Source organism: Zingiber officinale, chromosome 9A (genome assembly GCF_018446385.1).
Source record: "Zingiber officinale cultivar Zhangliang chromosome 9A, Zo_v1.1, whole genome shotgun sequence".
In the NCBI taxonomy this organism is placed as follows: domain Eukaryota; kingdom Viridiplantae; phylum Streptophyta; class Magnoliopsida; order Zingiberales; family Zingiberaceae; genus Zingiber; species Zingiber officinale.
In genome coordinates this window covers 115,086,511-115,220,902 of record NC_056002.1, presented here as the reverse complement: position 1 = coordinate 115,220,902, position 134,392 = coordinate 115,086,511, and the positions used below count along the sequence as shown (strand labels likewise).

Here is a 134,392-nt window from a genome sequence, read left to right as displayed (position 1 = left end):
AGGGTCAATCAATTAAACCCTAAGTTAGTTTCCTCAATCAACTCCCACTAAAGGGTATTCCAAACAGGCTTTCTCTAAACTCAATAATTAATCCTCTTAATATATGTCAAACGAGCTCCGAAAAATTCTCAGAAAATTTCTAAATAAAAATTCCAATAAGATTATTTGTCAAATAACCTTATTATTTAACTATTATTTGGGTACCTTATTTTACAAAGACCTTTTTAATTTTTAGGAATAAGAGGGAGAAGCTAAAAATTTAGTTTAGTTTATTTAATCAAATTGGTTGGTCCTTAAGTACAAGCATGAGTCAAAATTTATTTTAATCAAGTATCAGAGCCCTAAAGTACAATCATGCTTAATCTTAATTTTTCCTTCACCAACTGTCTAACCTTTAGCTACTTGCTGATTGTCTAGAGGGCAGCAGCTTTCACTTGGTTAGTCGAGTTAAGTCATTTAGTCCGGTTAGATTTGACTAGAGCTAGAAGACTCGACTTGATCACTGTTAATAAAGTATTTAACGTCCAGACTCATATTGATGCACAAAAATAAGCATTCTTGAGTCCAGGCTGTACCCTATGCATCTCACACCATTCTATATTTTTCAAACACAAACAAGGTATACCTAGGTGTTTGTGAGATGCTCTGCCTTAAATCTAGGGGAACAGGATTTCTAGGGTAGAGCTTAAGCTAAGTCCAATTTTTTGAAAATTCTAAGAAAATGGGATTTTAAAATCATTATTTTCCTAGAATTTTTAAAACAAATTTTTGAGAAGAACAGGATAATTAAGTAAGACAATAATTTTGAAAATCAACATCTATTCTATCCAGCACATTCCTATTTGTCTTCTAAGTGTACTGAACTCAAGTTCAGGTAAGGGTTTTGTGAAAATGTCAGCTAGGTTTGATTTGGACTCAACATAGTTGAGTGCAAGTTCACTTTTAGCGACGTGATCCCTTACAAAGTGGTGCTTTACCTCTATGTGTTTAGACCTAGAGTGGTGAATTGGATTTTTAGTTAGATTAATTGAACTTATATTATCAATTAAGATTTTTGTATTTTTGTATTCTAATTGATAGTCTTTTAAGGTATGCGTCATCCACAAAAGTTGAGAGGCACACTCTCCTAAGGCTATGTATTCAGCTTCAGTAGTGGATAGAGCAACACAATGTTACTTTCTGTTTGACCAACTTACTAGGCACTGACCTAGGATTTGACAGCTACCACTTGTACTTTTTCTGTCTAATTTACACCCGGCATAGTCTGAGTCAAAATAGCCAAACAGGTCAAAGGTGCTAGTTCTAGGGTACCAAAGTCCTATATTGAGGGTCCCTTTTATGTATCTAAGTATTCTTTTAACATAAGTTAAATGTGATTCTTTTGCACAAGATTGGTATCTTGTGCACATACCAACTGCAAATATTATATCTGGTCGACTTGCAGTTAGGTAGAGTAAGCTTCCTATTATACTTCTATAGTACTTTGGGTCAACTGATTTTCCTTCTGGGTCCGAGTCAATGTTGATGTTAGTGGCCATTGGGGTATTTATGTTTTTTGAGTTTTCCATGCCAAATTTTTAATTAGTTCTTTAGCATATTTAGTTTGGTAAATGTAGATTCCATCTTTTGTTTGTTTAATTTGTAAACCTAAGAAGAAATTTAGTTCTCCAACCATACTCATTTCAAACTCATTTTCCATTAATTTGACGAATTCTTTTAGAAATTTAGAGTTGGTTGAGCCGAAAATTATATCATCAACATAGATTTGGGCTATGAAGATGTCTTTTTCTATAGTTTTTACAAATAGAGTTGGATCTATGTGACCTTGGTTAAAGCCTTTGGATGTTAGGTAATTAGATAGCCTTTCATACCATGCTCTAGGAGCTTATTTAAGTCCATATAAGGCCTTTTTCAATTTAAATACATGATTAGGATAATCTAGGTCCTCAAATCCTGGGGGTTGGTTTACATAGACCTCTTCCTTAATGAATCCATTTAGGAATGCGAATTTTACATCCATTTGGTATAACTTGAACCCTTTATGTGCTACATAGGCTAGCAGCATCCTAATGGATTCGAGTCTAGCTACTGGTGCATAGGTTTCGTCATAATCTAAACCTTCAACCTGACTGAAACCTTTGGCTACTAGTCTGGCCTTGTTTCTAATTATTTCACCCTGATCATCCAATTTGTTCCGAAATACCCATTTGGTGTCAATTATAGACTTATCTATGGGTTTAGGTACAAGTTCCCAGACTTGGTTTCGTTCAAATTGTGCTTGCTCTTCCTGCATAGCAATGATCCAGTCTGGGTCGGGTAGGACCTCTTCTATAGTTTTAAGCTCAATCTTTGAAATATGGGCAATCTGACTTAGGTTCCTATATGAGGATCTGGTTTTGACTCCGAGATTTGGATCACCCAAAATTTGGTCAGGTGGGTGAGAGGTACTTGCTCTAGTTGGTCTTATATTTGGGTCAGAAATCGGTTCCTCTTGTTTATTGATGTTGGGATGAATTTCATCATCTTCATCAGTTTTTGGATTAATGTCAATACTTTCATCTATATTTGGTAGATTATTTTCTTCATCAAAAATTACAATAGTTGTTTCTTCAACTTTTAGGGTATTTTGATTATAAACTCTATATGCCCTACTTGTTGTAGAGTACCCTAAAAAGATTCCTTGATTTGATTTGTGTGTAAATTTTCCTAAGTAATCTTTAGTGTTTAAAATGTGAACTTTACACCCGAAAACTTTTAAATAGTTTAAGTTAGGAATTTTATTATAATATATTTCATAAGAGGTTTTATTATGAAGTTTATTAATTAGAATTCGGTTTTGGATATAGTTTGCAGTATTTATTGCTTCAGTCCAAAATTGATGATTTAAATTATACTCATTTAACATAGTCCTAGCGGCTTCTTGTAGGGTTCGATTTTTACGTTCTACTATGCCATTTTGTTGGGGGGTCTTAGGGCAAAAATATTCATGTTTATACCCATTGATTCTACAGAATTGGGTAAACCTATGATTTTCAAATTTCCCCCCGTGATCACTTCTTATTCTTTTAATTTTAGTATCTTTTTCATTTTCTATTAAATTACAAAAATTACTAAATACTTCAAAGGTTTCATCTTTCGTTTTTAGAAATTTTACCCAAGTGAACCTAGAATAGTCATCAATTATAACTAAGCAATACTGGTTCTTGCTTAGTGACTTGGCTCCATGTGAATCAATAGGTTTAGATGTAGGAGCTCAAGTAAGGAGTTGGTTCTATCTAGATTAGTTGACTTGTGGGTTGACTTGGTTTGTTTTCCTTGTTGACAAGCATTACAGATTGAGTTTTCAATAAATTTTAGTTTGGGTAAACCTCTAACAAGACCATTTTGACTCATTTTTGAAATGAGTCTAGTGTGAGTGTGGCCCAATCTTCTGTGCCACAGATCAATTTCCTCTTGTTGTGTTAGAAAACACTTTGTAGAGGATGTGGGTAGGTCAATTGTGTAGATGTTATGTTTCCTAAGCCCCTTAAGAGTGATTTCAGGGTTTTCAATATTTTTAACTACACACGTAGATTTGTCAAAGGTAACTAAGTATCCACTATCACACAATTGACTTATACTTAGAAGATTAAAATTGAAATTTTCAACTAGTAGAACTTTTTGAATAATAAAATCGGAACTAAGTTCGATATTACCTTTTCCGATTACCTTAAGTTTACCGTTGTTGCCAAATGCAACTGATCTTAGGTTCTTTAGTTTGAGTTTAGTAAACTTCAATCTATCTCCAGTTATATGTCTGGAGCATCCACTATCCAACATCCATTGATCCAATTCCTACACATAAAGTAGTTGAATTGATTTCTTTTTAATGAACTGATAGATAGCTCAATTGAAGAAGGCTCCCTAGTTTTCCACCTCACCCAATCTAAGTTGACAATCAGTTAATCCTATGAGTGATTGTGAGATGGTTGAATAAAAGTTTTTTAGGTTAATTGATCATGAAAATAATTTTAGTTTAATTAATTTTGAAAAGAATTTTAAGTCGATATTGAAACACAATTTTAAGTTAATTTTGAAGTTAAGTAATTTTGAAATTAAGTTTTTAAAAGATTTTTAAAATAATTTTAAAAATAATTTTGAAATTAAGTTTTAAAAAGTTTTTTTTAAAAAAAAAAATTGAAGGTAATTTCGAAATTAAGTTTAAAATAATTTTTAAAGGTAATTTTGAGATTAAGTTTTTTTTTAAAGATTTTTAAAATAATTTTTTAAAAGTAATTTTGAAATTAAGTTTTTAAAAGATTTTTAAAATAATTTTGAAGGTAATTTCGAAATTAAGTTTTTAAAGCATTTTTTAAAATAATTTTTAAAAATAATTTTGAAATTAAGTTTTTAAAAGATTTTTAAAATAATTTTGAAATTAAAATTTTAAAATATTTTTAAAATATTTTTCAAAGTAATTTTGAAATTAAGTTTTTAAAATAATTTTGAAATTAATTTTGAACTTAAGTTTTTAAAAGATTTTTAAAATGATTTTTAAAATATTTTTCAAAGTAATTTTGAAATTAAGTTTTTAAAAGATTTTTAAAATAATTTTTTAAATTAATTTTGAAATTAAGTTTTTAAAAGATTTTTAAAATGATTTTTAAAATATTTTTCAAAGTAATTTTGAAATTAAGTTTTTCAAAGATTTTTAAAATAATTTTGAAGGTAATTTCGAAATTAATTTTTTAAAAGATTTTTAAAATAATTTTTAAAAGTAATTTTGAAATTAAGTTTTAAAAAGATTTTTAATTACTTAGTCATCTCACCCGATCTAAATTTTCAATCAGGGAATCCTATAATTTTTGTGAGATGAATTGAGGTTCAATTTAAGGGTTTGGTTTAACTTTGTGTTAGATTCAGGTTTAGCTTTGGGTTCAACAAGTAAGCATTTTTTGGATAAACTTCTGAGTTATGGTGAGTCACAAGGAACTCATTAAAGTAACCATGCCTTCGAGGTTTTCCAAATAGTCCTACCCATTGAACTTAATACTAGACCTTGGTTTAACTGGTTAGGATCCATTTAAGGGTAGCTTCGGTCAGTTCCACTTGGCCAAATGCACCAGGTCGAAGTCATATCTTCCTAGACATGCGATGCCCAAGCTTCCTTAACGTACTATCATCCAAAAACTTCACCAGTACCGTGGGTCAAGTTAGACCTAGCCCATTTTATCTAACCTTAATTACCCTGCCGGGTAGTCTACTCTTGTTTACCCATTTCGGGTAGATTAAGTTGGGTTACCCAATCGGGTAGTTTAGTTGGGAGTGCCAGCTATTCTGGATCCTCCTTCTAATTTTTATTTGACTTAAATTGAATTTTGAATTTTAATTTAATTTCGAATTTTTTTAATTGAATTTTGATTTTTGATTTAATTTCAAATTTTTATTTAATTTTGAAATTAATTTTGAATTTTGAATTTAATTTTGAATTTAATTTTGAATTTTGAATTTTGAATTTAATTTTGAATTTTGAATTTTAATTTAATTTCAAATTTTTAATTTAATTTCGAATTTTTAATTTTTAATTTTAATTTAATTTCAAAATTTTAATTTAATTTTGAATTTTTAATTTAATTTTGAATTTTGAATTTTAATTTAATTTCGAATTTTTAATTTAATTTAATTTTGAAATTTGAATTTTAATTTAATTTTGAATTTTAATTTAATTTTGAATTTTAATTTAATTTTGAATTTTGAATTTTTAATTAATTTCTAATTTTAATTTCGTTTTATTAAGATCGTTTTCCTTTTTGCTCCTCCTGGATCATAGTCTCGATATGATCTATCGAGGTAGTGTATTTGATCATTCGGGATCCAATATTGACCAAGTCCAACTTGAGTAATCAATTTGGACTTGTGGACCCATGCTTGGACTGTTTTCCTATTTGTTCTTTCTATAAGAGATAAGTAGGATTTATATTTTCTTTTTGGTTTAAATCCTAGACCAGTTCTATTGTAAACGGCTCTTTGTGCCCCAAGAATTAGGTCAAGATTCTTGGAACCTAAAGAAAACTGTTCTAGAGTTTTCACCATATCCTTAACTTGAGTTTTCAGACTAGAGTTCTCTTCTTCAAGTTTTTGAACTTGAATTGAGTTTCCAGTCTAAACTGGTTCAGTCAAGGATATGGAGTCAGTTACTTCTTTAAGGACAACTACTTCCTTTAGAAGTGACTTAATTCTAAGATTCGACTTAGCTAATTTTTGCAATAAGTAATTAACTAGATTATTAAGGCGAGGGATACTTACAGAGGGATCGGGCCCTTCGGAAACGGATACGGATCCGTGGCTTCGCTCGGACTCGGCCTCCGACTCGGTCTCGCTCTCGAATTTGTCGATCTGGTCCCAGGCCATCAACGCAAGTAAACTCGTCTGATCGAATTTGTCGTCGTCGTCTTTTGAGGAAGATTCGTCTCATGTTGCCTTTAAGACCTTCTTCCTTCTCTGCTTCTTTGCATCCTTTTGATTCGGGCAGTTGGCCTTGATGTGCCCCTTCTGATTGCACCCGTAGCAGATCACTTCGAACTTTACCTTACAACTTGGTTGGGCTTCCTTGGATTGGACTATCTTCTTTAGGTCCTTCTTGTTGAAGCCTTTCTTCTTCTTGTAAAGTCTCTTCACAAGATTCATGAGCGCCGTTGTTAGTTCTTCATCTTCATCATCTGAGTCGGGTTCTTCTTCTGACTCTGGTTCAGTTCTTCTTCGTGATCTCGATTCACGCGTTCGACTGGTACCTGCAACCAAAGTAACCCCCTTCTCGGTTGGCTGTGCATTAGTCTGCTCATGTAATTCAAACTCACAGAATAATTCATCTAATTTTAGTGAAGATAAATCCTTGGAGGCATCTACCATTGATGCCCACAATGTGCTCCTCGGAAACGAATTTAATGCGTACCTTATGACGTCCTGATTCTCTACCTTTTGCCCTATTTCGTGGAGAGAGTTGAGGATGTCTTGAATTCTTGCGTGTAGAGAGCTTGCCGTCTCACCTTCCTGCATTTTCAGATTATATAGTTTATTAAGTAAAAGATCTCTTTTACTTACCTTGGTGTCGGAGGTGCCCTCGTGGAGTTCTATCAGTTTCTCCCACAGCTCCTTTGCGGTTGAAAATAGACCGACTCTGTTGAGCTCCTCCTTGGTAAGACCATACTGGAGGGTGCAGGTAGCTTTGGCGTCGGCTTCCACCTTCTTGATTAGGGATGGCTCCCAGTCCTCGCAAGGTGTAGGCTTGCCGTCTTTATCCGTTGGCAGATCCAGACCAGTCTTGATTATCATCCAGGTTTCGAATTGGATTTTCATGTACGTTTCCATTCGTCCCTTCCAGTACCCGAAATCTTCTCCGGAGAAGAGGGGGGACGAACAATGCTGAAACCCTCTTGTTGGGCCATTGAGAGAATATGCAAAGAAAAAATAAAAAATATGTCCCAAGATTGAGTCTTGGATTAGTAGTGCGGGAGTAAAGAATTGAAAAAGAACTAACTCGAGTGGTATTGCACCAACTTCGAGTGAGATCGATACGAACGAAAAAAAACTAGAATATAGTAAGAATACTAATTTCAGTTGACTCCGAAAAATTTAAAACACCGCAAAAAAAATTACGTGATTGGTGGTTGCACCAGATCAACGTGACCCCGCTCTGATACCAATTGTTGGATCGAGACGCGCTAGAGGGGGGGTGAATAGCGCTCGCGGCTATTTCGTTCGATTCGTAAAACTATCGGAGTTAAAAAAACAAGCAGCGGAATAAAGAAACACAAACACAGAGACACAGTGGAATTTACTTCGTTCGGAGCCTTGATCGACTCCTACTCGAAGGCCCGCGATCCTTGATCGCTTTCCGTGGTCAACAACTATAAGCTCGATACGAATTACAAACTAATTACAATGAAAGAATAGTAACAACTTTATACCGACAACTAAAGAAGAAGAAACAGAGCTCCGGGTCGTCGGGAGGTTGTTGCAGCACTTCTGGATCGTGTCGTTAGCAGCTATATGCAAAGGAATCGCTTGGAGTTCATTGATTCAAGCTGCTTGTCGAAACCCCCTTATAAAGGGTGTTCAAGGCGCCTTGAAAGCCATTCAAGGCGCCTCCATGTTGCCGAGTCGCCCGCGTGGATCAAGCTTGAACTGATCGAATTTTATCTCTTCAAGGCGCCTTATGCCTCATTCAAGGCGCCTTAAGCAACTGGTTCAAGGCGCCTTATGACTCCTTCAAGGCGCTTCCAGAGTGCTTCGCAGCCAGCTCCAGCTTTGCACCCGAGGCGCCTCCAAGCTCCATGGAGGCGCCTCGGACACTGTTCATCCGAGGCAAACTTGTGCTCCTTTGCACCTGCAAGAATGTTAGTCCCAAACACATACCCTGCAACACAAAGTTAGCACAAAACAGCAGTAAATATGATAACATAATATAGTGACAGTTTCCGGACTGTCCGGGTTTGAATTCGGATTTCCAACCGAAAATCCTAGGTCGACCCGACGCCTACTGTTCCCTCTACGGGGAGCACGTCCTCACCTACTACACTTAGGAGATTTATCTGATGCCAGTGCGATCCTCCAGATCGACTGGACTTTTGCTCAGTGCTCGATGCTTCCGGACTTTCTGCTGGACTTCCGCTTCCCGACTGGTCCAGTCTTTCACCTGGTTCGCGACACCAGGACTTTCCACCTAGGGTTACTCCCCCCTAGGACTTTTGCCTGAAGCACTCGACCCACCAAGACTTTCCGCATAGGGTTACCACCCCCTATGACCTAGGGTTACCACCCCCTAGGGTTTTCACCTGCCTAACCACAGTTAGGACTTTCCCGAAACACTTACTTAAGCATGTTAGATCACAACACACCTTAACTTTGAATCCTTTGTCATTATCAAAACTCAGGTTCGATCGTCGGATGCTTCCCGCACCAACAATAACAGCTCCGAGTAGCCAACCATATAACAGTGGATCTCCCCAAGAATTTCATTAGCCACCAAAAGATTCTAGAGGATATTCTGGATAATGCTTTCACAGACTTTGCTTATATTTTTTGTAGTGCACTTAGAAAAACTTTTGCTCTCGGGTTACAACCCCCAAGTATTGAAAAAACTTAAGCTATTTTGATATAAATATTTCATGCTACTGTTGGAACTTTATATGCTTCTATCTATATTGCATTTAGTTTTGTACATGAGTTTGTGCTAGTAGGGTTTAAGCAAATACTAAACGCTTAAGAGCATCTTGCTAATAACCCAAAGTTGGGAATCAACCCGATCAACCAACTAGCATATGCCTCAAAATACATGTGTGGCCATCAATTCGATGTGTCTTGGATGACTTCATCTTAGTTGTCTTACTAATGGTTCCTTGGTACTATATCGACGACCAACGGGACTCAATCAGCTAGACTACTTGGCTTAGTCATGTAATTGTGTTGGCCCTAAGTGTTGTCTTCTCTTTGACTTTGATTGCCACATCAGCTAGCTTTCTTGACTCCGACTCCAACTTCGGGAACCTTACCTTATTTGCCGTATCACATGGTTCGATTCCCAGCTGCGGTATATTACAAAATATTTTTCTCTAATATGATGACAGATCTAGGATATTAGGCTGTTGGGTCATCTACTGCAAGTACTTTCAAATTTACCATGGCCAATGAAAAACTTCTGTATGATCGAACCAGTCATCCCAGAATTAATCTACCCAAAGAGATGGATACTTGGTGCTAGCTATTAAAAAAATATAACATATGCCTCGTCGATTGGTGTAGTGGTAAGAGGCATGGTGTATTTCCAAACAAGCAAGGTCCAATTCCCACGTAGAGCACACTTACGGTCATTGAATTACTGATAATATTGGGTCACCACGTCGGGAACTACCATACTTCCTAAGTTCACTTGGTGGGTGGAATGTGTGGTTGGATCGTCCATCTCGAAATTAGTCAGCTCACAAGAACTGAATACCCGATTACAAATATATAGAGAGAGAGAAAGAGAACATATACTTGATAGATGAATCTGAAAAATAGACACTTGGATTATCTATATATGACAACTTAGAAGCATTGTTGCACTAATAAAATATTCGATGTTTTATATAAACGGATGCAAAAGTAGAAAAAAAAATTGCAAGACCATAAAGATCATAGGATTTGAGTTGGATGTAGAGAAAGACATGGGTCTTATATATATATGGGTGATCATGGGCAACAGCCTACATAGGCACTTAACGTGGCTTTGAGCAAAATTTTTTAATCTTTCTCATCTATATGCAACAACTTTTATCTCTTTCCTCTTAAATTAAAATAAAATTCTTTCTTCTTTCTCTTTGATTGCATGCAATAACCACTGCGATGTCGATTTTTAAAAAGCAGTACCAGAACTTAAATACATCAGTCACCGTTGTGGTGGTGGTTTTTAAAAACTAGCACGACAATGGTTGTTGCATGTAATCAAAGAAGAGAGAATTTTATTTTAATTTAAGAGGAAAGATAGAACAATTGTTGCATACAGATAAGAGAGATTAAAAAATTATGTTCAAAGCCATGTCAGGTGCCCAAATAGGATGTCGCCTACGGTTGCTCATATAAAGGTATGCAGAATATCATTTATATATATATATACACACACACACACACACAAGAATATTACCCTGCACACCCTTAGCTAAGTGACTGTGGGCGACATTCGATGTGGGTGATCCAAAATCTAATTTTTTTTTTAATTCCTCTCTCATCCACACGCCACAACTTTTCTCTTTTTCCTCTTAAATTAAAATAAAATTCTCTTTTCTCTCTCATTTTATTGTATGCAACAATCACTATAGTGCTGATTTTTAAAAAATGTGCACCCAACAACAAGGTAGTGCTGATTTTTACAAAGGTGGTGCTGATTTTTAAAAATCAACACCAAGGTAGTGTTTGGTGTTGGTTTTAGGGTTTAGGGTGTTGATTTTTATAAACACGGCACCATCTTTATAAAAATCAGCACCACCTTGGTGTTGGTTTTTAAATGCCAACACCAAGGTTGTGTCAACGCCACCAGCACCACCTTGGTGGTGGTTTCTACAAACTAGCATCAAGGTGGATGGTGCTGGTTTGGTGGTGCTAGCACCACCTTAGTACTGATTTTTAAAAATCAGCACTAATGTGGTGTTGGGTGTTAGTTTTAGGGTTTAAGATTTAAGGTGCTGATTTTTACAAATCAACACCATCTTTGTAAAATCTAGCACCACATTGGTGTTAGTTTTTAAATAATAACATCATTTTGGTACTGGTTTTTAAATACTAGCATCACCTTGGTTTTGGTTTTTAAATACCAGCACTAAGGTGAATGGTGTTGGTTTGGTGGCGTCAGCACTACCTTGGTACGAAACCAGCACCAAGGTGGTGTTGGGTGATGGTTTTTAAATACTAGTAATACCTTGGTGATTGTTTTTAAAAACCAGCACTAAGGTAGTATTTTTTAAAAAAATCAGCATCACAGTAATTGTTGCATGCAATCAAAGGATATAGAAGAGAATTGTTGCATGCAGATGAGAGAAGGATTAAAAAAAATCAATTTTGGCCTCGTCAGGTGCACACGTTAGATGTCATCCATAGTCGCTTACATAAAGGTGTGTAAACTATCATTTCTCTCTCTATATATTTTGTGATAGTCTTCTAAAATTTTTTAGGTATTTATTCATGAATTTAAGCTCATTTTAGTCATCAAAGTGTTTCAGCAAAAATAATTTAATAGCAAAAAAAGATTCAAACTATATGGACACTATGGAATTCTCACTAGTTTCTTGAAACTATTTGTGTTCTTTATCCATGATTTAGAACTCTTTTAAATCATCAACATTATTTGTCCAAAACATCTTGACAACATAACTGACCCAAATTTTTTTCAAATGGGCATCATTTAGCCCTACTACCCTATTTACTTGGAGGTGCAGATTATATATAGGATGGATTTCAAGTCAGTTGAGGCACTTTAGTTGGTTACTTATGTAAAATAGTATCAACAAACGGATTTTAAATATGCCTACTGATCAAATTTGATATGTTTTCTTATCCATGCAAAATCGGAAGGAGCGCTTCCATCAGTCCTTCCTTCTAGCTTCTAAGTTACTTGAAAACCAGCGGCGAGGTAAAACAGGGTGTGAAATCATGAGCATCACATGCATATGAGGCATTAGGCCACGACCTCGATCACTACGACCTCTTGGCACGAGATTTGACCTTGCTGCGAGCTCTCTGGGTGAGGTCTGACCTCGTCATTAGGTCCGTCCTCACAACCTCGCTGTGAGATCCGACCTCATGACATTGCTACGAGGTCTGACCTCGTCGTGAGGTCAACGTCGATGTGCTTGTGAGTCGCGATCTTGTTGTGACAACAAAAACGACAACAGTTGCTTTGCTTTCCTTTCCCTTCTCCTCGTTTACTTTTATCCTTCGTCTTTCTATTCCCCTTCCATAGGGATATATTTTCATGGTGAGTTCTTTTCCCTTCTTCATCCGCACCTCCGAGTAACAAAGCACATGTGTCTTGGAATTATTTAATATTTTTTCTTGACGATTGAGTTCTTTAAGACCGTTATGTTAGGAAGTTTTGATCAAAACACAATAACAACTTAAAAGGTCTTGAATTTATTGTTGGAAATGTGAATGGAATAAAGAGGTGGACACGAAGAGACTCTATTATGCATGGGTTTAGTCCCACATTAAAAGTCTCTTGGTTTTATTGTTGGTTTAAATTATGACACATGCATTATAAACATATGCATGGGGAGAGACTCTCTCAAGCGTGAGTGCGTGAGCACGACTTGCGCATGTCGAATGCCGGACCGATTGAGGTAAAATTTATCTAAAAGAATGAACCAACATATTGCCACTTGAATCTTGCTCAAGGGTGTAATGGAAGCATTAATGTGAAATTAATGCTGATTCCGTAACGTCTCGACATTAATGGCGGCATTAAACTTATTAATGATGATTTCATAACGTCTCAGTATTAATGGCGACATTAATCTCATTAATAATGATTCTGTAACGTCTCGACATTAATGAAGACATTAAATCCATTAATGACGAAATTAAACTCAGCATTAAATGATCATAATTTGATCATTTATTGCAGGCAAGATGAGAGGTCCTATATAAGGAGGCTGGATCTTGAGCAAAGCGAAGAGAAAGCGAAAGCAAAGCGAAAGCTAAGCAAAAGCAAGAGAATTCCTCCACCTTCGTTCCCCGATTATTTTCTCTCAGTCATGCATCCGCTCGGCTAAACTACTTGTGATAGCACTCAAGTGCATTCTCAGTTCGCCACGAACAACCAGTGCTTGGTTGCGTTCGTGGTTTTGCCGTTGTATTCTGGGAAAAAGACAATCCGAGAAAACCTCAAAGCACAGCCGGAGGTGGGACGAATCTGTTTCAAGGAAACTGCGTCGATCGTAGGCCTCGGTCCGCTGCTCTATTTGTCCGCTCGGTTGGACTCTTCATCTGCTAGGTCGGTCACTCGCCCTTCTGATCTGCCCGACCAGTCTCCCGCTCTGCCTGTCTATCCTTCAATCTGCTCGGACGCTTTGATTGTTCAGACTCTGAGGATAGAAAATCAACCCCTGCTGGCAGCCTGAGATTATCTGCTCAGGTCATCTTAACTGTGAGTTGAATTTAATTTGAGTATTTAGATTCAGCTAATTTCCTATAAATCTCTGGTTACAGATTGTTTGGTTTGCAACAATCTTGAAACAGATTCGATTCTGTTGAGATGGCCATGGGACGAAATGTTGAGGTGCAACAGATTCAACACGTGCAGGCCCCCTCAGCCCCGATTGGAACTGTGTCAATCAGTCATGGGGAAAAGCTAGAGAAGTTCAGTGGACTGAACTTCAAGAGGTGGCAGCAGAAGATGCTCTTCTACCTGACCACGCTCAATCTGGCTCGGTTCTTGACCGAGGACCCTCCCAAGCGCACTGAGGATGTTGATGCGCAAAACATCAGTACAATGGAGGCATGGACTCATTCTGAGTTCCTTTGCCGAAACTATATCCTCAACTGCCTTGCCGACTCGTTGTATGTTGTGTATAGCATGAAGAGAATAACTAAGGAGCTATGGGAGTCCCTGGACAAGAAATACAAGACGGAGGATGCAGGGGCAAAGAAGTTCATTGTGGGTCGATTCCTGGACTACAAGATGGTTGACTCCAAGATAGTGATCAGCCAAGTCCAGGAGCTTCAGGTGATCTTGCACGAGATTCACTCAGAAGGGATGGTTCTAAGTGAAACCTTCCAGGTGGCTGCTATCATTGAGAAACTGCCTCCCGGCTGGAAGGACTTCAAGAACTACCTGAAGCACAAGCGGAAGGAGATGAATGTGGAGGAACTCATTGTTCGACTTCGCATCGAAGAAGACAACAAGAGTTCAGAGAGGAAATTGTTCTCTCAGGATACTGTGAAAGCCAACGTGGTCGAGCTCGGTCAAAGCTCGAAACGGAAGAACCCCAAGTCTTCCAAGATGGGACCCAGATGAGGCATCAGCAAGAAGTTCTCTGGGAAGTGCTTCAACTGTGACAAAGTGGGTCACAAATCTTCGGAGTGCAGAAAGCCGAAGAAGAAGCAAAAGGCCAACCTAAACGAGGGACCAGAAATGGACGACCTCTGCACTGTGGTCTCTGAGTTGAACATGATCGGTTCAAACCCACGGCAATGGTGGATCGATATTGGAGCCACCAGACATGTGTGCTGCAACAAGGAGCTGCTCCACAACTTCGAGGAAGTCACTGGAGACAAACTGTTCATGGGCCAAGGAAAGGTGGTGCTGAAGATGACCTCGGGCAAGGACCTCACTCTGAACAATGTGTTATATGTTCCGGAGATTCGGAAGAATCTAGTGTCTGGATCACTGTTAAGCAAGCATGGCTTTCGCATTGTTTTTGAGTCGGACAAAGTTGTATTGTCCAAAAATGGAATGTTTGTAGGAAGAGACTATGTATCTGATGGGTTGTTTAAGCTCAATGTAATGGTCATTAGGCCCAAGATAAATAAAAATGAAAGCTCTTCCACTTATATGCTTGAGTCTTCATGTTTGTGGCATGGTAGACTAGGACATGTTAACTATGATGTGTTGCGTAGATTAATAAACATGCAAAACATACCTACATTCCACTTTGACCCAAAACACAAGTGTGAGATTTGTGTTGAAGCGAAAATGACAAGGTCATCCTTTCAACATATTAAAAGAAATAATGAACCACTTGACCTAATCCACACTGATGTGTGCGACCTAAAAGGTACACCAACACGTGGTGGTAATAAATACTTCATTACTTTTGTAGATGATAACACAAAATATTGTTATGTGTATCTTCTCAAAATTAAGGATGAAGCTATAGAGAAATTTGCTCTCTATAAGAATGAGATTGAAAACTAACTTAATAGGAAAATTAAGGTGGTTCGAAGTGACCGAGGCGGTGAATATGTGTCACCATTCGTTGAATTGTGTGCTGAACATGGGATTAGACACGAAACAATAGCTCTATATACTCCTCAGCAAAACGGAGTTGCTGAGCGAAAGAATCAAACTCTTAAGGAGATGATGAATGCTCTTCTATTAAGCTCTGGATTGCCAGAGTCCATGTGGGAGGAAGTTGTGTTAACAGCTAATTACCTTTTAAATAAGGTGCCCCGGAAGAAAATAGATAAGAGCCCTTATGAGTTGTGGAATGGAAGACAATCATCCTACAAATATTTACGAATGTGGGGGTGTCTTGCCAAAGTGTTGGTACCTGATCCGAAAAGGATTAAGATAGGACCAAAGACTGTTGATTGCATATTTATTGGATATGCACATAACAGCAGTGCTTATCAATTTTGTGTGTATGAGTCACATGTACCGGAGATACACAAGAACTCGATAATCGAATCGAGAAATGCCTCTTTTTTTGAGCATGTGTTTCCGTATAAGACCCGTGAGGATGCTAGCTCCTCAAAACGGGCAACCGAAACACAAGGCGAAGAAGAATATGATGATGGCGAGGAACCCGTGGAGGTTGAGCCTAGACGGAGCAAAAGAACTCGGGTAGAAAAACCTATGGATCGGATTTTATCACTTTCATATTGGAGAGTGAGCCCCGAAGTTACTCAGAAGTTGTAGGCTCTTCTGATGGACCTCACTGGAAAGAGGCAATTGCATCTGAGATAGAATCTATCTTGCAAAATCACACTTGCGAACTTATGGATCTTCCTCTGGGAAGTAAACCACTAGGTTGCAAATGGATCTTCAAGAAGAAAATGAAATTAGATGGCACAATCGATAAATACAAGGCCAGATTGGTAATTAAAGGATACCGACAACGAGAAGGCCTTGATTACTTCGATACATACTCTCCGGTATCGAGAATAACTTCCATTAGAGTATTGTTGGCTATTGTCGCTCTATGGAATCTCGAAGTACATCAAATTGATGTAAAAACAACCTTTCTAAACGGGGATTTAGAAGAGGAAATCTACATGGACCAACCTGAGGGGTTTTCTGTGCCAGGACAGAAAAACAAGGTCTATAGATTGGTGAAGTCATTATATGGCTTGAAACAAGCACCAAAGCAGTGGCATGAGAAATTCGATAATGCCATGAAGGAATGTGGATTCAAGATCAATGAATGTGATAAATGTGTCTACATGAGAGCTACAGAGAGTGACTATGTTATCTTGTGCCTCTATGTAGATGACATACTTATCATTGGGAGCAATGATAAGATAATCAAATCCACTAAAGATATGTTAAACTCAAGATTTGATATGAAAGACATGAGCCTAGCTGATGTGATTCTAGGAATTAAAATTCTTAGAACAACAGAAGGACTTGTTCTTAGTCAGTCCCATTACGTGAACAAGATTCTTGAGAAATTCATCAAGGGTGATACTGCGTTGGCACGAACGCCGATAGATATGAGTCAAGATCTATCAAAAAATTGAGGTGAAAGTATCTCGCAGATAGAGTACTCTTGAGTGATTGGAAGTCTGATGTACTTGATGAGTTGTACTCGACCAGAATTGGCCTACGCAGTAAGCAAACTAAGTAGATACACGAGTAATCCCGGTGTTGAGCACTGAAAAGGGATAACAAGAGTACTGAGGTACTTGAGGTATACTCGTGAATATGGACTGCACTACACGAGATATCCTGCTGTGATCGAAGGATACAGCCATGCAAGTTGGATATCTGACATAAAAGACTCTAAGTCTACGAGTGGATATGTTTTCACTCTAGCAGGTGCAGCCATTTTCTAGAAATCTTCTAAGCAAACCGTAATAACCAGATCCACGATGAAATCTGAGTTTGTAGCTCTTGACAAATGCGGTGAAGAGGTTGAATGGCTACGGCAATTCTTAGAAGATATTCCTCTATGGCCGAAACCTGTGCCGGCGATTTGTATACATTGCGATAGTCAATCAGTAATCGATCGGGCATAGAGCCATCTGTATAATGGTAAGTCTAGATATATACGTCATAGACATAATATCATTAGACAACTACTCTCAACTGGAATTATCACTGTTAACTATGTAAAGTCAAAGGATAACCTAGCGGATCCGCTAACCAAAGGGTTAAATCGAGAGTTAGTTGCAAGCTCATCAAGAGGAATGAGTTTGATGTCGTTGTCAGCGATCAGTGCAGAGGACACCCAACCTATGCTGACTGGAGATCCCAAGAACTAGGTTCAAAGGGACAACTAATCTGCACTGACTAGACACACTATGGGGGGAGCCCAATGAAACAGTGACTAGACCAGGATAAGCCGATGGGCTTTTAATGATCAAAACGAGTAGATGGTAACTCTTGAGGGATCACCTATGTGAGAAAGAAGTGGGGCCGCTTCGAAGAGAATTAGAGACATAATTCTTAGAGCTTCTCACAGAACCAGGCATGTTCATGGCCAAGAACGAACACACTCATGAAAACTGAGTTGTATCAGGGAGAGTCTTGGATGAGATTTATCACTGCTTACACAGACGGCAGTATAGTTCAAGGACATCGTGTCTACTATCAGCCAGTAAACAACTAGATCTTCACACGGAAAGGTTTAAAGGGTAAAACCTACATATCCTATACTTGACTCAACTGTTGAATGCTATCACATACCCTGTTTTCCATTCATGTGGGGGGTTGTTGGAAATGTGAATGGAATAAAGAGGTGGAGACGAAGAGATTCTATTGTGCATGAGTTTAGTCCCACATTAGAAGTCTCTTGGTTTTATTGTTGGTTTAAATTATGACACATGCATTGTAAACATATGCATGGGGAGAGACTCTCTCACGCGTGAGTGCGTAAGGGTGGGTGCAAATCCAGGCCCGGATTATACTGAACCAATGTTGACTCGTGTGCGAGTACGACTTGCGCATGTCGAATGTCGGACTGGTTGAGGTAAAATTTACCCAAAAGAATGAACCAACATATTGCCACTTGAATCTTGCTCAAGGGTGTAATGGAAGCATTAATGTGAAATTAATGCTGATTCAGTAACATCTCGACATTAATGGCGTCATTAAACTCATTAATGGTGATTTCGTAACGTCTCAGTATTAATTGCGACATTAATCTCATTAATAATGATTCTGTAACGTCTCGACATTAATGAAGACATTAAACCCATTAATGACGAAATTAAACTCAGCATTAAATGATCATAATTTGATCATTTATTGCAAGCAAGATGAGAGCTCCTATATAAGGAGGCTGGATCTTGAGCGAAGAAGCAAAAGCAAGAGAATTTCTCCACCTTCGTTCCCCGATTCTTTTCTCTCAGTCGTGCATTCGCTCGGCTAAACTACTTGTGGTAGCACTCAGGTGCATTCTCAGTTCGCCATAAACAACTAGTGCTTGGTTGCGTTCGTGGTTTTGTCATTGTATCTTGGGAAACAGACGATCCGAGAAAACCTCAAAACACAGCCGGAGGTGGGGCGAATCTGTTTCAAGGAAACTGCGTCGATCGCAGGCCTCGGTCCGCTGCTCTATTTGTCCGCTCGGTTGGACTCTTCATCTGCTGGGTCGGCCACTCGCCCTTCTGATCTGCTCGACCGGTCTCCCGCTCTGCCTATCTATCCTTCAGTCTGCTCGGATGCTTTGATTGCTCAGACTCTGAGGTCAGAAAACCAACCCCTGCTGGCAGCCTGAGATTATCTGCTCAGGTCATTTTAACTGTGAGTTGAATTTAATTCGAGTATTTAGATTTAGCTAATTTCCTGTAAATCTCTGGCTATAGATTGTTTGGTTTGCAACATTTATATTATATATTGTCGTGTGACTTGGAGGTCATGAGTTTGAGTTGTGAAAATAACCTCTTACAATATAGAGTAAGGTTGCATAATATAAATTCTTTCCTGAGATCCTACATTAAATGGGAGATGAGTGCACCAGACTATTACTACAACATTTAAATGCTCGTGTACATGTCATATATGCATGCATTTCTACTACTCTCTTGAAACTATGTATGCCTTTTGTCTAGGATTTCGAGCTTTTATATCATCAAAGTGTTATGGCCAATACACTTTGATTACCATAAAGAACTTGGATGCATATTATATGATTAGCATTGCATCTCTAATAGTTTCTAAAATTGTTATGATTTTGAGCCTTTTTAGAACGCCAAGGTGTTTTAGTCATAGTACACCTTGATGGGCAAAAAGATTTAGATTCTTGTCATATGAGCATCATTTTAATCCCTAGCTCGTAATCTTCATAAATTATTTATGGTTATTACCCATGATTTTAGCCTTTTGGCCATCAAAGTGTGTTGGCAAAAATATTTTGATGGCCAAAAGAGTTCAAATTCATATCATATGAACATTATTGAATCCCAGTTGTCTCCTAAAATTGTTTATGTTCTTTATTCATGATTTTAAGTTCTTTTAATCCCATTAATGCGTTTTGGCCAAAATACATTGACAATTAGAAAGAACTCAAATTTATGCAACGTGCTATTGCATCCCTACTAATCTTGTAAAGTGGTTTTATTTCCTTTATCCATGATTTTGAGATCTTTTGGGTCATTAAAGTGTTCTGGCCAAAAAATCTTAACAACCATAAAAAGCTCATGTCTATGTCATATAGGCACCATTGATCCATAACTATTTACAGTGGCGGATCTAGAAATTCAAACATAGAAGGGCGATTTACACGAAACAAGGGGTGGTATCCTCTATCTCTACTAATGGAATCCCATAATACTAGGTGTTGCACCGTCGGTAAAGGGGGGGACCGCCGATGCTGCCCTCCCTCTGGATCCACCCCTGACTGTTTAAGCTCTTTATCCATGATTTGAAATCCTTTTAGACCACGAAGGTGTTTTGAACAAAACATCTTGACGACTAAAAAGAGCTTGAATTCATGTCATATGTTGTAGCTCTACTAATCTCCTAAAACTACTAAAGTATTATATACAAATATTTAGTTTAAAACCTATTGAATAAAATGTCATAGTTAGATTTAACCACAAAGGGAAAAAAACAATGCTCAAACAAATGAATGAATGAATGAATGGAAAAATATTTTATTACTAATGTGTTGGGAGATTTTTAATGGTTTTGGTAAAGGCATAAGCATTACTTTTATGTTTGGGTTTTTGACTATGTAATTCTTGTCTCTACAAATGCAATTGGTAAAATGTAGTATGTCTTCTGTTGAATTCATGTTTATTTATCATAAGTTTCTTAGTCTTTTCGAGGTGAATTCCCTTCTTAAGCTGACTGAGAAAGAATCCCCTTCCTTTTCCAATTTTCAGTCCTTTTTGTTTCATCATCTTTTGACAAGATGCAAAAGGTGTTGGTGTTAAGAAGGTGAAAGGGTGTCTCTTCCTTTTCATCTTCCAATCCTTTCACCTTCTTCCATTAATGGAGGTAAAGGAAAAGTCATCTTCCTCTATATAAAAGGGCGTCCAAGGCAATTGGTGCATGACGAGAGAGGAGTGCATGCATCAAGAAAAGGTTGTTGTATTGTGTACGTAGATGAGATCGAAGCACAACAGAAGTGCTGTCAGAATTCTGCCGAGATTATGTGTCTTGCGGAGAAGGAGAACATCCATTAGAGAGGGATTTGGTTTGTGAACTATAAAAAGCTTTCTGATTCGTTCGTGATCACTCTTCCGACAACAAGCTATTCTTCGATATCTTCTCTTATCTTCTTCTCTGCACATCACTATGAGTTTTCGTTTTGTATGAAAAGAGAAGATCAAAATTTACTATGGGAGATCACTGTGAGTGTTTACAGATTTTGTATTTCTATATTTTTCATGTTGTTTAGAACTATCAACAATGGTATCAGAGCGTTGTCTTAGTTCTAAGAATGCATGATGAATCTTTTTGCTTGCATGATTTGTTACCGTGATAAGCTAAGATCACAAATATAGATCTGTGCATGTAGGCAATATACACGTAGATCTGTTATATTGAAATGGCTAAAATGATAAGCCAAAAGATCTGTGCAAATATACCTTTAGATCTGTTTAAATGGTATGCACATGTTTATCGCCGAAGAAATCGTCGACGGAGCTGTCATTGAAAGTGAAATCACGACAGTGTCGCGATCTGCCACCATCGTCAGGTGTTGGGTAATACAAGTCGCATCGAAGAAAAAGAACCAGCGACTTCTGCCGACCATATGTTTGTTAAGTAAAAACGGTCGTAAAACACTGACAACCAAGTCGAGAGGATAGCCATAGGTGTCCTTGGCCAGCTAGCACTAGAAAAGGCGCTGGAAGATCAGCAGTTGATTGAAGTAGTCGGCAACCTCGCCACTGCATGGGGCGGAAGAAACGACATCGATGTCTCGTGGGCATGGCTTCAGCGGAAGAAGCAGACATGCTTTGACGTTGGGCAGAAGAAGTGATTTCATGAAAAACAAAATAATGTTTGTTATTAATGCATGTTTAATACATATTAATATAATATAATTTATTTTTATTGCATTGCATGACATATCAATTAACTAATTGAGCCTAGATTTAATTAATTGGTTGGGTTTGACTTAAATAAATCTGGTTCACTGAACCAAACTAATTTGGTTTGAACCACTTTAATTCAAATCAGATTCCGGTCTGGTTCAAACTATTAGTTGGTTTAACTAGATCAGATTGGTCCAATCAAACCCTAATTTGATTTAAATCATTGATTGATTTAATCAGACCATGAAAGTTCAATTAGACCTCTTGTTCAAACCATTAGTTAGTTTAACCGAATCAGTTTGATCCAAACCAGAATTGATTTGGGTTGATTTAATAGCGTTTGGACCAGAGATGATTAAATGACCAGATTTGTTCTATGGGTCAAATTTGATCAAATAGATTAGATTTGTTCTAATGGGTCAGACTTAATCCAATAGACATTGGGTTGATCAAACGGACTTGAGTTTGATCAATAAGTCTGAGATTGGCTAAAATGGATTTAGATTAAACAATAACAGAACATAAGTACAGAAAATTCCTATCCAATTAGATTAGTTCTAACAAGAACATTGGACAAAGTTCAGGATCTGGATTCCTAATTGACTGATCAAATGAGTCAGTCGATTTAAACTCCTGAAAATAAAGAAGATTTATTTTTCTTGATTAATAATATTGGTTTTATTCCTGTATAAATTGAATTAAGATGGTTGTGTACTGGTTAGTTGGTTTTGTATTGACTTATTTAATTTTAATTTATAGATGGCACGGATGATTATCAGTCCTGGAAACTTGAACAAAAAGAGTTTCCAATCCTAGATAATTATAGGATCTGGGTGTTGATTCGTTCACTACTAGAGAATCCAAAGGTGGTAGCACACCAGATATAGAGGCTCTCCGAAGGGAGAATCTTATATGCATAGTTGTGTGTGGAACTGCTTCATCATGAGTTCCTAAAGGAAGATCCTGAAGAATTTAAGAAGGATCCAGAGGAGGATCCTAAAGAATCTGAGGAGGATTCTGAAGAAGTTTCGATGATAAATCAAATTAAAAATCTTGAAGTTGGTCTATCTGAAATTGGCTCAAATGAGACCAGGTTAAAGAGGATTATGTTGACAACTACACTAGTGTCTATCATAGTAGGAGTGGTGTTAGCCTATCTAGTTTGTTAGAGTTCTGTTGTTGTTACTGTCATTATGTATAAACAGTATTAGTCCATTTAGTTCATTTTAATTTGTTATATGTTAACAAACTGCAACATGTTTATGTTAATGATATGTTCATTCATATGTTGATTGCTCTACATGATGTCATGAAAAATGATTAGTTCATTTTATTAAATGATTAGTTCATTTAATTAAAGAAATCATGATAGAATAATGATTAAGTTCATTAGTTAGAATGTGTGTAATAGTATAGATCAAAAGGCATCTCACATTTCGATCTTCAGTTTTCAAGTGGCAAAGTCTCCTTTTTATACTTTACTCGCCCATTTCATAGAATTTTGTTTCACCATCTTTAGACAAGATGCATAAGGTAGACAAACCATGACTCCGGCCGCAAGAGTGTTATCGTTAGTGTGCTCACACTTTGTAGCTACATCGTAGCTACCACTTCGTTGTAGTTTCTCTCATTCACTCGCCCACGATAACATGAAGGGCATTGAACCATAAACTTTCTCCTTGCTTGCATACTACGCGAAAGTATTTCTAAAACTAAACACACACACACACACAAAAACAAGCTTTGTTGATAATGCAAACTATGCACTATCACTAATTCTATTATTATCCACAACACTGAACTTTGATAACAAATTGATCATTCAGCATTATCTTCAAAAACAATTGCAGTGATTTCATTCGATGTAGAGGTAGCAAGAATCCTGCGGCATAAACGTTTAAACGATGTGTAAGTGAATCAAGTATATATCCAATCTACATTCCATTTTCCTTGTGTTCTACATTATACAGTTTAAACCAGTAGAGCTGGGCTAATGAATTAGTTGTCGATTGCCTTTGATAAAAATTTCGGGGATGAATGAACTACTAATTCACCTCTTCTTTCGCCCACATGAATGCCAAAATTTGAATTTGGATCGAATGAACTGGTGCAAAAAGTACTCAAAGGACTTGCAAGCCTTCTATTCAAGAACATCTGTAGGCCAAAGTTGTCTCCACTTGGAGATTTCCTCCTTTTTTTGGAGCTTTCTGATTCCTCCATAGAACCCATCTGTCTCATTTCCTTCCTCTTTGTGATCCCTTCGGTCGACTAAAGTTCGTCTCCACCTTGAACCAGGTGTGTACTGGTTAAACTCTAAGATCACAGTATCTGAAAGAAAAAAATCATTTGGCTGAGAGACCTTGAGGCAAGGAAGGAAAATCCTACTTTAGATATCTTTTCACAATAGAAATTTTCAGTGTCACTATGAGGAATTCAAATAGAAGCTCGTATGTTCAACATTCTATGATTCAAGAACAATGATCCAACCCCATAGCATACATTTCACCCTTTTTTTTGTAGTTATACCGCACAAGAAATGCTTACCGCTTAGATGGCAACGGCAAAAATGCTCATTTCCATCACAATTTTCCAAGTGACCTACGACACCATACCACCAGCCTGCAAAACATAAGAGATACTTAATTGTTGGCTTGCACAATTCAGAGGAAAAAGAGACTAATGAGTGACTCACCATATGGGAACTCTTTGTTTCTTCTCCATTGAATCTCAATATGATCGCAGGGGCGCAGATCACTAAGGTAGTCAGAGTTATGAAGAACATGAGCAGGAGTGATCACCGGAGATACTCGAATTCTGTCCCACTGCACTCCCTCCTCTATCACCACAGTTCGTCTTCCATGCGGCGGGTACCTAGAATACAGGGCTAGATAATTCACACACATTTCCCTTTTGGATGATGGTTGAGAAGAAGCAAGACATTCTTCAAATACCTCGCGTGGAAAGTATCGGTGCGGCAATCGTAACTAACTTCAGCATCATAGCAGGACAGCATGAATCCCACATGCCCATGCTGCAGATAAGCAGTGTAATTCTCAGTACCATAATCTAAAACAAGGAACCAAAACTTGTTGAACAAAATCATAAACCAAAGAAAAGAACTAGCATAAATAAGCTTCAAAGCATGCTGAATCGACTTCTTATAGTTACAATCGTCCCAGCATCATCAAGCATTGATGAGTCTATGGCAAAAATCAGTAGGATTGAAGCTCATCTATCTCCAGACTCCAACCATTTCAATCTTTGCATTGCGATTTCGTTAAGTCGCTAACCACACACTTTAGGCTAAGCTTATCTATCTAAAGAGTGGGTTTAACAATGAAATCCATCTTCTAATACCTTAGATCAAATAGTCATTGAGATCTATGCATGTTAAGTATGAGAAATGCTTGTGATAATCTACACTACCTCACGGTTGTAAACCTGTGCGGGGAACCAGAACCTGCCAGTTTCCAAAGCTCGGTACCAAGACATGATGGAGTCGTTGGGCAAAGGGCAGCTCAGCTTTTTCCCACTCTTGGAGGGGAGCCTCAGGCAAGAAAGAGGCCACACACGCGACGCCGCCTCGATCCACCTCCTCCTTCCTTTGTTGGCCTCTGCAAGGGACGCCAGAGGGTCCTCTGCGGAAGCTACGTACCGCTCCCACTCCCTATGCGCCGCGTCGCCGATCACCCTCCCCCATTTCTCCTTCATGTGCCTCTCCCAGAGGTGGTCGCTCGTGCACCTCTCTCTCAGGGAGCTGCACACCGCCGCCATGCCGCACAGCCCGGGAGGCGTCAGCCGGCCCAGGACGCACTCCAGAGCCAGCTCCGGTAGGTCCAGTATCGACATCCCGGACGACGACGACGACCCCGCGGGCTCCTCTTTGTCTGCGCGGCTCTTCCTCCGAGAAGGCTTCATCGTCGGAGGCGGAACGCTAGGTGTGCGGCCGGCGAACGGCCTGCAGCTCCGGAACAAATGCACTGAAAAGAAGAGAAGCTCCTGGAAGAACAGGACGGAGAGCAGCCTCATCTCACTCGCCCATGGAGGCAGGGGAAGCAGGGGGAGGCACTTAGAGAGGAGGAAGACGAAGAGGAAGAACGACAGCAGCAAGAAAAGCATCGCAAGGAGATGCCTTCGCGCAAACGTCGATCAAAAATATGTATATACAAAAAAAAAAAAAATGCTCCCTTTTGGAAAATTAAAGATCGGAAATCTCGAACAAATTGAGGAAGAGAAGAGGAAGGAGTTCGAACTTCGAACAGGTAGAGGGGCAGGCGACCCTCCTCAGTTCATCGGAATCTCCTTCCTCTCTCGTCGGCGTCGCTCTCTCCAAAGGAGCCTTCCTTGCCTCAGATAAAGCAAACAATGCGAGATCGGGGCAGGAACGAAAGGCCAAAACTTTAAATATAATAATCCTTATTCTATAATTGGCGGAGAACGCATGGATGGATGGATCCGGCTGCTGTATGCTTTTCTTGGGGCGTGGGAGAAGCTAAATTAGAAAGAAGCAAAGGCAGCGACGATGAGCTTGCCGCTCATGATCGTCCCGTCCCTCGTTCTCTTCTCTCTTCTCTTAATACTGCGCAACCGTTTGGCAGACGCGATAGGTGATCGGCCATACAACTACCGTATTGAAGTGTTGATTCAAATCGCTTTTACGGGCGACGTGGTCGTGATTAATAAATTTAATTTACCAACAGCTATTAAATTAAACGATAAAATATTCAATTAGACATGAATATTAAATTAATATTTTAAAATTAAGTCACTTAAACTGTTTTGAGTTTGGAAAAAAAAAAATAATCTACTGAAATGTAAAACCAAATGATGATTGAATAGATCGTCACTTTAACAATCAATTGTGAACAGAGTTATGGATCGAGCTGATTTGACTATTAAAATAAAAAATTATCTGATCCTACTAGATTAAATAATATAATATCAAAACTCTACATTTAGTCCTATATCTGATGAAATTTTTTTTTGATTCAATTTGGATCAATATGAGTGAGTTGATCTGTTTGACAGATTGATTGCTCATCCCTAATTATGAGTGTATTTAGTCCAGATTTTTACTATAATAAAATATAGGTCAATTTTCAATAGACATATTTTAAAAATCAATTTCATTATGATATTAGTTTTTTTAAAATTAAGATTTATACCCTATCAAAATAATGTTAATTTTTGAAATGCAACATTATTATAATAGTATTGTTGTTTCAAACATTACATTAATTGACGAGTAGGATAAAATAAAAAATAAGTACGTCTTTAAAAATTTAAAAAGTTAGATGACGCTGTTTGGTTAATTATGATTTTATATTTATACAAAAAAACATTCTATTCAATCATCATGATTTGGATCCGGTTAGGTAGAATGCGAATTAGATTTAATACAATCCAAACACTGTGAGCCAAGAATTGTGTCACTCTCCATGAAGCTGCTTGCATTGAATGGAGTTCACATGTTTTCGTTCGTTGCTCATCTGCACGGAGAACAACAAGATCAACAATAATGCACAGCAATTAGTGATGCAAATATATTCTCCCATATCTCAAATCTGGAGACGGATAATTAAATAGATAGAAATGTGAGTGAGTGCAACTGCCAACTACATTTATAGCCTGTAGTTAATGTAGGTAACCCGTTTACGCAACTTGCTGGAGCTCTGGATATAATTGAAGGCCGACATAGTTAATGTGGCATTTCTTTCATTTTTATATTTAATCCATTATTCTGACAGAGATCTCGATGAAGTAATAAAGAAGTTAATCCATTTTTTTAGACAAGCCCTCTAGGACAATGAGGAGATGTTTCCAAGATTGAAAGGGTGTCAAGTTGTTAGAGGAAAAAAAAATAATAAAGTCAGTAAATTATCATATTATAACTATTTTCTAAAAAATTCGTGGCTTTTGCCGGTTTATTAACTATTAAGGAAGCTATTTTTCAGTTGAACCTTTGAAGATGTTAAATGAATATAATAATTATATTTTTCCATGGATTGGATATCTCAACTCTAGTAATTAATTAACTTAACCCTAGTAGGTGGATCATGTCTTTAAGTTTCACAATGGAAATAATTGACCTTTCCTTGTTCACTGGTGGATAGCAGCTTGTAGCATGCACATTACATGTCTAATAGAAGTGAAACAAAAGAGCCTCCCTAGATCGTCTTTATCATAGAACTTGACATATGGTGTAAAGGAACATGATGATGGGAAGTTTAATTAATCATGCAGCATTAATCTAACATTTGAAATGAAATGAATTATACAAACTTGGAAGTGATTCATGTGAGTGGTCATCTCAGGGTTTGATTGGTGTGAGTAGAAGAGATTAAGAGGTGTTATTTGCACACAAACTTCTTGTTTGTGTCCAAGTGTGGGTATTCAAGTAGGAGAAGAAATAGTAAAAGATGCTCGTCAGGGTGCTTTCAGGTAATGTGGGCAATGGATAACCATCCCTAGCTTCTCGTCCGGGTGATTCCCCTTGCTTAGCAGTGAAGTTTAACTCCACTAGATAAATTTTTCATGGCCGAGCATTAGAAACTTGTAAAAAAAATTTAACACGAGCCAAATGCACTCTGAAAACAAAGTGTGTTTAGAAAAGAGGCACCATTGCAAATATACATATATATTATCTATAATATACAATAAACATGCAATGAAACTATCAGCACATAATTTAACAAACGTACAGGAAGATACTGTTTTCTTTGTCTCATTTTTCCTCTCCTCCTAGTATGTTTCCTGTTATTTCATAGCCCTTCTTGCAATGTGCAAATAACCTAAAAGATCATGGGCACTAGCCTGTGGAATGCTCACAGAACCAGATCCAACCGAATAACTTGAAATGTTTCCTTATAGACAGATGAAAGTGGCATTGGAAGGCACTCTCACAGTGTTTTATCGCTGATGCTCGCACATCTGGCATGCCTTGGCGGATTTGGGGTTGGCATAGGTGCAGTGATCGCAGGACCAGAAATTGCCCTCATCCAAGCTGTGACTGGGACCAGCTAATCTGGAGCTGTTTCCTGTTGCTTTAGACTTGCCGCCCTTTCCTTTTGAGCCCAAACCCTTAGAGCTTGAAGTTTTACTGCACGTGGCCTGGCTATTGGAAGAACCAACGTCCTTCAAACCAGTCTCCAGGGCTCGGACTAGGTTTTCAAAGTAGTTGCGAGTCACACTGAAATTTGAGCGAGACAACAACAGAAGGCAAATAAGAACTGTCGTTAGAGAATGCATCATAAGATATGATCCTCACATAGGAAATAAAGAATTAAAATGTGCATGAGTGTCCCATTGAATTTGGAGGACTCTGGGCGTGAGATGAGAATAGCAATAAAGCGACTCAGAAAAAAGAAGGGTACTAAAATGCGATTGGGTGTCCCGTTGAGTAATGAATGACAATACACAATGCATTGCTAAATAGGTGTGCATTAACATCAAGAAATCAAGCAAATACCCACAATATGCTATTGACCTAGACCATCACGTCATCCAGTTCAGTGTCATGTAGAAGTAACTACAGGGGAAAAGGGGCATTTCCCTTTCAGCCCCACGAAGTCAATTAGGTACTTGTCAATTTTATGCACAACCTATGAAATCTCTAATATGATATCATGACAAAATTATTGAATCATGCAATTAGAATACACAATGAATTCTGCTACTCAAGAATCCTAATGTAATTTTATAACGTAGAGCAACTTATACAACAATTTAAGTGATATATTAAATCCCAAAGTTTGCAGAGGTCGAAGTAAGCCAAACTCCAATTTGCCTATATATGAGACTTAAACAGAAGTACCTCGTCAAGCCAGCTAACTTAGTGCGGAAATCATTGAAATCCTTCATTGGAGTTTCTGCATCAAGGTATACTTGGAGCTCCTTCTCTGCACATTGATGAAGACGTTCCAATCCAGACTCAGCCTCACCTAAATAAGAAATAAACATAAAATTAGTTCAGTAGTGACATGTATTTTCAAGCTGAAAGAAATGGTCGATGCATACATACCTTGCAAATATTCAAAGAACTGCCGCTTTGCATGTTCATGCTCAGGAAGGTAAAAACCATAGGCATATGTCCATTTCAACACCCGCCTACACTCAACTATCTAATATTGATGACATGAGGTATGTCAGCACACAATACAGATATAACTGGACACCATTTCTAATTTTACCTGTAACCAGGCTTCTATGATAAACTTGAGCTGCGACTCAGGTTGGCTTTGCCGGTCACTCAGCTTCTCAAGCTGAAACATAGGAAACTCTTATAAAGGTTTTGTATTACAACAAGTAAGCACAGTGGAGAAAACTGTCAAGTAAAAAATGCCACCTCCAAGCTGCTTACTTCAATAAGCATGGTAACAGTTAGAAATATATTTTCAGAACTACAACCCTATTAATACAATCAACTCTTTACCTTATCATTTTGCATGCTATGTAAATCTGACAGTGCCTTTTGCCTTGACTGAAAATAACAAAAGAATCTACGTTAGGTAGCAATTTGGAGAGATATAGTATTTAATTCAAGAGAAAGCAACTTGCACAAAAAAAGAAATAAAACCAGAATTAAGGGATTCAAGGTTCAGGAGCATGCAATAAAATCAAGTGCTATTTTACCAGACGGAGTTCTGAGAAATAATGAGAATAATGAAAGTACAATCTAGTAAAATAAAACATGGAAATATATTATCTAGAACTAAAAACTAAAATCTTTCTCCCTCGTAAAAGGCTTTGCAGAAGATTGCCTACAAGTAGATAGCCACAGATAGCATTTGCAGAAGATTGTGTAGATTTGCCTTCATGTGGTATATAAGCTACACATCAATTTGGAAATTAGACCTTTAAAGTTAAAACTATAGTTGCAATTTAAAAATGACTGAACATCACATTTGCTGCTAGCAAGTAACATTTAAAGACTAAAATACATTAGGATACAAACATAAGGGTAGTAATTATTAAGGATACAAAATAGATTAAATGGCATGTGTTATCACATTTTTTATTTTATTAATTTGATGATAGATAAAAAATACAAAAAATAGCAAAAATACATGATATTAGCACAATGTCATCACTTTATGCAAAACAACGACAATAACATCCAAGTCTTATCCCACTAAGTGGTGTTGACTACTTTTGCAAAACGTTGAATCTAAATATAATTGTAAATTTAGTTGTTTTAAATCTTAGATACTTCTTAGAGATGTGTTAGCGACATCATGTTGTTGTCATGGTCAAACAGTTATCACGCTAATGACCAACCAATCATGGGGAAATTTTAAATATATTTTTTTAAAAAAAGACATAAAACGGTATATGTAATTTGTCAAAAATAAAAAAGAAGCATAGACAAAGTTCAAAGTAACATTCCATGTCAAATTTCAACCTCTCGCCAAAACAAACCAATTTTGGTAACATGTCGCAATGATATTCCACATGTTTCTAGATAATTCAAAATATTTCAAGAACAAATTGAATAAGTTTCAAACCTATAACAATCTGCCACTTAATTTGTTTACCTTCAAATATAAGCTTATACAATTATAAAGTACATAAGAATTTTAGAGCAACAAGTTACAAAATATAAGTGACTAAAACGTATAGTTACACCCAAGGTTTAAAATTTTGAGTTGTGTTAGAGTTTCAATTTATGACTGGATTTCAGTACCCTATCGTGCTATGGCGATAAGGTTTTAGTACTTTTTTAAATATAAAATATATTAATTCCTTAATTCCTTTTTCTATTTTTCCTAACAATCCATCTCTAACATCTTTAAAAAGATACTTAGTCTATATTTAGCGAGGGGGGAAAATTAATGGGGAAGGGAAAGGGGAGAGAAAGGAATTAATTGTAAAAAAGTAATATATATATATATATATATATATATATACAAAAAGTAAAGAAAAAAATAAATAAATAAGCAACATTGTCAATCAGCCTCATGGCCAAGCTGTGAGGTTGTGATAGCTTCGCAACCTCACGGAGACCTTCGCAAGGTTGCCACACCCATGTTGATGCCGGTCGGTGGACGAAATGGTAAATTTTACTCACGCCAACCTGCACGACTCAATATCTGATTCCATGGTTACACCTTCTAATGTCAACATTAGTTTCATACATCATATGTGCATATTTGCTCTTATAGCATCTTATAGAGATTACTTCAAGACATTAAATAATGCTCCTGCGGCATTTAGTGTTGAAATTGATTTCATGAGATGTGCAAAACTTAGACTAACACAATTATCCTGTGTACATCTCATTTTATCCAATTCTAGCATCATTCCTCTTTACTATTGATGCTTGAGCTGATGCATCTCCTCTTCTCATATCATTTTTTAGTGTTTCATCCACTCCCCATGATCCATAAAAAAAAATCAAAGGATGAGTCACAAGAAGTGAGAATCTGCTTGTCTCCAAACTATGCCATTGCTTCTCCACTTTTCCCCTCCCCTCTCTTTTTAGTGTAAACACGAATTACTTATTTAAGGTTTTCAACCCCATATAATAGGATGGATCTAAAAATATATGAAGGATCCCTTCCAAACCATACATACGACTTTCATAGAATATGGCTTTGCACAAATTTTATATGTATCTATGAATCTCCTTGTCTCCCAACTATGTCATTGTTTCTCCCCTTTTCCCCTCCCCTCTCTTTTTAGTGTAAAGACGAATTCCTTATTTTAGCTTTTTAACCCCCATATAATAGGATGGATCTCAAAAAATATGAAAGATCCCCTCCAAACCGTACATATGACATTCTTAGAATATGGCTTTCCACAAATTCTATATGTAATTATGAAAACAAATTTTGTTTACTCACATTAAATAGGTATCTTTTCTCTCCTTTTCTTATTAAGATAACAAAAAATCCTATTTTTTTCTATATCCATGTGATTGATAAGTATTTAGGTTTCCGAAACCATGTAGTATAAAAAGAAGCACTCTTAATCATTCTTATTTGACTTAGACTTCTTTTTTAAAATGGAGGTAAAATAAAAAACAAATATGCAAAACTCAATCTCAACTAATTATCAGTATCAGCAACCAATGTGTTCTAAGTAAAATAAATGTTTGGACCACTTCTATCGCAAAAGTAGAAGAGTATAACTAATTAAAAGGATTGAAGATTGAAAGCTCACGTACTGACTGATTAGTTGCCCAACGTTCATAGTAATGAGTATATCTTTCCAAAGAATTTTTAGCCATTTCTCTTCTCCTTTCAGATTCATCATACTGAAAACAGTCATATAGCCAAAAAAGGAAATCCAAATTGTCAAGATTGTGAAAGCTATTTCACAGTGACAAAGAAAGTAAACCCTGTGAATTAAAATATACCGCTCCTTCCTGCTTTGCAGCTTCATAACGGTTACAGGCGTAAAAACCACCAGTCCTTTCCCCATGTTCTGACCATGCACCAAGACATAACCTACAACAGCGTTCATCATACAAAAGAACTGGAGAAATAGAACAAAATAATGAGCATGCTAAGTTTGTGAATATCAAAGATTTGTACCAGCAAAACTCGAATTTACAAGGAGGTGTGCATGTAATATGCATGCATCCTTGGTTTTTCTCGATTGGACGCTTGCACTTAGGACAGGGTTTTGAATTTGCCAATATCCTAGAAATGGAAACAAGTACATTACAATTTGATCAACAAATAAGATAACACATTTTTGTGAAAGAAAATACACATTATGGGCACCCAATTAAACATGAATTTTAAAAAGGTAAAATGAGACTCAAATATCATTCAATACACAACTATAGTGTCGACTGTTAAAGATAATGTTACAATGCTCCATGAAAAAGTTGCTGTACAAGTTAAATAAGTATTTTTTTTATTCTAAAAAATGAGGGAATTAAAAAGTGCCAGGTAGCATAGATAAGGAGTTTGAATTTTAAAAGTTATTGCCAAAATTGTAGGTTCACATCCTTCCTTCATGCCTCCTATGAAATAAATGAAAGGAAAGGAACAGAATGAACACCAAAGTCAGATATCTTCCTAGTCTTCTCCCTATCCAAAGTTGAAATATTGGATTAAACGTTAAAATAGAAACACTTGAGGATTCAGTATATCAAAATATTTAACTATAAGACCTATTATACTTCTGCCTGTAAATTAAATATAACAATCCAAGTTGCATGTGACATCTTTGCCTGTATTAATTAAGTTACAATATCAATGGCTTTAGAATCAAGTTGCACGTGCTATCTTTGCCATATATTAGTTAAGTTACAACATAAATGACTTTAGAATCAAGTTGCAGATACCATCTTTGCCGATATATTAGTTAAGTTACAGTATCAACGGTTTTAGAATCATTTTGCATGGGTCATCTTTGCCTATATGTTAGTTATGATATCAATGGCTTTAGAATTGTGTTCTTTCCTTATGAACTTGAAAAGACTAATTCATTTAGTTTTTGACAATAAGGCACATCTTAATAGATAATTGGAGTATTTTTAGTAATTCTAAGAAGATGTGTAAAAGTGCCCCCAAAGAGATGAGGGATAAATTAATATATATATATACATGTAGAGCTTTCAATATTATAAGGGGATGATTTAGGTAAGCCAATAAACTAAAGTTACTATAAACATAAGGGAAGAAGTAGTACAAGGAGAGAAAAATATGTTGGTTCTTGTTTGTATATCTCTATTCTATATTTCATCGAACTCCTTTTTGTGGCTAGTGCACAGCTACTTATTTATGTGGAAGCAAGCCATAAATGTTATAATTATATTTGCAGCAAAATTCAAGAATGGTGCAAAAAATATTCTAATGCTTCAAAATTTTGTACCATTGGAGATGGAGCTACTTCACTGATTTGTACAAGTATTTTCTTTCATTGATTACTATTATATGAGATACATCATGGTATGGAATTATTTGGACAACAAGATCATTATCGAACATTCCTCATGAACCTGAAAAGGCAATTTAATTTAGTTTTTGACAATAAGGCACATCTTAATAGATAATTGTGGTATTTTCAGTAATTATCGTAAGATGGGTAAGTTGCCTCAATAAGATGGGGGGATAGAAATTAGTAGATATATGTGCAGAACTTTTAATACTTATAAGGGGATCATTCAAGTTAACCAATCAACTCAAGTTACTATAAACATAAGGGAAGATGCAGCAAAGGAGAGAAAAATAAATTGTTCATCATAACTACCAGTTCATATTCTCAGATTCAGCACTGTTTTTCAGGATCCATTTTGCCACTGTATCACAATCAACTGGCCGATGGGCTTCCTCGGTGCACTGCGATTTTTCATTTCAGCAATGCAAAGGTAGATAAAAATAGAATAAAATCTAAGTATCCAGAATACTTACATTCCAACAGAAGCCATATGAGCAATTGCAGCAAACATCATAGGTTCCACAGCCAATTACATACTCAACTGCAAATTCACAACCAGGTGCAGGGCACCATTTTGTCTGCATGAGGAAAATTATGAAAATGCAGATCAACCATAAATCTTCTTTCACAATATTTTCATCCTTATGTGAATCTAGAGCTAAGTCGAAAATATCTTGTAATATATGATATATCACTTGTTTCTGAAACATTACCTTTCTATTATCTTCAATATAAGATCTAAGAAGATAGCGAGAATACTTCTCTTTATCTTCATGACTAGCCAATAGATACATCATATCTTGACCAACAGCGGCGCTGCATAATGGATCTGGACACCTCAACATTAAGCATCCAGGGCCATCGCTTATCGACGTGCCAATATAACCTGCATTAGAAAGAAGAGATAAATGATTTTTCACATGGTAAAATAAAATTTTCAAGTCATCTGAAACAAAACTTAGCAATATTGTAGAATCTGTAGTAGTTCTTTCTTCTAGTGATTTACCACATAGATAAACAAAAAGCTAGAGCATCACTTCTGAAGAGTCAGATAAGTTAACTACTGGTACACTGTTACCATCATATCCTCACTGCTGCCAAGTTAGTAAATGAATTACTAAATTGACAGACAACACTGATACAAATTGTCATAAATAGTATCCAGAATAAGAAGTAGGTACATCAGAAATGCATAATTGAAAAACTCATCTGATTCTGATCAAGATTGGCCAAGTTGGATCAGAATCTGCCATAGCCAATTTCGAGAACAGCAAATTTCAGACATCATTTCAAAATCATGAATGAGCAAAAAAACAAGAACAGCAACTAGGGGAGAAAAGGAAAGAAGAAAAAAAGTGGAAATTGGTGGAAAGCGACGGAAAAAGGATGATGAAGTCAGGCAAGATTTGAAGAACCAGCTGATTCATTACAAAAACAGCAACAATAAAAACCGGGAAGAGAGAAGAGATGAGCCATTGAACGCCTGCAACATTAGAGGAAAGGTGATGGAGAACCATTTGGTTGTAGATGGCAGAGGACAACCGGCGCAGGTTGGCCTAATCTTCAGTTGATCATATGTGAAGCAGAGAAGAGGTAGAGGATGTGGTGGTCGACAAATTGCATGAGAGGCAATGTTGTAGACTTTAGGTTTTATTAATATTTAATAAATAATTAAGCAATAAATTTAAAAGAAGGGCTGCTCAATATTTAAATAACAACAATAGTGTTTGATAAATCTTTCCAATAAAATTGTTTGACTACAAATTAATTGTATCTGAACTCTATAATCAGCATTAAGTTTGATTAGTACATCATTAATTAGTTTTAAAAATAAATGCTAATAATACTTGAAAAATAATAATTTAAAGCTTATTTTTATAAAATCTATTATGCACACTATTAATAATAATATGTTAAATACAAGGCAAACATAAACTATTAATTGATAATTTAAATGATTTATACTATTTAAGAGATATTATTAATTTTTAATTGTATCTTAATGTCTTTAAAATAACAGTTTATCAAAATATTGTTTAAAGGAGCAAAGCGAGCGTCTCATGTAGAGGAGAGGTGCTCTACTAACGTGCCAAAGTGGGAGCTTTTATTTGTTTTGAGGAGGACAATTAATTAATAAAAGCATTATTAATTAATAATCAGATTTATTCAATTAATATTCCGAAAATTGTAATTTTTTATTAATTTGTTTAATAAAAAGCACTTACAATATTTTGATTAAATATTATGTATTATGTTCTTAATAATAAGCAATATAATGCATCATAATCTTTGTAATTATTAGATTTTTTCCATTTTCTTTATTGCTCCATATGTTAAATGGCTGTTATATTAGTTTGATTTTCTTTTGAAAATGCATTTGTTCAAGGAAACAAAAAGATAGTTTGCTCTGATGTTATCCAGAAAATAATGAAATAAACCTAACCAAAAAAACTTTTCTCTACGTCTTATTAACAATATATATTTATCACTTAATAGATTCAAGAACCTATTATCAGAAAGTGATGGGGTTAGGTGAAAGCAGTGCTAGATTACTATGAACTAAAACTGTGATATCTAGAACTATTCTCAGGAACCAACTTACCTCTCCAGCAAGTACCACAAAAAGGATGACCACAAGCAGCAGAAGTCATCATGTCTTGAGTGTAGTTCTCAAAACAAATCCCACAAGTAAGCTGCTACAATAAAAGATGTTCATGAATAACAAACCAAGAAAAGTCAAAATTAATTGCACTAGTCCGTCAAATAGAAAAACTCCATCTTCAACAGACATTAATAAAAAGTAACAACGTAAATTGCAAAGTCATCTAACTTCTCTATGGTTCTGCATTTTGACTGGCTTTTCCAACAGACCAACAATTTTTCGAACGTGTTGTTCATCTGCAAACCACTCGTCGTTCACTCGACTAACACTCCTGCAGAAGAAAAGGTTGACACAGAAGAAAATTGAAGTGTAAACAAAAGTAAAATGTTTCTGGTAAATACAATACCGAGTAACAATATGGAGAAGAGTTAACAAATTTATAATAGTCCATGAAAAGGTATGAATAGAAGGATCAAAGAATAAAGATAAGAAATATTTTCCTGAAGTGGGAGAGTCCGATACAACTATATTCTATCATGGATACCTGACACGATCACATACATTCAACCATTGCATTACATGGCGTGTTCTACTGACAACTGTATCATGGACAAAAATTAGATAGCGTTTAAGAAGCATAAAAAAAATGAAATGAAATTCTCAGCGAGCCCCAGTCAAATAGCAGCACCTCTAAATTAATAGAATTTAGCATTATATTCTACGGTTTATCCTGTTGGGGTTCTAAATGAGAAGTATTTCTCCTTCAATAATCCTATTCACAAACAAGAAAACATAAAAGCACAATAAAATATATGTATATAAAATCATAACAATAAGATTTACATGGGAACCCCTTTTAGATGAATGGTAAAAAAGCACAGGGCAAAATGTGAGAAACCCACTGTGAGAAGAATTATAACATTTAATAAGGTGGCCAAACTGATAAATTAACTGAAATAAAACCACAGAGAGAGAGATGATCTCACTGAATATTGCAACTCATCAAACACTAAGAAAAAAACAAAATAAGAAAGAACTCACTTTTTCTTATTTCCCCTTTCTTTCTCTTCCTCTCAATTTTTCCCTTTCTTCTGCTCTCTTTCTTCTTCCTCCCTCCCCTCTCTGTTTTAAATCTCTATTTTAATTACAAAAGTCAACAAAGAGAAGAAAGTTTCCCGCTTGTTTTCACCCAATTCACCATGCAGCACCAACAGCAAGAACAACCCAATTGACAGAAAATTTCCAATTCTATCACTTATTAAAAATTTGGTGTCTTATTAAGTTTTAATTACACCTTATTCTATTGGGCAATCAAAATTGTGCAAGACATAATGTATCCCCTATCTACAATTTAAAAGGGATACATACAATGAAAATTATGCATCTTTTTAAAAACTATAGTATTCAGCAAGCAATTCAAAGAATATGCAATTTCGGATAAATACTTGGGAAGTATAGAAAGGATGCTTTTAATGACTACCATCTTGACCATACGGGAAATTACATCAGATAGAAGGCTGTCATACTCAATCAAGAGCTAATTTCCAAACCAAGAGCTAAGTATTGGGAGCTGTACTACATATACATGGCAACAAAATTATAGAATATTAGCAGAAAACTGATGATATTTACAGCTGATTTTAACAAGGAAAAGAAACTTTCAAAGAATGTATTGAACATACACATTACCAGTGATAATGGCGTAGAAGAATGCATGCATCTGGTCTTGGTATTGAAAGCACAGTTGATACCCTACTAATGTCTTCTTCCTGGCGCAGTCTTATATCAGCTTCACTTAATATAGTATAGTTTTGCTACAAATGTGAAACATAGATTTGTCAGAAAAACGCATAGTTGTAAGAAATAAATGGTAGAAACACACCAACAAAAGTCATGGTAGGCTTGAAGGAATTCCTTCGAAATGTTGGTTAAAGAATGAACTTCTTCATTACAATGTTTGCTGTTGTGAACATGAATACTTAAAAGCGCCAAGATATAAGACACATGCAGATATTCAACATTATGAGGGACTTCCTGCTCAAACACATGCAGATAGTCAAACATTTCCCCAGCTACATCATACATGGGCATTTCACATTTGGAAGATGATTCCAAGGCACTTTCCACATATAAACAAACATTAAGCCAATAAAATACAAATGGCAATTTGATAGAAAGCACGATTTCCTTCATCAAGTGTATTCTACTAAAAAAGCAGAGGTGCAAAAATTGCAAATCAAAGTAATGCGAGTCTTAATCTACCCAGATGTCATACAAGGTGGGAAGAGGCATTGCCTTCGGTTACAAACACGATTGACTTTATTTCCATGAAAATCTACAACAATATAAACACATTGAGGCTGAAAAGGAACTTTTTTTTTTTTCTAAAACAAGTTTCACTAAGAAAATCATTCTCCAAACGGGAAGAGTTTCTTATCCGTAAATTCAAACCGTTAAATCCAACACAGCCAGTCCTCGATCCGATCTGATCTAAGCAGAAAGTATGCCATCGATCCGACAGTGGGCAACGAAAAGGTCCCTTCCTTCCGCAAGACAAATAAAGACTAACTTCACGGCAACCAATCGAAGCACCACAGTTCAAAAAAGGTAGAAAACAGAAAGTGATTTCAGTTGATTCCGTCACCTGCTGGCGGTGATAGGCGATGTCCTCGGAGCCATCCGACTCGTTGTCGACGAAATCGAAATCGTCGCCGTCATCACTCCCCATCCCGGTGTCGCCGCTATAGAAATCGTCGTCGAACGACTCCAGGTCATTGGCGTCATGCATGTCGTCCTCGGACTCCATCACTTCCCGCGGACCCCGAAAACCCCCCAGCCCAATCGCACCAGGAACCCTAAAGTTCAGCTGGATGGCCCCGGACCGATCAGAACTGATAGGATAGCAATCAAATCGAAGGGAGGAGAAAGGGAAGGTCGTGGAGGAGGAGAGAGGGGAGACGGGAGAGGGTTAGAGAAGGAAGGAATGTTACGATCCCTAGTAGCTGTTGCTGTTGGGGATTTGGCCGTGTTTTCCTTCGTGTGGAGAGGTGGCATCTCTACCTCTCCTCTTTTGTCCAGCTAAATCATTTTGCTGACCGTCAAATACATAGAGAACGGGGGAGTTTTTTTATTTTCGAGGGCAACACCTTCTATTAACATGACCTGCTCTTTTATATTTGAGAAGGGGATGGATGGCGGTAATTATCCTAAAATTTTAATTTTGCCATCGATCCCTATATCAGATAACATTTGTTTCAACTTTCTAATCCCTATTAATTCACTTAATTAACTATTTGTACAAATTTTGTATAATTATATCTAATTAAACTATACATATACTTGATTTTAAATATTTTATACCTAATAAAGTGGATTATATACCTATATATACAAATGATGTTAATCAATATATTATAGATAGTGTTCAATTGAATAAAAAATATACTATATTTTAATTAAATATTAGTAAATTTATGAGGAATTATATTTTACTATGGACTTTTTTATCTATATTTTACCACTTACTTAAAAATATGTGCATAATAATAATATTGAATTTAGGAGTAATTATACCTTACTATCGACTTATTATACCTATATTTATCATGTATCGAAAAATTGTGTATATAGATAGTCTACTATATTTGAATTTAAATGATACTGAATTTAAAAGAAATCATACCTCCTTTTGGACGAATGATACTTTTTTTAACAGTCCATCAAAATATGTGCATGGATAGTGAATTAGATGAATTAATATGGATTAGAGAGTTGAAATAAATATTCTCTAACATAGAGACTGATGGTAAAGTTGAAACATTTTATGAAAAGTTTAGGGTAATTTGCCCCATGGATGGAGGTTTAACAATAATTGAAATTTCATTGTTGATTGTCAATCATAGTAATTGTGTTAATCAAAAGTAATAGGCAGATGAAAATAAAATAAAAAAAAATTCCAACTTATTAAACAATTTTTTTAATAAATAAGTTCAAAATTATACATATTCAATTTATTAATATTTATAAATAAAATATTATGAATTATTCATAAATAATATTCATAGATAATGATCATGAATCATGAATATGTATTTGTCGTTTACTAGAACTCCTCCTCGCCCAAGAAAGTATAGGTTACTATGATCTCGAAAATGGCTAAGCTCGAATTGGCTTCTCGAGTTCGAGTGACGCATTATTGGGCAAAGGTTGAGTACTTAAGGGAAGGAAATTGGCATGTTAGAGGTGCTCGGGGGCGTGAGTCGGATGAGTCAAAAGCATTCAAGAACAATCACTGAGTATTCAGGATTGAAGATTTTGAGAGGTCTTCCTGAACTCGAACAGGGATGTCATCAAACAAAGGTAGAGTGCTCGAAGAAGGGTGTAGATGTGTCGAGATAGCTTGGAAAATGAGATAGGTTGCTCAGGAAATAAACTCAAATATCATTACGTGTCTCCCTTCCAGTCGGATTGAAGAGCGAAGTTGAATGAAATTCGATTAAGTATGAGGCAATTGCCACAAGTACTCATCAAATGTGTTGAATTGTGCAAAGAGAGCATGGCCCCCTCCCCTAAATGGGTCTACCCTAGCTACATCAAATAATATTCACAAATAAAATTTATAAATCGTATTTAAACTCTATAATATTAATTATCTTATGAAATAAATATATATCTAGATATCTCTCTCTATATATGCTACCGATCATTTCCTATATAAAGGTTGCAATATATATATATATATATATATATATATATATATATATATTTATTTATTTATTTATTTGAGATTGAGTTATAATATTAAGTATTAAAAAAAATTAAATCAAAATTTTTTTTAGATGTATATGAGATGTGCGGTGTAAGATAGATTGGATATATATATATATATAATGAGATTTTATGCTATGGACAAAACTTTCAACCTTGTCGTCTGTGTCTCTCTGTTGAGTTTTTTTTTTTTTAAAAATTTTTTTTTAACTTACGACGATGTCATTTAGGATTTTATTTTTACGGTTTAGGAATTGAGTCATAGTATTAAGTAAAAAAATTCAAATCAATTTTTGTAGGTGTAAACGTGGCGTGCGGCATGAGCTACGTAGAGTACCATTGCTCTCTCTCTATAGCAATGTTATCCTAAAGACCCTATCGTGTACACATTGTGTAAATTTCAAAATATTTTTCTTTTTGAAAATTTCTTAGTACTTAATGTTATAACCCAATTCCTAAACCTAAAGTGAATTTTCATAATTGAGAGTTTAAATTTTTTTATAATATATATATATATATATATATAATTTTAGTTTCTTTAAAAATATTTATTTATTTATTTTTGGCATGTGGGTATACCCTTTAAGATTTTGACTTTAAAATTTAGAACTTGAGTTATAATTTTAAACATAAAAAAATTAAATAAAAAAAATTAGATGCTCATAGGGTGTGTGACATAACATCCTTAAGGTAATAGGCTTTTATTATCCCACATAATTTACCCTATACATTCTGTGCACACGAACATATTTTTCGATTTGAAATTAAGTTTTTTTTTTAATGATAACTCAGCCCCTAAAATGTAAAGATAAAATTTTAAATAATATTTCTCTGTCCAACTTACTTGTCAAACGCATTATCACTTAATCGAAGTGAATATAGTAGACTTAAAATTAGAGAAAACAATATAGAAAAACTGAATGGAAGCCTAAGAATACGATAATACTCAATTTAATATGAATATGAGATTTTTAGGATTATCAAATACTATTATTGATTGAAAGAAATTTTATTTTTATTTTTTATTTTTTATTTTTAAAATCCTCTAAGTGCGCACTGATGCATATTTAACACAATCAATAGCCGTTAAGATCGTAAGTTCTAGCTCGATCAGTTTGACCATGATCAAATAATTAGAGGTTTTTTTAAACAAGGTATTATATCTAAAACGATTATGTTACCATTTTAATTCTTTATTGCGTTTAAAAAATATTACTTAGAGTTTTTTTTAATAAATTTATCAAACCAAACTCATCAAGATTATTAAAAAAACTTCTAATGATGAATTAGAAGCGAAGGGGAGAACGGTATTCATTGAGTACATTTATCTAATATTTTTACTATTTAATTAAGTATACAATCTTTAATAATTAATTTTGATGAAGTATAAAATTAAATTATATTAATATTTTTTTCTTTCATATTGAAAATTTCGATTTTTCGACTGGGATTATTATTTATTTTTATCAATTTAATATCTAATATAAAAATTAAATTAATATTTTATAAGAAGAGTGCGATAACCGGTATACGTTATAAATTAGAAGATTTTTATAAAATACGTAGAGAAGAAGGTTTTAATGAAATATCTAGAATAAGGTGCCTAATAAACATCCGCGGTGACACATGCCTGGCACGTCCGCCCGGCCCCGTTACCAGTTCCGGGCATGCTAAGGATTTGCAAAGTTCTGCTTTGCGTTCGTAGCTCTGAAACGAGACGAGTCCTCGCATTATTTTCCACCTGCCGAAGTCTCACTAGCCGGTTCATTTTGCACGTTTATGATATTTCTTTTTGATATAAATCAAATTGGAAGTCCACGCTCCCCGTCCTCGTCCTCTTCTCTCCGGGTTCCCGGTAGTTCTCCTTGCCCTTTCTCTTCCCCAACCTGGGAGCCAGATCTGAAGGCGATTGGAGTTGGATCTCGCTTCCAATTTCGCTCGCTGGGATCAGATCTGATCTAGAGATCGTACACTCCCGGAGGAATGCGATTGATGGTGAGCTAGGTCGGTCTGGATCTGGACACTTCACCAATCTTCGTTTCTGTATTTGGGTTCTTAATATTCTTTTCGGTTTTTGGTTGTCGATTAATATGGCCGGAGTAATGGAGGCGGGGAGGAGGTTTCTTGTGGTGATTTTTTTTTTGGAATTTAAATTTAAACACGAAATTCTCTATTGTTTGTTTTGTCTGTATTGGTTTTTCAAATTGCTGTTTGGCTATGGAGAAATAATATCCGTGAGAGGAATTTATTGGTTTCTTGTGTTCCGTTAAGATTTTCAGGTTGGGTGCTGAATTTTCCATCTAATATAAACGACAATTACGTTTTTTTTATTGGAATGCAATGAGAACAGAATATATTGGGGAATGGATGCTCTTCATGGGTGCTTCTTGTTTTGATCTGAGCACGATTTTTTTTTTTTTTTTTAATCTATTCAGTTATCAAGTACGGTCATCGTTCTCAATTTTAATCTTTAATGATGGTCGATGATGTTATTATATGTTGTTACTTTCCCAGGATTGCTGCTGTTGTCATCGTAATAGCTGAGAGGAACCATTGCTGTGTGGTGCATCAAATATTGGCACAATATTTACTTAAAATGATGAACGGGACAATACAATGTAATAAATGTGGCTCCAAGTTGGTTGCACTTAGTCCAAGATCTGTATCAAGGGCTTATGATAAGCATAGAAGCCAAGTGTCATCCAAACACCGAGCTCTCAACTTCCTACTTGTTATTGGTGATTGTATCTTAGTTGGTCTTCAGGTAGCATATAGTGATTTGTTCAAATTCTATTTTCTCTTGGGCCAACGTTACATTGACATGCTTTTATTAATTTCATCTTGTTTTCGTTTAGAAATTCTATTGAAACTTTGCTCATGTATTTGCTCTTTTCCATCAACTCAACGCTAGATACATTGACTAAATAATTGATATATTGTTAAAGCAATCATCATATCTAATCTTTTGGGTCACGCCTCTAATCTCCTCGTTTCATCCTTTTCTCTTTCAGTCTTTCATATAATAATTGTTGAATTTCTTCTTTGTGCTTCACCAGATTTTGTTATTTGTTGCAGCCTATACTTGTCTACATGTCCAAGGTGGATGGGAAGTTCAAGTTTAGTCCTATCAGTGTGAATTTTTTAACAGAATTTGTCAAAATTCTCTTTGCCGTTGTCATGCTAATTTTTCAGGTTTGTTATTCAGCTTTCTCATATTAAGACTAAATTTACTAGGGAGAAGGATCTTTCAATTCCCTCACTTAGTTCTCTTGGAATAGTTCTGTCTATCATCCTCTACCTGCAATATTGTTTTGATGAAGTAATTGCACTATTTTTTGGTCGAAAGGAGTAAATTGTATCATTACCATACTCAATATACATGCATTGTCTATTCATGGGAAGTTTTGCTCTTCCCAGCCTTTGTACTTTATATGCTAGGACCCTCTGTCATGTATTTATACCTTTTTTATGATGACAGGCTAGACACCAGAAGGTTGGAGAGAAAAACCTTTTATCAATTTCCACTTTTGTACAGGTTTAATATCTTGCCATTTAGAATTTCTGTTATTGTAATTGAATTTTTACACATGATATTTCAATCTTTTAAACTTATTTCCCAGTTGCGCGTATTATTCAAATATTTTGATTTTGTATGCCTTGACATGTGGTATAGCAGTTGATTATCTTTTACATGTGAAAATTTCTTCCTCATTACTTTCTCATTTGATGTCTTTTAAGGATAGCTGAAATGCACCTTTTGTTACTTGAGGCTGTAATTGCCTCAACTAAGTAATCTACAAAACTTAATTGGCTTTAAACATCATCTTCGGACCCCAGATTCCATTTTTTAACCAGCTGAACTGAACTGATTGAATCAATGATCCAGTTCAATTCACATTGATGTAGTTTACCTAAATTTAAGCCCAATTCAAACCATATTCAAACGAAATCATATTAAAATCAATTGAATCCTAATCCAACTCATTAGGGCTCTGATCATTCCTTAATTGAACCTATTTCAAAATTATTTAAACTAAATCCAAAATCTAATCGCAACTTATGGCTTAATTTAACTTCAAGATCAACTCAAGTAGACATAAAATTAGTATTTAGCTGCTTACTATAATAATAGTTTTATTTACAAAACTGAAATTATTATAGATATCTGATCATACTACCAGAAAAAACTCAAAAAAATAAATCACCATAGTGCCAGCCTTAAAAATTGAAGGGTCAAAAAAACCAAAAGAGTAACTAATGCAAGCACACGGTACATCCAATAGACTGTAAGCAGTGTGTCTAGGAAGAAAAGTTACACCTTGTATCCATCCAGATACAATATTTGAAACATCAACTTCACACTTAACTATCTGCAGGAGCCAAGAGCAACCTGCCAGGGAGATCACATCTTTGGAATACAGGATTGGACTAAATCCTACAGATGCCAAAAGCATAACTTGCATATACTAATATCTGTATAATGGAGTGTTTTAGGGCAACAGCCAATTATTTTTTCGTCTTAATAAACCTCAGCTTAGGTTCAACATCTGAGCAAATCAATTCCACTAGATTTTGCTGTATTGGACCCCTTTGCTGTATTTTCATACATTTATTTTTGCAATGGATAATAGACTGAAGCATTGACTAACACTTGTTGTTTCATACATTGTCATTCTACCAAATTCTTAAATATGTTGATGTAATAGAAGGTGGATTTCTGATGAGTAATATGCTGCTACCTTCTAAATCACTATTGCAACGCTATTTGTATTTTTTAGTGATTCTGATGATTTTCTTTGGAGAAAATTCTGCTCTTTGTTACCTTGAGGTTCAAGTAAATGTTAACTTATAAGCTGCTGCTAAAGGTGCATGTCTTAATGGTGGGTGAGCATAGATTAAGCTTCTATCTTGATTCTTTCTTTAACAAGTGGGCATGGGTGCAATTTAGGTGTTTTGGGTGGCAAAGTATGTGAAAGATTGATGTGACTTCTAGAGGATCTTGGTTGAACTTGGAGTTTAAGGTTGGTTAATGATTGAATAAGCTCTTGGTAAATGTGTTACAGAACTTCTATCTCTTTAATTTCGAAACAAATTTTCTCGTCTTGGCTTAGGCTTAGGTCCCGTGACTAATTGTTATACTATCTAATCCCCTTTCCTTTTTGTGCCCAATGTTGCTTCATATGAAAAATTCAATTTCTTTGAAATTTGGTATTCATGCGTGCACTAATCTGATTTGTGACTGTCCCAATATTTTCAGGCAGCTAGGAATAATGTTCTTCTGGCTGTTCCTGCTCTTCTATATGCAATTAACAACTATTTGAAATTTATTATGCAGGTATACTTAATCTGTTTGTATCCTCACATGGCTATTTTCTACATTTACCTTTGTTTTCTTTGCTTATAGTTTGGTTGTATTGCTGGAACAAATCTGATGCCTCATTAACTTTTTCTTCTCGCAGTTATACTTTAACCCTGCAACTGTGAAGATGTTAAGCAACATGAAGGTATTACTATCTTAGATATCATGAATTATGTCATAATGCTGTAATGCATTTGTTCTAATATAATGTCTTTAAAACGCTATATATTTATTTCTGAAGAACCTTTGAAATGAACAAGTTAGTATTAAGGAAAAATGTTATAGTCATGGAAAAATGTTGTAGTTATCACATCTTTAAAATTGTATTTCTTCCCTTTTGAATTGCAGATTTTGTTAGCTCTGCCGATTACTGAACTGTATCATTTTGAAAACAATAACCATGGTATTCAAAATCTAGCCAATTCTTTCTTAATGTTAGCTTGAATACTAGCAAACACGATCAAGAAGGAGATACTCCTAGTTATTCTTCTGAAGTCTATCTTAAAATCCGTTACCTTCTCATTGCTTAAGATTCATTGTGAGGTCACCAGAACAACCTTATCGTTGTATGTTTTCTACCACTTAAGTAGACCAAGCGTCTCATTCATTTCTTTCTTGTTCAATGTTGATTGAGAGAAACGACTATTGATCGAGAGAGAATATGTTCTTTCTCGATCAATAGTACCTCAATCCCCCTTTTTATTAAGCCCAATTATTGATATGTTAAATAATAGTTCTATTGTAGTATATTATATATTAATACCTAAGTTTATTTATACATTTAAATTATTTAGTATGACTATATTTATCAATATATTTTTATCCATAAATTCTATATTAATAAAATCTGATTTATTATCTATAAGAACAAATTTACATTTAATTTAATAATAATAGTCAATAGTGTACTCGGTGAGTTAAAGAGACTTGTGCTACTAAGTAAGGAATCTTGGTGGTGGAATGAAAAAAAGTGAAGGAAAACAAACAACTTATAAGGAATTATATATTTGTAAAAAATGAGGTAAACTTAAAAAAATATACAATAGCCAAGAAAGAGGGGTAAGAAAGCAGTGAATGAAGCTAAAAATGAAATTTTTGAATGGTTATATCAAAAATTATAAAAAAGGGGGAAAACATTTATAAAATAGCTAAAGTGAGAGCAAGAGAAAAGATCTTATATAAATAAGATATATTAAAGATGAATACAATAAGGTACTAGTAAATGATGGAGAAATAAAAGAGCGGTGAATTTCGTATTTTCATCAATTTTTTAATGAAGGTTTAGGTGACCAACTTTACTTAGGTAATTTGAGTATAAAAATTTAAATTTTTAGCCTAGAATTCAAAAGTAAAATAAGCTTTAAATGAGATGCAAAATGGAAAAGTCGTTGGACTATATGGTATTCCGATAGAGATATGGAAATGCCTAGGGAAATAAAGTATTGAATGACTTATAAAATTATTTAACATGATATTGAAAATAAAAAAAAAAAATATGATGAGGGTAAGTACTCTATTTCTCTTATATAAAAACAAAGGAGAAGTACCAAATTATATAAACTATAGAGGTATTAAACTAATGAGTCATATTATCAAACTTTGGGAAAAAGTAATAGAAAAAAGATTAAGAAGACTATGGTGATCGAAAATCAATTTGGGTTTATGCCTGGAAGGTTGACAATAGAAGCTATATATTTTCTAAGGCAACTAATTGAAAAGTATCGGGAGCAAAAGCAAGATCTATATATGGTATTTATTGATTTACAAAAAGCTTATGATAAAGTAATTTTTCATGGAGAATTCTAGAAAAGAGAGGTGTTACCTAGTCAAGGATATGTATGAAAATATAACTACTAGAGTGAATACTTTAGGCAGATTAATTGAAATATTTCCAATAAAGATAGGTTATCAGCTCTAAGTCTCTATCTTTTTACACTAATCATCGACGAACTCACTAACACATTCAAGACACTGGTACATGTTATTTGTAGATGATATTGTTTTGGTAGATGAGACACATAATAAATGCTAAATTAGAACAAGGTTTAAAATTTCGACCCGTGCCGAGGTTTCGGTCCCAGACTAGAACGATACGGTTTCGGTATTGTATTGTTCCGTGCCGATACAGTTTCGGTATTTTTTATTTATATATATAGTAATTATTAGATAAATATATTTATTGTGTATAATTTAAAAATAAGTTATATATTGATTTTATATAAGTTCTCCATTATTAAACAACTTAATATTGTTATAAAAAATAATTAAATATAGTTTTTTTTAAAAAAAACAATTGATGTATAAATAACTCTAATTAAAATTGATACATCATAATATAATATGTTAAATAGAAGCAATGATTCTTGTAATATTTTACTTAGATAACCTTTATAGTTCTCCAATGTCCAGATTAAATAATTATAATTATATAAATTAATACAAAATACTATTTTATATATAATAATCATATAAATTAACTATTTATTTATTTAATTAATTAATAGTTTAAATAATATATATTTAAAATAAAAAAAAATAGAATATCAATTAAATATTAAAACAGTAAAAAAATATAAAATAATTTAAAAAATATATAAGAATAAAAATTTGATTTATTAGAATTTTTGAATTTTTTTAGATTTTTTTTTAGAATTTTTAAAATAATAAAAACAATTTCAGAATATTATTTAATAAAATTTCTTATTTAAAAAAAAATAAATATTTTTTTTATATTTTATTAGGATAATTTAATTAGGGTTTATGAAAGCCTCTTTAAAATATCACAATTAAGTGGGAATGAGAATTGTTTGATTTATTTAAATTGCAAAATAAATTTTGCACAGTACGCACGCCGAAACCGCGACTCGCCCGCAACGCCGCAACCCCTCCGACGCCTCGCGGACGCCTCCGACGGTGCCGGAGGCGTCCGGCGACACCTCCGGCGGCATCGGAGGCGTCCGGCGACGCTTCCGGCGGTGCCGGAAGCATCCCGTGATGCATTCGACGCCGCCAGAAACGTCGCGCCGCGACGCCTCAGTCGCCTCCGACGCTTTTGGCGCCCCGCTACGCTTTCGGCTGCACGGGAAGATTCTGGCGACGCTGTCCATGTTGCCGCACGACGACGAGCGACGCACGACGTGACGAAATCTTCCCTAGTTCGGTGCCGGTTTCGGTGCACGGGCGAAACGGTAAGTCGCCCGTTCCGCCCGGCACGGAACGAAATTTGGGACCATGAATTAGAATTTTGGCAGGAAACACTTGAAGTGAAAGATTTTAGGCTTAATAGAGTAAAAACAGAATATATGGAATTTAAGTTTAGTAATAGTAGATGTAATGAGACAATTGTTAAGATAAAAGATGACTAGTTAGTTGAAACTGAAAGATTTAAGTATTTAAAATCATTTTTGCAAAATGACAAAGGGATTGAGAGAAATGTGTTACATAAAATACAAGCATAATGATTGAAATGGAGGAGAGCATTGTGCGTTTTATGTGATAGTAAAGTATTTCTAAAACTTAAAGAGAGATTCTACAAAACAACGGTTAGTCCTGCCATGTTATATGACGCTGAATGTTGGGCTATAACTCGAGTACATGAACAGAAGATGAGAGTTACAAAGATGAGGATGCTAAGGTGGATGTGTGGACATATGAGGATGGATAGAATAAGAAATGAGAGTATTAGAGAGATTCGGAATTATATCTATTGAGGGGAAATTCTAAGAGACACATTTAAAATGGTACGAACATATACTTAGACGATCAATAAATATTCTACTTAGGCGATGTGAAACTATGACAAATGCACACATCAAACGAGGAAAAGGAAAACCAAAAAAGACTTGGTTAAAACAATAAAATAAGATAAAATTTATTTAAGACTTTAAGTATAGATGATGATATAGTAGGGGATAGAGCCCAATGGTGTAGGAGGATCCATATAGCCAAACCCACTTAGTGGGATAATGCTTGATTATTGTTGTTTATTAATAATATAATATTAGTACATCTAGATTTTTTTTTTCCTTTCAAATAATAACTTGATTACTAACCTAATAATAACAATAATATGATATTACTGATATTATTACTAATTTGACAAATCATTATTTATATTGTGTTATTAACAATACTATTTCATAAGATGATATGAACCCTAATATGATTGAATATAATTTGTCATCTCTAATATCTAATTATTTAATTTTTACTTTTTAAATTTTTTTTCTAATGATTCTAATTTCACTAGTGAGATAAAGCTTAGTTGTTGTTGATTTCAATTTCACCAGTGCTATGGATCTAATAGCCTATACTTAGATTTTTTAATCGTTGGAACATATTTGCTGTTAATAATCCTCTGGAAAATAAAGATAGCGGTCTTTCTTGTAATGCACGAAGATATTGTTCAGGAAAGCATGTTTGCTTTCTTTTATAGAGTTAAAAAGAGTTGTTGAAGTAAGTAAATATAGAATTGAAATTTTAGTTTATTGTGATTTTTGGTCCTCAGTTTAGTGCTGTTTTGTCCTGCACTGTTTTATCCTCTCTTTTTTATTTACTTGACTTACATAAAATTTATAAGTTGATGAAAAAGATTGAGGCTGTAGCAAGGCAAATCATTGATTTTTTAAAAACATTTGTAGGTTTTGGTGATTGCTATACTTTTAAAGATTATAATGAGAAGACGTTTTTCCATAATTCAGGTAAGTTAAGCTATGTAATAAATTGCGATTGTGTGCAGAGTTCTATACTTGCCTTTTGTTAACTTATTCTGGCATGAAATTTACATGTCTGCAATCAGATTGTGTTCTCTGTGGGCTAGTATATTTTTATATAGTCATCTTATCCGTACACTTCCATGCTGTAAGCTTTAACATTTTTTTGTTGATGAACAGTGGGAGGCACTTGCACTTTTACTGATTGGGATAAGTGTGAATCAGCTTAAATCATTGCCAGAGGGTTCCATGGCTATGGGTTTTCCAGTTACAATGATTGCTTATGTCTACACTTTGGTTTTTGTAAGTTCCATTATCTTTATTATATATATATATATATATATATATATATTTATATATATATATTCTTTTCTGATGTTTTTTCCTTCAGGTATTTTGACTTAAGCTGATGCTAAATTTTGCAAACTTATCTTGTTTTTTCAATTTATCTATGAATTTGTTAAACTATTGTGATTGAATCGGTGATTTATAACTTACAAGTTAGAAATCAAAGTTCAATTATGCATATACATTCTGTCCAGATGTATCTTTCTTCATTTTTTTTTACAGTGATGGTTTTTTCCTTCAGGTATTGTGACTTAAGCTGATTCTAAATTTTGCTTACTTATCTTGTTTTTCCAATATATCTATGAATTTGTTAAACTATTGTGATTGAATCGGTGATATATAACTGACAAGTTACAAGTCAAAGTTCAATTATGCATATACAATTCTATCCAGATGTATCTTTCTTCATTTTTTTTAACACTGAAATCTTTTTCCTAGGTAAGCATCTTTAGACTATTATAATTGATCTCAATTTAACTTAAAAGTTTAGTTCTTTTATCTACAGAAACATCAAGATTTTGATGTGACCTTCTGCGGATGTGATAAATCTCCACACTCAAGATTTAACTGTATATTTTTAATTTTTAGTTTTGTTGACCATAATTTTTTTTGTTGGTTAGGCTATTCAGTAGTGCATGGTTGATAATTTGATAAGAACTTTGTTATATTGATTTTGTGTTGACAGAAATCAAGTTATTTAACAAGGAAAAAAACTACTTAATCATCTGGTGTCTTTAAGTAATAATTAGGCAAAACGCCATAAATATTCATATTTCTGGAATGTACTTTTATTTAACCTTAGAAGATATAATATTATTCTGAAATTTCAGATTACTGTTCCATCAATGGCTTCGGTCTTCAATGAATATGCTTTGAAAAGTCAGTTCGATACAAGTATATACCTACAGGTGATTATTGATTACTGAATGCAGATGACAATTTCAGTATGGATGACTTGCTATGGGGAATATGCAATTTCTGTATAAGAATCATAATTAAGACCCTATTTCTTTCCCCAGAACTTATTTCTCTATGGCTATGGCGCAATATTCAACTTTTTGGGCATTATAGGAACTGCCATTTTCAAAGGTTGGTATTTTTCACTCTTAGCTTGAAATATATGCCAAACATGTTGGTTATGCATGGATGATATACTTTTTAAATTTTTCTGAAGACTAAATTACATTATTTCTAAAGAACTATCTGTGATCATAGGGTTTACTCCTCATTGCACTAATGCCATCCACATACTTATTTGTGTTTAGTGCTAGCAAGCTTGCATTCAATAATGAGACGAGCAAATTCCAATTTGCATTTCTTATTCAACATAATATTATTTTTTCTTTTAGGACTTTTAGCGAATTTTAATTTTTGTCATAATACCATTGATATTTGACACAAAATGAGACAATAGAATTATGGGCAAGGTTCAAAATCTCATTCCATGATGTTCTGATGGCTGGCTGAAATGAGTTGGTATTGATATGCTGGTTGACATATTGCATGTGTCAGTAAGAGGTGCTGCCAATAAACACTAACCAGTAGGAGGGGGAAGAAAAGAAAGGAGAGGAGGAAGGAAAAAAAGAGGACATGACAGGAAATGGAAAAGGTAGATGAAGAATTAAAACAAGATGAAGAAGAGGTGACACATATCTAGGTTTCCATTGTTATCCTCTTTCCATCAAAACCTTCCCTTTTGACATTGATTTCCCCTCTCATTGCAATCCCCTAACATCCATTTGATTATTCTGATTGGTGCCACTGTCTTAATACTGGTTTCTATTTTGATTTGCTAGTGAAAAGGTAAATATGGCAGCACATAATGAAATTTCAATGCTTGGTTATCACACAAACATAAACTTGTTGGCCTTTTTGTGATTCACAAAATCACATCGAGATATGTGAAACAAAGAGAATCTATTTAATTTTTGTTCAATTCTGTTTTCCTAGTGATTATTTCATTCAATAAGTTTGTTTACTTCATTTTTATTAGGGCCTAGTAGCTTCAATATTCTTGACGGGCACTCAAGAGCGACCATGTTTTTGATATGCATCAATGCAGCACAGGGAATATTGTCTTCCTTCTTCTTCAAATATGCTGGTAATTTCACTTAGTTTTTTCTATTTACTGTTGTTGCTTGCCAGAGTAGACATCTTATCCTATAAATATCAGTGTTTTTTTCATGTAGTCTTTGTCCTATTAAATTAATGGTTCTTGCAGACACCATTTTGAAGAAATATTCATCTACTGTCGCTACAATTTTCACTGGAATTGCTTCTGCTGCTTTATTTGGCCATACGCTGACCATGAACTTCATATTGGGGATTTCTATAGTCTTTATATCTATGCACCAGGTATTGATGAATTAGCTCCATAAAACTATGGTGGTCATTCAATGTCATGATATTTTTTACCTTCTTTATTAGTTCTTTTCTCCTATGGCCAAAGTCAAAGATGAGATAGCAGTTGTATCATCAGAAAAGATGGAGGCTCAACGTCTCAGGTTATACCTTTAATTATGCTTACTGTTTACTTCTGTTTGAGGTGCTAGTTTTTTATCTGCAGTGGTTTTCTGCTCATTGTTGAATATTATCTTTTATAATCTTTGAAGTACATGTTTCTGTTTCTAGGTTGAAAGAAGATTCTTTTGTAAACATGGCTGCTGGTGCTGCTGAAGATGTAAGAGGCGTATATTATACCCAGTTGCTGTGTTGATTTTGTATTAGTATATTTTCACCCATTCTATTTTCTTTCAGGTGACCCATCGTGGTGGACATGATGAGAGACAATCACTTTTGCCCATATGATGCTCCAAAACCTCTCAATGGTGTTTTATCTTACAACCAAAAATGCAATCCGTCACATTTATAGAAATATCCTAACTATAATCAAACTCATCAGATTAGATCGTGCATCATAGTTTGATCATTTATAACTCATTGATGCATTCTGCCCATCTTATCATATTAACCAAAGATTGTACAATCGCATAGTGCCTACATTAATACAGGGAACTAGTAGTCCTGTGTCAATATCTTACATGTTGTATCAATACCACATTCTGTGTTAGTTAACTCCAAAGACATCGTCAAAGAAATAAGCATAGGCGCTTAAACATGCCCTCCACTTAAGCAAAAGTCATGCCTGTTCCTTGGCTGCTTATTAAACAGGTAGATTTAGTTTCCAACGTGGAGGGGCTTATTATTAAAAAGGTGTATTTTAGGCGAGTAAGATTTTGCAACCAGATGTTAGGATATCTGATCGTATTTATTTTACACAGTCCCTTTTATTACTTTGCCAAAGTTTGCTTATAAGTTTTGTGCCTTTACCACTTTTGTCATCCATAAGGACACTTGATGAACATTCCTTTGTCTCACACCTAAATCAAAGAGTGACAGCACATTTACCTCTCCTAATATTTTTTGCAACAGGTATAATTTTGGAGATCCTCTTTTATCTTGCAATCTGAGCCACTAACTTGGGAATATATTTTTCGGCAAAGCAAAAGCAAGGAAGTCTTCTTGTGTGAAATGGCTGAATGTAGCAATCGTTACTTGAAAATACCGAGGATGGTATTAAATAGGAAGTCTTCTTTGTGTGAAATGGCTGAATGGACCAAAACATTATAATGGTGCGGCATTCAAGAACTAGAATTGCCTAGAAACCAATTTCCATAAACTTCACTATCGCCCATTATTTTCTGTTACATTTTGCTCTGTACGCATTTTGATGTATTGTTCTTTTATCTTAGATGTATGTTTTCAAGCATATATCCCTATTCTTTCAATCATTCAATAATTACTTTTATATGGGTGCATATGTTTTTTTTTTCCTCTCTTTTTGACATCAACAGTTTGAACGTTTGAGAATCAACAAAATTATTTAGTAAATAAACATAGAGAATACTACTTTAGCTTGAATAGATCATTTTGGTATGTTGCACATGGTAGTGATTAGTGAATGCCCTGTGAATTTATCGTCACGAATCTATTGGTGATCCAATTGATAAAATTTTAAAGGTTATTATGGGCGGAAACTTCTTGAAATTCCAAACATTACCAATGGACTTCTGTATGACCTAGATGGTTACGATGTGCAAGAGGATGCTTAAGACTTCTAAATGAATGGAGTTGAATTTAGGATGAATTCTAACCTTGCTTGAGACTATAGAGTAATTTACTTGGTTGTATCTAATCAGGAGACAGGGCGGGTGATATTGGACCGTCTGAAATGAGCGTTATAGAAAAGGATACTTAAGGGTACTTCGACAATGATGATGTTGCTGTAAAATATAGAAGAATGACAATTTGATTAAAGTTTGAATTTTAAATGAAATAAATATTTTAGAGGTCTATAAATTATAATTCAAATTCATTTAATAGATAAATTAGAGGAAAATGTCTACTTCATATTAGTTGGGCAACCGAAAAGAAATCTATTTGTAAATTACATACTTCATTTCAGCCCGATTTGTTATGATATATATTCATAGAAAAGACTCATGAAATATCGTTACATTGTTCACTAACGTAGAAGTAAGTTGAATATCTAAATTATTAAAATAATAATAATAATAATAATATAGAAGAGCGTGTTGCTGGATCATCTGTCTGTATTTTTCGAATTTATCTCATTGGCCGATAAAAAAAAGTTTTATAAGGTTGGATCCGTCACCTCTAGATTAACGGGTTAGATACGTGGATTATAAAAAAAAAATAATAACGTGGAAGTTAGCGTGCTACGACATTATACATTCTCTTCTCCCAAATCTCGCCTAGTTGCGTCTCATTCCACTTAATTTCAACAATAAATTGGAAACAGGTCAGCAAAAACTGGAAGCAACGTTGTCCTCACATGGCAATTTGGTGGAGCACACAGACGCGCCAGTTGAAGTGGCATCAACATCGGATGAGAGGTAAAATGTTAGGTACATTTCCAACCCTGCATCGAGCGATCAGGATCCATCACCAACTTTCTTGACTAATTTGTTTGCGTACAGGGAAGTGCACCACAGAGCACTAAGCCTGCCCGGAAGTGGAACTCCATCTCTGTTAGCATCACTGCATAAAAGGCTTCTCGTGGATAACACCAATAATGATAGGCAGCAGGTCTGCACAGTGAGCTTCGCAAACGCAATCATGGGGAGGGTGCCAACGAGCCTTCGAGCACTACTGCTGATTTGCTTGGCTTTGTTTCACCTAGTTCAGTCCTGTGCTGCTGTTTCACCAAGTAATCCTTAATTTATCAACAACTCCCTTTTAAGACCTTCAGCACACCTTCTTCTGATCGTATTAGTTTGCTCCCTTCAGGGCCGGAGAGAATGATAAGAGCGAGCAGAATCCTTTCAGATGAGGTCCGCCAGGTATTAATTCATAATTACGATCGATATCATGTTGAATATTATCAGTTTGGCTGAGTTTGTTGTCTGAAATTACGCAGACTAGCAGAGAGGAGGAATTATTGCTAGAAGAAGAAGCCAAAGGACGGAGGAGGGTGGCCATCCAGATGAATGACTATGCTCCATCCGGTCCCAACGATCGACACACTCCAAAGCCGCCAGAATAGTCAGGTTAATTAATTAGTCGTCGTAATATGTATCCTTCCCTTTGTTCTTCTGAAAAGGTAAGCAATGATGGTCTAAAGGATCACCATGTACATCTAACGTTTCATCTTCGACCTAGTATGGAATGAATAAAACATGACTCTGTTGCTAGGAAAACTTGGTTGATTATGCAGGAAATTATTGTTGTTGCTTCCACTGTTGCAGGATTTTACTTTTTCAATTATGTTCTTGTCAAGGAACTATTGTCTTCAAGACACTCTGTAAATCTTTCAATGAATTTAAGACACGTACATCACGGTGATCATCCAAGATAAAATGATCCTCAAGGATTGAATATTTATATTGTTGCTGTAGTATAACAATATACAAATAATACTTTGCAAGCAATTAACTTTGAGAGTAAAAGTTTTTGTTATGAAGACGCTGAATTATTTGTGCAGAATGATGTTTGTTTTATAGTGTTTGAATCAATGTCTACCAAAGGATTTGTCTTTTAAATTATAACTTTTCATTCAAACATCAAAAAGATACCAATACACAAAGGGACGCCATAGAAAATTATTGCATAACAATTATAGTAAGAAGGAACCCTTCCTTATTCCTTCCATTCTTCTACCTTTTATGAAAATCACCAACGACTATTGCTTTGATGTTAAATTTCAGGTATTCATTTCATTTCCCTTTGCCATCGACTGCTCTGGTCTCAAAGCAAAGCCGACCTCCACATGAACCTGCCTAAATAACAGATAATAATAATAACAATCAAAGTCCATATTATCACATTGAGTGCGTTGAAAAAAACAAAGTGGTTGCTTGTGCAGTGGGGCATGGATGGCCTTAGGCCTTACGTTCAACATCACGGGGCCTCTTTTTCCTGCCATCTCCCTGAAGGAACGGAAACATTTATGAGCTATATACGATGGCGTTGTCTTCTTCCTTTCCGCCCTGTACGCAACTCACTTGCACTGGGGAAATGATGCAACCGAGCGAGGGGGTTTAGATGGTTCGCCATGACTTGTAGAGACATGTGGCTCTGAGAGGCTGCTCGAGATTTTGGGGTTTTGTGTCTTCGGAATGAACACCAGGCGAGCCTGGGTGACAATACTTTGGTAGTGCTTCCCACCTCAAATGTTGATAATATAATAATCAATCGATACTGAAAATCAAGTTAAAAAGAACTTGTAGCATTAGAAAATAGAGCACAGAAATTGAATTTGTTAGATGAAGCTTAAATTAATTACATCTAAATAGATTAACTAGAAATGGTGCATGAGATTAAAAGAAAGATAATAAAATTTATGTCAGAAATAAAAATAAGCTTTTTTTTAATAGCCAAGGAGTCCAAGCTTTCGCCTAATTAATCCGGAAGTAGACGGTCCTCCTCCTTATTTGCCCATCAGATACAATCTAAAATACTCACAGTAATACATTGATAATTGATCTTTGCAGTCTTCACCATCCTTATAAGGTCATTCCAATGTTGAAATGAATACTCTGCTTGCGAAGGTAATGATGCAGGATCAATCTAATAAGACATCTTGAATTTCAATTTTTGACTTGGGAATTGAAATCAGGCTATGTTTGCTGCATGCTTAGCTTTTTCAAAGATCTATGTGTCGGATTGAGAAAGACGAGAGAGGAGGGTGGGGGTGGATGAATCTAGCTCATTAGAAATCTTTTCTTTTTTGCTATTAGTAAAATTGAATCAAAGTTAAGTTCACAGTGAAAATAAAAAGAGAACAAAACTTAAAGATACAGTAATTTTTATTTGGTTCAAAGCACAGTTGACTCTTACTCCAAAGTTTGTGATCCTTTTTATTTGGTTTGGAATCCAGTTGACTCCTACTCTAAGGCCCACGATCCTTGACCACTTTAATTAGGCAATTCTAATATAGTTCTTCAAAAGAAGTAAGATCATACAAGTATGATCATGATGATAGTAAAAATCCTATTATCTTCAAAAAATAAGTGCACCACAAAAAAAAAGTTACCAACAACAATTAAATAGATACAGCGCAACTGTTGTAGATCTTCTTGGAGCAGAATTGTCGAAGGCTTGCACGAATAGAGCAGCAAGAGAAGAATATATTGAAGATGAAAGTTGTAATCGACTCGGTGCTTGAGACTTTCTTTTATATGCATCGTTCAGTTGATTGAAAAATCGTTCGGTCGATTGAACCTATCAGTCGACCGAACCACCTATCGATAGATTGAACTTGACACCCTTCCTTGTTTGCCACGATCCGATCTGTCCGATCCCATGATTTTCAGTGTTTGGTCAACTGATCATGCTTATCCATCGATCGAACCTCTGAATTTCCATTCATGGGATGATTCGATCTGATTTTCTGTCGTTTCCTTTTATGGTTCCATCGACTAATAAACTTTATAAGTCGGCGGATACCTCTATAATGCAAAATTATATATATATATATATATATATATATATATATATATATATATATATATATATATATATATATATATATATATATATATAAGGTCATCCAGACCTATCGAGTTCACCTGCCAGATGTAAGGTCCACTTCACCCATCTCGACTTCCTGCCTAGTTTCACTATCTACTGAGACTTCCCTTACCTAGTATCGAGTCTAGCTGACCTACTAGGGTTTTTGAATTGAGCATCCTGCATATTGGGTTAATTCATCATATAATAACAAGACTTAACTTGAATCTTTGACAACATCAAAACATAAATTCGATTATGGTGCTTTCTGCACCAACAATCTCCTCATTGTTTATGTTTGGCAACATGGTTCAAAGTTAAGTTAAAAAATATGATAGTTAACTTTCTCTCCCTTAAGATAAACTCCCACATGAATTTAACATCTTTTACCCTTTGACACACATAAAAAAATGGGATCGTAGTAATAAGCAACAATTTTTGAAAAAATTCATGGTAAAAACTAAGGTTTGAGTTTCTAAGATAAATATGAAAATCTTCTTAAAATTTGAACCAAAATTTTCAAAACTAAAATGAATTTTGAAAATAAGTATATGTCAACTTTGATAGTTAAGTTAGAAAATTCATGAGTTAGAATTATTTTTGAAACTTTTTCTAAGGAAAATTTTGAAGACTTAATAACTTTAAAAATAATTTTAAAAATTTTTCAAAAGAGAAGTTTTTGAAATAAATTTCGAAATAAGTGTATAATTTTGAAAGTATATTCTTAGATTTTTAAATGTCAAACAAAAATTAGTGTATGAAAATAAAATTTGAAAATTCTATAAGATAAATATGTTTACAAATTTTTGAAGATAATATAAATTTTAAAAATAAGTGTATGATAATTTTCCAAAAATAAAGGAAGGTTTTGAATTCTTAAGAAAAGTTTTGAAAAAATAAATTTTAAAATTTCTAATAAGTTATGGCATTTCTAAGGAAAATTTTGAAATAGATTTTGGAATAAGTTTGAAATTTCTAAAATAGGTTTTGAAGATATATAAAATTCTTCCAAAACTTGAGGTTAATGCTCCCCCTTAATTCAAAATATCCTAAGTCTAAGCATGCATAGGGGAAACATCTAGAAAAGATCCTTATTTTGAAATGTCTAACTTTAATTTTTAACTGTTTATCACAAGATATCATCTTTTTTTACTATAGTTAGTCAAGTTGAGTGTTTGAAATCCAATTTAGTTTTGACTAAGCAAGATCACTCAACTTAATCAATGTATGTTTAAAGTCTAGATTTATATCGATGCACTGATAAAAGCATTTCAAATCTAGGCTAAGCCTAAACATCTCACCTCATTCTATGTGTCACAATACATAAACAAAGGATCCTAGTGTCCTTATGAAATGCTAGCTTCCTAAAGCTATAGGATCATGCTTTCTACGGTATTACTTAGGTTAATTCCAACTTGATATGTTTGAAAACCTAAGTTTTATAAATCATGGATATAAAATGAAAAAAAAAGTTTTTGAAAACTATTAGTGAAAAAATGGCACAAAAATAAATATCTATTCTATAAAGAAAATGAGCATCTAGAGGGATAAAATATTAGTACCAAATCCATAATTGCACAATCAAAATGTCAACATAATGTCAAACATAACATCAGATATAGTAGTCCAAAAAGTATGCTAACTAAATCTTGCATCAGATGGAGGGGGTGGAGGATCACGCACAACACGAAAATAATCAAACATCCTACACTATTGTACGTCTAAAGTATCTACTCGATTAGTCATGTCCTGACGAAAATCTATGAGCTGCCCCTGGAATGAAGTGCCCTGATCCTAAATCATGGTCTGAAGAAAGTCAAGATGAAAAAAGATGTCATCACGAAATTGATTGAAAGGATCACTAATATGTGGAGGAGTTGTAGATGATGTTGTTGGATTGTGGTGGTGGTGCAATCTGAGTACGGGCAGAATAATTGTATGACATCACTTTGGTGAAATCGAGACTAGAGTTATACTCTATCTCTTTAAGATGAATTTTCTTAGCACACGGTGCTCAAGGAACATGACAATCATCTCTGAAGATACAATGACTTTATTTTGTGATAGCAACACTGCAGATCGCAAGACCTTTAAACCGAAGAAGCTTCTTGAACTCTCTAAATGCAAATATGGAATACAATGCTTGCTTTGAATTGGAATGAATTGAGTGAGTGAAATGAGAAGGTGAGGGGTCTTTTTATACTAAGTGAAAGGGCATAAGAACCTCTTGGTTTAATTAGATCTCAACCATTTAATTTGAATTGGATGGTTTAGATTGCATCCCTTCCCAAGAGATACAATGTCTCTTTATTTGGATGCCAATCAATGGTTGAGATTTGGTCCATCTAAAGGGCACTTATGCCTTTTCAAATCGACGATCCAGATTTGTCAATCTTGATCAAACAATCTATATTTAATTTCCCATTCACATTTTGTTTCCAACAATCCCCACATGAATAAAAATTAATGCATGCAAGTTATCACTTAAGGAGAGTTCAATCGAAAGATTATTGCATCAGGAGAACTAGCTTGTGGCTTTAAACCTTTTGTATTAGAGTATCATCAGATTTACTTGGCATCTTAGTAAGTATGATGTCTTAAACTACTCAGTCATTCGTGTAAACCAAGACAATGGTGTCTACATAATAACATTTATCACTTCTTTATAGTTCTCATTGTTTTGTCTATTTTGACCATGGATAACATCTTGGATTCATAAGTATTTCATTGAAGTGATCCGTGTTCATACTTATATAGGTGACCTCCTATAAAAAGTATCCTACCATACTCTACCTTTTCAAGTATAGAAATCATTAAAAGTTTATAACTTAACCTCACTACATATCGTATATATCACTTTTCCATCCTAGGAATAAGAGGAGAACTAGTCTAGGTGCTCACGCGAACTTTCATAATTTTATTGTCCCATGGAACCAAGATCTTGGGATATCCAATCAACAAGGTTGGATTACCACTATGAATGTTCTTGTTTATAGATTTTTAATCCCATTTCTCTTGATATGCAGTATATTTGATCTCTAGTTAAACCTTTTGTAAACAGATCCACCAAGTTATCTTTCGATTTAACATAATTGACAGAGATAACTCCGTTAGAGATTAACTGTCTAATGGTATTGTATCCTTGATGAATATGTTGTGACTTGCCATTATACAAGCGATTTTGTGCCCTTGCAATTGTTGATTGATTATCATAATATATCATTATGGTAGACACTAGTTTTTCCCAACATGGGATATCTTCTAAGAGGTTAGGAAGCCATTCAACTTCTTCGACAGACTTATCTAAGGCTATAAACTCAAATTCCATAGTTGATTGAGCTATGCAAGTTTGTTTCATGGATTTCTGTGACACTACTCCACCACCAATGGTCAATACATATCCACTAGTGGATTTAGAGTCTTTGTATCAAATATCTAATTTGCATCACAATAGTCTTCTAGTACCGCTAGATATCTCATATAATATAATTCATGCTCTAAGATATATTTTAAATATTTAAGACCCTTATTAGTATCTTCCAATGGTCATCATTTGGATTACATATAAATCTACTTAATTTTTAACTGCATAGGCAATATCTGGAAGTGTGTAGTTAGTTATAGACACCAAATTACCAATTATTCTCGAATATTCTAATTGGGATATAGGTTCACCATGGTTCTTAGCCAAGTGCAAGCTTAAGTCCATCGGTATTTTTACAGGGGAAAGATCATATACATTAAATTTTCTTTGTATTGTCTCAATATAATGAGACTGTGAAAGGATAATTCCATCTAATGTCTTATCGATCTTAATCTTGGGTATAACGTTCGTTATACCTATATCTTTCATATCAAAGATTTTAGTCAACATCTTCTTAGTAGTCATGATTATATCATGATTACTACCCATGATGAGCATATCATCTACATATAGACAGATAATGACAAATGAGTCAGATGTGCCTTTGATATATATGCATTTATTGCACTCATTTATTTTAAATCCATTTGACATCATAGTTTTGTCAAATTTCTCGTGCCATTATTTTGGTGCTTGTTTTAGCCCATATAGTGACTTCACGAGTCTACACACCTTATTTATCTTGGAGCCACAAAACCTTTAGGTTGTTTCATATATATTTTTTCTTCTAATTCACCATTTAGAAATACTATTTTCACATCCATTTGATGTATCTCAAAGTTATGTATTGCAGTAATAGCAATTAGTACTCGAATGGATGTGATCCTTGTTACTGATGAATATGTATCAAAGAAGTCAAGGTCTTCCTTTTATTTAAATCCCTTTGCCACTAGTCTTGCCTTGTATTTTTCAATAGTTCCATCAGACATATATTTCTTCTTTAGGATTCATTTACATCCTAAAGGCTTGATTCTAGGTGGAATATCCTCCAATTCCCAAGTATGGTTTTGCATGATAAAATTTATTTCACTATTGATGGGTTCTTTCCAAAAGAGAACCTATGGGCTTGATAAGGCTTCGTTTATTGTCATTAGTTCATTTTCTGACCTATAAGTCATGAAATTATAACCAAATTACTATTTTGGCTCTCTTACTGTGTCTTGATTCTTTATTATTTCCAAGATTATCCTTCCTTGCAGTTTTATAAGTTCTTTTATTTTAACTTTCTTCTTTTCTATCTTTTCAAGGAAAGATATATTCAAAAAATATAATATTGCTTGATTCAATTGTTGTTCCAATATATACATCAAGAATTGCTGATTTGTGCACCAAACATCAATATGCACTAATATTATTGACATATCCAATAAAAATGTAATCGATTGTCTTTGATCATATTTTAGTTTTCATTGGCTTAGGCAATTCCACCTTAGCCAAACACCCCCATACTTTTAGATATTTATAAGAAGGCTTATGACCCTTCCATAACTCATAAGGAGTTTTATCTTTCCTTTTGTGAGGGATTTTATTGAGAATACGGCTTGCCGATAATATAGCCCCCCCCCCCCCCCCCCAAAACAAATTCTGGGGTAAGCCTGAACTTATCAACATAATATTCATCATTTTCTTAAGAGTTTGATTCTTATGCTCTGCAATCCCATTTGATTGAGAAGTAAGGAGTTGTTGTTTGATGAATAATGTCAGATTCTACAAAAAGTTCATCAAATGGACCATCATATTCTCCTCCTTAATCACTTTGAATTCTTTTAATCTGTTAATCAATTTTATTCTCAACTTCATTCTTATAATTTTTGAATGCTTCTAAGGCTTCATCTTTGCCTTTCAATAGATACACATAATAATATCTAGTTCAATCATCAATGAAAGTAACAAAGTACTTTTTGCCTCCTCTAGTTTGTACGAATTTTAATTTACAGATGTTACTGTGAATTAATTCTAGAGGGGGCGTGCTTCATTTCATAGAATAGAAAGATAACTTTGTCATTTTTAGCTTCAACACATATTTCACATTTATGTATTTGATCAATATTAAATGTTGGCAATAAATTTAAATTCATAAGTCATTGCAAAGTATTATAATTTACATGTCTAAGTCTAACATGCCATAAATTGGCACACTCGAACAAATAAGCAGAATTTATAATTTTATTGTCATTGAATTCATGATGTATAGCCATTACATTCATTTTGAATAGACCATTCTCCATGAGTCCTCTACCTATAGATTGACTATTTTTTATCAATGCATATTTATTTGACTTAAACATTTATCTGAATCTAACTTTGACAAGAGCCGATCCTGGGACAAAATTCTTCCGAATGTCGGGAACATAAAACACATCAATTAGTATCACTTCTTTACCTGATGTCATCTTTAGTACCACTTTGCCAAGACCAACAATGTTAAAAGTTACAGAATTACCCATGATTAGTTTTCTTCCATTAATAGGGGTATAAGTTGAGAGTTGGTCCTTGTTAGAGTGAATGTGTCATGTGGCATTAGTATCGACTCACCATTGCCTTGGATTAAAATTTGGTCCTTTTAATTGATTTAAAAGATCTTTTTTTATTACCTTTGAGTCATCAATTCCTTCATGCAGCTTGATTAGTCAATCCCATAGTTCTTTGGCATTTTTAAAGAGGCTGACTTGATTGAGCTCTTTCTTTGTTAGACCCCACTGGAGGGTGTTCATGGATTTGTAGTTGATCTGGGCCTTCTTCTTCATCTCTTGATCCCAATCTTCCAGATGTAGTGGTTCTCCATTTTTTCTTGGTAGTTTGTATCCCTTTTGATGCTAAACCACATGTCGATGTTGGACTTCAAAAGGCATTCCATCCTTCTCTTCTAGTAGCTAAAATCTTCTCCATTGAAGAGGGGTATATGAACGGTGTTCAGCCTTCTTGGTAAGAGTTTGCCATTCTAGTAAAAAAACTTGACCAAGATTTCCAAGACTTTGTCTTGGGATTAATAGTGCGGGATAAATAATAACAATAAGAAAAAAAATATTAGTCTAAAGAAAAGAAAAATTGCTAGAAAAACTGTTAAGTCTTTTCAGAATAGCTTTACTTTGATATCAATTGTTGGATCAAGAAAGACGAGAGGGGAGGGGGGTGAATATCATTCATTCAAAATACTTTCTTTTTTGTTATTAGTAAAACCGAGTCAGAGTTAAGTTCACAGCGGAAATAAAAAGAGAACAAAACTTAAAGACACAGTAATTTTTACTTGGTTCAGAGCCCAACTTACTCCTACTCCAAGGCTCGTGCTCATTGACTGCTTTCATTAGACAATTCTAATATAGTTTTTAAAAAGAAGCAAGATCATACAAGTATAAAATGATGATATTAACAATTCTACTATCTTTAAAGAATAAGTGCAAGACAAAAATAAAGTTACCAACCGCAATTAAATAGAAGATGTAGCGCAGTTGTTAGAGATCTTCTTGAAACATAATTGTCAAAGGCTTGCATGAGTAGAGTAGTAGGAGCAGAATAGATCGAAGATGAAAGTTGTAATTGGCTCGGTGATCGAGGCCTTCTTTTATAGACATTGTTCGGTCAACTGAAAAACCATTCGGTCGACTGAACCTATCAGCCAACTAAACCTCCTATCGGTCGATTGAACTTGGTGCCCTTCCTTGTTTGCCATGATCTGATCCATTTGATCCTATGATTTTTGGTGTTCGGTCAACTGATCATGCTTATTCATCAACCGAACCTCTGAGTTACCATTCACGTGATAATTTGATCTAATATTTTGTTGTTTCCTTTTATAGTTTGGTCAATTGATAAACATTATTAGTCGACTGATCCCTCTATAATGTCAAATCTGTAATCTTCGCTCTGATCATCTTATTCTTCCTTGATCGATCAACTGATCATCTGGTTCGATCAATCGAACCATTTCTTAACTCAATTTTAATTTATCAAAAAACAGAGTTAATACAGTAATAATAATAGTGTCCTTGTAAAACAAAGTCAAACAAAGATTTTATATATATATATAAAGTTTTGATATCCTGCGCGCCCGCACAGTGCGCGCGCAGGATATCACTCAATTTATTTATTTTTTCATTTTTAAAAATTTTTGAATTAAAAAAATAAATAATTTTTTTTAATTTTATTTCTAGGGTTTAGGCTTTGGGTTATAGTTTTTAAGCTATTTTTTTTAGATTTTATCTATAAGGTTCAGACTTTCCAATTATGTTATAGTGTTTGGTTTAAAAAAAATCAAAATAAAATAAATTTAAATATTTATTGAGTATTGTAATATGTTGAGGGGATATATTAATGTATTAGAAATTTATATAAGGAAATGTTTATTTTTTTAATAAATAAAATATTTTTTAAAATTTTATTTCTAGGGTTCAGGCTTTGGGTTATAGTTTTTAAGCTTTTTTTTTTTAGATTTTATCTCTAGGGTTCAGTTTTCCCAATTAGGTTATAGTGTTTGGTTTTAAAAAAAATTAAAATAAAATAAATTTAAGTATTTATTGAGTATTGTAATATGTTGAGGGGATATATTAATGTATTAGAAATTTATATAAGGAAATGTTTATTTTTTAATTGATTTTTTTAATTTTAAATATTAAAAAAATAAAATAAAAAAAATGATTGATATCCTATTCCTCTCTCACTCTCTCTCTCTCTCTCTCTCTCTCTATATATATATATATATATATATATATATATATATATATATATATATATATATATATATATGCACGAATAAGACAACACAGACTATTATGATCTCAACTTAAAAAGCTCCGTCAGTTTCTTTAGTTGGATAAGTGTCAAGGTTTGCCCCTACTGGGACACGACCTCACCACACTACTTCTAGTAGTTTACCTCAATTGACCTACTAAGCATCGGATTCTCCTGATTTATTTGGACTTAACCACTCAACATCTGATCGGCTGCCAGGGCTTCCACTTGACTCAATATCGGGTCCTCTAGACCTATCGAGTTCACTTGCCAGATGTCAGGTCCACTTGACCCATCTAGACTTCTTACTTGGTTCTATAATCTGCTGAGACTTCCCTTGCCTAGTATCAAGTCCAGTTGACCTACTAGGATTTTCTGAATTGAGCATCCTGCACACTAGATTAATTCACCAGATAATAATAAGACTTAATTTGAACCTTTGACAATATCAAAACATAGGTTTGATTATGGTGTTACTTGCACCAACATTATGTTTGTTGCTAAGAAACCCATGACCGCTAAGTTTCGGGCTAAAAAATATTGTTTAGGTCCTTTTGGAGGATTTGAACATCTTTTTTCTATTTTTAGTAATTTCTATTTTTATGGTATTTAGGACATTTTTGGTATGTCAGATATTCATGGATTATGGTTTGTCTATATAAGTGTCCTGTTTAACTATTTGAGAGATCATCCTCTATTCTTAATAAAGTTTATTTTTTTGGTAAAACCTAGAGAACAGTGGGTCTCTCTTTATTTTCTTTGAGTTATCTTCTTGCCTTCCAAATCCTCCTTTTCGTTAGCTCATAGGATAATTGCTATCATGTCCAATGTCTGGTAAACTCCTAGTATTTTTCTACTCATGGATACTTCAAACTGAGGTCATCCAACACAAGTTTTCCACCAAATTCGACGTCTTCTCATGCTCTAGTAGAGGATCAAACTATAATCTATTGTGTGCGTCTGGAACACCTTTATCATGTGTGCCAGTCGCGGGGTGGGGCGGGGAGGGGGTAAAAAATAATCTTTATTGATAGCAATAGTTTATGACAAGATTGAAAGAAAATCACGACAAAAAAATATGTAAATATCGAAATAGTTGAAAATTTTAAAATAAATTGTTGGGAAAAAAATCAAAGGGTGTCCCAAAAGATATAAATCATCAAAAAGATTGTTTTTCAAAAAATCAAAAGGATGCCCTATTAGATGTTTTATCCTTAAAATAGTTCTTTTTCAACGTTGTTGTAATAACTACTAACTATCGAGTATCTGCTACAATGTTGTTCCTTACTTTGAACATTATTGTAATAGCTATGACTAACTGCTATAAATTGTAGTAGCTACTACAAATCTCATATTTTGTTTTTTTAGGTGAGATCATATATTAGTCTTAGCGAGAGGGTTTCACATTTTGTCTTTTGAGAGGTGGGAACACACTTTTGTTTTAAAGACAGAGTCTTACTTTTTGGTTTATGTGGTGAGACCATACTTTAATAGGGCTTAGAGAGAGGTTCTACCAATTTTGTTGAGGGGAGGCCGCATACTTGTGAGGGGAGGGTATACACATTTTGTTTTGTTTTCGGGTGCATGGATAAGGATAGCGAATATATTCACTACAATGATCTATCTAGTTCATAACAAACGACTCATGATAAAGATATTCCAAAATTGTTGAAGGCTAGGGCTGCCAAAAGCCTATGAGGGTGGATAGATCCACCAAAAAGATTTATCTAGTCTGTAGCAAATAGCTCGTGATAAAAATAAGATAAATCTATTGATAGTTGATCACTTGCTAAAAATGTATAAGATGGTGGACATGCAGATTGATGGGATTAGAGGTGATTGGATTGACATACAAAGATGATCAGAGGTGTGCTTATAGATGCATCTACATATGATCAATGAGAGCCTGAGCTTACCTCCTACAATCGTTGGAGGCCTGCACTGCTGATTGACATAGAGTATGGGGGGCTATGTGCTAATTGGTATGGACTGAGATGTTAGACGTGTTGGCAGTCGGTTGAGGATGACGATGGGATGGTCGATGACTAGAGCTTGGATTATGTGGCTATGTGTGCAGTGGTATGATGGACATGGTCGGTTTGGCTGGTATTTGAGTTTTGTTACAACATATGGTTATTTGTCTATGTGATTGATACTTTAGTATTTTGTTTGACAATGGCTTTTTTTTCTATGAGGTTGGTACTGTGAGAGTATACATAAATGTATATGATTTCATACCTTAGATAGCTATCCAAATCTGATACATCATTAGAAATGAATGACTATCTTTGAATACATGTTTGGCTGTACTTTTCTTGATGATATATAAAATACTAAGTAGTTGTTATAATTAATTTTAAGTATTGTTGATTAATTTAAAATAATTTTAATAAAACTTAAACAATTTTAGTCAAGTTGGTAAAGAATATTTTGATATAATAATGTTCAGAATTTATGATTTAAGGTTAAATATTTTAGATTTTAGGGTTTAGTTACACCTGTGTAGCAGCTACCATTACTTGCTAAAACATATAAAAGCTACTCGGTAATCGCCACAATATGAAAAAATTAACTCTTTCATTTTAATCAAAATTACTACACACAAATCATTATTATATCAAAAATACTCTTTACTAATTTGGTCACAATTATTTAAATTTCATCAAACTAGCTTTAAATTAGTCAAAATCATTTTAAAATAATTGTAGTTAAATCTTAAATCCTAGATCCTAAAATCCTGAAAGCTAAATTCTAAACTCTGAATACTATTATATCAAAATACTTTTATCAACTTAGTTAAAATTATTTAAACTTCATCAAAATCATTTTAAATTAATGAAAATCACTTGAAAATAGTTGCAACAACTATTAAGTAACTACTCCAATATGTAGTAGTTGCTAAGTAATTACTGTAATAGTATAACAATATTATATTAAATGTTACATATTATAGTAGCTACTAAGTAGCTTCTACATATTGTAGCAGCTATAACTAGCTACTACAATAGCATTATAAGTAAAGGTATTCTCAGGATAAAATATCTCTTAGGACACCCTTTTATTTTTATTTTTTGAAAAAGGGGCACCCTTTTGATTTTACCCTTAATTGTTGATAAGAGACAACAACAATCAAGTCTTATCCTATTAGATGAAGTCAACTATATGAATCACATTGGGCTTTATCCCCTACTATATCATCATATATATTTAAATAAAATTTATTTTATTTTATCGTTGTTAATCAAATTTTCTTAATTTCCTTTTTCTCAGTTAATGTATGTATTTATCATAGTTTCAGATCGTCTAAATATATATTCACACCATCTTATGAAATTTTACTCAATAGGTATAACCCTGACTTTCTCTACAATATTCTAACTTTTTTATCCTTTCATCCTCATATGTCCGCACATTCACTTTAACATCTTCATATCTGGCGCTCTCATCTCTTACTTTGAACTCGAGTCATAATCCATCATTTAACTTCATATAATATAATAAATTTAATCATTATTGTATAAAACTTCCCCTTAAAAAAATTGTGAATTAATAATATTATCTATAGTTATTTGTATATCCATCATTCAACTATAAAGCATTTTAATTATCCCCACGAGCTAGAACAGTTGGTTAGTATAGTGGTGTTACCATAGATAAATTTGGCAATTCCTAGTGGGTACTGTGAGTGCAATCGACCTAGGGTTGTTCGAGTACGATCATAGTTTTGATGTGTGCCAAAGAATTTAAGTTATATTTCATATATATTTGTTATGTGTGTTTGAGTCATGCAAGACTTGTTGAACCACATATGATAAAGTTGGTGTGGCCAAGTTTGGCAAATTCATCCTATAGCTTAGGTCCCTTAGATCGGTGAAAGATGGTACATCCAAGGGACCACTAGACGAGGAGTAATGGAGTGGAGCTGAGGGAAGCAGACTTCAAGGCAACATGAAGGATAACACAGAGAGGAGCCGCGAGCTCAAGTGCATCTGAGGGACGAAGGTCGAGGAAGAGGGCTTCAAGGGCGATTCCAGAGAGGATGAGTGTAAGTGAATGTAAGGGATCAGTCGACTGGTTCAAATTCACGAGGGCACAGAATGTTTCTGTGCCCGACAGTTATGAAGACCAGCCGACTGATACTGTAGTTAGTCGAGTGGTAAAGAGCAGTTGAACAGAATCACGGATTTTGTGGAGACCTGTTGGTTGTGTCCAACGGCTACACCAGTCGATTGATGTATGGACCAGTCGACTGGTGCAAGAAATGAGTTGACACAGGATCAACTCTTTCCTCTCTATTTAAAGGAGGCTTAAGGCATGAAGGAGGGTGGTGATTCTTGTTGAAAACTCCTAAGTCATTACCCTTAAGCTTCCAAGCCTATTCTCTTCCTCCTAAACTTAAGTCTCCATCTTGTAAAGATGAAGAGAGTTTTGTGAGAGGTTTTACTTCACCGAGGAGTAAGCTTTAGTTAGAGCTTGCCGGGAATCATCCATCGACGGATATTGATCGCCCACCTTACAAACACGTCGTGGATTGGGAACTTTATCCTCGAACCATCTAAATGAATGTGTAGTGTGGTTTGATTTCTTATCTTTGTAGTCTTTAGATTAACTTCCTTTATATTATTTGTATTTCCGCTACGCAACTAACTTTGTAGGAAGTTAACAATTTGGGGTAAACAGTATTCAACCCCATTTCTAGAGGGACCACGATCCTCAACAAGTGGTATCAAAGCGAGGTTGCCCTTCACTGGATTGACCGCTGAGAAAAGTTCTATCAACACAATGGGTGGCTCAAACATTCATCCACCAAAATTTGAAGAAAAATTCTCTTGGTGGAAAAGAGAATGGAGGTATTTTTTAAATCTAATTTCAATATTATGCTAATCATGGAAAATAGTTTTGAGATGCCTAGGGATCAAAACAATGAGATAATCGAGAAAATAAGATGGAGTAAGAATAAAAGGGAAGCATATTTAGCAAACTCAAGGACAATGCATCATTTACTAAATGTGCTTCCCCAACAAGTAACTCGGATTGGAAACTACACAAGTGCCAAGGACTTATGGAAAAAGCTAGTAGAGCTTCATGAAGGAACATTAGAAGCAAAATTGTTAAGAAGAGACCTTCTCCGAACTCAACTCAACAATGCTAAACTTGAAAAAGGAGAAAAGGTATCAATACTTCATTCTAAAATTAAGGAAATTCTAAATAGACTATCAAGTGTAGGTGAAAAACTCTCCAACCGAGCTATGATGATGAAAGCCATCAATGCTTTCTCAAGAACCACCACTTGGATGTCAATTGTAGACTCATTCTACATTTCAAAGAATCTAGGAAAGTGTATTCTAGATGAGTTCTTCTCAACTATGAAAATTCACGAGACTCAAATTGAAGGCTCAGATGGAGAAGTCTATATATAGATCAAGGGGAGTAGCTTTTGTGGTTAACAAGGAGAAGGGTAAGAAAAAGAAGTCTCCATCCCCACCATTCTCCAATTCCGAGGAGTCAAGTGCCTCAATGGATAGCAGTCAAGAGGTGTATATGGTGAGAAGAATGAGAAAAGTATTTAAAAATTTTAGATCTAACAAATCACATGCTAAGAAAAGTTCAAAGAGTAAGAGTAGGACAAGGTGGACAATATGCTACAACTGTGAAGAAGAAGGGGGCATGAGAAATCAATGTCCTCTTTTGAAGAAAAAGGAAGAAAAGAAGAAGATAAAAAAAAAAGGGGAAGAAAGCCCTAAACTTAAAAGTAACATGGGATGATCTATCATCATCATCGGAAGAAGAAGAGGACCATATATTCCATTTTTCTCTAATGAAAATTGATGAGATTGCCTCCACCTTATTAGAAAATGAAGAAGAAAGGAGCTCATGTGAAGGGGGAGGACAATCTTTCGATTCAGTATTCTTGGTAAGTGTGGTATACAATCTCCCCACTCATGCTTTAGTTAAAATTATTTCAATTACAAATAAAAATTTGTTTAAGGCTAAAAATAAAAATAAATCTTTGAAAAATGAGATTAGTATTCTAGAAGAAAAATTAGAATCCATGTCTTTTAAGGTAAATGATTCATCTAGTATGCATGCTTCTTCTAGTTCAAATGTTTCATGTTTAGAAGAAGAAAATAAGAAAATAAGAAACTAAGAGAAAAGATAGAATACCTTAGCAAAACCCTTGAAAAATTCACAATTGGCTTCAACACCTTAAACATGATCATACGAAACTAAAGAGCAAGCTTTAACAAAAGGGGTTTAGGATACAAATAATCCAACAATGAGAAATTTTATCATTGTCTAATTGCTAGGGGCAATCAAAGACAAAAACTATAGATAGAAAATGGGTCCCTAAGGAATATTTGATTAATCCAATTAGAAATAACTTCTATTGGGTGTCAAAGTAAATCCTCAAGGGTTATAGGATTTTAGGATAGTCAACCATAGAAGACTTAATTCAATATTTTTTAAAATGGTTGACTTGAGACCTAAAGGGGGAAACTTAGAAATTTCCTTCATCACATCTCACAAAAACATTATAAGCATGACTTGCTTTACATTTATAGATATGAATGTGAGATGATAGGATGATACTCATAATTCACTTATACTTATGACACTTTGGTGAATTATAAGACGTATCAAATTTTAATGATCATTGACCAACTATGTGGAAAGTAAATGTTTAATTAACGGGCATCTTGCCCATAACTCATAGTTAGACATTTCAAATGTTTTGAAAATAATTCTATGTTTTGTAAACTAAGGTTTAGCTTTTTAAACCATAAGAATTCAAAACATGGGTTTAAAGTTGATAAAACATTGAATGTTTTCAAGGTTTTTGAGTTTTTGCCAAAACTTAAAAAATACATTGAATTTTTATGAAAAATATATTTTCCTTGTTAGATTAACTCAAAAGAAATATGTTTTCAAAATTTCATGATTTTCTAAATTTTTGAGATTTTTTTATACATTTCTGAAGTTGGCTTCAGAAATCAGAATTCAGACTAGCTTTGTGCCAGTTGACTGCATCAGAGGGTAGTTGACTAGTGTTTGTTTCCAGCAATTCTGAATTGTTTAAGAAATTAATTTTTGGTCAAATTTAAGTTAAAATTAATATCATACTGTTAGTAATTAGCCCTAAGAGCCAATCACGAGATGATTAGGCCTTTTAGGTTAATCATTGAGTTAGACTCAAATGAACTCACTCATTGGATTGAGTCCAATCCGAATTAGACATATTGGATTAATGGGTTATACTCAATGAGTTAGACTTATTGGGTTATTGGATTAATGATTAATCCAATATAATAATCCAACCCATTAAGAGGAATATAAAGAGACAAAAGACTCTTGGTATTCATGGGATGAATATAAATAGCCTTTTGTAATGAATTTTTCATAAGGGTTGAGAAGTGAAGAGAATGGTGTCTCTTCATCTCCCTCTTCTTCCTCTTCCTTCCATGGCCGAATCTTCCTCCATGGCCGAATCATGTTTCTTGCTAGCACAAGAAGATGGTTCTTCTCCGAAGGCTTCGTTCATGCGACGAACAAAGGATATATTCGTGTGGATACCGTAGAGGCGCGGACGCTTGAACGTGCTGAGATCTGGATCCAAAGAAAAGGTTGCTGTCGGGATTACGAAGGACACGTAACAAGGGTATAATCCTATCATCTAACTTAGTATAGATTGTTTGTATGCAATGATTCTTTCCTTCGCATGGATCTGCTGGTTGTAGGATCTAGTTAATTTCTGCTACGCTTTCGCGTGTTTAGCGCGCTAGATCCCAACACATACTGTGCATGGTTGTTTAGGTGCAATCTTTTTGATGGTGTTAAAAGGGGAGAATTGATAAGGTTAAGTTAGAAACTTTTAATTTTCCATATTTGTGTGAGAAACTTGAAAATTAAGTGACAGAATATAGGTTAAGAGGGAGCTTAGATTTTCTGCTTCATGATTATACTATGCTTGTAATTTTTAAGTTGTTATTTATGCCTAACTTTAACATATTACCACACATCAAAAATGGGAAGATTGTGAGTGCAATCTACCTAGGGGTTGATTGAGTACGATTATAGTTTTGATGTGTGTATCAAACAATGTAAGTTAGGTTTCATATATGTTTGATATATGTGTTTGAGTCGTGCAAGACTTGGTGAACCACATATGAGAAACTTGGTGTGGCCAAGTTTGGCAAATTCATCCTATGTCTTGAGTCCTTTAGATCGATGAATGATGGTGCATCTGAGGGACCGCCGGACAAGGAGCAATGGAGTGGAGCTGAGGGAAGCAGACTTCAAGGCAATATGAAAGATGACATGAAGAGGAGCCGTGGGCTAAAGTGTATCCGAGGGATGAAGGCTGAGGAAGAGGGCTTCAAGGGTGACTCCAGAGAGGATGAGTGTGAGTGAATGTAAGGGATCAGTCGGCTAGTACTAAAGACAGTCGACTGATCCAAATTCACGAGGGCACAGAATGTTTCTATGCCTAACGGTTATAAAGACTAGTCGACTGATAAAGAGTTGTTGAATAGAATCACGGATTCTGTGGATACATGTTGGCTATATCCAACAGCTATATCAATCAATTGATGTATGGACCAGTCGACTAGCGTAGAAAATGAGTTAGATTATCACGATCCTCAATAGGTATGTGGGCCACCTCACCTCCTGCATGTGCTATTATTCTTAGACGAAATCCTTCGTGATTTATCTATTTATATCTAGCTGGAGGACCGACGATACTATATCACCTAAGATTAGCGTTATCATATTTTACTTTTATATATATATATATATATATATATATATATATATATATATATATATATATATATAACTTACTCATGTATACTTTACAAGATTCTTATGACTAGGGAATAAATATTCCTTATCAATTTTGTTCGAATGAGTCAAGAAATCCATAGTTATCTATCACATGACAAAATGTTTCATCCATCTCAATATCTTTACATTAAATTTTGTGGTCTTCAACCCTTGTGATTTTTTTAGTATAAAAAATAGTCGAGTTTGATTATTTTGGGAACTTTCAACATTCACTTTCTGGATAAACTAGAGAAATCTTAAACTTAATCAGGTAATGCATGGTTTTCTAAAGAGGAGTAATCTTATGAATAATGTAACACCAATAATAAACGAAATGATACGATTAATATTATTAAATAATTTTTTTAAAAAAATAAAAATTAAATAAAAATTAATAAAATAAACCGTCAGGTTCGACGTTACGACTGGTAATCATTTCACGGTTATATATAGATAGAGGTGCAGCCCAGAGTGGAGGAGCAAGGAGAAGCCTGACCAAGGTCATGGGTGAAGCTCCGAATCAGCCGGAGAAGAAGCCTCACGCGGTGTGCATCCCGTACCCCGCTCAGGGTCACGTCACGCCGATGATGAAGCTGGCTAAGCTCCTACGCTTCTACGGCTTCCGCATCACCTTCGTCAACACCCACTTCAACCACAAACGCCTGCTCCGCTCCGGCGCCGTCGTCGCTTCGGAGGCTGATGACCCGGGTTTCCGCTTCGAGTCCATCCCCGACGGCCTCCCGCCCTCCGACACCGATGCCACGCAGGATATCCCCTCCCTCTGTGACTCCATCTCTAAGCACGCGCTCCTGCCGTTTCTCGACCTCCTGCGCCGCCTTAACTCCGACGACGGCGACGCGCCGCCCGTCTCCTGCATCGTCTCCGACGGCGTCATGAGCTTCACCCTGGACGCCGCCAGGGAGCTCCGCATCCCTGAGGTCGTCTTCTGGACTACCAGCGCCTGCGGCTTCATGGGCTACCTCCACTACCAACACCTCATCGACCGCCGCCTCACGCCCTTCAAACGTACGTAATCGAATTCTGTTGTGTATCTCTCTAAAAATCAACAATTTTGTGCGTGTATTGATAGACGAAAGCGACATCACGAACGGATTTTTGGATACTCCGATCGATTGGGTGCCGGGAATGAAGAACATGCGGCTGAGGGACTTCCCGTCCTTCATCCGGACCACCGACCGGGACGACATCATGCTCAACTACTGCAACCGACAGGCACAGCGCTCCGCCCTCGCTGCAGCGGTAATCTTTAATACTTTCGACGAGCTGGAAGGACCGGTCCTGGAGGCGATGGCGGCGATCCAGCCCCCGATCTACACTGTCGGCCCGCTCTCCTTGCTGCTCCAGCACCACCAGATTCCTGACGCCCTCGCCTCGCTCCGCTCCAACCTTTGGAAGGAGGAGAGCGGGTGCTTGGAGTGGCTGGACGGCCGCGCGCCGGGCTCGGTGGTGTACGTCAACTTCGGGAGCATAACGGTGATGAGCAACGAGCAGCTGGTGGAGTTCGCGTGGGGGCTGGCGGACTCAGATTACGAGTTCCTGTGGGTGATCCGGCCGGATCTGGTGCGGGGGCACGCGGCAGTGCTACCGGCGGAGTTCGTGGAGAAGACTCGGGAGCGCGGGATGCTGGCCAGCTGGTGCCCGCAGGAGGAGGTGCTGGGCCACTCCGCCTTGGGAGGGTTTCTGACGCACAGCGGCTGGAACTCGACGCTGGAGAGCATCGTCGGCGGGGTGCCGATGCTGTCGTGGCCCTTCTTCGCGGAGCAGCAGACCAACTGCAGGTACGCGTGCACGGAGTGGGGAAACGGTATGGAGATCGACAACAACGTGAAGAGGGGGGAAGTGGAGGGGCTGATAAGGGAGCTGATGGGGAACGGGGATAAGGGGAGGGAGATGAGGAGGAGGGCGGTGGGGTGGAAGGAGGCGGCGGACAGGGCGGCGCGGCCCGGGGGTTCGTCGTTCCTCAACCTGGCGAGATTGGTCGACCTGCTGCGACGCTTCTGAATGAGCCCAAACTTTGTCGTTTCCCTCAACACAAAATAAAGAGGGTTCGGCCTTTCTCCTATGTAATTTGATTGCTCCCTTTATCTTAAAACTTTCTTCTCCTCATGACAGAAAATTAAAATAAAAGAGTTGATATAAATCAACTCTCTTGCTGAACTATTTCTGTAAACTCCTTGTTTAAATAACACAATTTTTACGTAAGGGGGCCTCTGTAAATTATGAGATAGAACAAAAATCAACAGTGATGGTTAATTTTGATTAATCTCTCTCAATGACGTCAAAAGTCCTAAGAGATAATCAGCTAGACAAATTTCACTTTTTACAGGATTGTTTAAATAGCACAATTTTTACGTACGGAGACCTCTGGACCATCGTTCCTTAAATTATTAGACAGAACATAATCAATTATTTGAGAATTGGTCAAGTTTTGGCAAGATGCCAACGTTACAGATTTTGTTTTTATTCGCGCCGTTTGTGGTCCCTACTGAGTTTATACCACGCGGAGCCAATGCGAACGTGACGACTCGAACCACTCGTGAATTTATATCGGACACCCAATTCATAGAGCTATAAATGAATATGACGGTTCTCACGGTTGAAAGTTTATGTTAAATGGTAAATTAAAATATTGTGCCATCTATTATTAAATAAAAAATTGATATTAATGTAACTTTTTTTTTTGATGCATCATGGAGTGATGACATTGAAATTTTCTGGTTGGTCGACTCTATTAAGAACAACACAAGTTCGATACTAAAAATCAACATAACTTTTAGCTTTAGAAAATAGAATTTCATTAGATGAAACTTAAATTAATTGACTAAATAGATTAAATTGAAAAGGTGAGATTAAAAGAAGGATAATAAAATTTTTGTAAGCAATAATTAGCTTTAGTGGTTGTTAGTGCAATACGAATTTTAATTTAAGATTTTGATATTTCATCAAAATATTTAATTATGTAAGTATTAGAGGGAAGTTGTAACTACAATCGACTTAGGTTGATCAAGAGTTGGTCTAAGTAAATTAAAAGTGATAAGATGTTTGACCGATGGAAATGTTTTAGGAAATTTGATATTAGATAAAAATGAAAATGGAAATTATACTTCTCTAGATAGATAGATGTAAAATCTAAATAGGCTAGGGGAACCATATATTTCTAAAGGAATAAATTTTAAAAAGGTGTGAATGTCCTGTAAGAGTAAACTCTAGATAAAAGAATCTTTTTATAGGAATGAATTCCAAACCGATAAAAAGTCCCGATAGATAAGTAGATTGAGTATTATGTAAGCTTAGTAGATTAGATAGACTATATATTAGGTATATTTTTATATTCTATATGATGTATTCAGATTAATCCTTGTGTTGTAGAAATAATAGATTTCTGAGTGACAAAAAAAAATTTCTAATCGACCAAATGTTCTAAGCAACCACAGAAAAATCCGAGTGGCTTGGACTCCAAGATAAGCCTTGGGTAAATATATATTTGATGATATGACAAATAATATTTAGGTCTGAACAATCGGAGGAGGCCTAGACATCCGAAGGATTAAGTCATCAAAAATATTTGGAATGTTATCTATACGGATAGGAGCGGATCTACGTTAGGACATGAGGAGATCACGACCCTCCTAAAATTTTTTAATAACATAATTTTATAGAAAAGTTTTTTAAAATTTTATTAGTATATATATTATTTTACTCTAATTTAAAAGATTTGTATAGTTGATGTAATAGTAAGTTTTAATTTTATTTTAACATACCTCTTGAGTTCGAATCTTTGTAGGACTAAATTTAATTTTTTTTTCCTCTTTTATTTTTTACATTTCAACTAAATATACCTTATACATTTTAAAAATATGAAGAAATCATTATTAAATAATACATTTAATAATTACTTTCACCATATAATATATAATCCTCTAAATTTAAAATTCTAGACACACAGACTGACTACAGCAACTGACACATAAGCTTCAGGACGACCAAAAGTGCTTGCAAGTAATCAGAATATGGATAAACAATAGAGACCGAGCTATTTGACCATGTGACAAAATCATTCTCCTATTATATTTTTTTTCTTCCAAATTACCTATATTTCTTAACGTTCCTTCTTAATATGAATCTTAAGCTCGTTTAGATGCAAGGAATAAGGATTTTTCAATCCTTGCGTAAAGCAGCAGCTTTTGGCCGAGATGACTTTGCCTTTGTAGTTTAGGGTTTTTTTAGTCTGAAGCGTCGCCAGACATTCGTCAAACAATACAGTTTTCCATGAAAGGTTATAACTGAGTCTTAAAATTTGAAATGGTGCAACCATTCATGAAACAACATGAGTTAAACTTGATCCCGTCCGGAAGCTGAGTCGGACAGAGATTGATTGCGTTGTCGCCGGTGTTAACGGAAAGTCGTTGAAACGCCTGGGTGATCGGGTACTTCCTAGAAAGGCTCCCACGGACGGATGATGGAGGGTGATGATGACGCGAGGGTTTTGCGCATACTCAGACAAACCGCCCTCACATTAGAGACCAAGAACCAGGGAAAAAGTCCTCGGATCAGGCCCTCCGACGCTCAAGTCAGATACTTTTTCCCCAGAAGCACAGTGAAAAGACGAAAAGAAAAAGACAAGTGCGAAAAGACGAGTGAGCGTACCTGCGTAGCGACAAAGGCTCCCTTTTTATATGGCAGTGGGTGCTTCTGGAGTCTGACGAGTGTCAGGATTTGTCTGGCGGTGAATGACACGTGACATCTTTCTATAGGTCTGAGGAATGATCAGGAGGCAACGAGTCACAGACTGTTAGCATATTCCCTGACATGTGGTAATTATTCTCTGACGGATTGTTACGATTCTCTGGCTTGATTGTCATGTGGTGCCTGTTCGCTCTGGTCTGTTAACCTTAGACTGGGTCTTCGTACCTGTAAATCTTGACCTGTAGGCCCAGACCTGCATTCCCTGGCGCATTCCCCGACTTGTGATTGTTGTCTCACAAATCCAGATCTATACGTCCCGCCCTGCATTTGCTATTCGGTCTATCTCAGTAGATCCAGATCTGCACATACCACCCTGCCAATCGAGTGTTGGTTTGTCCTAGGAAAATCCTACCGGTTCCACTGTACAAAAATTTTGTACAAGTGTTGAACCTTTCCTTAAATAACCTATTGTGTTCTTTAGAAGTTAAATTAGGAATCACAGACGGAACTTAACATCATTGATTCCAAATTTAACTTATCTGTTCTTAATGGTTTAAATTTGAATCGCAAGCGGAACTTAACACTATTGATTCAAATCCACCTATGTTATTAATTCCATTAAATATTAATTTTCAAAATTGGCTTCCAGGACTACATGACGAGGCACATGACCTTCTTGGATATGGGAGCAACCACCACCGTCTAGACAAAGCCTTTTAAGGAAAGCTAATATTTAATTTTCTTAAATAACTCTAGGTTAACCAAAAAGAACAATCGAATCACAAATTCGAAAACAAAGAAAACACAAATTCGAAAAACTAATTCGAAATACTAGATCTAATACCTCTTGTGTTTGGAATTCTTACAAAAAGAAATAACTAGCATGATGCGGAAAACAATTGCTAATTATACCTTCTTTTTGTAAACTAATGACTTCGAGATCTTCTGCCGTATTCCTCGCCTCGCCTTGACGTCGTGTGGGCGACGATCCTCCAAGATGAACACCACCCAAAAGCTTTCTTCCTCTTCCTCTAAAATCCGGCCACCACCACCACCAAGGAGAAGAGAGCAATGGGAAAGGGAGAAGAGAGAGGGCCGGCCACACCAAGAGAACCTCCAAGCAAGAGAATAAGAGTTGTGTCTCATGAAGCCTCCTCACCCATTCTTTTATAATACTTGCCCAAGGCAAATAAGGGAAGAATTTTTACAAAAATTAAAAGATTCCTCTAGTTTTTCCTTTTTCCTTTTTATTTTCCTTTTCTTTCCTCTTAATTGAATCAATCACCAAATATTAATTGATGATTTTATTTTAATTTCAATTTGGCCGGCCACCTTGCTTGGGCACCAAGCAAGGGTGGTCGGCCCCCTTAAAGAGGAAGGAAATATATTTTTTATAAAATTTTACAAGAAGAAAAACTCTTATAAAATTTTACAAACTCTCTTTCCTAAAGTAGGAGTTAAAAAAGGAAAGTTCTAAAATTAAAACCATATTTTAAAATTTAAAATTTCTCTAATAAAATTTCTTTTTTTAACATGGTGATAGAAAATTTAAATTTTAAAACTTATCTTCTTTTTTTCCTTAAACCATGAGGATGGTTAAAAAAGGAAAGTTTTAAAAACTTTTAAACTTTCTTTTAAAACATGTGGCCTAATTCAAACAAGGAAAGTTTTAAAATTTAAAATCTCTCTTTTAAAACTTGTAGTTTCTACAAAGAGAAGATTTTAAAAATTCAAAACGCCCCTCCTTGTTTGAATTATTGTGGTCGGCCCCTACATGCTTAGGCACCAAGCAAAGGGTCGGCCCCTATAGAAGAGGATGTGGCCGACCCTTGCTTGGTCACCAAGCATTGGACCAGCCTCCTTCTTGGACACCAAGATGGGTTTATATTTGGATGGACTTGAGGCTATAATGAGGCTATGACAGAGACCTAGAGGGGAAATTGGTTTTGGCCTTCCGATGAGCTTGAGTATCCCGTGTTCGCCCCGAACACACAACTCAAGTTCATCGATAATAACTCATTCCACTAGAGAGTTATTATCGCACTACCGCACCAATCCCAAATTACATTATGGGCTCCTTCTTATCATGAGTGTGTTAGTCTCCTTATGTTTAAGATAACGAATGCCCACTAATTAAGTAAGTTACTAACAATTCACTTAATTAATATCTAGCTCCAAGAGTAGTACCACTCAACTTCATTGTCATGTCGGACTAAGTCCACCTGCAGGGTTTAACATGATAATCCTTATGAGCTCCTCTTGGGGGCATTCTCAACTTAGATAACTAGGACACATATTCCTTCTATAATCAACAACACACACTATAAGTAATATCATTTCCCAACTTATCGGGCATATTGATTTATCGAGCTAAACCTCACCCTTTGATAAGTCAAAGAAATAAATATTAAACATATGTGCTTGTTATTATATTAGGATTAAGAGCACACACTTCCATAATAACTAAGGTCCAGTTATTTTATTAAGTCGGTACAAAAAGAACTTACCTAAAATGGTCCTACTCAATACACTTAGAGTGGACCAGTGTAATTTATTAATCAAGATAAACTAATACTTAATTACACTACGACTATTCCGATGGTTTGTTCTTTTCCATCTTAGTCGTGAGCAACTGTTTATAATTTATAAAGAACTGACAACATGATCTTCTGTGTGTGACACCGCACACCATGTTGTCTACTATATAAATTAATTGAACAATTACATTTAACAAATAAATGTAGATATTGACCAATGTGATTCTTTTATTTCAAAAATAAATGTTTACAAAAGCTAGGCTTTTAGTATACACTCTAAATCGAGGCATTTGCTTATCGTTCCTTAAGTCTCGTCCCATATGCACGACCCTGTTTCGTATCTGACCCTGACCTGTAAGCCTTCGTCCACATATCCTGACCTGTACGTCTTTGATCTGTGTATCCTGTTCTACGTATCTTGTACTGTAGATCCCGACCTGCGCCTACGACCCTGTCAATCGAGGCCTTTGCTTATCGTTCCTTAAGTCTCATCCCGTATGCACAGCCCTGTTCCGTATCTTACCCTGACTTGTAAGCCTTCGTCCACATATCCTGACCTGTACATCTTTAGTCCGTGTATATTGTTCTGCGTATCTTTTCTTGTAGATCTCGGCCTGAAGTCCTAGTCCACATATCTTGACATGTATGTCTTTGGTCCGCATATCCTGCTCTGCGAGCCTTGGTTTACGTGTCCCGACCTGTACGTCTGGGTCCATGTATCCTATTCCGCAAGTCTATAAGTCCTGCCCTGTAATTCTTGGTTTGCATATCACGACCTGTACGCTTTGGTCCATGTATCCTGTGTCGCAAGTCTATAAGTCCTGCCCTGTAATCCTTGGTTTGCATATCCCGACCTGTACGTTTTGGTCCGTGTATCCTGTGTCGCAAGTCTATAAGTCCTGCCCTTAATCCTTGGTTTGCATATCCCGACCTGTACGCTTTGGTCCGTGTATCCTGTGCCACAAGTTTATAAGTCCTATCCTGTAATCATTGGTTTGCATATCCCAACCTGAACGCTTTGGTCCGTGTGTCCTGTGCCGCAAGTCTATAAGTCCTGCCCTGTAATCCTTAGTTTGCATATCCTGACCTGTACGCTTTGGTCCTGATATCCTGTTCCGCAAGTCTATAAGTCCTGACCTGTATGTCATACCTTCCGAGTTCCTACTTGACATGTAGGCCTAACTCCGGAATGCCACTTGTGCCCGACCAGGACCATCCTGTAATCTGGCCCCTTGAACCCCACGTAGGCCAAACTTTTTACCTCCACGTAGGTCGAACTTTTGACTACCATGTAGGCTTGACTTCTGACCGCCACGAGAGATTGACTTTTGACCGCCTCATGGGCTTGACTTCTAACCGCCCTGTGGGCTTGACTTCCGACCACGTCCGCTATCCGACCCCACTATCATGCACCGTATCACAAACCTCCCCCTCAAGTTTAGTCGAAGGAGGCTCTCGTCCGACTGACTAGACCTAAGTCCCGTTCTTACCTGACCTGGCCTTTGTGTCTCTTTGGCTGCTGGCCCTTTTCCCGATATCCCACTCAGAATTTATCACCCTTTCTAAGTGAGTCTTTATTGCCTGCGCGTTTAGTCCGCTATCCTCGGTCCTGCTATTTCCCCATAAATGCCACACTATTTCCCAAATATCTTCACATGTTCCGAAGTTAGCTCTTCACATTCCCCTCCTTTAAAAGAGGGGTCGCGTATACTGCTGCCCTCACTTTCCTCAGGCTACCTTCTTCTGTATTCATGGAATCAGATGAGGTATCTTCTCTGCGCTATCAACTCACTCATTTGACCCACCCAGTTGCTAACTCACAGAGATGAGGCTCTGCTTGAAATGATGCAGAGTAGGGATCTTCAGTCCTCTCTTCATTGGGAAATAGAAGAACTCTGGCTGGTGGCTAAATCAAGAACTTGAGCCGAGGTAGCTCTCAAGCATAAGACTCATTCAGACCTGAGGAGTCAGACTCATTTTATTGCCTATCTGAAACTGAAGCACGAGGATACTGTAACCCTCTTGCAAGAGGAAAATCGGATCAAAGATGACACCATCACCCATCTGCAAAGCAACCTCCAATGTATCAAGGAAGAATTGGCCCAGGCGCAGGCTTATCTAGCGAAGAAGGATCAGACCTCTTGATCTTGTAATAATGTGAACCCTTAACAAATGTTGCCCAAATCTTATTAAATAAACCTTGTTCTTTACATTATCTGTCTACTAGGGTGTGGGTCTGCACTTTCTTGTCTTTCCTATTATCATGTTCCATATATGCATGCCCCCAAGAGAATTTGCTAGAAAAGATAATTTAGAAAGGACAATTTACTTACCACACCTTTTTCTTACCATTAGGGGTGGGAAGTCGTGGTTCATACGGACCCGCATGTTTGCATCTCATATTGGCATTAGAAGTATGTCTGTAGATCTGTTGAGCATGAAAGTATACCTCGCGACTTCACATTGAGGCGAGAGTAGGAAATACTGACCAAGAAAGTCCTTAGTCATGAGGGCAAGCTCACTTATAACTCACACTGAGGCGAGAGTCTGGGACCTGACCTGGAAAGGTCGTCGGGCGTGAGAGCATGTTCACTTATAACTCGCACTGGGGCGAGAGTCTGGAACACCGACCAAGAAAAGGTCGTTGTGCGTGAGAGCATGCTCACTTATAACTCGCACTGAAGCAAGAGTCTGGGACATAACCTGCTCACTTATAACTCGCACTAAGGCGAGAGTCTAGGACACCGACCTGGAAAGGTCGTTGGGCGTAAGAGCATGCTCACTTATAACTCGTACTAAGACGAGAGTCTGAGACACCGACCTCGAAAGGTCGTTGGGCATGAGAGCATGCTCACTTATAACTCGCACTGAGACGAGAGTCTGGGACACCGACCTGGAGAGGTCATTGGGCGTGAGAGCATGCTCACTTATAACTCGTACTGGGGTGAGAGTCTGGGACACCGACCTGAAAAGGTCGTTGGCCGTGAGAGCATGCTCACTTATAACTCGCACTAAGGCGAGAGTCTAGTACATCGACCTGGAAGGTCTTTAGTGTTGGGATTTTCGAGCCGCAAAAATCGCTTTGCATTGCGAAAACCCCAAAATCCCATGCCACCGGATCCGTGCGAAGATAAAAATTTCATAATTTCGTGTACAAGTTTCTCTAATCCTAGATCTACCTTAGATCTACATGGAAGAAAGATATACCTTTGTAGCGAAGCCCTTCACTTATCCCGCTCGTCCAAGAAGATGTCGGATCTCAAGGGTGTCAAGTGAACACCCCTCTATGTGTATCCACACGAACAATTAGGTGGAGAAGAAACCTTAGAGTGTGTTAGCACCCTTGAAGGTTTCGGCCAAGGTGGAGGAGAGGGAGAGAAGAAGAAAGCAAGGAGGAAGAAGATGGAGTTACAAAACAAAATGAAACTCTCTCAATGAGTTAAGTGGCCGACCACTTCAAGGAGAGGTTTTAAACCTCCATGGGATATCAAGAGTCACAACTCTTGATCTCCCTCATGATGTGGCACACACATAAGCCAACCTTGATGATGTGGAACATCATCATTGGCTCACTTAATGTCAACTCACAAATGACGTGGCAATGGTCAAGTCAAACTTGACCTTTCATCTTCCCTCTCAAGTCAAGTCAAACTTGACCACTTCTCTCCCATGGTTGATCAAATCTAACCATTTAATTCAAATCAATTTAATATAATGAATCTCTATTCATTGATTAAATTGATTCAATGAAACATAATCTAAATTAGATCCATTGAACACATGAATCAAATTGAGTCCAACTCAATTAGTTTAATTTGGATTATTCTTAATCCAACTTGGTTCATCACATGAACCTAATCCTCTTGGTTCATCAAATGAACCTAATCTCCATCTAATTGTTGGTGCAATATCCCTCAGGTCAAGGTTGACCTGGGTAACCAAGCTGAGTCTTGGTTTGGGTTTAGATGTTTGACAATAAGATATTGATTGAAGAAGAGTCAAGTAGGTCAAGGTTGACCGGATACTTGACTGGGAAGTCCTAACTGGGATGTTAGGCAAAATGAAAGACCTAGTGAGTGAAGCTAGGCAGTATGAAAGTCCTGGTGAGTGAAGCCAGGCAGAAGGAAAGTCCTGGTAAGTGAAGCCATGCAGAAGAAAAGTCCTGGTGAGTGAAGCCAGGCAGAAGGAAGTCCTAGTGAGTGAAGCTAGGCAGATGGAAATCCTGGTGAGTAAAGCCAGGTGAAAGTCCTAGTGAGTGAAGCTAGGCAGATGGAAAACCCTAGTGAGTGAAGCTAGGTGAAAGTCCTGGTGAGTGAAGCCAGGCAAGGGAAAATCCAGATGGATCAAGGATGATTGGACATCTGGTGTTGGGAAGTCCAAGTAGGTCAAAGGATTGACTGGATACTTGGCATGAAAGAAAAGTCCAAGTAGGTCAAAGGGATTGACCGGATACTTGGCACAGAGAAAAGTCCAAGTGGGTCAAAGGGATTGACCGAACACTTGGTAAGGGAGTCCTAGCAGGTCAAGGGAGTGACTAGATGCTAGGCATGACATACCAACAGGTCAAGGTTGACCGGATGTTGGTTTGGGAGGTTTGGGACTTGGTTTTGGACAAAAATCAAGTGCTGGATCGATCAGTGGATCGATCCAGGCTCTGGATCGATCAGTGGATCGATCTAGACCTGTCCCAGCGAACAGAGAGCCTCTGGATCGATCCGTGGATCGATCCAGAGGTCCCAATCGATCAGTGGATCGATTGGGACGCGGCTGCTTCGCGCGGCATCTTTCCAGAGCACAGAGGCGCTCTGGATCGATCCGTGGATCGATCCATAGCCTCCCCGATCGATTGGGAATATTCGAATCGATCGGGATCCGACCGTTGGCGTCGTTTATAGCTGCAGGCGTGCGTTGGCTGCAGCATCTCTTCACGGTTTCATCTCAGATCTTCGCCAGCTCCTCCACAGCACTCTCAAAGCTCGTGATCGCCAGTTCTTGAAGGTTCTTGGAAGCTCTCCGAGTCAAGAGGCGGATCAAAGGCAAGAAGAGAAGCTAGGGTTAGGGTTTTCTGCATTCATTGTAAGCTTTGTGCTTGTATTTTGTTTCCCTTTCCTTCCTCTTGTACCGAGAGTCTTGTAGGGCTTCTCCGCCCTTGGTAGTTACCATAAAGGAGAGTTTTATTTAGTGGAGGGTGTGTGTGTTGGTGTGGATCCTTGGATTAGTCACCTCTTGTGAGGTGGATACCAAGTAAACCAACCGTGTTAGCGTTGTGTGATTGTTTCTTTGTATTTCCGCTGCATATTCTTGAAGAAACAAGCAACGCCAAGCAACGCCGAGCACCGAGCGAACGCGACGAGCTATTCACCCCCCCTCTAGCTACTTTTGGTCCTAACAAGTGGTATCAGAGCAAGGCCGCTCTTCACCGGAATCATCACCGGAAGGGTCAAGCATAACAAGAAAAGCTAGAGGGGTGAAGAAGTTGGAGCAAATTCTTCAAGTTCAAGATTTTATCAAGCTCAACTTCAAGATGCAATTCCAAGATGGACTTGGATTTGACACAAGGGTGGCTCCACCATATTCATCTACAAGCTTCGATTCTTGGAAATCAAGAATCGAAAATTTTCTTATGATGGAGATAGAGCAGTGGTTTGCTCTAATGGAAGGCTTCGAGGCTCCAAGAAATTCAAAGGGCAAAGTTCTCAAGAGGAGCAAGTGGAGCCAAGAGCAAGTCCAAAGGTGCGAGGCCAATGATAAAGTGACCAAGCTCTTGGTAAATTTATTGCCAAGCACCATCCTTTGCAAAATTGGAGAATTTGAAGATGCAAAGGAATTATGGAGCAAATTGGCCAAGCTTCATGAAGAGATCCCCTCCACTGTACAAGAGCAAGAAGTATCCAGAGAGGGTGACTCTTTGGAGCAAGACCAAGAGGAGGGCTCCGAGGTTGAGAGATGCTCAACCTCCGAAGAAGAGGAAATCCAAGAAGCTTCATCCTCAAGGGAATGCAACGAAGGGAACAAGGAGGGAGCATACTCCTTGTTTCATATTCAAGATGATGAAGCCTCCACCTCTAGGATTGAGGGGAGCAATCCTTGGTGACACCGGATCAAGAAGAAGGAGAAGCTTCTACATCCGGGTCAAGAGATGAAGAGATTGAAGAAGCTTCTACCTCCACGAGTCAAGAAAAATCAAATGGAGGAGAATCAAGATCGGATCAAGAGGAAGCTTCTACCTCCGGATCCAAAGGGAAAGATGCCACCCCTACAAGCAAAGGTATAAATATTTCAATTAAAAATAAAAATCATATTATATGCTTTGAGTGTAGGGAACATGGGCACTACAAGAGCAAGTGCCCTAAATTGGCCAAGAAGAAGGGCCAAGTGGCACAAAAGGGCAAGGCGAAGCCCAAGAAGACCATCCCCGGAACGAAGAAGAGCAAGGAGCATATCATATGCTTCTCTTGCAATCAAAAGGGGCATTACCGAAGTCAATGCCCCAAGGGGAAGAAGGTGGTCACGGCTCAAGGAGGCACTAGTCAAGGGGGAGCCTCTAAGGTAAAAAGGAAGGTAACTTTCATTGAGCCTATTCCCTTACAAAATGGTAAAAAGCATGCTAGGTCAAATTTCTATCATTTTAATGCTATTTACCATGAAAATAGAAAGCATGATAGCGTTAAAGAAAAACATATAGCTTTTCATGCTAAAACTACTACACCTAAGACTAGGAATGTAGGTAAAAGTCTAGGTAAAAACTCTAAGGATTGCAGCTACAAGCCTAGAAACAAAAATGCTCATGAATCAAATGAAAAATCTAAAACTAAGGACTTAGTGATAGAAAATCAAGTCTTGAGGTCAAGGCTTGATAAAATGGAAAGGACCCTAAAAAGGATGGAAAATATCCTAAAAGGGCAAAATGAGCATAGCCTAGGTCTAGGAGCACAAAGGTCATCTAATGGCCATAGAGGTTTGGGATACAAACCAAAGGCTAAGAAGGATGTGCCCTCTTACCATAGAGTTCCATATAGTTATGGAACAAACCCTAAGCCTAGTGGTCAAGCCAAGAATACTAGGGAAGTCATCCCTAAGAGTATTTTTGCAATAAATGTGACTAAGACTTCTAAGAAGTCTAAGAAAGTCACAAAGAAGGTTACAAGGGAAGCTATCCCTAGAGTTGACCTAGAAAATGTGACCAAGGCTTCTAAGAAGCCCAACAAGGTCATTAGGAAGGTATCTAGGGAAGTTATCCCTAGTGAGTACCTAGAGCATCCAAGGAGCACCAATAGGTGTTGGGTTCCTAGGAGCATCTTCTCTACCCCATAGATGGGTTAGAGAGTGTCAACTCCGATTAGAAGGGTAGTTAACCCAACTTTGAGGAAATTGACACTCAAGGAGCATTTTCAAGGTTTTAGTTAACCTTTGAAAATGAAATGGACCTATTGATTACTCCTTGAAAGAGTAAAATGTGCCTAATGGTGGAAGAATTGATTTTAATCTTAAATGGCACATATTGGGAAATTCATAAGAACTATCAAGTTGGGATTTTGGTATGTTCTTAGGCAATTTAAGGCAATCCGGGCCTTAATTTAAAAGTGCTACTCTTGAGGAAAAATGGAATATGCCAACATTTGAGGACATGTTTATTTTCAATTGGCATACATTAAATCAAGGAAATTAGAAATGCCAAATTTAGGCTTTGGCATTCTCTTGTAGCACTTTAGGGCAATCTAGGTTTAAGTTGTAAGTTTAGCTAAGACTTTAAGGATACTTAGATAGTTAATCTAGGTATATTTTATTTATGCTAAATCTTGCCATGATTGTTCGCCCATAATATGCCATGACATCATGTCTAGTTTTGCATTCATGTTTTATTATGAAAAATCCAAAAATACCATGTCATGACATTCATACATCATGTAGTAATAGGATATTTTCTTTTAAAAATTATTTTCTTTTGATGTATGCCATAACATAATCATGCATTAAGTTTAATTCCTTGTAATTAAGGACGAATGGCATTTAACGACACTTATTGACAAGTGACATCCTGGGTGGATGTCTAATATCTCTAAAATGCCTACATAGATATGCATGATCCCTAGAATAGGGCAAAACCAAATTTTACATCTCACAAAGACCTCTAAGATGACTTGTATGTGTTTTGTCCACAATAGATACAAGTGAGATGTTAGGAAGATGAACAAAACTCAAGATGTTGATTTAGTGCATTCTTTTGAGTTTTAGGTTCATCAAAACACATAGTTATGTGTTTTCCCATCATTGGGAAAGCTAATGTACAAGTCATGTGCATTAAGCCCAAGGAATGTGATGGGATATTGGTTTTGAAAATGTTTTTAAAATGTTTTTGGAAAACCTTGGTGAAGGCTATCTTTTGATAGTAATCACCATTGAATAGTTAGACACAAACTTGAAGAGAAACACTAAAGTTTTTGCAAGTTTTCAAGTTTGTGTCAATCTTTGAAAATATGAAGTATTTTCATAGAAAACTATTTTTCTGTGATAGTAAACGCCCTAAATAATGTCTACACGAAATTTCATAATTTTTGAATTTTTGTAGAATTTTCTAGGGGTTTCTAAAGTTGACTGAAATGGAATTTCAGCAACTATCAGAGCTCCGATCGATCCATGGATCGATTGGAGTTCCTGAATCGATCCATGGATCGATTCAAACGACAATTCCCGCGAGTAGAAGCTCGCTGGATCGATCAGCCGATCGATCCAGGGAGTCTGAATCGATCAGTGGATCGATTCAGCAAGGTTCAATCGATTGGAACCCAACTTCAATCGATCCAAGTTGCTGGTTTTGGCTGGGAAGGCCTGATTTCAGCATCTTTGAACCTATTTTAGTCTAGGTAACCATTCCAAACCCCTTAAATACATTTGTATACATACAAAGGGTGTTTTCATGTTGAAAACAAGGATGAATTGGTTAACGAAGACTAAGTAGAAGTTTAGGTTGAGGTTGTTTCAAATCTTGAATATTTGAACCTCAAAACTTCTAAATTTGGGTTTCCTAATGTTTTAGGGATTTCAAGTCATTGTTGGTGCAATGACAGAAGTTACCACCATGTCTTTAGGGGGAGGGACTCTTTAAAGACATGAAAATTACTTTTCATGAACCTTGGAAGGTGGTTAACCTTCTTTAAAGAAAATGCTCATGTATGAGCTTTTGAACTTGAAATGGGGAGTGGATATCCTCATTATTTCAAGTGGGAACTCAAGTGGTTAGATAATGCTCAAGGTTGGGTATTTGTCTACATTGAGGGAGAAGTTAAGGATAAATGAAGGGTATGGGACCTTCTTTATCGTGTTGATCACAACAAGTGATGTTGTGAACAACGATGAGCAACTCTTCAGGGGGAGAGTCTTCAACAAATGGATTTGTTGACGTGTGCCCAGAATTGGAGCATAGGTTGATGTGTGTCCAACGATGGGTTGATGTGTGCCAATAGGGGGAGAATGTATGGTTAAGCTTAGGCCTTCATTACCTATGGGAAGGTCATAGGGGGAGAATGAAAGGACTCATGAAAGGGAGTAAGTTAGGCTTTCATTACCTAGAGGGAGTTTGCCCTCTTAGGGGGAGAATGAAGAGCTTAATTTATGCTTTTATTACCTAGTGGCATGAAGAAGGAGGCTATGGGATTAGCCTAACTTACATATGAGATTGTAAGTGTTATTGTGGTATTGTCAAACATCAAAAAGGGGGAGATTGTTGGTGCAATATCCCTCAGGTGATTACAGGTGTAACCAGTCTTGGTTTGGGTTTAGATAGACGATAAAAAGTTGACCAGAAGAGTCAAGTAGGTCAAGGTTGACTGGATACTTGACTGGAAAGTCCTAACTGGATGTTAGGCAAAGGTAAGTCTAATGGGAAGGTTGGTAGAAGAAGAAAATCCAAGTGGGTCAATATTGACTGGACACTTATAGTGAGGATGTTCTAGAGAGTGAAGTTAGGTAGTTAGGAAGTCCTAGTGGTGAAGCTAGGCAGATGGAAATCCTAGTAAGTGAAGCTAGGTGGGAAAGCCCTAGTGAGTGAAATTAGGCAATGAGGAAGTCCTAGTAAGTGAAGCTTGGCAGTGAGAAAGTCCCGGTGAGTGAAGCCAGGCAGGAGAAATCCAGATGGATCAAGGATGATTGGACATCTGGTGTGTAGAAGTCCAAGTGGGTCAAGGATGACCAGATACTTGGCATGAAACGAAAAGTCCAAGTAGGTCAAGGTTGATTGGACACTTGGCAAGAGGAGAAAAGTCCAGTGGGTCAAGGGATTGACCGGACACTTGGTAAGGGAGTCCTAGCAGGTCAAGGGAGTGACTAGATGCTAGGCATGACATACCAACAGGTCAAGGTTGACCGGATGTTGGTTTGGGAGGTTTGGGACTTGGTTTTGGACAAAAATCAAGTGCTGGATCGATCAGTGGATCGATCCAGACCTGTCCCAGCGAACAGAGAGCCTCTGGATCGATCCGTGGATCGATCCAGAGGTCCCAATCGATCAGTGGATCGATTGGGAGTGGAGCGCTGGATCGATCCAGGCGCTTTTCCAGAGCACAGAGGCGCTCTGGATCGATCCGTGGATCGATCCAAAGCCTCCCCGATCGATTGGGAATATTCGAATCGATCGGGATCCGACCGTTGCGTCGTATTTGAGCTGCAGGCGTGCGTTGGCTGCAGCATCTCTTCACGGTTTTATCTCAGATCTTCGCCAGCTCCTCCACAGCACTCTCAAAGCTCGTGATCGCCAGTTCTTGAAGGTTCTTGGAAGCTCTCCGAGTCAAGAGGCGGATCAAAGGCAAGAAGAGAAGCTAGGGTTAGGGTTTTCTGCATTCATTGTAAGCTTTGTGCTTGTATTTTGTTTCCCTTTCCTTCCTCTTGTACCGAGAGTCTTGTAGGGCTTCTCCGCCCTTGGTAGTTACCATAAAGGAGAGTTTTATTTAGTGGAGGGTGTGTGTGTTGGTGTGGATCCTTGGATTAGTCACCTCTTGTGAGGTGGATACCAAGTAAACCAACCGTGTTAGCGTTGTGTGATTGTTTCTTTGTATTTCCGCTGCATATTCTTGAAGAAACAAGCAACGCCAAGCAACGCCGAGCACCGAGCGAACGCGACGAGCTATTCACCCCCCCTCTAGCTACTTTTGGTCCTAACACTAATTGCCCTTTGTGTGTGACCCTATAGGTTCTTGTAACGTTGGCAATGCTCCTAAACTCATTTAGAAGCATAAGTAATGGGCGGTATCTAGCAACACATTATTACTACCCAAGTTATAAGAATGTTGAGATCCAACATCACCTTGTGACTACTAATTGTGACTCTTAACAATATATGACAACGTCCTTCTATCCTTGACATCTAGATTAATCAATTTGAGGCATAGACGGTGTCATCCTCTGATCAATCTAAATCTTAAACTCCAAGTAGACTCACTACAATCAAATGAGCTCAATATCTCATATTGACTCATTTGGGCATGACCATGTACTTAGTGTTCTCACTCTATCAAGAATAACGATGCCACTCCCGTTATATAGGAGGGATAGATCCCATCTACATCACTCACATCCATCCGCATAATTTGTTACATACCCAGTAATCGCCTTTATAGTCCACCCAGTTACGGGTCACGTTTGACGAAGCCAAAGTATGCAACTCCTTATGTAGGCAACTATGGTGACTTCAGGTCCAAGGACTAATAGTCATACTAATAGCCACATGAGAAAGTATATGACACTCATATAACGATCCATGATACTTTCTCATGACGGGTCATTCAGTATACATTCTCCAATGCATACCCATGTGTCAAATTGATATCTCTATATCCATGACTTGTGAGATCATGTCATTGAGTTGACCTACATGCTAGTCTCATCGCATTAACATTGTCCCTGAATGTTAATACTTGACTAGGAATGATTAAGAGTAGTGTTCCCTATATCATCTCACTATCGATTCAATCAATCGATTGATATAGGTAAGAACCTTCTACTCAAGGACGCTATTATACTTAGTTATTTGACACCAATACAAGTAAGTATAATAACCAAAATAAATGCCTTTATATACATAGGAATATGATACAATGAGTCCATACAAAAATCATCATATGATTGACTCTAGGGCTCTAACTAACAGTTAGGCGTGAGAGCATACTCACTTATAACTCGCACAAAGGTGAGAGTCTGGGACACCGACCTGGAAAGGTCGTTGGGCGTGAGAGCATGCTCACTTATAACTCGCACTGAGGCGAGAGTCTAGGACCCGACCTGGAAAGGTCGTTGGGCGTGAGAGCATGCTCACTTATAACTCGCACTAAGGCGAGAGTCTGGGACACCGACCTGGAAAGGTCGTTGGGCGTGAGAGCATGCTCACTTATAACTCACACTGAGGCAAGAGTCTGGGACACCGACCTTGAAGGTCGTTGGGCGTGAGAGCATGCTCACTTATAACTTGCATTGAGACGAGAGTCTGGGACCTGACCTGAAAGGTCATTGGGCGTGAGAGCATGCTCACTTATAACTCACACTGGGGCAAGAGTCTGGGACACCGACTTGGAAGGCCGTTGGGCGTGAGAGCATGCTCACTTATAACTCGCACTGGGGCGAGAGCCTGGGACATCGACCTAGAAGGCCGTTAGACGTGAGAGCATGTTCACTTAAAACTCGCACTGAGGCGAGAATCTTGGACCCGACCTGGAAGGTCGTTGGGCGTGAGAGCATGCTCACTTATAACTCGCACTGGGCGAGAGTCTAGGACACTACCTGGAAAGGTCATTGGGCATGAGTGCATGCTCACTTATAACTCGCATTGGGGCAAGAATCTGGGACACCAACTTGGAGAGGTCGTTGGGCGTGAGAGCATGCTCACTTATAACTCGCACTGGGGCGAGAGTCTGGGACACCGACCTGGAAGGTAGTTGGGCATGAGAGCATGCTCACTTATAACTTTCACTAGGGCAAGAGTTTGGGGCATCGACCTAGAAGGTCGTTGGGCGTGAGAGCATTCTCACTTATAACTCGCACTGGGGTGAGAGTCTGGGACACCGACCTGGAAGGTCGTTGGGCGTGATAATATGCTCACTTATAACTCGCACTGGGGTGAGAGTCTGGGACACCGACCTGGAAGGTCATTGGGCGTGAGAGCATGCTCACTTATAACTCGCACTAAGGCGAGAGTCTGGGACACCGACCTGGAAAGGTCATTGGGCGTCAGAGCATGCTCACTTATAACTCGTATTGGGCCGAGAATCTGGGGCACCGACCTGGAAAGGTCATTGGGCGTCAGAGCATGCTCACTTATAACTCGCATTGGGCCGAGAATCTGGGGCACCGACCTGGAAGGTCATTGGGCGTGAGAGCATGCTCACTTATAACTCGCACTGAGGCAAGAGTCTGGGACATCGACCTGGAAAGGTCGTTGGATGTGAGAGCATGCTCACTTATAACTTACAAAGAGGCGAGAGTCTGGGACACCGACCTGGAAGGTCATTGGGCGTGAGAGCATGCTCACTTATAACTCGCACTAGGGCGAGAGTCTGGGACACCGACCTGGAAAGGTCGTTGGGCGTCAGAGCATGCTCACTTATAACTCGCACTGGGGCGAGAGTCTGGGGCACCGATCTCGAAGGTCGTTGGGCGTGAGAGCATGCTCACTTATAACTCGCACTGAGGCGAGAGTCTGGGATACCGACCTTGAAAGGTCGTTGGGCATGAGAGCATACTCTCTTATAACTTGCACAAAGGCGAGAGTCTGGGACACCAACCTAAAAAGGTCGTTGGACGTGAGAGCATGGTCACTTATAACTCACATTGGGGCGAGAGTCTGGGACACCAACCTGGAAGGTCAGTAAAAAGTTCTTTGGGGGTTGATCCAGGAATCGACTGAAATTTGAGGGCTGGCATGGGGATTATCCCAAAATTCCTGCCCTGGTGCCGCATTTTGGGTGTCCAGCCAATTGTGCGTGACTTGGGATATTTCCTGCAAATATCTCATGCAAACTTTAATCAGGTAAGTTATTTGTTTATTTTAAATCTCATGGAGCGTCAAATTCAAATTCATGCTTTTCTTCATTTTTCTCCCTCTTTCCCGAGGTGGTCTCATAACCTTGACGTATGATTTTTCTTTGCTTTTCCCGAGGTGACCACATTACCATCTTTTCCTCTGACGTATAGACTTCCTGTGTCGGAATGCTGCCGTACCAAAATCCCCTTCCATGATTTCCTTATCACATCCATCATTAATACCTTTCATAGGAAAACGACGTGTGCCCCACGAACCTTTCTTGCCACTGTGGTTGATCAATGCCTTTTGGCACGCGACTGTAGATCCGACGACTCAAATTATTATACCTTCCCTCCTTTCGATTCTTCCTAGGGGGTTGACTTTATAAACCCTAAAGGTTGTCCGTCGTCTTCTTCTCATCGTTCGTGCTGCTTTCGACTCTTCCACTTCTTTTTGCTCTTCCTGCTAAGTCTTCCTTCCGTGTTTGTTTCTTGCAAATGCTTCTTCTCCTCTTCATCTCCCTCAGTTCCCTCATGGCTGAAGGTAATGAGGTACTCTGGTATTCGTATTATATTTTAGACTCGGATAACAGCGACTTGTCCCAGATTCGTGCCAGCCTGCACCTTACCGATGACTATCAACTGCGACCTTCCCGACCGGATGAACACCCTTCTTCCCCTCCCCAAGGCTTTGTAACTTTCTTTAAGGATCAACTTTTGGGAGGTCTCTGCTTTCCTCTTCATCCAATTTTCTCTTCCTTGAGCTAATATTTTAGTACTCCACTTTCACAGTTTGCTCCCAATGTTATTCGTGCTATCTGTGGCATGGTCTTCCTTTGTAGGGTATACCAGATTCCTTTAACCGCACAACTTTTCCACCACTTCTATTCTTTGAAACTATCCGAGTCTGGCGTATTCATGGTGCAATCCAGGGTCGGGTGTAAATTCTTCCCTGATATGCCCTCCTCTAATGAGGGTTGGAAGTCTTCCTTCTTCATCAGACTGCCTGAGTTGGTATCCTGGCCGACCAACTGGCGTTCCAGCCTTCCCTCACCTTTTGAATTGCCCGAACATAGGCATCAATCTGTCTGCCACATAGCTTCAGAGAAAATAAAGGGAGTCCCCCTTCTCCTGTCTATAATATTGCAAGAAGGTTTTTTGTATTTTTTTGGACTTAGCCCAGTCCCTGCAACTATAGGAGCTCCATTTGGTAAGATGTTGCTTCTCCTTCCGCTAGTCTTCGCTAACTGAGGTATTTTCTTCTTGCTTTGCAGAGGCTGCTATGTTTCGGGCCTATTTGCGTGAATCAAGCAAGCTGCCCAGCAATGTTTTGAAGGCCCTGGGCGAGGAAATCACAAGAGGCTTCGTCGTTCCCTCGACTACTTCCTCACATGACACAGCGGAGGATCCTTCAGAGTCCTCCACTCAACTCCTTCTGGCCGATGTCCCTCCTGAGATTGGCCCTATAGCTCTAGAACTAATCGATAAAGAGTAGGCTCCCTCTCCACCCCAGATAAGCGCTTACGCCTCCAGCGTAAGTGCAAAAGAGTCACACCTTCCGTTCAGTCTTCTCCTTCGCTTCCTCCACTCGGGCCAGCTTCCTCCAAGGTCCTCAAAGTCCGGGTGCAACCAGCTAGAGCCCCCGTCCCAGAATCTCCTCTGGCGGCAGAAGTCCCCGCACCCACACTTGTCCGGGTCTTAGCTCCTGAACGGGTCGACCCCTCTACCGGAGACCAACCCGGGAGTTCTGCGACCCCTTCCATGACTCCTGTCGCTTCCTCCCCTTCATCTGCTCATACGAGGGCACAGTCCAGCAGGAGCAAATATAATTTCACGTCCTCCTGGAGCCTGCCCTCTGTGCTCAGGCAAGATTCGGTAGGGGGTTCAACAAATGTGGGTGGCACTTCTCCTCTTCGTGGCCAAGTTCAACTTCATGGAGTCTTAACCACCTCTTGGAGGTTAGCTAATGAGTAGTTCCGGGGAGGCTCCCAGTGGGGAGGGCTGGATCTGGCTTCGCAATATATTATATCGGTGAGTCTTCCTTTTCCTGGCCTGACTATTCTGACATTATTTTTTCTGACTTTCCTCTTTTTGCTGGGCAGGCCTGCTCCGCGAGCCTTAGCTTGACCCAATTTACCGCCAGGCTGCTGAAGGAAAACGAGTCACTGAAGGCTCGGATTCAAGAATTGGAGTTGCCCCTAACTCCCCGCGATCCGCTCGACCCTCTGACCGCGGACGGTCCTCTGGATTCTTATCTTCACACGGTAGGGGAGTCCGCTCAATTTGCGAGGAATCTGGCTCAGGCGTCTTCTGAAAAGATAAAGGAGCTGCAGGTGACCCTGAAGACCAACGATTCCAAACTGAACTCAGAGGGGCAACATCGCCGACAATTGGCGACCGAGCTAGAGGGGAAAGAGTTAGAACTGGCCACTCTCTCTGCGAATCTAAAGGCACTCCAGGAGTCTAATAAAGCCTTGCAGAAAGACCTAGGAGTTGCCTGAGCAAACCTGGCTGCAAGTGCTGACCGGGAAAAAGCTCTCCAGGCTCACAAGATCAAGACCAGGCTACTATCAAGTCTCTTCAGGCGGATCTTCTCAAAGTCCAGGCGGAGGCTTCTACCCTTAAGCAGGAGAATGCGCTGGCTCTGGCAGCGGCAAACAAAATAAAGGTAGAGCTGGTGGAGTATAGGTCAGGCGAAAACGATCGCCTCAGAGCCTATAGAATTTCCTATGTTAAGTCTTCATTCTTCCGGAAGAAGATAGACGATCTAATCGATTTGATGCTCTGCTATGGGGGCATGGGTGTCGTACGCCAGTTATTTGAACAAGGACTTCTTCGCTCTGCCCCCTCGGATGACTTCTTAGACAGGGCCCGTCTGATGCAAAAACTTCCTGATGAAGCCTTCCCGTCTTTCATTGCAGACGATGACTTCTTGACTATTTTTGTACCTCTCCCCAGCGCTGTACCTCCTATAGACCCTCAACCATGATGTACAACTTTTAATGTGTAGATATTCCAGATCTGCTTTTATTCAAAGTTGTTTAAACTTAGAAAATCCATCGGTCTATTTTTATCTGAAATTGCTTAAACTTAGGAAATTCCTCGGCGATCATCTCCATCTTTGAAAATTCTCTATTTTACTTGTTCCCGGACCCCAGATCTGTTTTGCCCCTGATGGCATTCTGATTGGTGCCCCTGACCTGGCTTCTGGTTGCTTAATGTCCCAAGTTGGCTCCCTAACGGGGTTCACCCCCCAAGCTTTGGCAAACCAAGGCGAAGGAAGGAGAGAGAGAGAAAACGTGTGAAGATCTCAACCGCTTCGTACTACAGTAACGCGCTTTCCCGAGGCAACCCCATGATGACCCTCGTACATCGAGCCATCTACAGTGGCCCCATTTTCTGTGATGATCCGACGACCCCCTTTGCTTGGATATCTTAAACTGCTTTTATCGTGAGCCGTTGGATGATGGTTTGACCTTAATACCCTTATGCATGCCGGCTATAAATAGGCCTCCTCCTCTACCCCATGAAACTTTTTCGCCTTCTTCTTCCTTCTGCTCTCGCTTTCTGTTCGCTTCGTGTTATTCCTGACCTCTCGCTTCCTCTTGCCTCCTGCTTCACCTTCTTGTCCTCTGCCTCGCACCTGACTCCTTCCTATGGCTTTTCCTAATATCGTTTACCCCCCCCACCTCGCTCGGAGTTTCGTCCTTCGCGGGTGTAGATTTAGATGATCTTCGTTTCACTTACGAAATCCCTGATGACTTTCATATCATAATTCCTAACATTCTCTACCTGGTTTCCTATTAGCAATTCGAGCCGCAAAAATCGCTTTTTGCGTTGCGGAAACCCCGAAGCTAGCCACGGATCCGTGCGAAGATAAATAAAATTGTACATGTACATGTTTGTCTACACTAGATCTACCTTAGATCTACATGAAAAAGAAGTATACCCTTGTAGCGATGCCTTTCGCTTATCCCGCTCGTCCAAACGGTTGCCGGATCTCGTAGAGTGTCAAGTGTACACTCCTCTACACGTATCCACACGGACAAAAGGTAGAAAGAAACCACTTAGAGTGTGCTAGCACCCTTGAGTGATTTCGGCATATTGTGACAATGTCCTTCTATCCTAGACATTTAGATTGATCAATTGAGGCATAGTCCGTGTCATCCTCTAATCAATCTATGTCTTGAACTCTAGGTAGACTCACTCTAATCAAATGAGCTCAATATCTCATATTGACTCATTTGAGTATGGTCATGCACTTAGTGGTCTCACTCTATCAAGAATCATGATGTCACCCCCGTCATATAAGAGGGATAGATCCCATCTACATCACTCACATCCCTCCACATAATTTGTTACATACCCAGTAATCGCATTTATAGTCCACCCATTTACGGGTGACGTTTGATGAAGCCAAAGTATGCAACTCCTTATGTAGTGAACCATGGTGACTTCAGGTCCAAGGACTGATAGTCATACTAATAGTCCATGAGAAAGTATATGACACTCATATAATGATCCATGATACTTTCTCATAGTGAGTCATTCAGTATACATTCTCCAATGCATACCCATATGTCAACTTGATATCTAATATCCATGACTTGTGAGATCAAGTCATCGAGTTGACCTATATGCTAGTCTCAGTGCATTAACATTGTCCCTGAATGTTAATACTTGACTAGGAATGATTAAGAGTAGTGTTCTCTATATCATCTCACTATCAATTCAACCAATCGATTAATAGATAAGAACCTTCCACTCAAGGACGCTATTATACTTAGTTATTTGACACAAATACAAGTAAATATAATAATCATAAGAAATGCCTTTATAAATATAGGAATATGATACATTGAGTTCATATAACAATCTTCACATGATCAGCTCTAGGGCTCTCACTAACACTTCCTCCCCTCCAGCGAGATATATCACCTTTTACAAGGAGCAATTTGTCGCTAGGCTACGCTTTCCCATTCACCCTTTATTCTCGGACGTAAGTCGATATTTTCAAATCTCACTGGACCAATTAACCCCCAATTCCATAAGAATCCTATGTGGGTTTGTGGTCCTGTGTGAAGTTTACGAACTCTCCTGGTCTGCCCGCCTATTCCATTATTTCTTCACTCCTCGCTCACACAGTGAGGACTTGTTTCTCTTTCAGGCCAGTACCTGGACTACCTTCTTTTGTCCTATTCCCTCATTCTAACCTACTTGGAAGGATAAATACTTTTTCCTTAAGTTTCCTTCCGCTGTGGAGTGGCCTGCTCGCTGGCAGCGAATCCTCCCTGTGGCACCCTACATGGAGGATTTCAGCACTGATCCCCTCTTCACAGAGGCTCTGGCTCAGCTGAGATGCTGGAGGTTGGACTTAACGAGACTACTATCCGAGGAGGTTCTGTCTTTCTTCAGGCTGAGTCACATCTCTTCTTCCGAGCTACCCCGCTCCTTGGGTGAGTCTTGCCCGCCCTTGAATTACTTTGCTCTATTTTTTGATGTGGTTACTACAACTTTGCTTTCCCCTTGCAGCCAACACCCTGCTCCCCGCCTCAGATGTCCAGCCTCTCCCCTTTAGTGACCAAGAAATAATGCGTAGAGGCAGAATCATATTAGAAAGGAGTCCCCTCCCACATTCTGCCCCTTCCTCGGTCAGCTCCACAATCAACTCCTCTATCTACTCCCCAAACAAATCCTGAACCTTTTGTCCGACCGACCCCCCGACCTCCTTTAGGGTTAGTGGGCATTCCCCCTGCCAGCCCTTCTTTCCGAGCGGCTTCCCGGGCAACCCGGCAGGCGTGTCTCGCTGTCGATCCTACCAGTAGAATTGATGCATCTCCCTCGGCTCAGCGATCTTGACCTTCTCTTGAAGATTCGGACTCGGACGACCAGCCCTTGGTTCATAGATTTAGCCAAAGGTATGTTGGATCCGACCTAAGTGTTAACAGTTCATCCGTCGAACCAGTCATCAGGTCTTCCATTCCACCTACAGCCTTGCACGCCCAGAATACCCCTATACTTGCCAACAGTCCTCCTGCGACCACCGCGGATCCCCCTTCCACACGTTCACGAGGGCAAGATCCAACTTCTGAGAGGGGGAACCTCCCAGCCTTTCCTCCGATGCCCCCAGTGTCTTCTACTCCTGATGTGCCTCTCAGAGCTTCCTCCCGACCTGCTTCTTCCTCTTTGCTTGTCAATGCCGCTCCAAGAGTACTAGGCAATACGACGAGTCCATCAGCTAATCCCCTGCCTGATGAATCACAACCGGGGCCATCTCAATTGACCCCTCTTAATCCTCCCGAAGCTGCGACAACAGCTTCACAGCCGCAGAGCCCCTCTTATCACCAGTATTGTTCCACCAAACCTTCTGAGCAAGGGCTAAGGCACCAACAGGATGCTCCCACTAGCCACCTTATACTAAGGGGTCAACTAGCTACCTGTTGGGAAGAAAGCATTCAGCAGATGGAGAGTCTTTCTGTACCTGCTCGGATGGATAGGTTCTTTGAGTTATATGTCCAGGTGAGCTTCACCCATTCATGCAACACAACTTCTTCTGCTCGTCTCAAACACTTTACTTTTTTGGCTCAGGCTCATGCTAAATCGATGGTGGTGAATCAAACACTTGATCTCTATTGCCATCGTAATAAGGTGTTATCATATAAGGTAGCTGAGCTGGAATTGCAACTAAATGATCTTGTAGCGATTGACCACGCACAAAGGGCTGAAATAGGGGCCTTAAAGAGGGCCAACACTCAACATCACCAATCTCTGTAGGCAGCTGACCAAGAGCTCCAAGGCCTTCGTGAGGAGAAAAGTCAGACCGAGAGTCTCCATAAATAGATTGTATATCAGCTGATCTAGGAGCTGAGATCTAAAGAAGCCCTCTTACAAGAGTAGAAGAAGACTTTGGAATCCCAAGCTGTAGAACTGCTTGCCATGAAAACTGAACTGTCGCAAGCCTGTTCTGGCCTAGCTGGAGTTACCTCAGCTCTAGAAATATATAGGGCGGGAGAAAATGAACGCAGCAGGCTGAGTCGGGAAGCCTACCTTCGTTCTCGAGAGTTTGGTGTCCAGGTCGGAGACCGCTTCTTGATCTCCATAGATTATGGTGCAGCAGGGGCTCTTCGGCAATTATATGGGCAAGGGTATCTCACCGCTGCTCCTCCCAAAGATTTCTTAGATCATCATTGTATTTTGAACGAAATACCTGACGAAGTCTTTTCTGCTTTTCAGTAATTTGTATTTGTACATTATGTAAACTGAACTACTCCATGCTTGATGTTCTATCTTACTTTGTTAATGTTCTCATTTTGTTAATGTTCTATCTATCTTCTTGTCATCCACCCTCTGAGTATGAGTCCGCAATGAGTTTGATGATTTTCAAAGAGTAAGGAGGTAACAATCCTGACCAGGCGGACATTCTTACTGACCAGTCGAGTAAGTATTCCCGACCTAATCTATCCTACCTCCCTCAGACTTACACTTATCAGGGCTGGGTTTTACAAAAGATAAGGTTATGTGCGGTAAGGCCACAGATAGTTAGCGCTCCAGGACCGGTCTAGATTCCTACCCCGGTCATCCTGCAAGTAGCAAGCACCTGACGCCAACTTTCTAATAACTTTATAGGGTCCATCCCATTGGGGTGCTAACTTGGCCACGTCCCCCACAGGTTTCACTCGCTTCCAGACCAGGTCTCCTTCTCCGAAGAAACGAGGAACCACCCTCCTATCATAACTCTGCTTCATCCTTTGTCGATAGACTTCTAGCCTGGTCGTCGTCCGTTTACGAATTTCACTAATGAGATCCAGCTCTGCAAGTCTCCGTTCGACATTCTCTTCATCGTACAACATCCTCCTAGTGGAAGGCACCCCAATCTCTATAGGCACCACTGCTTCCTTGTCGTAGACTAGATGAAAGGGAGTGAGGCCTGTGCTCTCCCGAGGCGTCGTACGGTAGGTCCAAAGAATACTCTGCAACTCTTCCACCCAATCTCCTCCAACGTGATCTAGCTTAACCTTCAATCCTCGCACAATCTCTCGGTTGATAACTTCTATCTGCCCATTACTTTGTGGGTATGCTATGGCTGTAAAGGCCTGGGTAATGCCGAACCCTTGACACCAGGCCTGGATCTTCCGGCCTTGAAATTGTCTTCCGTTATCCGATACCAGCTTATAGAGTATGTCGAATCTACACAGAATATTTTTCCACAAAAACTTAATAACTGCTCCCTCTGTAATTCTAGCCAGAGCTTCGACTTCTATCCATTTGGAAAAATAGTCCACTGCTACAAGTAGAAATCACTTTTGACCGAGTGTCATAGGGAATGGTCCTACAATATCTATACCCTACTGATCAAAGGGGCAAGAAACGATGAACGTCTTTAGCATTGAGGTGGGCATATGTGTCAAATTCTGATGTTTCTAGCAGGATAAGCAAGAGTTCACCAAATGATGAGTATCCTTTTGTAAGGTAGGCTAGAAATAACCGGCCAGCAGTACCCTGCGAGCTAATGTTCGACCTCCAACATGACTGCCGCAACACCCCTGATGTATCTCTCGCAAAGCATGCTCAGCCTCTTCCATGCTTAAACACTTAAGTAAAGGCTTGGAAAAGACCCACTTATATAATTGATCTCCTATCAGGGTGTAGGCATGAGCCTTTTTCCTGACCAGCCGTGCTTCCTTTAGGTCAGTCGGTAGGATACCTTGCTGCAGATAACTAATCATTGGTGCTCTCCAATCAATCGACTCGTCCATGTTGTTCTAAAGATCTATCTGAGCTATGAGGAACGTCTGTGCTATTGACTTATCTAATACCCAGGTTGTCAGAGAACTAGCCATTTTGGCTAACTCGTCAGCTCGACCATTCTCTGTTCTGGGAATCTTGCTCACCGTGACCTCCTTGAACTCTTCTTTCATTTTCTCATAGGTCTCTCGGTATACTTGTAGTTTGTCACTATTGATCCCAAAGTTTCTTGCTACCTGCTGGGTTACTAATTGAGAATCCGAGTATATGATTACTCGGGCAGCTCCCACATGCCGGGTTGCCTGCAACCCTGCCAATAAAACCTCATACTCTGCTTCGTTATTAGTGGCTCTGAAGTTCAACCGCACGGCTAGCTGCAAGATGTCTTCTTGAGGAGATATCAGAAGAACTCAGACACCACTTCCCTACTGTGTGGCCAATCCATCCACATATACCTTCCAAGTTTCTTCTGAATTAGTTTGATGAATCTCGGTTAGGAAATCAGCCAAGGCCTGCAATTTAATAGCCGTTCAAGGTTGATAAGCTATATTATACTCTCCCAGTTTTGTCGCCCACTTGATAAGACAGCCAGCAACCTCTACATTGGTAAGAGCCTTACCCATGGTGCTATTGGTTAAGACCGTTGTAACGACCCGCCTTCTACTACTAGGCTGTAAGGCGAATCGCTACAATAAATGCTAAACTATACTGTGCGGAAAGCTGGGCTAATTAAAATTTTGCTAACTATTATCTTTAAAAAAAACTAATCTGAATGTTCTAGGTGTACCTAGGAGTTGTACACATGCTAGGGGAGGGAAACTGGACATCCCAACTGAGCTAGGGACTATAAACTAAACTTCCCAACTACCTACCGAACCTGCCGATCGATCCACAGATCGATCGGAGCTGCGGTCGTTCTGTTCCCAACTGGATCGGTCGGCAGACCGATCCAGGTGTGGCTGGATCGGTCGGCAGACCGATCCAGGTATGTCTGGATCGGTCGGCAGACCGATCCAGGCACCCGAAACTCTCTGGAACACTACTGTATCGTGCTGGATCGGTCGGCTGACCGATCCAGGAGGATACAGTGACACTGCCCAGGCCCTGATCGGTCTGGAGACCGATCAGGGTTCTGATTTCAGCCCTGAACTCTGATTTCAGCACTTGTTCGTGCTAAAATCTCACATATGAGTTATACACTACATGAGGAACATTCTGATGACATAAAAACTAGTATTCTAACATAATTACTAACAACTTAAACCAATCTTCCATGAGTTAAACATTCTAGCATTTCAAAAGTGCATAAAACACGAAAACTAAAACTAATGAACTGTAAAATGCTATAGTAGGTGTAAATCCCTAGAGGATCTTTTATTCCAGTTCCTACCACACACATCATGATCTGCATTGACCTCCAGCCTCCGCTACTGGTCCACTTTTCCTTTACCTTTATCTGCAGTATAAGGAAAAGTAGAATCTGTAAGCTTAAAGCTTAGTAAGAAACCATGTACCTCACAAAACATGCAACGATGCAAATATGATTTTAAATCATGCTATTTGAAAAGAACATACTGAATATGCAAGCATGGCATGGCATGGTATCGTACAAAGCATGGCATAACATAAGCTGAACATAAGCTATCATAAGGTATAAACAAGGAAGAGCTAAACTGAAGCTAAACTGATACTGAAATCAACCTCAACTAATATAACAAGTTTTGAGTTTTGAAAACTATTTCATAATAAGTGAAAATACATAATCATGCTGTTTGAGCCCGGCAACTGTACTTGCTGTGCGCGCATCCCTAACTAGACCCGGGTTTGCAAGTCCCGAATTTAGTAGGGTTAACTAGGTTATCTAAACCTAGGGACGACTGTGGGAGTCCAATCCAATGGATATCTGATCCAGTACAGTGTCACTGAAAATAAAATACTGAATATAGCTAACTGTTCTAACTTGCTGTTTCTAGGTTATCTGAACCTAGAGCTAGGTTGTCTGAACCTAGAGGCGACTATGGGAGCCCACCCATTGGACCGTAGTCCCATATAAGCTAAAATACACTGATTTACTGTTTTAAATGCTTCTAATGCATTTAACTGAGCTATTAAACATAACTGAGGTGGTATTTAGCTACACTAACATTTTACCGAACACTTTGTGTGCTCCAACTCTCTCCTCTAATAGGGAGGTCACCTCTAGGCACCCGACAACGTCTAGAATCTCCAACTAAAGGAGAACAACGTGTCCGGCCCGTCTAGAGGTGCTCAACTAGATCTCTAATCCTCGAGGAGGGTTTAAACACACCCTAAGCGCCGAAAAAAAACTGCATATAGCTAAAACTAATGCGTAAGAAATCAAACGGAGCTATTATACTGCAGGTGAGGGGTTTCTTACGTCCTATTCGTAATTTCTTACGATTCTATTCGCTAGAACTCCGGTGGAGATGATCTTCTCGACGATCCGCTCGCGTCTACGTGTTCTTCTCGCGAAGGGGAACGTCCTCGTATCGAAGATCTCGCCGGAAGAAGTTCCCTTGGCCCTTGGGGCTTGGTGTGCCGTGAGAAGGAGGAGGAAGAGGGGCGCCGGCGTGAGGGTTTGAGAGGAGAGGGATTTTGCCGAACCAAAATCTAAAATAAACCAAACCCTCTTTAAGTTTCCTATTTATATTAAGTGGTTTAATGAACCCAACTCTAATATAAATATATTTGGTTCTCCTTTCTTTCAGCACGGCCCTGCTGGGTTCAACCGGTTACTAACATTATCCCTAAACCATAGGTCTCGGGTTCGATTCCCGCCTAAGCTATTTTGCGGTTCTATTTATTTTTGCTATTTCCGCTACTCGGAAAAATTCCGGAAAAATATCTAAAAATTCCAGAAAAATCATAGAATATTTCTAAAAATAATTTGAGAATTTTCGGGCGTTACAACTCCCCATACCTTATAAAAAGTTCGTCCTCGAACTTAGAATAATTCTGGGTACTTCTGTCTCATGCTGGCTTCTGTCTCCCAAGTTGCCTCTTCTGCTGTGTGACTGTGCCAAATGACTTTGACTAATGGTACTTCCTTGTTCCGTAATTTCTTAACTGCTCGGTCTATTATCTGAATAGGCCGACTATCATAGCTGAGGTCTTCGCGGATCTGTACCGACTGGGGCTCAATCACCTGGGTGGCATCTGGGGTATGCTTCTTCAGCATAGAGACATGAAATACGTTGTAGACAGCTGACATTTCCTGGGGTAGCTCTAGCTCATATGCTACCTTGCCCACTCTTCTGCTGATAAGGTATGGTCCCACATATCTGGGAGCTAGCTTGCCCTTCTTCCCAAAACGCATTACTCCCTTCATGGGAGCTACTCTGAGGAACACTGAATCCCCAACTGAAAATTCTAAGGGTCTGCGCCGTGTATCAGCATAGCTCTTCTGGCGGCTCTGAGCTGTCTCTATCCTCTGGCAGATCTGCTGTATAGCTGCTGTGGTATCTGCTACTAGATCTGTCTGAAGCTCTAGTTCTTTCTGTTTACCACTCTCATACCAGCAGATTGGAAATCTACACCTCCGCCCATAGAGACCCTCATAAGGTGTCATGCCGATAGTGGCCTGATAGCTGTTGTTGTACGCAAATTCTGCTAGACTCAGATATTTGCACCAACTTCCTTTGAAATCTAGGGCACATGCTCGGAGCATATCTTCGAGTACCTGATTTACTCGCTCTGTCTGACCATTTGTCTGAGGATGGAATGTTGTGCTGAACTTTAACTTCGTGCCCAATGATGATTGTACACACTCCCAGAAGTGTGATGTAAATCTGCCGTCTCTGTCTGAAATAATGGTACGTGGGACTCCATGAAGTCTGACGATCTCCTGGAGATACAACTGAGCTAGCTTCTCCATGGAGTAGGATATCTTGATAGCTACAAAATGGGCTGATTTAGTCAACCTGTCGACTATTACCCAGATGGCATCAAAACCATTCGTGGTTCTGGGTAGACCCACTATGAAGTCCATAGAGATATCCTCCCACTTCCATTCTGGAATCTGTATAGGCTGCAGCACTTCTCCTGGTCGCTGATGTTCTGCCTTGACCCTCTGATAGGTGGGGCAGATGCTAACATATCTGGCGATGTCTCGCTTCATCCCGGGCCACCAAAAATGTTTCTTCAGGTCTTGATACATTTTGGTGGAACCTGGATGCATCGCATAGGGAGTCCTGTGAGCCTCTTCTAAAATCTGTCTCCGTAGCTCCTCCTGATCCGGAACACAGAGTCTGTCACCAAAATACAACACCCCACTATCGGACACTCTGAATTCTCTACTCTCTGATTCTGCTAGCCCTTGCTTGATTTTCTGAATTTCAGGGTCCTGTTCCTGAGCTGACTGAATATCACCAAGCAAGGTGGACTCTAAGGTCATAGTAGAGAGCTGTCCAACGATGAGTTCGAGACCGAAATCTACGATCTCCTTCTGTAGGGGCGATGACATGGTTGTAAGAGATAATAAGGTAGCACTGGATTTTCTGCTAAGTGCATCTGCTACCTTATTGGCTTTCCCTAGATGGTAGAGGATGTCTACATCATAGTCCTTGACCAGCTCAAGCCACTTGCGCTGTCACATGTTCAGATCCTTCTGAGTGAAGAAATACTTTGATGATCTGTATACACTCTGCACCGAGCTCCATATAAGTAATGTCTCCAAATTTTGAGAGTGAACACTATTGCGCCCAAGGTCATGAGTAGGGTAATTCTTCTCATAATCCTTGAGTTGTCTGAGGCATAGGCGATCACCTTGCCACTTTGCATCAACATCGCTCCTAGTCCCAACTTAGAGGCATCACTATAGATGTCAAGCCGCTGGTGTCGTCCGGTAGAGCCAAAATGGGAGCAAACCTCCTTTTAGCTCATTGTTCTCACACCCTCCGTCCTCACCGAAATTTCTGTTCTTTACGGTAAGAGCATGGGGAGGCTACCTGAGAAGTCCTCTACAAACTTCCTGTAATATCCTGCTAATCCCGGAAAGCTTCTTTGGCGTTCTTAGGTCTCTTCCAGTTACTTACTTCTATCTTCTTGGGATCTACCATAATACCATCCTTTGAGATGATGTGACCCGGGAAGGACACTGATCTAACCAAAATTCACATTTCGTGAACTTGGTGTATAGTTGGTTCTGCTGAAGGGTCTGCAATACTAGTTTCATGTTCTTCCTGAGTTCCTGAATAGATAAGAATGTCATCGATAAACACAATAACGAACTTATCTAAATACTCCCTGAATACTACTGCTCATGAGATCCATGAATGTAGTGGAGCATTTGTCACGCCAAAAGGCATGACTACGAACTCGTAATGCCCGTATCTGGTCAGAATCTTGTCTTGGTATATCACCCTCCTTGACCCCGACTTGGTGATATCTGATCCGAGGTCAATCTTAGAGAACACCGCTGCTCCCTTTAGTCGGTCGAACAGGTCATCTATTCCGGGAAGAGGATACATGTTCTTGATCGTAACTTGATTCAGTGCTCTGTAGTCTATGCATAGCCGCATGCTTCCATCCTTCTTCTTCACGAGCGATGCAGGCGCTCCCCATGGTGAGTGACTAGGCCGCCCTTGTCAGCGGCTCCTGTAGTTGCTCATGAAGTTCCTTGATTCTGCTGGAGCCATACGGTAGGCGCCTTGGAAATAGGATTGTCGGGGAAAAGCTCTATCTCAAATTTAATCTCCCAGTGGTGCTAGGCCTGGTAACTCTTCAGGGAAGACTGCTGGTAGTCACATACAACTCGGACCTCTGCTAGTTGTTGGCCCTTGTCCTGGTGGTATTGACTACATGTGCTAGGTACCGTACATCCCGAATCCATCAACCAGCCTTCATTCTGAGAGAAATTTTACGCTTTTCTCTTTGGTTCTCCGTGGTATTCAAACTGTATTTACGCGGGTTGGAATACGACTTTACATTCTGACACTCTATGGAAGCAGTGTCGATCGGAAAGTCCATTCCAAGGATGACGTCATAATCGTCATTTCTAGCAGGATCGGATCGCAAAAGAGTTCCATGCGCTATAATGGTGCACTACTCGAGCCGGTGTGGATGCCATGACCTCTCCTGAAGGTAGTGCTGAAAAACTGACCACCGAGTACCTCTTGGGGTATTTCTAATTTTTGAGAACATCCCGGCTATATATGAATGGGTTGCCCGAGTATCAAATAGAACAGTAGCACTATCTTGAAAAATGCTAATATGACTGTAACGATGTCGAGGCATTGGCTACGTCCTCTCCGGTGAGTGAGTAGATCCTCGCATTCATAGCCGGAGGGGCTTCTAATCTGGCCTGGCTGGAGCGGCCTGCATCTGATACAATTGAGCTGGTGGGCCTGCATACTGAATCTGCTGTGGTGAGGAAGACCGGTCTTGTTCGGGCAATGCCCCTCCTGTCCACATTCAAAGCATCCTCGTGTGCCCTTGCGACAAACCCCTGGGTGGAATTTCCCACAAGTGGCACACTTTGGATAACTGGGTCGCTTGCTGGATGGTCCTCCTTTTGAGTCACTCCCTGATTTGCGCTTGTTGTTGGAGTTCCCTTTCCAGTTAGAGCTGTGGCCTTGCTGTTTCTGGGTGTGAGAGTTTCCTTGGCCTTTGGACTCTGAGGAGACTTGCTTCTGCTGCTTTATGTTGTTCTGGTAATGCTCTGTGGTCAAGGCACTGCTCACCAACTCCTCTGTAGTTTGTGGCCTATGTATGCCACCAGCCACGTTCACTGCTATCTCTGGCCTCAGCATCTTGAACATCAACCGGATTCGTTCCTTCTCTGTGCCGACTAGCTCTGGGCATAAACGAGCCAACCTGTTGAATTTCTTCACGGCTTCCTCAACTGATAGGTTGCCCTGACGAAACTCAGTGAACTCGTCGTAGTGGCGGTTTGTAACCCGCATATGAAAGAATTCCTCGAAGAACTCCTTCTCGAAGTCAGCCCATGTCATCTGGTTCACTGGGCGCTTCGTTCTGATTCTCTCCCACCACATGCGTGCGTCTCCTGTCAGGCAGAAGGAGGCACACTTCACTTTCTCATGTTCTGGCCAATCCAGAAGCTCCATCGTGCTCTCCAGTGTTTTGAACCAGGCTTGTGCATCCCATGGTTCACTAGTGCCTGAGAAGTTCTCTGGCTTGACCCGCTGCCACTGGATCAGATAGGCTTCCTTTCTTGGCTCAGCTGCTGGGGCTGCTGGTGCTGGTGTTGTCGGCTGTGGGGGTACTCTGCTGATTAGCCTTTAAGGTGGCTATTTCCTGTTGCTGTTCAGCTAGCTGCTGCTGTAACTGAGCCACTAGTGCTGTAAGGTCAGGAGGAGGCACTGAACTGCCTGCCTCTTGCTGGGGCTCAGTAGCTAGTGCCCTTCTAGCTGGGCGTCCTCGTGCCATTTCTAAAGACATAGAGAACATAACATAACTAAGGTAATTGCAGTTATATAACTACTGATATCATGTTAAAAGACTAGCACAGACTAACAGGCAATAGACATATAAACATGAACTGTAACTAGAAAGCAAGAAACAATAAAGAGAGTAGAGGTATCCTTACTTGGAAGCTGCAGGTACAATGCTGATGTGTGTGTAGGAAGTATGGAATACTGCTCTGATACCACTCTGTAACGACCCGCCTTCTTAAGGTGAATCGCTACAATAAATGCTAAACTATCTGTGGAAAGCTGGGCTAATTAAAATTTTGCTAACTATTATCTTTAAAAACTAATCTGATATTCTAGGTGTACCTAGGAGTTGTACACATGCTAGGGAACTGGACATCCCAGTGAGCTAGGGACTATAAACTAAACTTCCCAACTACCTACGAGTCGATCCACGGATCGATCGAGCCGCTCGTTTCATTCTGGATCGGTCGGCACCGATCCAGCACCAAACTCTCGATCGTCTTTGGATCGGTCGGTGGCCGATCCGGGAGCTGATACTCGGACATACGGATCGGTGCACGGCCGATCCGGATGAAACGAGCGACCGATCGATCTGTGGATCGATCGGCAGGTTCGGTAGGTAGTTGGGAAGTTTAGTTTATAGTCCCTTGCTCAGTTGGGATGTCCAGTTTCCCTCCCCTAGCATGTGTACAACTCCTAGGTACACCTAGAACATTCAGATTAGTTTTTTAAAGATAATAGTTAGCCAAATTTTAATTAGCCCAGCTTTCCACACAGTATAGTTTAGCATTAACTGTAGCGATTCGCCTTACAGCCTAGTAGTAGAAGGCGGGTCGTTACAACCGTGATGGGATGCGCCAGAAAATAGGGTCTTAGACGCCGAGCCATGAGCACCAATCCATAGACTAACTTTTCCAGGGTTGTGTATCTAGACTCAGCCCCCTTCAATAGATGACTAAAAAAGTACATCGGTCGTCGTGCATTGTCCTGCTCTTTCACTAACACCGCCCCCACGGCCTCAGGGGTGGCTGACAGGTAGATCCAGAGTGGTTCTCCTGTAATAAGCTTGAATAAAGAAGGCAAAGTCTCCAAATACTTTTTTAGCTCTTCAAAAGCTCACGTGCATTCTTCATCCCACTGGAATTTGGAGGCTTTCTTGAGCACTTTAAAGAAGGGCGCCACTTTTTTTGCTGATCGGGAGATAAATCTGGACAGGGCTGTTATCCTGCCCACCAACTTCTGAGTCTCCTTCAAGTTCTGGGGAGCCTTCATGTCCAGGAGTGCTTGGACCTTCTCAGGATTGGCTTCAATTCCCCGCTCAGTTACTAGGTATCCCAAGAACTTCCCACCTTTGGCTCCAAACAGACACTTCAAGGGATTTAATTTTAACCCGTACTGTCGGAGGGTGTTGCACGCCTCCTCCACATCAACTATCAGATTTGCGGTTGAGGGGGATTTGATATGTATGTCGTCCACATATACTTTCACGTTACGCCCAACCTGCTCCCGGAAGATTTTAACTATCATCCGTTGGTACGTTGCTCTAGCATTCTTGAGTCCAAAGGGCATGACAGTGTAAAAGAAAGTACCATCAGCCGTAATAAAACTGACCTTCTCCTGATCCTCCAAGGCCAGGGGGATTTGATGGTATCCCTGATAAGCATCCAGCATACAAATCCTTTCGCAGCCGGTGGTTGAATCTACTAGCTGATCAATTCTAGGCAGAGGATAACAATCTTTAGGGCTGGCCCGATTGAGATCCCGGAAGTCTATACAAACTCTCCACTTATTGTTGGGTTTTGCTACCAAGACCACATTAGAGAGCTAGGACGGGAATTGTACTTCCCTAACATGGCCCGCTTTCCTGAGCTGATCTACTTTAGCTCGAATAATTTTATTTTAATTGGCTGAGAAATTTCTCTTCTTCTGCTTGACAAGCCGGGTGTCAGGCAGGAGATGTAACTTGTGTTCCGCTACTTCAGGCTTGACCCCTGGTAACTCTTCAGTAGATTAGGCGAAGACATCTCTATTGCGGGTCAAGCACTGGATCAATTCTTCTTTGAGCTCGGGAGGTAAGTCGCCGGCTACATGAGTAAGACTTTCTGGGCATTCAGGATATAGCTGAACTTCTTCCCAGGGAATGAGTTCTTCAGCTATAGGCAGGGGTTCTTCTTGAATGGCATGCATAACCCCGTCCTGAGTCCTCTATGCCTTGCGAGCTTCCACTTTGACCATGTCTATATAGTATCGCTGAGAAACCCGTTGCTCTCCTCTAACTTCCCCGACTTGCTCTCCCACGGGGAACTTGATTTTCTGGTGGAAAGTAGAGACAATAGCTCTGAACTCATGTAGAGCCGGTCGCCCCAAAATAAGGTTGTAAGAAGAGGGCGAGTCTACTACAAGGAAGGTACTCCTCCTGGTTCTGACTAATGGCTCGCTCCCCAAAGATATGACCAACTTGATCTGGCCCATGGGCTTTACCTCATTACTAGTAAAGCCATATAAAGAAGTAGCCACCAGCTGGAGCTCGTTGGCGTCGATCTGCATTTCTTCAAAAGTAGTCCTGAACAACACGTTGATAGAGCTCCCGGTGTAAACGAAGACCCTGGCCACACGACTATTGGCTATGATGGCTTTGATGATGAGGGCATCATCATGAGACAGCTCCAGTCCTTCCAAGTCTTGTGGCACAAATCTGATGACAGGGCCAGCAGCCTGCTCCTGACTGCACCCCACAACATGGATTTCCAATCGGCGTTCATGGGATTTGTGGGCCCTTCCCGAATCTCCATCAGTAGGTCCTCTGGAGATCATGCCTATGTCACGGCTGGCCGCGTTGCCCCGATTCTTCGCCTCGCAGGCTTCTCCTTGCTCCCCAGTACGTCCTTGTTGTTGCATGCTTGGCCCCTCCTGATCGGCCCGGGGTCTGCTGGCCTGTCCCGTTGCATTGCGTCGCTCCTCCATCATTCTTTGGACCTGAGGAGCCAGCTCGAGGGGTGGCAGGCCCAGCTCAACACCGCGACGAGAATCCTGGGCAAATTGAAAACAATCGTTGGTGGCGTGCGTGTGGGACCGATGATAAGTACAATAGCGCGGCCCCCAAGGTCCAGGTCAGGGGGCATGGACTACGGCTACACGCGGAATTGGTCGGACATCCTGATCGGGGTGGAAGGTAGGTCGAGCTTCCCGAGCCCGCTAGAGAGGTTGAGTAGGAGGTTGGGGTACTCTTCTCTTAGGCTTATTTACGGGAGGAGGTTTGTCTATCTTTCTTCGCGCCGCCTACGCTTCCTCCACATTGATATAGCTGGCAACCAAGTAAACATCCTGTGTTTGCATGTGTTCTTGTTTTCTCTTTTATTTTCACTGCATTTAATTACTCGTATTTTACGATTCCGAAAAGAAATAGCCACGAGTGTTATTCACCCCCCCTCTAGCGCTTCTCGATCCAACAATTGGTATCAGAGCGGGGTCGCGTTGATTTGGTGCAACCACCAATCACGCAATTTTTTCGTGGTGTTTTCGATTTTACGAAGTCAATTAGAATCTAGCTTAATAGCTACATTCTAATTCTTTTTACGAATCAATTTTTTCTCAAAGTTGGTGTAACACCACTCGAGCTCGTGATATTAACTTTATTTCCCGCACTACTAATCCAAGACCTAGTCTTGGGACATCTCTTCTATTTTTTCTTTGTTTTGCATATTATCAATGGCCCAACAAGAGGGTTTCAGCACCGTTCGTCCCCTGCTCTTCACCGGAGAAGATTTCGGGTACTGGAAGGGACGAATGGAAACGTTCCTTAAAATCCAGTTCGAGACGTGGATGATCGTCAAGACTGGATTGCAACTACTAACCGATGAAGACGACAAGCCTACACCCTGCGAAAACTGGGAACCCGTCCTAATCAAGAAGGTGGAAGCCGATGCCAGAGCGACCTGCACCCTCCAGTGCGGACTAACCAAGGAAGAGTTCAACAGAGTTGGACCATTCTCCAGTGCAAAAGAGCTATGGGAGAAGCTGATCGAACTCCACGAGAGCATCTCCGACACCAAGGTTAGTAAGAGAGATTTGTTATTTAATACATTATATAATCTAAAGATGCAGAAAGGAGAAACAACAAGTCAACTCCATGCTCGCATACAAGACATTCTCAACTCCCTCCATCCGATCAGGCAGAAAGTTAAAAATCAGGATATTATAAGGTACGCTCTAAATGCTTTTCCAAGGAGTACATTGTGGGCATCAATGGTAGATGCCTACAAAGTCTCCAAGGACTTATCTTCCATTAGACTAGATGAATTATTTTCTGAATTTGAACTGCATGAACAGACTAATACACAGCCAACCGAGAAGGGTATTGTTTTGGTTGTAGGTACTAGTCGAACACGTGAACCAAGATCACCGCTAAGAACTGAACCGGAGTCGGAAGACGAACCTGACTTAGACGATGAAGACGACGAATTGACCTCCGAACTCGTGAATCTTGTGAAGAAGCTCTACAAGAAGAAGAAGGGCTTCAATAAGAGAGACCTAAAGAAAGCAGTCCAATCCAAGGAGAGTCAACAAAGCTCAAAAGTCAAGTTCGAGGTAACTTGCTACGGGTGCAACCAGAAAGGGCACATCAAGGACAACTGCCCAAATCAGAAGGATGCAAAGAAGCAGAGGAAAAAGAAGGTGCTGAAGGCGACATGGGATGAATCCTCAGAAGAAGATACCGATGACGAACTCAATCAAACGAGTCTCCTCGCACTGATGGCCCGGGACCAGCTCGTTGTGTCCGAGAGTGAGAGCGAATCGGAAGCCGAGTTCGAACGAAGCCACGGATCCGTATCCGTTTCCGAAGGGCCTGACACCGCTGTAAATATTCCTTGGTTAAATAATTTAGTTAATTATTTATTACGCAAATTAGCAAAATCAAACCTTAGGATCAAGTCACTTCTAAAGGAAGTAGCAGTTCATAAAGAAGTGACTAATTCTAAAAACTTGCCTGACCCAGCTCAGACTGGGAATTCAACTCAAGTTCAAAAACTTGAGGAAGAAAATTCCAATCTAAAAAATCAGGTCAAGGATTTGGAAAAGACATTGGAACGGTTTTCTTTGGGCTCCAAGAACCTTGACCTAATTCTTGGGACACAAAGAGTCGTTTACAATAAAACTGGGCTAGGATATAAAACCAAAAAGAAATATAGATCTTATCTATCCTTAGTAAACAGACTAAATAGCAAATCAGTCCAAGTATGGGTACCCAAGTCCAACCTGATTAATCAAGTTGGACTTGGTCAATATTGGGTCCCTAAGGATCAAATACATTACCTCGATAAAGAAGTGACTAATTCTAAAACCTTGCCTGACCCAGCTCAGACTGGGAATTCAACTCAAGTTCAAAAATTTGAGGAAGAAAATTCCAATCTAAAAAATCAGGTCAAGGATTTGGAAAAGACATTGGAACGGTTTTCTTTGGGCTCCAAGAACCTTGACCTAATTCTTGGGACACAAAGAGTCGTTTACAATAAAACTGGGCTAGGATATAAAACCAAAAAGAAATATAGATCTTATCTATCCTTAGTAAACAGACTAAATAGCAAATCAGTCCAAGTATGGGTACCCAAGTCCAACCTGATTAATCAAGTTGGACTTGGTCAATATTGGGTCCCTAAGGATCAAATACATTACCTCGATAGACCATACCGAGGTTATGATCCAGGGGGAGCTAGAAGAAAAACAATAAAAATAAAATTAAATTAAAATTAAATTAAAAAATTGAAATTCAAATTAAGGTTAAATTAAAATTAAATTAAAAAATTGAAATTAAAATTAAATTAAAATCCAAAATTAAAATTAAAATTAAAATTAACGTTAAAATAAAAAAAATTAAAATTAACGTTAAAATAAAAATTAAAAATAATATCCAATTTTAAAAAATCAAATTAAATTCAAAATTCAAAATTCAAATTAAAATCCAAATTAAATCAAAAATTCAAATTTATGAAATTAAGTTTTTACAAAAATCTTAAAAATCCCAGGGAATGCTCCAGAATAGCTAGCACCTCCAAAATTAATTTACCCGATAAGGGTAAACAAGAGTAGCCTACCTAGCAGGGTAGTTAAGGTTAGATCAAACAGGGACAAAAGTTTAACTTGACCTGTAGTACTGGTGAAGTTTTGGATGATAGTATGTTGGGAAAGCTTAGTCATTGCATGACTAGGAAGATATGATTTTGACCTGATGCATTTGGCAAAGTGGAACTGACTGAAGCTACCCCTTACGAATCCTAACTAGTTAGACTAAGGTTTTGCACTAAGTTCAATGGGTAGGACTATTTAGAAAACCTCGAAGGCATGATTACTCTAATGATGTCCAGGTTACTCACCATAGCCCAAAAGTTTATCCGAAAAATGTCTATTTGTTGAACCCAAAGCTAAACTTGAATCTAACACAAAGTTAAACCAAACCCTAAAATTGAACCTAACTTATCTTACAAAATTATAGGATTGCCTGATTGAAACTTAAATCGGGTGAGATGACTAACGACTAAAAATTAAAAGAAATTCAAATTCAAAATTCAAATTCAAAATTCAAATTCAAATTAAAATTAAAATTCAAATTCAAATTTGAAATTTGAATTAAAATTCAAAATTCGAAATTAAAATTCGTAACTAAAATTAAATTAAATGAAATTGAAAATCGAAATTCAAATTCAAAATTCAAAAATCGAAATTCAAATTCAAAATTAAATTAAAATTCAAAATTAAATTAATTTTCAAAATTGAACTAAATCAAAATTCACAATTAAATTAAATTAAAATTAAATTATTTTTTCAAATTATTTTTCAAAATTTAATTAACTCAATTCAATTAACTTAACTATTTTTCAAACTTAATTAACTTAATGTTTTCAAAAGTTAATTAACTTAAAGTATTTTTCAAAATTAAATTAATTTTTTTTTCAAAATTAATTTAAAAATTTTAACTTAAAATATTCTTAAAAAAATAAAAATTTAACATTTTAAAAATTAATTAACTTTCAAATTGAAATCAACTTAAACATTTTCAAAATTAATTAACTTAAAATATTCTTTCAAAATTTAATATTTTCTTCAAAATTTAATTAACTTAAAATAATTTTTTAAAATTTAATTAACTTAAAATGTTTGTTTTTAATTTACTATTTTTTTAAAATTTAATTAACTTAAAATATTTTCTTCAAAATTTAATTAACTTAAAATATTTTCTTCAAAATTAATTAACTTAATTATTTTTAAAATTTAATTAACCTAAAATATTTTTTCAAAATTTAATTAATTTAAAATGTTTGTTTTTCAAAAATTTAATATTTTCTTCAAAATTTAATTAACTTAAAATATTGTTTCAAAATCCTAATACTAACTCAAACTTAATCACTTCACTTTCTTTTCATCAAATAGAGTCCAATTCAAACACTTTATGTGTAGGAACATAAAGAATTGGATCAGTGGATGTTGGATAGTGGATGCTCCAGACATATGACTGGAGATAAATTTAAATTCACAAAGCTCAAATTAAAGAATTTAGGGTCTGTTGCATTCGGCAACGATGACAAATTTAAGGTAATCGGAAGAGGTAACATCGAACTCAAATCCGATTTTATTATTCAAAAAGTGTTACTAGTTGAAAATTTTAACTTTAATTTACTCAATATAAGTCAATTGTGTGATAGTGGTTATTCAGTTAACTTTACAAAATCTGAATGTATAGTTAAATACGAGTCAGATTGCCCTACTGACTCGTATGGTTAGACATATGACCAAAAAATTAAGTGTTTGATTTTTAGGGTTACTCAACTTGCATATTAGGGCTCTGATACCTTACTAAAAGAACTTAGTTAACTTGCAATCAATTTAACTTGACTCATGCTTAGACATTAAGGTTTAAACTTATTGCTCCTCCTTGGCTGTTAAGTATTTTGGAATTTATTATTCGTTTAAATATTTTTTAAAAATAGTCTTAGACTTTCTTAATATTTTTTATATACTTTTCAAAGTCTTTTGAAAATTTAGTGAAGTTTATTTTTTTCTCTTTCCAAGTTATTGTTCAAAAAGCTTGTTCAAAATTGAGAAAATATTTACCAACAAAGTTTTTCGAATCTATCTAACAGAGTTTGAAAATTTATTTTTCCCCAAAGATTTCAACTAAGTTTCAAAATTGGCTAAAGTTATTTTTCAAAGTAAACTTTTTACTAGCTCTTTAAACTTAGTTGAAAGAAAATTATCTCTTTAGATATTTAGCTAAGAGTTTTACAATGAAAATTAATTATAAAAACCTAAGTGTTTGAAAAGTTCTTTAAATTAGCCAAATATCCTTTCTTCAAAGCTAAGTGTTTTCTTTAAAAGTTTTTTCCAAACTTAATTCAATTTTCGTACTTAAGAAAATCCCTTTTTAAAAGACTTTTAAGTTTAATGAAAAATATTTAAATAAAGTCTTTAAAAGCTTAAGTTTTCAAAATTTTGGCTAAACAGAGTTGTTTTGCACTTAAACTATTTTCACTTAGCAAAATTTTACTAAGTTTTTCCTACAAAGTTTTAAAAGCCAAGTGTTTTAAATGTTATTTTTGGGCTTCAACATTCTTACAAATTTTCCCTACAGGTGTTTTAAATGTTATTTTTGGGCTTCAACAATTTTACTAAGTTTTTCCTACAAAGTTTTTTGATATATGGCAAAGGGGGAGAGTAGGACAAAAAATTCAAATTAAGGATAAGAGTTCTCTTATTAAGGGGGAGCCTTAACTTTGAATTTTTTAAATTTACCTTAACTTTTATAAAGTTTAAAATTTCTTTAGCTTGTACTTAACTTGTTACTTAAGTATGCTTACGTTTGTGCTTAAACTTCATATTTAAAAGCATGCTTATGTTTATTTATGCATTTTGTTTTACTTAACTTTGAATTTGAGTTGTCATAATCAAAAAGGGGGAGATTGTTGGTGCAGGAAGCATCAGACAATCGAACCCAAGTTTTGATAATGGCAAAAGGTTTAAAGTTAAGTCATCTTGTGATCTAACAGTTTGAATGAACTTGTAGGAAAAGTCCTAAGTGTACTTAGGCAAAAGTCCTAGTTGCAGTTAGGCAGGTGGAAAACCCTAGGGGGTGGTAACCCTAGGTCATAGGGAGTGGTAACCCTATGTGGAAAGTCTTGGCGGGTCGAGAGTTTCAGGCAAAAGTCCTAGGGGGTGGTAACCATAGGTGGAAAGTCTTAGTGTCGTGAACCAGGTGGAAGACTGGACGGGCCGGAAAGCGGGAGTCCAACAGAAAGTCTGGAAGCTTCGAACGCTGAGCAAAAGTCCAGTCGATATGGAGGATCGCACTGGCAAAAAGTAAATCTCCTGAGTGGAGTAGGTGAGGGCGCGTTCCCCGTAGAGGGAACAGTAGGCGTCGGGTCGACCTAGGGTTTCCGGTTGGAAATCCGAAGTCAGACCCGGACAGTCCGATAACTGTCGACTATCATTTGTTATATCGTTTCTGTGCTAACTTTGTCTTGTAGGGTATGTGTTTGGCACTAACATATTTTACAGGAACAAAGAAGCAACTTTGACCTCGGATGAACAGTGTCCGAGGCGCCTCCATGGGGCTTGGAGGCGCCTCGGGTGCGAGCCAGCAGAAGTCTGCGCAGAAGACTTGGAGGCGCCTCGGACGTCGCTAGAGGCGCCTTGGACCAGGCGTTGGAGGGGCCTTGGAGCAGCTTGGAGGCACCTTCAAAGGGATAAGGCGTGACCGGATCAGCGCTTATCACCGCGGCGGACTCGGGGCTTGGAGACGCCTCGGATAGACTTGGAGGTGCCTCCAGCATAGCATAAAAGAGGGGTCATGACAGCAACTCAGTACAAAAATTTCTAAGTGATCAAGCTACAACGTGTTGCTTCAAAAACGCCCTGAAGTGCTGCTGCAAGTTCCCGACGACCCGGAGATCCGAAATAACTATTCTGTCGTCGGTATAATTGTTTTTTAAATATTGCATTGATTGTAATTCATTTGTAACCTTTTATCGAGCTTATAGTTGTCGCCCACAGAAAGTGATCAACGATCGCGGGCCTTGGAGTAGGAGTCGCCAAGGCTCCGAACCAAGTAAACATCCTGTGTTTGCGTGTGTTCTTGTTTTCTCTTTTATTTTTGCTGCATTTAATTACTCGTATTTTACGATTCCGAAATGAAATAGCCATGAGTGCTATTCACCCCCCCCCCCTTCCTCTAGTGCTTCTCGATCCAACAGTGAAGAGGTGAAAGTGAGTTTTTCGAAAATAGTTTTGGAGGGAAAAAAATGAAAGGTAGTTGTACCAATTCAGAGCAACCTCGAACGGTAGTTGTACCCTAAACGAATGAGAAAGCGACGAAAAAATGCTCGAACGGTAGTTGTACCAATTCAGAGCAACCCCGCTCTGATACAATTGTTGGATCGAAAGCGCTAAAGGGGGGGTGAATAGCGCTCGTGGCTTTCACACGTTTCAGATTCGGAAATTCAAGTAACGCAGCGGAAAATAAAAACACACACACATAAGAAGACCAATATTTACTTGGTTCGGAGCCTAGGGCGACTCCTACTCCAAGGCCCATGATCGTAGATTGCTTTCGATGGGCAATCATTATCAATTCATAAGTCTTTTACAATTTTGAAATACAAGTGCTAAATAATGACTTTATACCGACAATATGAAAGATGAAGAAACTAGTCATCGTCCGTCGGAGTGTCGAGGTGCTTCGGAGCAATGCACAACTTTAGAAGATTGCTTGAGTTCTGGTTTCGCTTCCCTTTGAAGCTGCAGCCCAAGGTCCCTTTTATAGCCTTTATGGATCTGATCCAAATAATCAAAGTTCGAGATCAACTTTGACCCGAGGCGGATCGATCGACCGATCCCTACGTTCGATCGACCGATTAGGCGATCTCCTCCTATCCGATCCGCTCGCTCCGCTTCGATCTGGTCATGCCTTATCCTCGGTTTGGTTGACCGAAAACCCGGTTCGATCGACCGATCCCCTGGTCGAGCCCGATCCATTCGCTGGAGATCTGATCTGCTGCTTTGGGGGTTCGGTTGACTGATAACCCGGTTCGGTCAATCGATCCCGATCAATTCTGACCTTGCACAGAAACTGTTAGAAATGTTCTCCTGCAAAACAGAGTTAGAATATAGTAGAGAATATATAGGTAAGTAAATTGACAGTCATCGGATTGTCCGGTTCTGACTTTGGATTTCCGACCGGAAACCCTAGGTCGAACCGACGCCTACTGTTCCCTCTTCTGGGGAACGCGTCCTCACCTACTCCCCTCAGGAGAGATTACCTGATGCCAGTATAGTCCTCCAAACTGACTAGAGTTTCTGCCTAGGGTTACCACACCCTACGACCTAGGGTTACCACCCCTAGGGTTTTTCTCCACCTAGGGTTACCACCTCTAGGACCTAAGGTTCCCCCCCTTAGGATTTTCACCACCTAGGGTTACCACCCCCTAAGACCTAAGGTTACCGCCCCTTAGGGTTTTCCTCCACCTAGGGTTACCACCCCCTAGGGTTTTCACCTTGCCTAATCACAGCTAGGACTTTTGCCTAAGAACACTTAGGTCTTTCTTGCAATCTCAATCAGACACATGAGATAACAAATAAGCTTAACTTTGACTCCTTTGCCATTATCAAAACTTATGTTCTATCGTCGGATGCTTCCCACACCAACAGAACTGACGCCTACTGTTCCCTCTTCGGAGAACGTGTCCTCACCTACTCCTCTTAGGAGAGTTTACCTTTTTCCAGACCGGTCCTCCAGACCATCTAGACTTTTGCTCAGCACCTGAGACTTCAGGTCTTTATGCTGGACGTCCGCTCCATGACCCGTCCAGACTTTGACCTGGTCTGCGGCCACCAGGATTTTCACCTAGAGTCCCCGACTCTAAGATTTCACCCAAAGTTCATGACTCGCTAAGACTTTTCACCTAGGGTTACCAACCCCCTAGGACCTAGGGTTACCTCCCCCTGGGTTTTCCATAACCTAGGGTTACCACCCCTTAGGACCTAAGGTTACCTCCACTTAGGGTTTTCTACCTGCCTAGTATCCACTAGGACTTTTACCTAAGAACACTTAGGAATTTCCTGCAAACTCAATCACACTTGTTAGACAACAAGACAACTTAACTTTGAACCCTTTGCCATTATCAAAATATAGGTTCGATCGTCTGGTGCTCACTGCACCAACAATCTTCCCCTTTTGATTATGGCAACCTTGTTTAAAGTTAAGTAAAACATAATAATATTTCCTGTAATATAATGAAAAGGAATTTAAGTATGAGCATAAGTAAAATACAATAATTTTGACATATTTAAAACCCCCCTCCTCCTTTTGCTCATGTTTTATGTTTAACTCTTAACTTTAATAATTTTGACATATTTAAAAAACTCCTCGGTTGTAACCAAGTAAATCTTTGTGTGCCTCGTCTTTTCAGTTTTAAATTTATTGCTTTCTTAATTTATGCAAGTGTTAGTTTAAGAAAGTTCGAGAAAGGTAGTGCTTTTTATTTTTAGGTTATTCAACCCCCCTTCTAACTGACCGTCGTGATCCAACAAGTGGTATCAGAGCCAAGGCGTTTCAGGAGAACTAATTGCCGATCGAAGCAAAGATAATGCCGAACCAAGCATCTACCCGCCGAAGTTTGAAGGGGAATTCACTAGCTGGAAAAAGTAAATGCAGGTATTCTTTAAAACTGATTTTGATTTAATGTTAATTATGGAGTTCAGTTTTACAGCACCGGAAGACAAAGAGAAATACCATTGGACGAAGAAGGAGCAGGCCGACTATGTGGCAAACGACAAAGCAGAGTACCATCTGCTAAGCGTTCTTCCGCCACAAGAAGTCAACCGAATCGGCAACTACGACTCCGCGAAGGAACTTTGGGAAAAATTTCTTGAGCTGCACGAAGGAACGCCCGAAGCAAAGCTCGTGAAATGAGATTTACTCCGCAACCAGCTCACCAGCCTGTGACTTGGGGAAGACGAGATAGTTGTGCATCTACACTCAAGGATAAAGGAAATCATCACCGGGCTTTCGAATCTCGGAGAGACGGTATGTAATCAAGATTCGCTAAGGTATGCGTTAAATTCTTTTCCGAGAAATTCAAAATGGGCATCACTAGTAGATGCCTTTTATATTTCAAAAGACTTAGAAAAAATTATATTAGAAGAATTTTTCTCGACATTTGAAGTGCACGAATCAAGATGTGCAGGTTCGAAGGAGCCCAAACACAACGTCGCCCTCAAAGCATCGAGAGACGAACCTGAGTCAAAGTCTTCTCTCGACGATGAGGAAATGGTAATGCTGGTAAGAAGGTTTAAAAATTTTGTAAATCTAGAACCTCTAACCATCCGCAGGGTAAAAAAGAAAAGGGTGATCCGCTGCTACCACTGCAACGAAGAAGGGCACGTCAAGGACAACTGCCCCAAGCTAAAGAACAAGGACAAGGATAAAGGTAAGAAGCCTGTCCAAAAGTGCAATATCCTAAAGGTGACGTGGGACAATACGTCGTCCGAATCGGAAGTCGAGGCGTTCTCCGGGCTTGCATTAATGGCGAGTCACCAAGACGACGACTGCGAGTCAAGCTCTTCCGAAATGAGCATCGAGAGCATCGATGAAGGGGGAGCCACGTCGGAAGATAGCAGCAGTTCAGGAGGAGACACAAACAATGAGATCGATAAGGTAAGTCGGGTACGATCTCTTCCTCCTGATAAACTCTTTAAATTTGTTAAATTATTAACAAAAGATTGCTGCAAATTAGAAAAAAAAATAATAATTTAAAAGTAATACTAGCTAAATCTTGCCCTCTAGAAGATTTAGACAAATCAAAATTAGAAAATGAAAAATTAAAATCAGAAAATAATAATTTGAAAATGCAAATAGATAGTCTAAAAAATCATGCATATTCAAATAAAACATGTTTTAGAAAATACAACAATTTAAATTGGTATTTTCGATATCATAAGGGACAGATTAGAAATATTTCAAAGAAAAATGTTCCTAAGAAATTCCTAGTTAATCCAGTAGGCCGGAACCTATATTGGGTTCCTAAGTCTTATTTAACTTGAATTTTTAATCAGATTTAGAGCTTTCAGCGAGAAAATTAAACAGTGAATTTCTTTATGAGGCTTTGTCTAAGGAAGTGGTTGTAGCTCCAATAACCAAGAAGACTTAGTGTCTTGCCATGACCTGGATGTCAAAATATTGAAATAAAATGTTTAATTAACTTTCTGATAAAACATTAAGATTAAAATTTAATAATGCTTTGAAAAGTTTTTTAAACATTTTTTTAAATTTTTTTTTGTGCTTAAAAATTTTACTTGAAAGTTAAAAGTTTTTCTGAAATTAGAAATTTCTACTTAAAATATTTACTTAAAAAAATTTAAAAAAATATTTTGCAAAATTTCTTAAGTAAGAATTTTTTTTTTTAAAAAAAAATCTTACTTAAAGCTTTACTTAGAATATTTCCTTAGAAAATTTTCTTACCTAAAAAGTTTTACTTAGAAATTGTTTAACTTAGAATATTTTTTGCTGAAAATTATTGCAAATTCTCTAACTTAGAATTTATTCAACTTAGAATTTTTTAAGAAAGTTAGAAATTTTTTTTAAACCCTTAGAGTTTTTTCGGAACCCCAATTTTTTATGTGATCAAAGGGGGGGAAGAAAAAGTATAAGTCTAGGGGGAGGTAGACCAAAATTTAAATTTTCTGTCTTTTTGTACTTTATTGAAAAAATTAGTTAGTTTATTTTCATGTCTATTTTTACCCTAGTTTAACTTGGGTTGCTCACATCAAAAAGGGGGAGATTGTTGGTGTTGGATCGAAAGCGCTAGAGGGGGTGAATAGCGCTCGTGGCTATTTTAACGTTTTTCGGAAATCATAAAAGAGTTACGCAATGGAAAGTAAAAGCAAACACAACAGACGCAGATGTTTTACTTCGTTCGGAACCTATGGCGACTCCTACTCGAAGGCCCGCGGTCCTTGACCGCTTTCGATGGGCAACAACTATAATATCAGAAAGATTACAATTTGAATTACAATTAATGCAATAAGAAAACTAATACCGACAATAAAAGATCGAAGAGTCTGAGCTTTGGGTGGTCGACGTCGAGTAGTAGCACTTCAAGGTCGTCTCGTTGGCAGAACTTCACAGAAGAAAGCTTAGAAATCGTTGTTGTTTGAAGCTGCTCCTCAACTCTCCTTTTATATGAGGTTCAGGGCGCCTGGGACCTTTCCGGGCGCCTGGAGTGTGACGTGGCCAGCCAACCAGGTTGCTCCACGTCGCGAAGTCGCGCAGGGGATAAAAGTTGGTCCCGGGCGCCCGGACCTGTTCCGGGCGCCCGGACCACCTTTTTCCAGCAGGTTCCTTACCTGCAAACAAAGGTTAGTCTGAGCAATATACCCTGCAAGACAGTGTTAGAATCTGATAAAACACAATAAGGAATAACTGACAGTCTTCGGACTGTCCGAGTCTGACTTCGGATTCCCAACCGGAAACCCTAGGTCGACCCGACGCCTACTGTTCCCTCTACGGGGAACGCGTCCTCACTTACTCCCCTCAGGAGAGATTACCTGATGCTAGTCCGGTCCTCCAGACCGACTGGACTTTCCGCCTAGGGTTACCATCCCCTAGGACCTAGGGTTACCGCCCCCTAGGGTTTTTCTCCACCTAGGGTTACCGCCCCCTAGGACCTAAGGTTGCCGCCCCTTAGGGTTTTCCCTCACCTAGGGTTACCGCCCCCTAGGACCTAAGGTTACCACCCCTTAGGGTTTTTCACCTGCCTAACCGCAGCTAGGACTTTCCTGAAACACTTATTCAAACATGTTAGATCACCCACAAACTTAACTTTGAATCCTTTGCCATTATCAAAACTAAAGTTCGATCGTCGGATGCTTCCCGCACCAACAATCTCCCCCTTTTTGATAATGGCAACCGAAATTCAATGTTAAGTACAAAATATGCAGTTATGTATAAGCACAAGAACCAAGATAAGCATAAACATAGCTCCCCCTTAATATAAGTTATTCTCTTTGCCATAGCTCCCCCTTAATACAAGCTCTATTTTCTTTGAATTTCTCTACTCTCCCCCTTTGCCATATATCAAAAGTGAGTTAGTTTTGAAAACAATTTTCAAAACACAATTTTCAACTTCATAAATTTTCAAACAAAATTTTCAAACAAAATTTTCAACTTCAGAAATTTTCTAACAAAATTTTCAACTTCAGAAATTTTCTATCAAAATTTTCAACTTCAGAAATTTTCTAACAAAATTTTCAACTTCAGAAATTTTCTAACAAAATTTTCAATTTCAGAAATTTTCTAACAAAATTTTCAACTTCAGAAATTTTCAAACAAAATATTCAACTTCAGAAATTTTCTAACAAAATTTTCAATTTCAGAAATTTTCTTAACAAAATTTTCAACTTCAGAAATTTTCTAACAAAATTTTCAACTTCAGAAATTTTCAAACAAAATTTTCAACTTCAGAAATTTTCTAACAAAATTTTCAACTTCAGAAATTTTCTAGAAGAAAATATTCAGGTTTTTAAAGAAAATTTCCAAGGAAAATTTTTAACTTAAAAATTTCAAAGTTTTAAATAATTTTATAAATATTTTTTTTTAAACTTACCAAATTTTTGAAAATGTTTCAACTTAAATAACTTTCTAACAAGATAAAAAAATTTTCAAAGTAGAGGGTACTTGAAAGTTTTAAATTTGGAGAAAGTTTTTTGAGAAAGCTGCTTAAGGCATATTTTTGAAATGAATTTCAAGAATACTTAAGGCAAAGGAGAAGCGATAACCTTAATTTTTAATAGCTTGCCATTTGTTTTAGTAAGGTATCAGAGCCCTAAAGTCCAAGCATGAGTCAAGATTTGTTTTGATCAGGTATCAGATCCCTTAAGTACAGACATGCTTAAACTTATTATTTCATTCACCAACTGTCTAACCGTTTAGCTACTTGCTGATTGCCTAGAGGGCAACAGTGTTCACTTGGTTAGTCAAGTCAAGTCAATTGATCCAGTTAGATTTGACTAAGGCTGGAAGACTTGATTTGATTACTTTTAATCACGTATTTAATGCCCAGACTCATATTGATGTACAGAAATAAGCATTCTCGAGTCCAGGCTGTACCCTATGCATCTCACACCGTTCTATGTTTTACAAACACAATCAAGGTAAACCTAGGTTTTTGTGAGATGCTCTGGCTGAGTTCTGGGGGAGCATGATTTCTAGGGGGAAATCCTAGTCTAAATCCAACTTTTGAAAGTCTAGTAAAGTAAGGATTTTGAAAAATCAGTTTTGCCTAGAAGTTATAAAGATGAAACAAAAGGACTGAATTGAAAGTATCTATTCTACCCAGCACATTCCTATTTGTCTTCTAAGTGTACTGAACTCAAGTTCAGGTAAGGGTTTTGTAAAGATGTCAACTAAGTTTGATTTTGACTCAACATAGTTGAGTACAATGTCACCCTTAGCTACATGATCCCTTACAAAGTGGTGTTTGACTTCTATATGTTTAGTCCTTGAGTGATGAATCAGGTTTTTTGTTAGATTTATTGTACTTATGTTATCAATTGAGATTTTTATTTTTTGATATTCAAGTTGATAGTCTTTAAGGGTATGCATCATCCATAGTAATTGAGATGTGCATTCACCTAGTGCTATATATTCAGCTTCAGTGGTAGATAAGGCAACACAGTGTTGCTTTCTGCTTGACCAACTTACTAGGCAGTGCCCTAAAAATTGACAACTGCCACTTGTGCTTTTTCTATCTAGCTTGCACCCGGCATAGTCAGAGTCAGAGTAGCCGGTTAGATCAAGGGTGCAGGATCTAGGGTACCAAAGTCCTACGTTTAGGGTTCCCTTAACATACCTAAGGATTCTTTTTACTAGTGTTAAGTGAGACTCTTTTGCACAGGATTGATATCTTGCACACATACCTACTGCGAAGATGATGTCTGGTCGACTTGCAGTTAGGTACAGTAGACTTCCTATCATACTTCGATAGTATTTCAAGTCTACTGGTTTGCCTTCTAAGTCTGAGTCAATTTTAACATTAGTAGCCATTGGTGTATTGATGATTTTCGAATTTTCCATTCCAAATTTACTAATTAATTCCTTAGTATATTTGGTTTGATAAATATAGATTCCATCTTTGGTTTGCTTAATTTGTAAGCCTAAAAAGAAGTTGAGTTCACCTACTAGACTCATTTCAAATTCATTTTCCATTAGTTTAGTAAATTCTTCTAGAAACTTTGAGTTGGTTGATCCAAAAATAATATTGTCGACGTAAATTTGGGCTATAAAGATGTCGTTTTCAAAGGTTTTTACAAAGAGGGTTGGGTCTATTTGACCTTGGTTGAACCCTTTTGATATTAGATAGTTGGATAGTCGTTCATATCAAGCCCTGGGTGCTTGTTTTAGTCCGTACAGGGCCTTTTTTAATCTGAAGACATAATTTAGATGTTCTATGTCCTCAAATCCTGGGAGTTGGCCTACGTATACTTCTTCTTTTATAAATCCGTTTAAGAATGCGGATTTTACATCCATTTGAAATAGCTTGAATCCTTTGTGTGCTGCATAGGCCAACAGCATCCTGATGGATTCAAGTCTTGCTATAGGAGCATAGGTCTCATCATAGTCTAGCCCTTCTACTTGATTGAACTCTTTGGCTACTAACCTGGCTTTATTTCTTACTATTTCACCTTGATCATTTAATTTGTTTCTAAAGACCCATTTAGTGTCAATTATGGTTTTGTTAATGGGTTTAGGCACTAATTCCCATACTTGATTTCTTTCAAATTGGGCCAATTCTTCTTGCATTGCTATAGTCCAATCTGGGTCTGGTAGGGCTTCTTCTATGGTTTTGGGTTCAATTTTTGAAATTAAAGCTATTTGACTCTGGTTTCTATAGGATGACCTAGTTCTTACTCCTACAGTTGGATCATCCAAGATTTGGTCAGATGGGTGATTTGTGCTTGTTCTGGTTGGTCGTATGTCATTTGAATTAGTGATTTGTTCTTTAGATTCAATAGGTTCAGGTTGAGTTTCGTCATCTTCTCTGTTTATTGGATTAGCATTTTCTGTATCCTCAGTTTCAACTATAGTGTCTTCATCAAATTTTATATTTGTTGTTTCTTCTACTTTTAGGGTATTCTTGTTGTATACTCTATATGCTCTACTAGTGGTTGAGTACCCTAAAAATATTCCTAGGGTTGTTTTTGATGTAAATTTTCCTAAGTAATCTTTAGTGTTTAAAATAAAGACTTTACACCCAAATACTTTTAATAGTTTAAGTTAGGAATTTTATTATAATAAATTTCATAGGGGGTTTTATTT

At 38.0% G+C, this 134,392-nt stretch overlaps 5 protein-coding genes across 6 annotated transcripts; 3 read left to right on the top strand and 2 right to left on the bottom strand.

Moving 5' to 3' along the window:
* Window positions 1–23,678: 23,678 nt before the first annotated feature.
* LOC122021723 (F-box protein At2g32560-like) lies at window positions 23,679–26,556 on the bottom strand. 2 transcript variants are annotated; one of them, XR_006122618.1, is made up of 6 exons: window positions 25,363–26,556; window positions 24,888–24,967; window positions 24,629–24,807; window positions 24,481–24,555; window positions 23,991–24,264; window positions 23,679–23,818 (listed from the first exon to the last, which is right to left on the bottom strand). XR_006122618.1 is itself a non-coding variant. In XM_042579875.1 (5 exons), the coding sequence occupies exons 1-5, from the start codon at window positions 26,053–26,055 to the stop codon at window positions 24,077–24,079; spliced, it is 1,215 nt and encodes a 404-aa protein (XP_042435809.1). In that variant the 5' UTR covers window positions 26,056–26,556; the 3' UTR covers window positions 23,825–24,076. The 2 variants fall into 2 exon arrangements, 1 of the variants encoding a protein (XP_042435809.1); XM_042579875.1 differs by lacking the exon at window positions 23,679–23,818 and having other exon boundaries at window positions 23,825–24,264.
* Window positions 26,557–28,539: 1,983 nt separating this feature from the next.
* On the bottom strand, window positions 28,540–40,536 carry LOC122018677 (probable E3 ubiquitin-protein ligase ARI8). The gene is made up of 15 exons (XM_042576072.1): window positions 40,074–40,536; window positions 39,119–39,243; window positions 37,658–37,760; window positions 37,430–37,520; window positions 35,541–35,713; window positions 35,301–35,405; window positions 35,140–35,228; window positions 33,471–33,578; window positions 33,293–33,383; window positions 33,101–33,190; window positions 30,368–30,415; window positions 30,126–30,197; window positions 29,957–30,056; window positions 29,750–29,876; window positions 28,540–29,125 (listed from the first exon to the last, which is right to left on the bottom strand). The coding sequence occupies exons 1-15, from the start codon at window positions 40,233–40,235 to the stop codon at window positions 28,846–28,848; spliced, it is 1,764 nt and encodes a 587-aa protein (XP_042432006.1). The 5' UTR covers window positions 40,236–40,536; the 3' UTR covers window positions 28,540–28,845.
* Window positions 40,537–43,812: 3,276 nt separating this feature from the next.
* Window positions 43,813–56,386, top strand: LOC122020019 (CMP-sialic acid transporter 4-like). The gene is made up of 16 exons (XM_042577718.1): window positions 43,813–44,200; window positions 44,711–44,960; window positions 45,272–45,388; window positions 45,675–45,731; window positions 47,454–47,531; window positions 47,656–47,700; window positions 52,196–52,255; window positions 52,448–52,570; window positions 53,446–53,523; window positions 53,635–53,704; window positions 54,609–54,716; window positions 54,837–54,970; window positions 55,043–55,119; window positions 55,247–55,295; window positions 55,373–55,443; window positions 56,048–56,386. Exons 2-15 carry the CDS (start codon window positions 44,793–44,795, stop codon window positions 55,421–55,423), a joined length of 1,215 nt encoding a protein of 404 aa, XP_042433652.1. The 5' UTR covers window positions 43,813–44,200; window positions 44,711–44,792; the 3' UTR covers window positions 55,424–55,443; window positions 56,048–56,386.
* LOC122019491 lies at window positions 56,147–58,374 on the top strand. The gene is made up of 5 exons (XM_042576954.1): window positions 56,147–56,188; window positions 57,395–57,531; window positions 57,616–57,845; window positions 57,926–57,978; window positions 58,056–58,374. Exons 1-5 carry the CDS (start codon window positions 56,147–56,149, stop codon window positions 58,179–58,181), a joined length of 588 nt encoding a protein of 195 aa, XP_042432888.1. The 3' UTR covers window positions 58,182–58,374.
* Window positions 58,375–78,073: 19,699 nt separating this feature from the next.
* Window positions 78,074–79,844, top strand: LOC122021541 (7-deoxyloganetin glucosyltransferase-like). Its single transcript, XM_042579664.1, has 2 exons — window positions 78,074–78,647; window positions 78,712–79,844. Exons 1-2 carry the CDS (start codon window positions 78,125–78,127, stop codon window positions 79,641–79,643), a joined length of 1,455 nt encoding a protein of 484 aa, XP_042435598.1. The 5' UTR covers window positions 78,074–78,124; the 3' UTR covers window positions 79,644–79,844.
* Window positions 79,845–134,392: the final 54,548 nt, after the last annotated feature.

Bases quoted from the DNA above. Each gene is read 5' to 3' on its own strand.
- LOC122020019 (XM_042577718.1), top strand. From the start codon at position 44,793: ATGATGAACGGGACAATACAATGTAATAAATGTGGCTCCAAGTTGGTT. The intron at 52,256-52,447 runs GTAAGTTAAGCT...GTTGATGAACAG, and splicing joins GACGTTTTTCCATAATTCAG to TGGGAGGCACTTGCACTTTT. The intron at 55,120-55,246 runs GTTATACCTTTA...TTCTGTTTCTAG, and splicing joins ATGGAGGCTCAACGTCTCAG to GTTGAAAGAAGATTCTTTTG.
- LOC122021723 (XM_042579875.1), bottom strand. From the start codon at position 26,055: ATGCTTTTCTTGCTGCTGTCGTTCTTCCTCTTCGTCTTCCTCCTCTCT. The intron at 24,808-24,887 runs GTATTTGAAGAA...CCTGTATTCTAG, and splicing joins ACCGATACTTTCCACGCGAG to GTACCCGCCGCATGGAAGAC. The intron at 24,556-24,628 runs GTGAGTCACTCA...TATGTTTTGCAG, and splicing joins AAACAAAGAGTTCCCATATG to GCTGGTGGTATGGTGTCGTA.
- LOC122021541 (XM_042579664.1), top strand. From the start codon at position 78,125: ATGGGTGAAGCTCCGAATCAGCCGGAGAAGAAGCCTCACGCGGTGTGC. The intron at 78,648-78,711 runs GTACGTAATCGA...GTGTATTGATAG, and splicing joins CCGCCTCACGCCCTTCAAAC to ACGAAAGCGACATCACGAAC.
- LOC122018677 (XM_042576072.1), bottom strand. From the start codon at position 40,235: ATGGAGTCCGAGGACGACATGCATGACGCCAATGACCTGGAGTCGTTC. The intron at 33,384-33,470 runs GTACAAATCTTT...ACGCTGTTGTAG, and splicing joins TGTAAATTCGAGTTTTGCTG to GTTATGTCTTGGTGCATGGT. The intron at 30,416-33,100 runs GTACGTGAGCTT...TGTTATTTTCAG, and splicing joins GTTGGGCAACTAATCAGTCA to TCAAGGCAAAAGGCACTGTC.
- LOC122019491 (XM_042576954.1), top strand. From the start codon at position 56,147: ATGGCTGAATGTAGCAATCGTTACTTGAAAATACCGAGGATG. The intron at 57,532-57,615 runs GTAAAATGTTAG...GTTTGCGTACAG, and splicing joins GCATCAACATCGGATGAGAG to GGAAGTGCACCACAGAGCAC. The intron at 57,846-57,925 runs GTAATCCTTAAT...TGCTCCCTTCAG, and splicing joins CTGTGCTGCTGTTTCACCAA to GGCCGGAGAGAATGATAAGA.